This window comes from Mobula hypostoma, chromosome 5, assembly GCF_963921235.1.
Source record: "Mobula hypostoma chromosome 5, sMobHyp1.1, whole genome shotgun sequence".
NCBI classification, from domain to species: Eukaryota; Metazoa; Chordata; class Chondrichthyes; order Myliobatiformes; family Myliobatidae; genus Mobula; species Mobula hypostoma.
The window spans coordinates 104397116-104519700 of NC_086101.1; the positions used below are offsets into that span (position 1 = coordinate 104397116).

General features: G+C 44.7%; 2 protein-coding genes and 1 non-coding gene across 4 annotated transcripts; all 3 read right to left on the reverse strand.

The window, feature by feature from the left end:
* Positions 1 to 10544: 10544 nt before the first annotated feature.
* On the reverse strand, positions 10545 to 23483 carry LOC134346876 (eukaryotic initiation factor 4A-I-like). The gene is made up of 11 exons (XM_063048684.1): positions 23379 to 23483; positions 22447 to 22498; positions 21373 to 21505; positions 20666 to 20805; positions 20200 to 20368; positions 19684 to 19793; positions 17189 to 17332; positions 13289 to 13426; positions 11949 to 12038; positions 11643 to 11722; positions 10545 to 11550 (listed from the first exon to the last, which is right to left on the reverse strand). The coding sequence occupies exons 1-11, from the start codon at positions 23417 to 23419 to the stop codon at positions 11406 to 11408; spliced, it is 1242 nt and encodes a 413-aa protein (XP_062904754.1). The 5' UTR covers positions 23420 to 23483; the 3' UTR covers positions 10545 to 11405.
* On the reverse strand, positions 17404 to 17577 carry LOC134347412 (small nucleolar RNA SNORA81). The gene has a single exon (XR_010018153.1). It is a non-coding gene; the product is annotated as a small nucleolar RNA SNORA81 (small nucleolar RNA).
* A 9944-nt stretch (positions 23484 to 33427) lies between the features above and the next one.
* LOC134346877 (uncharacterized) lies at positions 33428 to 100347 on the reverse strand. 2 transcript variants are annotated; one of them, XM_063048686.1, is made up of 12 exons: positions 100281 to 100347; positions 88196 to 89581; positions 76772 to 77119; positions 74562 to 74673; positions 73073 to 73220; positions 67240 to 67287; positions 63230 to 63307; positions 61252 to 61389; positions 60050 to 60133; positions 50212 to 50262; positions 38758 to 38883; positions 33436 to 35188 (listed from the first exon to the last, which is right to left on the reverse strand). In XM_063048686.1, the coding sequence occupies exons 2-11, from the start codon at positions 89457 to 89459 to the stop codon at positions 38773 to 38775; spliced, it is 2382 nt and encodes a 793-aa protein (XP_062904756.1). In that variant the 5' UTR covers positions 89460 to 89581; positions 100281 to 100347; the 3' UTR covers positions 33436 to 35188; positions 38758 to 38772. The 2 variants fall into 2 exon arrangements, with proteins under 2 accessions (XP_062904755.1, XP_062904756.1); XM_063048685.1 differs by having other exon boundaries at positions 33428 to 38883.
* Positions 100348 to 122585: the final 22238 nt, after the last annotated feature.

Consider the following 122585-nt stretch of genomic DNA (forward strand, 5'->3'; position numbering starts at 1 on the left):
ATGCCTTGTACCATTTCAACATTACATCCCAACTCCTATACTCAATGCTCTAATTTATAAAGGCCAGCATACCAAAAGCTTTCTTCATCACCCTATCCACATGAGATTCCACCTTTAGGGAACTATGCATCATTATTCCTAGATCCCTCTGTTCTACTGCATTCTTCAGTGCCCTACCATTTACCATGTATGTCCTATTTTGATTAGTCCTACCAAAATGTAGCATCTCACATTTTTCAGCATTAAACTCTATCTGCCATCTTTCAGCCAACTCTTCTAACTGGCCTAAATCTCTCTGCAAGTTTTGAAAACCTACTTCATTATCCACAACTCCACCTATCTTAGTATCATCTGCATACTTACTAATCCAGTTTATCCTGGAGGTACTTCCTCGAAGGGCACTAACAGATTTGTCAAGCATGATTTCCCTTCACAGAAATCATGCTAACTTTGACTTATTTTATCATTAGTCTCCAAGTACCTTGAAACCTCATCCTTAATAATAGACTGCAACACTTTCCCAACCATTGAGGTTAGGCAAACTGGCCTATAATTTCCTTTCTTTTGTCTTCCTTCCTTCTTAAAGAGCGGAGTGACACTTGCAATTTTCCAGTCATTGGGGCCATGCCAGAATCAAGTGATTCTTGAAAGATCATGACCAATGCATCTGTTATCTCTTCAGAAGCCTCTCTCGGTATTCTGGGACTACCGGCAGATCAGCTATTCTGATTGGGTGTTGTGCAACGAACTGGAATTGATCAGAGAGGTTGAGGTGAAAGAATCCTTATATGATCATAGTATGATCAGATAAGTGGGTAACAGTCAGGAGAAGGGCAGGAGTCAGATACTAGAGAGTACCCCAGTTGCTGTCCCCCTTAACAATAAGTACTCCTGTTTGAGTACTGTTGGGGGAGACAACCTACCTGGGGGAAGCAACAGTGGTCACGCCAGTGGCACAGAGTCTGACCCTGTGGCTCAGAAGGGTAGGGAAGGGAAAAGGATGGCAGAAGTGATAGGGGACTCTATAGTTAGGTGGTCTGACAGGCGATTCTGTGGACGCAGGAAAGAAACGCGGATGGTGGAGGGGGATTGATAGAGTTGATGATAGGCTTTTTCAATTGAGAGTGGGGGAGATTCAAACAAGAGGACATGAGTTGAGAGTTAAAGAGAAAAAGTTTAGAGGGAACTTAAGGGGGAACTTCTTTACTCAGAGAGTGGTAGCTGTGTGGAACGAGCTTCCAGCAGAAGTGGTTGAGGCAGGTTCGATGTTGTCGTTTAAAGTTAAATTGGATAGATATATGGACAGGAAAGGAATGGAGGGTTATGGGCTGAGTGCAGGTCAGTGGGACTAGGTGAGAGTAAGAGTTCGGCACGGACTAGAAGGGCCGAGATGGCCTGTTTCCATGCTGTAATTGTTATATGGTTATATGGTAGTTTGCCTCCCAGGTGCCAGGGTCCAGGATGTTTCTGATCGCATCTACGATATCTTGAAGTGGGAAGGAGAACAGCCAGAGATCGTGGACATATTGGTACCAACGACATAGGCAGGAAAAGGGAGGAGGTCCTGAAAGCAGACTACAGGGAGTTAGGAAGGAAGTTGAGAAGCAGGACCACAAAGGTAGTAATCTCGGAATTACTGCCTGTGCCACGTGACAGTGAGTGTAGGAATGGAGTGAGGTGGAGGATAAATGCGTGGCTGAGGGTTTGGAGCAGGAGGCAGGGATTCAGATTTCTGGATCATTGGGACCTCTTCTGGGGCAGGAGTGACCTGTACAAAAAGGATGGGTTGCACTTGAATCCCAGGGGGACCAATATCCTGGCGGGGAGGTTTGCTAAGGCTATTGGGGAGAGCTTCAACTATAATTGCTGGCGGGGTGGGAGCCGAACTGAAGTGACAGAGGAAAGGGAGGTTGGTTCACAAATAGAGAAAGCTTGGAGACAGTGCAAAAGGGAGAATAAGCAGGTGATAGAGAAGGGACGCACTCACACCGATGGCTTGAGATGTGTCTATTTTAATGCGAGGAGTATTACGAATAAAGCGGATGAGCATAGAGCGTGGATCAGCACTTGGAGCTATGATTTTGCGGCCATTACAGAGACCTGGATGGTGCAGAGGTAGGAATGGCTATTTCAAGTGCCAGGCTTTAGCTGTTTCAGAAAGGACAGGGAGGGAGGCAAAAGAGGTGGGGGTGTGGCACTGTTGAACTAGAGTGAGGGGTCTAGATGGGGTAGAGTTTGTTAGGTGTGTTCAGGAAGGTTTCTTGACACAATATGTAGATAAGCCTACAAGGGGAGAGGCTGTACTTGATCTGGTATTGGGAAATGAACCTGGTCAGGTGTCAGGTCTCTCAGTGGGAGAGCATTTTGGTGATAGTGATCACAATTCTATCTCCTTTACCATAGCATTGGAGAGGGATAGGAACTGACAATTTAGGAAAACGTTTAATTGGAGTAAGGGGAAATATGAGGCTATCAGCCAGGAACTTGGAAGCATAAGCTGGAAACAGGGAAAAGTACGGAAGAAATATGGCAAATGTTCAGGGGATATTTGCGTGGGGTTCTGTGTAGATATGTTCCAATAAGACAGGGAAAGGATGGTAGGTTACAGAAACCATGGTGTACAAAGGCTGTTGTAAATCTAGTCAAGAAGAAAAGAAGACCTTATGAAAGGTTCAAAAAACTAGTTAATGATAGAGATCTAGAAGATTATAAGGCTAGCAGGAAGGAGTTTAAGAACGAAATTGGGAGAGCCAGAAGGGGCCATGAGAAGGCCTTGGCAGACAGGATTAAGGAAAACCCCAAGTATGAGAAGAGCAAGAGGATAAGACGTGAGAGAATAGGACCAATCAAGTGTGACAGTGGAAAAGTGTGTATGGAACCTGAGGAGATGACAGAGGTACTTAATGAATACTTTGCTTCAGTATTCACTACGGAAAAGGATCTTGGTGATTGTAGGGATGACCATCACCACCAAAATACCGCCAACGTACTCAGTCAAGCATCCCCATCTCCTCTTCGACCCCAAACTGAGAGAGATGACCGATTCATTCCTTTGGTATTGTGGTAAATAATGACCGCAAATTTAAAGATAGTGACAAAGAAAATTAAATGTCACTTACATAGTAGATAGTAGGATTATTTAATATAGAGTCATATCGAAACAACAGCCAGGAAAACTGTACCAACTGGGGCTCTTGCTCCACAGTTGGAGTACTGTGCTCAATTCTGGTCGCCTCACTACAGGAAGGACATGGAAACCATAGAAAGGGTGCAGAGGAGATTTACAAGGATGTTGCCTGGATTGGGGAGCATGCCTTATGAGAATAGGTTGAGTGAACTTGGGGTTTTCTTCTTGGAGTGATGGAGGATGAAAAGTGACCTGATAGAGGTGTACAAGATAACGAGAGGCATTGATCGTGTGGATAGTCAGAGGCTTTTCCCCTGGACTGAAATGGCTAACACGAGAGGGTATAGTTTTAAGGTGCTTGGAAGTAGGTGCAGAAGAGATATCAGGGGTAAGTTTTTTACACAGAGAGTGGTGAGTGCATGGAATGGGCTGCCGGTGGCGGTGGTGGAAGCCGAAACGATCGGGTCTTTTAAGAGATTTCTAGATGGCTACATGGAGCTTAGAAAAATAGAGGGCTATGGATAAAGCCTGGGTAGTTCTAAGGTAAGTACATGTTCTGCACAGCTTTGTGGGCTGACAGGCCTGTATTGTGCTGTAGGTTTTATATGTTTCTATGAGCAAACTCACCCTGCAATTTGCGTAGGAGAACATAAAGTCAGATGTATCAGGTTTAATATGATGGGCATATATCATGACATCGTTGTCTTTGTGTTAGCAGTACAATGCAATAAATAATAATAGAAAAAATGTGAATTACAATAAGTGTACAGTGCCTATAAAAGTATTCACCCCCCCCGGAAGATTTCATGTTTTATTGTTTTACAACATTGAATCACAGTGGATTTATTTTGGCTTTTTTGACACAAATCAACAGAAAACATACTCTTCCATGTCAAAGTGAAAACAGATCTCTACAAAGTGATCTAAATTAATTACAAATATAAATAATTGATTGCATAAGCATTCATCCCTTTTAATATGACACATTAAATCATCCCTGGTGCAGCCACTGGTTTTAGAAGTCACATAATTAGTTAAATGGAGATCTGTTTTTGGAGACCCGTGTGCAGTCAAAGTGTTTCAATTGATTGTAGTAAAATTACACCTGTATCTGGAAGGTTCAACTACTGGTGAGTCAGTATCCTGGCAAAAACTGCACCATGAAGACAAAAGAACACTCCAAGCAGCTCCACAAAAAGGTTATTGAAAAGCACAAGTCAGGAGATGGATGCAAGAAAATTTCCAAGTCACTGAATGTCCCTTGGAGTACAGTTAAGTCAATCAAGAAATGGAAAGAATATGACACAGCTGTAAATCTGCCTAGAGCAGGCCGTCCTCAAAAACTGTGCAAGAAGGGGATTAGTGAGGTAGAAAGACAAAGACAACTCTGGATGAGTTAAAAGCTTCAGTAGCTGAGTTGGGCGAGACTGTGCATACAACAACTGTTGCCCGGGTGCTTTACCACTGAGTGCCACTGCTGAAAAAAAACTCACATGAACTCAGCTGGAAGAAAGTTCTATGGTCTGATAAAACCAAAATTGAGCTTTTTGGCCATCATACTAAACGCTATGTTTGCAAGCCCTGGAATACTTGTGAAGCTAGAGGATAAAACGAATGCAGCAAAATACAGGGAAATCCTGGAGAAAACCCTGAAGCAATCTGCAATACAACTGCAACTTGGAAGATTTGTTTTCCTGGAAGACAAGGAAGACAATGACCCCAAGCATAAAGACAAAGCTACACAGTTAATGTCCTGGAGAGGCCTCAATCTAACTGAATTTGTGGCTGGATTTGAAAAGGTCTGTTCACTCACGATCCCTGAGCAATCTGATAGAGCTTGAACAGTTTTGTAAAGAAGAATGGGGAAAAATTGCAGTGTCCAGATGTGCAAAACTGATAGAGAGCTACCCACACAGACTCCAGGCTGCAATTGCTGCCAAAGGTGCATCTACTAAATACTGACTTGAAGGGGGTGAATACTTATGCAATCAATTGTTTGGTGTTTTATACTTGAAATTAATTTAGATCACTTTATAGAGATCTGTCTTCACTTTGACATGAAAGAGTCTTTTTCTGTTGATCAGTGTCAAAAAAGCCAAATTAAATCCACTGTGATTCAATTTTGTAAAACAATAAAATACAAAAACTTCCAAGGGGGTGGGAGTGAATACTTTTTAAGTATATATTAAATAAGAGGCGGGAGGAGAAGATGGCAGGGTGCGCAGCTCTCTGGTGAAATATCGTATCTGTTAAATAGGGGCCGTGGGCAATTCTGATTTGATGGAGACAGACGTGAAAGCACAGAGGAACATCTGGAGAAATTTCTGAAATACCGGTTCGCTGCCGTTGTTACTGTGCGATCGAGAATCTTCTGGACGGAAGGCCCCAAAATCCCCGGCTTTGCCTGCTGCTGGCGACCGAGGCTGAGGTCGAAGCATTCGGATAGAGATGGTGCTCGGTACTCGGTGTCAGAGGGCTGATCGGAGGCTCAAAGTTTTCGGACAACTCAGAGTCAGACTGTGGTCGGGCATGGCAAGGAGAGTTTTCTTTCTTCTCCCGTCTGTGTGAGATGTGGGACATTCGAGAGACTTTGAACTTTTTTACTGTGCCATGGCCTGTTCTTCATCAAGTTATGGTATTGTTGCACTGTTGTAACTATATGTTATAATTATGTGTTTTTTGTTAGTTTTTCAGTCTTGGTCTGTCCTGTGTTTCTGTGATATCACACAGAAGGAATACTGTATCATTTCTTAATGCATGCATTACTAAATGACAATAAAAGAGGACTGCGTGTCCTCATAATCTAATCTAATAGTTAAAATAGTGCAAAAATAGAAATAACAAAGTAGTGAGGTACTATTCATGGGTTCAATGTCCATTCAGAAATTGGATGGCAGAGGGGAAGATGCTGTTCCTGATTTGGTGAATCTGTGCCATCAGGCTCCTGTACCTCTTTTCCAATGGTAGTAATGAAAACAAGGCATGATCTGAGTGATGAGGATCCTTTATGATGGATGTCACCTGTTTGAGTGATAGCACCTTGAAGATGCCCCGGATACTGCGGAGGCTAGAGCCAATGATGGAGCTGAGTTTAGCCCATCTCACCACTCCCCTTACCAGACAGTAATATAGCCAGTTAGAATGTTCTCCACAGTACAGCTGTAGAAATTAGTATTACAGTGGAGTAAAGGGAATTACAGAGGCATGAGAGAGGAGCTGGATGGCCACAATTGATTTGAAGGGAACATTAGCAGGGATGATGGCAAGCAGCAATGGCTGGAATTTCTGAGAGCAATTCAGAAGGTGCAGGATAGATACATCCCAAAGAAGAAGCATTCTAAAGGCAGGATGATGCAGGCACAGCTGACGAGACGTCAAAGCCAGCATAAAAGCCAAAGAGAGGACATATAATACAGCAAAAATTAGTGGGAAGTTAGATGATTGGGAAGCTTTTAAAAACCAACAGAAGGCAACTAAAAAGTCATAAAGAAGCAAAATATGGAATACAAAGGTAATCTAGTCAGTAATGATTAAAGATGAAGCAAAAAGCTTCTTCAGAAACATAAACTGTAAAAGAGAAGCGAGAGTAGATATCAGGCTGCTGGAAAATGATACTGGAGAGTTAGTAATGGGGGAAAAGGAAATGATGAACAAGTATTTTGCATCAGTCTTTACTGTGGAAGACACTAGCAGTAGTTTGAGAGTGTCAGTGTGTTAAGTTGTCATTACAAGGAAATGCTTGGGAAACTGAAAGATCTGAAGGTAGATAAGTCACCTGGACCAGATGATCTGCACCCCAGGGTTCTGAAAGAGGTGGCAAGAGATTGTGGGGGAATTAGTAATGATCTTTCAAGAATAACTAGATTCTGGCATGGTTCCAGAGGACTGGAAAATTGCAAATGTCACACCACTCTTCAAGAAACTGTTCTGGGGATATTTGCGTGGTGTTCTGCATAGGTATGTTCCAATGAGACAGGGAAAGGATAGTAGGGTACAGGAATTCTGGTGTACAAAATCTAATCAAGAAAAAAAGAAAAGCTTATGAAAGGTTCAAAAAACTATGTAATGATAAAGATCTGGAAGATTATAAGGCTAGCAGGAATAACTTTAAGAATGAAATTAGGAGAGCCAGAAGGGGCCATGAGAAGGCCTTGGTGGACAGGATTAAGGAAAACCCCAAGGCATTCTACAGGTATGTGAAGAGCAAGAGGATAAGAGGTGAGCGAATAGGACCAATCAAGTGTGACAGTGGAGAAGTATGTATGGAACCAGAAAAAATAGCTGAGGTACTCAATGAATACTTTGCTTTGGTATTCACAACGGAAAAGGATCTTGGCGATTGTAGGGATGACTTGCAATGGACTGAAAAGCTTGAGTATGTAGATATTAAGGAAAAGGACGTGCTGGAGCTTTTGGAAAGCATCAAGTTGGCTAAGTCTCCCAGACCAGATGAGATATACCACAAGCTACTGTGGGAGGCGAGGGAGGAGACTGGGGATGGGGGAGGTTCCGGAGGATTGGAGGGTTGTAGATATTTTTCCCTTATTCAAGAAAGAGAATAGAGATAGCCCAGAAAATTATAGACTAGTGATTCTTACTTCAGTGGTTGGTAAGTTGATGGAAAAGATCCTGAGAGGCAGGATTTATGAACATTTGGAGAGGCATAATATGATTAGGAATAGTCAACACGGCTTTGTGAAAGGCAGTTCGTGCCTTACGAGCCTGATTGAATTTTTTGAGGATGTGACCAAACACGTTGATGAAGATAGAGCAGTAGATGTAGTGTATATGGATTTCAGCAAAGCATTTGATAAGGTTTGCAAGGCTTATTGAGAACATAAGGAGGCATGGGATCCGAGGGGACATTGCTCTGTGGATGCAGAACCGGCTTGCCCTCAGAAGGCAAAGAGTGGTTGTAGACAGGACATATTCAGCATGGAGGTCGGTGACCAGTGTTGTGCCTCAGGGGTCTGTTCTGGGACCCCTACTCTTTGTGATTTTTATAAATGACCTGGATGAGGAAGTGGAGGGATGGGTTAGTAAATTTGCTGATGACACAAAGGTCGGGGTGTCGTGGATGGTGTGGAGGGTTGTCAGAGGTTACAGCAGGACATTGATAGGATGCAAAACTGGGCTGAGAAGTGGTAGATGAAGTTCAACCCAGATAAGTGTGAGGTGGTTCATTTTGGTAGGTCAAATATGATGGCAAAATATAATATTAATGGTAAGACTCTTGGCAGCGTAGAGGATCAGAGGGATCTCGGGGTATAAGGCCACAGGACACTCAAAGCCGCTGCGCAGGTTGACTCTGTGGTTAAGAAGGCCTACGGTGTATCGGCCTTCATCATTTGTGGGACTGAGTTCAAGAGCAGAGGTATTGTTGCAGCTATACAATCCTGGTCAGACTCCACTTGGAGTACTGTGCTCAGTTCTGGTCACCTCACTACAGAAAGGTTGTGGAAACTATAGAAAGGGTGCAGAGATTTACAGGGATGTTAACAACAGGAATTCTGCAGATGCTGGAAATTCAAGCAACACACATCAAAGTTGCTGGTGAACACAGCAGGCCAGGCAGCATCTATAGGAAGAGGCGCAGTCAACGTTTCAGGCCGAGACCCTTCCTGCTGCGTTCACCAGCAACTTTGATGTGTGTTACAGGGATGTTGCCTGGATTGGGGAGCATGCCTTACGAGAATAGGTTGAGTGAACTTGGGGTTTTCTCCTTGGAGTAACGGAGGATGAGAGGTGATTTGATAGAGGTGTACAAGATAATGAGAGGCATTGATCGTGTGGATAGTCAGAGGCTTTTTCCCAGGGCTGAAATGGCTAACACGAGAGGGCAGAGTTTTAAGGTGCTTTGAAGTAGGTGTGGAGGAGATGTCAGGGGTAAGTTTTTAACACAGAGAATGGTGAGTGCGTGGAATGGGCTGCCAGTGATGGTGGTGGAGGTGGATACAATAGGGCTTTAAAAACTACAAGGAGCTTAGAAAAGTAGAGGGCTATGGGTAACCCTAGGTAATTTCTACAGTAAGTACATGTTCAGCACAGCTTTGTGGGCTGAAGGGCCTGTAGGTTTCCTGTTTCTAAAATCAACTGTGGAGTAGACTTGATTGAAATGGCCAAATTCTGTTCCTATATCCAATGGTCGTATTTTCAGGAGCTCACACACCACCATCTAAGTGTGCTCTTCCTCTGTATACTCCCCACACCCGTCTAGTGCTGCATATCTACAACTGCTAGAGAACTACAGCATAGAACAGGTGCTTCAGCTCGGTCCACTTGGTATTTCTCTCCATAAATACTGCTTGACCTACTGAATTTGCGTGTGAAGATTTGCAGCACTGCAGAATTTCCTGTTTGATAGAGTAGCCTGCCTGCCGAAGGGTTAGTATCAGCATGCTCGCAGCACCATCTACTGACAGTGGAAGAAACCCAGACTGGGCTGCAAGAACTGTCTTAGTATGCAGTTGAGAATAAAGAGGGGGCTCAACTTTCCACCCTATTGTACTTTGTGCTGGCATTAGAGTCCAGGAAGTTCATGAGAATGAATGGTGAACCTACAGGCAGCTTGGCTCAGCATGCAGTAAATTTGTAGAGATGGCAGACTGTTGCAATAAACATCAGGTTGTTATTTTAACTTTCTACATATTGACTGGGAGTCCAATACTGTAAAGGAGATAGATGGAACTATTTGTCCAGTGAGTTGAGTAAAGTTTCTATCATAAGTACAAAGAAATCCCAATTAGTGCACAATACTAGATCTATTAGGTTTGTGTAGGGGAACATTTTGCTTATAGTGATTATACCATCAGCTTTGAGACAATTATGCATAATTAGATGACTAGAATCAAAATCAGAATGTTATCAGAAAAGACCTGGCAAGTGTGGCTTGGGACAAGTTCAAAGGTGAGAATTTCAGAGTTGCGTGTTCCTGTCAGAATAGACAAGTTTTGGGAACCTTGGTCTTTTGAGAAATATTGACAGAAACCTGAGCATGTTTGGCTCAGGACCACTATGCTCTTTAGCAGCTGTGTGGCAACCAACACCAAATTGCTACACAACTTTCCTGTCATTCAAGGACCGCCCCCCCCCCCCCAAAGGAACCATGGCAACCTTATTCATTCTTGCCAGTTCCCCAAAATTCAAAAGTTTACCATAAATCCCATGATTGGGCCTCCACCACCCTGAGAATTCATGACCATAGAAAATTTCTACAATTTAGCCTAAACAACCAGCCCTCATTTCATAGGTTTTGTTTGACAACACTGTTAAGTCTCATTAGGATCTCGTATGTTTGTATGCAGCTCAGTTTGAACTATTAAGGAAGAGACCCAGAATGTGATATAGATCAAAGATAGGCATCATCGTAATGAGTGGAATCACCTTGTCAAATAATTTAACCAAACAAGCATTGGTGGGTGTTTACCAGATTTAATGTTCAATAATACATGGATTTATAAAGTGCAACATCCAAAGCACGAGACACAGGACACCACTCTAGCAACAAAGTTGAGCTCAGCAATTTGCCATAGCTCAGGCAAGTGAAATTGTTCTTTTTAAAATTAAGTTGGTGGTGAAATGGCCTCAAACTGATAGCCTAGCATCGATGGCTACAGATGTGCAGCCATGCCCAGCATCAGAGATGGAGAATGCTCTGTGCACAAGTGTTGCAAGCTATAGTAACTCCAGCCACTCCACATTCCAATACCACGGACTCTAATCCCTACTCTGTTCCACACAGGTGCTCATTGACGATTCCCAGAACACTGCACATAAACAAATACAAATTTATTGAACGGCATTTAATAAATACTATACAGAATGCAAGATTTGTACACTTTCCATCCATGATTAGTGCACACTCTCATAATGCTAACCCACACTGCATAATCTAATAACATTATCCTGAAGTAAGCTGGCTTCACGTAGTTGGCAGACTTCAGACATCGGAGGTACTTCCGGGTCCGCAAGTAAATGGTTATATGATGGAGGATATCTAATGCTACTAAATCTAAGAGACAACTGGGTCCAAAATGGTACTTACCCAGAAATTTTAATGGCCCCATAAGTATTTTCTTTACCCACCCCATACCAGTCTGAACCTTTCAAGGAGGAAGGACGAGGATTGCCTCCAAATTCAAGCTGACCACCAACAGTGTTGTACACAATGATCAGTTCTGAGCATCCAGGAGACACTCAACAGTTTAAAAGAGAGAATCTGGGATTTCAGGTAAACAGTCACCATTCACAGCCTCTATCACAGCTTCTCAAAACCAACTCAGATCAGGTCAGCCACATTCATCGGCATTTCATCCACAGTAGTGTTGTAGAACGACTCAATGTCACGAAGGGTCCGCCTGTCTTCCTCAGTGATTAGATTAATGGCCACACCTTTGCGCCCAAAACGGCCTCCACGGCCAATTCTGCAGGAAGAAAGGTAGGTCATCAGTTGGTTGGGGCAAGGACATACTTGATCAAAGTAGTCAAAAACACAAGGATAAAGCCGATTACTCACCTGTGAATATAGTTCTCACGGTTTGAAGGTAGATCATAGTTGATGACCAGGGACACTTGCTGCACATCAATCCCACGGGCCTAAAACAAACAGCACCATCAGATACCTGCAACAACTGTACATACAGTGCAATGAAGCAAGGCATTGAACTTCCCAGTGAAACTTTCATAATGAAAAATGCACAGTACTTTGCAGAGCAGTGCATGTAGTGAGAGTATGAAATCCAAGTGTGTAAATGATTGCAGACAGAATTCAGTGTATTATGTCTGCACAGCACTCAGATATAAATCATTGTGTAAAACTCACCAGCAAGTCAGTAGTAATGAGAACACGGCTGGATCCTGAGCGGAACTCTCGCATAATAAGGTCTCTCTCCTTTTGGTCCATGTCACCGTGCTGCAGGGAAACACCATCAGCCGTCTGTCAGAGCACTACTGCACAGAAACAGGCCCACCTAGTCCATGCCAAACAGCTCAGCTCCGCACACTCACCACTGGAGTGGTTCCTCATGTCCCTCAAGCAAGACACTTTACATGTATCCTATCCATTGACCTTTATCAAATCACCCGTCGTTCTACTACACTCCAGGAAATAAAAGTTGAACCTCCGTAAGTCGAGGTGTTTTCAACTGCAGCAGGGTCAACCAAAGGCACTTTGTAAATATACATTTTATATCACAAGACCCTGCTGATCATTAAGTTAAAAGGTCTACCCCATCAGCAAATTGCTCCTTGGTGGAAACACTAGTGCTGCCTGCAAAAGTTGGTGTGCAAAGGCCAATGACAGTCTAACAAGTGATCATCTTACTTGCTTTCTTGTGATCAAGACCCTCTTGGACATTGTTAATGTGGATTGCTGCAAACCCAGTGAACTGATTAACTGACAGTAGGCAGGGACCAACGCACCTTTTGTTACAGCAGGGACTAAATTACAGTGCTGCCTGTTTACAGCCACCCAGCAGAGGCAGAGTCAGCGCGCTCCACCAGTGATGGTGAGTGTGACATCCAAACCAGAGTCAGTGCCCCCCCCCCCCCCGCCACCACACCAGCATTTGCTAGGCAGTATTGTTTGACAACAGAACGCTGCAACATTCACAAAGGTCTGGATGTTTTTTTAAATGTGTAATAGTACTTCACTGATATCTTATACGTGCTTACTATCTTGTGCGCCTTTTACTGTATGGCGGCTGGCACCTTTGACCCGGAGCAGTATTCCGTGTATTAAATGACAATTAAACTTGAACCCATTCAGCTCTTTCCTACAACTCAGATCAAGTTCTGCAACATCCTCGTAAATCTTCTCTATACCCTTTTGATTATATTGCTTTTTTCCCTCTGTAGGTAGGTGACCAAAACTGAACACAATACTCCAAAATTGGCCTCAGTGACATTCAAAAATAACATCCCAGCTCCTGTACTAAATACTGACCAATGAAGGCTAATGTTTGGAAGTCTCTTTATGACCCTGTCTGTGACTTGGGTGAATGCTAACTGCTATTCAGCACTGTAACTGATCGGTCACAGGAAAGTAATAGGACTACCACACTTAACAGGTCCTCAGCCAAGATTAATTGATACAAGGACCTTTCATTCAGGGTGAAGGAAATATTTGATAAAGCAGAAATGAAAGTGCAATGCAATCTTTACCAATGCAGAAACAGTGAAATCTCTGGCAAGCATTTTTTCGGTGAGCCAATCCACTTTCCTCCTGGTGTTGATGAATATCACAGCTTGAGTGATAGTGAGAGTTTCATACAGATCACACAGCGTGTCCAGCTTCCATTCCTAGGAGGAAACCAATGTAAAAGAATAAGGTGGACAAACTCGTGACACAATTAAGATTCAACTTTATTGTCATTGTGCAGATACAAAGCCAATGAATTGCAGTTAGCATCTGACCAGAAATGCAAAGAATAGTCAGTATTAAGAGATTGTCGTGGCTGAAAGGAAGGCATAGTTGCAAACTTTTATCAAGAATATACTGTGTGTTGAAAAGACAGGCATATATATGGTGTAACTCTGTTGGTAAGAGATGGAGTTACCTCTTTAGAAAGAGGTGACAGGGTCAGAGAATGTTGAAACTTCATGGGGACTTTAGCAACTGCAATTGTAAAACACACAATACGGGAATCATATCGGCCTCTAAATAGTAGCCAGGATTGCAAAGAGAACTGGAAAAGCCTTGTAATACGGGTAATGTCGTAAATGTAATGGGGGACTTCAATAAGCAAGAATAGGAAAATCAGGTGGATGCCGATTACAAGAGTGGGAATTTGTTGAATGCCTATGAGATGGCTTTTATTTAATATTTTATTTTTATTTGGACAAGGTATTCGCAAGTATTACACAAACTTTTTTACGTGTAAAACCTTTTCCATTTTTAAAATATATGTATAAATCTATATATATTTATATATTCACAATTACACATTCATGTTTGCTCCTACCCACAGACATACTTACCCAATCCCTATGTACTTATTTACTTCATTTTATCATTTTTCCCCAAATATTTTTCTTTACTTGTATTAATTCCACGTTTTCCAGAAAAAAAAGTGAACATTCGAACCAAGGGAGCTTACGTTAACACTATTACTATGTTGATAAGGAAAGCAGTATGAACATTTAGGAGAGTCAACTAAAGTCTGTTTGCATTGGGGTTATAAATTCAATCCATTTATCTCAAATTTGATAGTTTTCTTTTTGAATCCTCAGAGTAAGTTATCTTTTCCATTTTAAATATTTCCAAAATCATTTCATGCCAATCTTCTAATACAGGTGATGTTAGATTTAGCCACTTTCTGGTGATTGATTTCTTACTTGCCGCTAACTAGCAGCTTTATATCTTCTGTTCCAAAAAACAATACATGCCCCAAATAGAATCTCCAAATTCAGAGGTATCTGAGTCTTAAATACCTTAACTAATGTTCTGAAAATACCTTTCTTATAATAAATTAATAAACTTAATTTAGGGCAATCCCAAAAAATATGGAAATGATTTGCCTCCTTGGAGCCACACCTTCTCCTTCTCCAACACACCACGTTTGTGTCTTCATATTTTTCGTGGTATGGGATCTTGAAGTACCTTATAATATTTTGCCAGCAATGTTCTCTCCTAACCAAAGAGTTAGTTGAAGGAGATGGCTTTTTAAAGCAGTTTGTGCTTGAGCGTACGAGGGGAATGGCAATCTTGGATTGGGTGTTTTGTAATAAGATTAGGTTTATCAAGGAGCTTAACATAAAGTAACCCTCAGGACACAGTGATCACAATATGATTGAACTTTACAATACTACAATTTGAGAGGGAGAAACACAAGTCAGTATCGCAATGGAATAGAGAATTACAGGGACATGAAAGGAGCTTACCCAGGTGGATTGGAGGAGGATACTGGCAAGAATGATGGACAAGCAGAGATGGGTGAAGTGTCTGGGAATAGCTCACCCAGCACAGGACAGGTATGTCCCACAGAGGTAGTTCTCAAATGGCAGGGGGTAGGCAACCATATCTGGGGAAGGGATGTTGAGGACTGCACAAAAGCCAAGGAAAGGGCATATAAAGTAGCAAAGGATAGTGGGAAATTGGATTGGAAAGCTTTTACAATCCAATGAAAGGCAACTGAAAAAGCTTTAAGAAGGGAAAAGATGAAATATGATGGCGAACTAGCTGATATAAAGCAGGATACAAGTTTTCTTTCAGTTATATAAAAGGAAGGCGAGAGGTGGAGCACTGACTAATGATGTTGGTGAGGCAGTAATGGGGAACAATGAAAGGTCACATGAACTTTATGCAAACCTTATATCTGTCTTCATTGTGGAAGACACGAGCTGTGTGCTAGAGGTCTGCAAGTGTTGGAGCAAGAGTGGGTGCCATTACTACTATGAAGCAAAAAGTGCTAGGCAAACTCAAAAGGTCTTAAGGTGGATAACGTCACCTGGACCAGAAGATGTCACTCCACTCTTTAAGAAGGGAGCAGGGCAAAAGAAAGGAAATTATATATCGCTTAATCTAACCACAGTGGTTGGGAAAATCTATTAGTAAGGATGAGGGTCTGTGGTACTTGGAGACTAATGATAAAATAAATCAAAGTCAGCATGGCTTCCATAAAGGAAAATCTTGCCCGACAAATCTTCCAGTTCAAGAACAAGCAGGGTGGACAAAAGTGGAAGCAAATGTCCTGACGAAGGGTCTCTGCCCGAAACGTTGACTGTACCTCTTCCTATAGATGCTGCCTGGCCTGCTGTGTTCACCAGCAACTTTTACTTGGATTTTTAGAAGGTATCTGACAAGGTGCCACACATGAGGCTGCTTTACAAGATAAATTCTATGGCAGTATAGGAAGGACAGAGGAATGGCTGACAGCAGGAGTGGGAATAAATGGGTCCTTTTCTGATTGGTTGCCAGTGGCTAGTGTTGTTCCTCAGGGGTCAGTATTGGGACCACGCTTTTCACATTATTTGAGAATGACTTGGATTATGGCAAAGTTTGCAGATGATATGACAGAGGTAGGTAGGACTGAGGAAGTAATGTGATTGCAGCAGGACTTAAATAAATTGAAATAATGGGCAAAAAAGTGGCAGATGGAATACAGTATTGGGATGTAATGATGCATTTTGATAAAAGGAACATTAGTGTGAAGAATTACCTAAAAGGGAAGGTTCAAATATCAGGTTTGGGAGTCCTCATGCAAACTCCCAACGTAAATTACAGGTTGAGTCTGTAGTAAAGGCAGCAAATACAATGTTGGCATTTACTTCAAGGGGAATAAAATATAAGAGCAGAGATAATGCCTAGTCAGGCCATACTGTCAACAGTTTTGGGCTCTATATGTCAGAAAAGATGTGTTGTCTTTGGTGAGAATGAAGAGGAAGTTCACGAGGATGATTCCAGGAATGAAAGGGTTGGAAGCCCTGGGCCTATACTCACTAGAATTTAGAACAATGTAGGGGTGGGGGGTTGGGGAAGAATCTCAATGGAACTCACTGGTTGTGGAAGGACTAGATAGGGTGGATGGGGAGAGGATGTTTCCAATGGTGGGAGCATCCAGAACTAGAGGGCACCACCTCAAAAATGAGGGGTGACCTTTTAGAACAGGAGTGCTTTTTTAAGCAAGAATAATGAATCTGTGGAATGCTCTGCTGGACTGCGGTGGCATTCAAGTCCATGTGTATACTTAAGCTGGAAATTAAGTTTCCTGATCAGTCAGGGCATCTAAGGATATGGCAAGAATGGGATCCAGGATCAGCCACAATGGAATGGTGGAGCAGACTCAATGGGCTGAATGGCCTAATTCTGTTCCTGTGTCTTAGGGTCTCCATGGATCAAATCAACAAAACATTAACATCCCCAACCCAAGCATTCTATAATTAAAGCATTTTCTGAAAATGTCACCTGCAATATAGTTATGCAAAATTACTGAAGCAGTTATGCACAGTGGAATACAGGCAGTCACTCTACCAGGGAGCTGAGACGAGAACAGCACAGAGCTGCCACAGAAGTAAAAAGCTCCCTGGACAGCAGTAATTTGCTCAAGTCCCTCATAACCTCACCTCGCGCTCCACGTTGATGTAGAACTGCCTGATACCCTCCAGTGTGAGCTCCTCCTTCTTCACAAGGATACGAATCGGATCACGCATGAACTTCTTGGTCACCTCCAGGACATCGGAAGGCATTGTAGCAGATAGCAATACAACCTAATTTATAAGAGCACTTCAGAATTACTATTTCCACCTTGGTGCCACAAATGCAATGTTGTTTTTGCTGAGAATGTGCCACCGTATGTACAGGTCAAAGCACCGGACATTAAGAAAGAGGTCCACTTCTCCCATGTCCATGGGTGGGCTTTCATATATGTCCCAACAAATCCTGCTGTCACTGATGAGAACCTCAGGTTTCCTCCAATGCTCTCAACTTCAGCAAGATGCTTGCAAAGGACAATATGATTAGAAATAACTACATCAACTTACAGGCTTCCAATTCTAACTGTAATACAACACAAGTTTGACAAGTCAGAAAAGCAGCGTGGAAAGGCGGTTAGTAAAAAATCTCTAGCTAAGACTTTATTGCTCTGCCAAGATCTATGCTCAATGGAAAGCCAAGATGGGTGCAAGTAGTGAAACTGACAAACTGCATAGCAGCAAGGCAAGATCGACCTACCAAATCCATTAGAGAAAAAGCAGCTCAGATCGTACTTCCAACTTGAGGCCTTTCATTTGGTATTGTATTCAAATTACATAAAATGCTTTTGTCAAACTTTCAAATTAATTCAACCAAGAAAACACTAACTGGCATAACAAACAGACCATAGCTGTCTTTTTTTTAAGAATATTACAATACTTCATACCTTTTGTAGTAATTTCTACTTTGGAAAAGGGACCACTCGAAAACTTCATGTCCAAAGGAACAACTTTATCTGGGACGGCAAAACCAATGCGGCAGAGAGGCTTATACACACATGCGCAGAAAAGACCGGTAGTAAAACCCCACAACCCCAGAAACAACCTCTTGTTTACAAAGTTTTCCATAGCTGGAGTATTGCTATATTATCATAATCCTAATTGGTATTAATTTATGCTCACATTACAACACTTCTCTCCCTTTAAATTCCACCATTCCCCAAATGTTAAAGAACTGGGAAACAAAAAACAGTGGTGTCATTAGCTTGCATACCTCCAAAACTTATACTAGTGTCTCAGTAAGTTTACCAATACAAAACACCTGAAAAACGTGGCAGATTCAACATTCAGCCTGGCAAAGGAAACTGCCCATTCAAATATTCAGTCTGTCAGGTGGTTTGCGAGGGCACTGTGCTGCAACGGTTTGTTGACTTGCTGCCTGAGATAAAGAAACGAGGAGCACAAGGAACTGTCAGATGATGTGTGGCTACTGGATTTAGGGTTTCTGACAGACCCAACGGCTAAATTAAACGCACTTAACAGCGAGCACATGGGAAAAGACCGACACCTACCCCAAATGATAAGCACAGTAAATGTGATTGAGGCCAACCTTTGGATTTCAAATTTAAAGAACGGAATACTGACACACTTTCCCAACTTGGAGAAATTGTTATTGGCCATCAAGGGGAAAAAAAATGCTTTTCGCCCTGAGCAGTACTGTGCTTACCTAGACAAACTGGCAAAAGAGTTTGATCGGCGTTTTGGGGGGTTAAACGTCATGAAAAATACTGCATTTATTTCAAACCCATTTCTGCCGATCGATATAGAACAGATAGCAGCCAAATTCCAGCATGTAATTTGGAAGTGATATTGAAATGGAAATAATTGTTTGCAAAATGACATCAAGCTTAAAGCAAGATCAAGGGACGGTGACTTTTGGGAGCTTGTCAGCAGGGAGAAGTTTCCTCATCTCACCACATGTGCACTACAGTGCCTACTTCAGGTCAACGTAGCTGTGTGAAATCGCATTTTCACAGATGAAAATGATTAAATCTAAGTACAGGAGCTGTCTTACTGAGACACCTCACAGACTGGCTGTAGCTATGAGCCAAATTTTAATGAACTAGCAGAAAGTATTCAGCCCCAATCATCACACTGAGCACAAGTCAATTTTTATTCATTTATTTTTCGTGTTGAAATAATGAAACTTAGGTGTTGTAATGTGAGCATTATGGAAATAAATTAATACCAACTAGGATAATGGTAATATAGCAATACTCCCACTGCAGAAAGCTGTTTGTAAACAGAGGTTGTTTTCAGGGTCACAGGGTTTTACTTCCAGTATTTTCTGCGCATGTGCGTATAAGCCCCTCTGCCGCATTGGTTTTGCCATCCCAGATAAAGTTGTTTCTTTGGACATGAAGTTGTTGAGTGGTCCTTTTTCAAAGTAGAAGTTACTACATATGACTCACATATGCACTCTAGGGGTAAAATTTGCTTTTGCATCAGGTTTATCAGGCATAATGTATTTGTGTATTTTTTTCCCCTTTTTTTCAGGATCTACTGGGAAAGTCTCAAAGATTGACCAGTTGATTGTGATCGACTGGTTGGCAACCACTAGCCTAAACAAACACTACCTGTGACAATACCTGAATGGAGGTGTTGAGTTTTTGAAAGATTTCATAGATTTGGTCCTTAAACCCTCTGCTCAGCATCTCATCAGCTTCATCCAAAACGAACATCTTGATGTATCTTGTAGCTAAAACAGAAAGAAATTCATCTACCTAAACTGGTTTGCAATAGCAAGCAAGACCAACAAAACAAAAAACATACATTTTCTTGCATCAGTACTCATCTGGTCAAACAAGACCAGGCAACATTTCAGGTCAACCAAGCCTCTACCCAGAACATTGACTACCTCTTTGCCTCCACAGATACTTCCTGACCTTTAACAATTTCTCCTTTGAAGGAATTTAATCACCAAGCCCACCAATATTCTACATTAACACGGAAGCTGCACTCACCACCCAGTTACCATTGTTAAGGTGGAAGGTCTGACCACGTTCCTTCAACCAGGAGCATCAGCTGCTCGAGTGATATAGCCTTCACTACCAGACTGACAGCAACATTTAATCATTTTATCAGGTTAGCAACTATATACTCACAAAGGTGCTGGCGGTTCATCATGTCGAACACACGGCCTGGGGTTCCCACAACAATGTGGGGTGCTTCCAACTGAAACTTCTGCATGTCAGACCTGATGCTGGTACCACCAATACAGGAGAAGCAAGTGCCTCCCATGTAGTCCCCCAGGGCCACTATGACCTTCTGAATCTGAAACACACACACGCGAGCATTTGTGGATTGTGGACCTGGGATGGATGTACAAACAGATTCTACAGATGAGAGAGTAAACCACAAATATTCTGGAGGAACTCAGCAGGTCAGGAAGTATCTACGGAGAGGAACTAATCAGGACTGGAAAGGGGGCAGAAGCCAGAATAAGCTGAGCATGTTACAAAATTACTTTCCATAGGACTAACAACTCATCACAAAGATTGGAAATATTTGCACAAAAGATGATGCACAAAACATCTGACCAAAGCAAGGAAAAGGGAAAGGAAACACTACCTGCAGAGCCAACTCCCTGGTCGGGGCCAGGACCAGGGCCTGTGTCTCCTTCAGTTCCACATCGAGCTGCTGCAAGATAGAAATGGCAAATGTGGCTGTCTTGCCTGTCCCGGATTGTGCCTGGGCAATAACATCATACTCTGGAGAGGGAGAAGGTCAGAATTAGAGTTGTACTCTGTGGTGAAATAGCTCACACCAGTCAATGAAACCCAACTTTCATCAAATCATGTGCCCACAGCATGAATCAGCAAGCATTCACTTACAGAATATGCTGAGATGAATGAGGACTGATTACTATACCCCTAGTCAGATTTAAGAAATGTTACCATGTGTGAGGTAATTCCTTGCCCAGTGACAGGGGATAGGAGCCAGACTCAGAACCAAGGAGCATCTACACTGAAACTGTGAAATGCATCCTTTGTGTCAGCAACCAACACAGACCAAGGGTGTGGTGGGGCAGCTCGCAAATGTCACCACAATTCCGAAAACATTGCATGACTTTGGAATGTGGAAGGAAATCCACAGTCACGGAGAGGACGTATAAACTCCTTAAAGGCAGTGGTGCACCTAACTCCAAAGGCCACTTGGATAACTGTAAGTACATTATCCAAAGCCCATTTCCCATCTGCTGGTATCTAGCCCACCCCTATGATCAGCCAGAAAGTTGGCAAGTTGTCTACTACCTTAATACCGAGTGCAATCCCTACCCCTGATGCAGGGAAGAATGGCTCGCTGCTGGATAGCAGATGGCTTTTCAAACCCATAGGCATAGATTCCACGAAGGAGGTTTTCACGTAGGTTCATGTCGTCAAAGTTATCAACAATCTCAGTCCAGTTACTCTGCAAACAAAATAATCCATTATTAAGTCAGGCAGTTAAATTTTCCGTTTACAAAACATAAACAGTAAGGCAGTACAACACAAGAGGTGACTCAGCCAGGTCTGGCAGCATACATGGAGGGAAATGGTTAGGGTCAATTCCATTTAGCTGGTTTGGACACGTTGCTGTGGGAACAAGGGGAAACTGAAATGTTGGTCATGGGAGGATGCCATGAATAGACTTTGGAAATCTGCTTGGGCCCTGAGTGGTGGTGAGGCAGTTAGTGTTGGAGAGCAAGTACTCCAGCACTGCCTCTACCCCAGATTGCACAATCTATAGCTGCAGTCTCAGTAAAACATCACCCCTCCAAACTAGTGCGGCGCACAATAATCCTGGGTTTGATACTAACAAGAAATGCAAGTGAAATTTGCACAAATGACTGGACAATGGAACATTCTAGCCTGCACTCCAGAAGCAAAATTTCAAAGCGTCGATTTGAAGTTGCACCATAAAGGTGGCACCACCCTCCTGCCTTCTAAGCCAAAGCACTTGCTCATTATACAACCAGAGCTATGCTACCAAACACTCAAATGGGACAAGCCTGGGTTCTAACACCTTACTCGGTATTGTTATTGTTTGACCATACTCTAGATCAAGGCAGCATGTCATAAACTGATCTGTATGACACTTTACATTGTAGCCAGCAGATGTGACCACAATAAACCAATACATATCCATTTCATCCAAAGTTCAGGATATAGGGAAGGACAGAAGACTTAGTGCACTAAGTCTGCACCAATCATCCACCACCTGTTTTCGCTTTCCTTACATTAACACCAGATTCTGGTTGACCCACCACTCGCCCACTTGGGACCAATTAATGGACAATTAACCTATGTGGTAGAAAGCTGGAATACCTACAAGCAATCTGCAGTCATACAAATCAAACCTGTCTTGCTCACCTCAATGACTCCTTCTGGTTCCATTCTGTCAGGGGAGCCATGATCGTTAGATCTAAAAGTAAGGATGAACGGTTAGAAATATGGTGATGAACAATTGCAACTGCAGAAAAAGCATTTCACAACACCCATCTATCGGGTTTCTGAGATGATTCGGAAACCGGGACTAGCCCTAGCAGAGGTATAGCGGAATTGGATGCATTGACGCCCGAAGCCAGTCAACCACGTGCCAAGGCTGAACCTATAGGCAGCCGCATTACAATAATTACAGGAAGCTGATGAAAAAATGGATGATAACATACAGGGCTCTCCTCTCCTCCGTCCACATACTCAGTTACACATGCCAATCCCTCCGTTAGGCCACCCGGGAAACAGGCCGGCAGGTAGCCCGGGAGTTCCAACGGCGCATGCGCAGCCGCAGACCCATGCAGCTCCCGGTTGCGCAGAGTCCGTGGCGCAATGGGGCGGTGCCCGTGCGCGCGCATGTGTAGCACCGACCCCCAACACCACCCCCCCACACTACCGGCGCCACCCCAACGCAGATTCTGCCTCCAATCCCGCTCCCTTCGCCGCATTAACGAACCAGCCAGGCCGCCATAGACACAATGGGCAGCCGCCATGCATCTCCTCGCACTCGTCGACAGCGCCATCGGGTTCGGCATGCAGGACATCCGGTCGGAGTCGATCTACCCGCCCGCAGCCTCCCGACCACACCACACGTCTCTGAAACACAGATTCAACGAGGACGCCGCCCTTGCCGCTAAATGAATGGGCTCCACTCATCCTCCCCGCCGGCCATTTTGTAGAAAATTTCCACCCGCCCTTCCCTCACTAACTGATCCGAATTAGAGCATGAAGAGAACCTTTAGGATTTTTTTGGCGGTTAGTCCTTTTTATGTAAACATTCTATCCCACTGCTTTTATCCGAGAGGTACCTGTAGTCAGCACCGTCTTCTGACATAACCGTTCTTGACATTCCGTAGTCGAGAGAGAACTGCAGCGCTCCAAGCAGCGCCTTTTATACCATCCCCGCTTCGGCGCGGGCTCAACCCAACCTGCTGTCCTGGCGTCCGCCACTCTCTAATTGGCCGGCCGTCGCGTCACTGCACACCACGCCGCTCCTGGTTGGTCGGCGTCCCGCCCACAATCTCTTTGCTCCCGCCCTCCCAGTGACGTCAACGCATCCGCCTGGCTTCAAGCTAGTGTGAGCGGTCGCCGATGCGCCCGATTTCCGGTCGGGGCTGCTGGCCGTTTGCCGCTGGCTTGGGAGTTTTGGTTTCATTCCGTGCCCGTGTTGTGGGTAAAATGTGCCGGTATCGGGTGGGTGAAAGGCTTGCACTCCCTTCGCTTGTTTCCCCCTCCCCCCGTTATGGGCATGTGATGGTGATGGACCGGCGGAGGAATCAATGGGAATTCCCTCTTGTAGCGACCACGTGCCCGGGACCCCTCTCCATTCATTCCTAGACAAAGGATGCCAGGCCCCGCTGGAGCTAATCCTGAAAACCCCAGCACCAGCAGTGCAACACAGCCCGCAGCCTGGCATACAGAGAGAGGGGTTCAACTTCCAGCCGCAAGGTACGGCGGAGACACCAGGCTGTTCTTGCCGTAAAGATGGTCTCTAGAGGACATTTGCTTAAAGATTTACAAGATCGTGATCTGTCAGAGGAGATAAGTAATGACTTGGGGTATGGGGGTTAATAATCAGGCAAATAAAGTAAAATAAAGAATTTTACAGAGCAGAGATGATGTCTGAAACCGACTGCCGATGGTGGAAGCTGGAGTAGCTCCGGGAGTCGAGCAGCATCTATGGAATCAGGGCTCCACCGTTTCCCTCCACAGGTACTGCCTGACCCATTGAATTCCCCTTCTTTTTGAATGTGTGGCTCCAGGACTTCCAAAAATTAACCAGATTATTTAAATCTAGAAGGGGTCCCATCAGTTCCATTCACCCACGTTTCCCTATGTCCTTTCTCTCGAGCTGCCCGCCATCCACACAGACACTAGGTGTGATTTACCGTGGCCCATTTTGAATGTGGGAAGAGATGAAAGCAGGGAATCTGCCAGGCAAACACTCGCAAAATGATCTGTGGTGAATATGTGAGCGCCCGGCTCCATACTGACTTAAGCACAAGCTATTTTGATGAATGGTTTCGCCCTGAAACCTCGACTGTTTATTGCCTCACATAGATGCTGCCTGGCCTTCATTTTGTGTGTGTTGATCAACATTAACTTAACCAGTTATGCGGACAACACAACCATAGGTGGAAGAATGTTTTGATGAACACACAAAATGCTTGTAAAAGGATAAGTAGGCAGCAAGATGGCTGAGTCAAATACGAGGCTGGTAAGGCAACCGAAAACCAATGTTATATTGAAGTTGTATGAAGTGCTGGTGAGGGCAAATTTGGAGTATTGTGTGCAGTTCTGGTCACCTACCTACAGGAAAGATACTGAAAGCGCTTACAGAAAATTTACAAGGATGTTGCAAGGACAGAAAAAGTACGATTTGCAAACTCGAGAAGAATTTGATAGCTTCTAGTGTGTTACCGATTTCCTTTAAAACACTGATCTGGGTTGGGGGGGGTCGTTGTTGGCAGGAAAACTGTTGAAGCAGATCAGCTACGATCAAATTGAACAGCAGTGCAAGCTCAAATGGCCAGCTTCAGCTCCTACTACCTACGTTGTGACTTATGAATGATGATCTGATACTCCGGAGGGGACCCAGAGTTGAGTGAGCTAGGCATGGTGAAGGATGAGAAGTGCTGTACTGCCCTGTGGCTCATCCGTCTAATATTCTTCAGGGTCTGAATTCTCTAGTCTTGGTAGCTGAGTTTCAATAAGTATGGGGTACACAACTTCCCTCTGTGGGATTTGTGCAAGTAAATACTTGGACTGAGCACGTGCCAAAACTCCGTTGTGAAGCTGATTTTAATGTACTAACCAGTCTGAGTTTGTACCATGAGATATCAGAAACAGCCACACTGTGGTGGTTGGCAAGGTTAACCTAGAAGCAGGATATAGGTAGAGACAAGCTGCTGTAGCTCATGAAAGCATTGTTTTGTGAGTACAATACATCTCATTAGGATAGATGGTAGTGTAGCGGTTAGCATAACGATTTACAGTGCCTACCACTATCTGTAAGAAGTTTGTATGTTCGCTGTGACTGCACGGGGTTCATCTGAGTGCTCTGGTTTCCTCCCAGACACACGAGTTAAGGTTAAGGTAGTTGTGGGCATGCACTGTTGGTGCCAGAAGCATGGTGACACTTGCTGGCTGCCCCCAGCACATCCTCAGACTGTTCTGGTTATTGATGCAAACACCACATCTCACTGTATCTTTCGGTGTACGTGTGACAAATAAAGATCTCTTGAATCTTTAACATTGAAGGTTTTCATATCTCTTACACTACCATGGTCTGGGGACCAGCTGCCTGTGCAATCTATCTAAGGTGATAGCCATCATTGATTCTGGCATATTCTGTGCAGTGTCTGTTTGATGCATAGAAACATAGAAACATAGAAAATAGGTGCAGGAGTAGGCCATTTGGCCCTTCGAGCCTGCACCGCCATTTATTATGATCATGGCTGATCATCCAACTCAGAACCCGGCCCCAGCCTTCCCTCCATACCCCCTGACCCCCGTAGCCACAAGGGCAATATCTAACTCCCTCTTAAATATAGCCAATGAACTGGCCTCAACTGTTTCCTGTGGCAGAGAATTCCACAGATTCACCACTCTCTGTGTGAAGATGTTTTTCCTAATCTCAGTCCTAAAAGGCTTCCCCTTTATCCTCAAACTGTGGCCCCTCGTTCTGGACTTCCCCAACATCGGGAACAATCTTCCTGCATCTAGCCTGTCCAATCCCTTTAGGATTTTATACATTTCAATCAGATCCCCCCTCAATCTTCTAAATTCCAACGAGTACAAGCCCAGTTCATCCAGTCTTTCTTCATATGAAAGTCCTGCCATCCCAGGAATCAATCTGGTGAACCTTCTTTGTACTCCCTCTATGGCAAGGATGTCTTTCCTCAGATTAGGGGACCAAAACTGCACACAATACTCCAGGTGTGGTCTCACCAAGGCCTTGTACAACTGCAGTAGTACCTCCCTGCTCCTGTACTCGAATCCTCTCGCTATAAATGCCGGCATACCACTCGCCTTTTTCACCGCCTGCTGTACCTGCATGCCCACTTTCAATGACTGGTGTATAATGACACCCAGGTCTCGTTGCACCTCCCCTTTTCCTAATCAGCCACCATTCAGATAATAATCTGTTTTCCTATTTTTGCCACCAAAGTGGATAACTTCACATTTATCCACATTAAATTGCATCTGCCATGAATTTGCCCACTCACCCAACCTATCCAAGTCACCCTACATCCTCTTAGCATCCTCCTCACAGCTAACACTGCCACCCAGCTTCGTGTCATCCGCAAACTTGGAGATGCTGCATTTAATTCCCTCATCCAAGTCATTAATATATATTGTAAACAACTGGGGTCCCAGCACTGAGCCTTGCGGTACCCCACTAGTCACTGCCTGCCATTCTGAAAAGGTCCCGTTTATTTCCACTCTTTGCTTCCTGTCTGCTAACCAATTCTCCATCCACATCAATACCTTACCCCCAATACCGTGTGCTTTAAGTTTGCACACTAATCTCCTGTGTGGGACCTTGTCAAAAGCCTTTTGAAAATCCAAATATACCACATCCACTGGTTCTCCCCTATCCACTCTACTAGTTACATCCTCAAAAAATTCTATGAGATTCGTCAGACATGATTTTCCTTTCACAAATCCATGCTGACTTTGTCCGATGATTTCACCGCTTTCCAAATGTGTTGTTATCACATCCTTCATAACTGACTCCAGCAGTTTCCCCACCACCGACGTTAGGCTAACCGGTCTATAATTCCCCAGTTTCTCTCTCCCTCCTTTTTTAAAAAGTGGGGTTACATTAGCCACCCTCCAATCCTCAGGAACCAGTCCAGAATCTAACGAGTTTTGAAAAATTATCACTAATGCATCCACTATTTCTTGGGCTACTTCCTTAAGCACTCTAGGATGCAGACCATCTGGCCCTGGGGATTATCTGCCTTCAATCCCTTCAATTTACCTAACACCACTTCCCTACTAACATGTATTTCGCTCAGTTCCTCCATCTCACTGGACCCTCTGTCCCCTACTATTTCTGGAAGATTATTTATGTCCTCCTTAGTGAAGACAGAACCAAAGTAATTATTCAATTGGTCTGCCATGTCCTTGCTCCCCATAATCAATTCACCTGTTTCTGTCTGTAGGGGACCTACATTTGTCTTTACCAGTCTTTTCCTTTTTACATATCTATAAAAGCTTTTAGTCTGTTTTTATGTTCCCTGCCAGTTTTCTCTCATAATCTTTTTTCCCCTTCCTAATTAAGCCCTTTGTCCTCCTCTGCTGAACTCTGAATTTCTCCCAGTCCTCAGGTGAGCCACTTTCTCTGGCTAATTTGTATGCTTCTTCTTTGGAATTGATACTATCCCTAATTTCTCTTGTCAGCCACGGTTGCACTACCTTCCTTGATTTATTCTTTTGCCAAACTGGGATGAACAATTGGTGTAGTTCATCCATGCAACCTTTAAATGCTTGCCATTGCATATCTACCGTCAATCCTTTAAGTGTCATTTGCCAGTCTATCTTAGCTAATTCACGTCTCATACCTTCAAAGTTACCCCTCTTTAAGTTCAGAACCTTTGTTTCTGAATTAACTATGTCACTCTCCATCTTAATGAAGAATTCCACCATATTATGGTCACTCTTACCCAAGGGGCCTCTCATGACAAGATTGCTAATTAACCCTTCCTCATTGCTCAAAACCCAGTCCAGAATAGCCTGCTCTCTAGTTGGTTCCTCGACATGTTGGTTCAAAAAACCATCCCGCATACATTCCAAGAAATCCTCTTCCTCAGCACCTTTACCAATTTGGTTCACCCAATCTACATGTAGATTGAAGTCACCCATTATAACTGCTGTTCCTTTATTGCACACATTTCTAATTTCCTGTTTAATACCATCTCCGGCCTCACTACTACTGTTAGGTGGCCTGTACACAACTCCCACCAGCGTCTTCTGCCCCTTAGTGTTACGCAGCTCTGCCCATATCGATTCCACATCTTCCCGGTTTATGTCCTTCCTTTCTATTGCGTTAATCTCTTCTTTAACCAGCAACGCCACCCCACCTCCCCTTCCTTCATGTCTATCCCTCCTGAATATTGAATATCCCTGAACGTTGAGCTCCCATCCCTGGTCACCCTGGAGCCATGTCTCTGTGATCCCAACTATATCATAATCATTAATAACAATCTGCACTTTCAATTCAATTTCATGCCTGGCAATTTGGCCTCTCAGAGCACTATTCTGGAAGATTTTTCCCTTCAACAAGTTGCCAAGAATATGCCACAGATATTAAACATAGAAACTGTTGAGCCTCTGTTCTTGGCAGCTGTGTGTACTCTGTGCCACAATGGAGGCCCCACATAGACACTTCTGTCCCAGGTTGTTTGTCCTCCCAAGTGGATCTTGTTAGTACGTAGCTAATTCCCTGTACAGTTTTTGTATTTTCCATCAAAAAGACCAGCTAAATAAATAAATAAAGTTTTTATCAACTCTGAGGAATCCCATTCCCCATTTAATTTTGTGTATTTTCTTACACACCCAACATCTCCACTTCGAACGTAAACAACAGGAATTCTGCAGATGCTGGAAATTCAAGCAACATACATCAAAGTTGCTGGTGAACGCAGCAGGCCAAGCAGCATCTATAGGAAGAGGTGCAGTCGACGTTTCAGGCCGAGACCCTTCGTCAGGACGGGTCCTGACGAAGGGTCTCGGCCTGAAACGTCGACTGCGCCTCTTCCTATAGATGCTGCTTGGCCTGCTGCGTTCACCAGCAACTTTGATGTATGTTGATCTCCACTTCGAATCGCTTATCTCCCATCTGCACGAGGGATAGATTAGATTAGCTTCATTTGAAACACTATTTGTGTTAGTGACCAACACAACCCAAGGATGTGTGGCCACGCTTCTAGAACTAACACAGCATGCCCACTAACCCTACCTGTGTGCTTTTGGAATGTGGGAGGAAACCAGAGCACCCAAAGGAAACTCGTGCAGTCACAGGGAGAGCGTACAAACTTCCTTACAGAGATTGGTGGGAACTGAACCCTCATCAGTGGCACTAACCACTCCGCTACTGTGCTCTTTACAGTGACCAATCAACAAATTACCCTTGGGATGTGCAAAGTACTATTAGGCAAGTTGACTTGCAATTTCTCCCTTGAGAAACTTACAACAGATGCTGATCAGAGACGGTGCAAAATACAGCAATACATGTCACTGTCCTTGAAGCAATCTTCTGTATAATCTCACACGGGTGCAGACAATTTCGGACCTCAAAACTACATGCAACACAAGGAAAAAAGGTATCTTGACATATAATAATCATGCTGTATAAAAAGAACTTGCATTTAAGTAGTGCTTTTCATGTCCACGCTGACCGTGAGGCAAACATAGTTCCCTAGGGGCAGGCAAAAATGGTGCACAGCAAGATCCCAAAACAGCAACATGATTAATGGTGTTAGTGGTGTTAAATGATTAGTGGTGTTAAACAAGGTATGAACATTAGCAGTTAGGGAAAACAAACCTTATATTCTGTCCAGGTAGCCTCCAACCTAATGGCATGAATATTGATTTCTCCTTCGCTTTTCTATTCTGGCCTCTTCCCTCTTATCGCCTGCCTATCACTTCCCCCTGGGTCTCCTCCTCCTTCTCTTTCTCCTATGGTCCACTCACCTCTCCTATCAGATTTCTTTCTCGCCATCCCTTTACCCTTTCCACCCGCCTGGCTTCACCTTCTAACTATCCTCCTTCCCCTCCCCCCAGCTCTTCTTCCCCTGCCTTCTCAGTCCCAATGAAGGGTCTCAGCCCGAAACGATGATTGTTTATTTATTTCCATAGATGCCTCCTGACCTGTGGAGTTACTCCAGCAATTTGTGTGTGTTGCTAGGGAGAAGACTGGCTTTATTTGTGATAAAATTGAAACATACAATGAAATCTGTCAGCTTTATGTCAACATCCAAAACAGTCCGAGGAAATTGCCAAGCATTGCCACTTCTGGCACCAACATTACATGACCACAATTGACTAATCCTAACCTGTATGCTTTCTGAATCTCATGCCCTGAATCTCCTGCCCTGAAACTCTTACTCTGAAACTTCTGCCCTGAATCTCCTGTGCAGAAACTCCTGCACTGAAACTCCTGCCATGAAACACCTGCCCTGAATCTCTTGCCCTGAATGTCATGCCCTGAATCTCCTGCCCTAAAACTCCTACCCTGAAACTACTGCCCTGAAACTCCTGCCCTGAATCTCATGCACTGAAACTCAGAAACGTCGACTGTACCTCTTCCTAGAGATGCTGCCTGGCCTGCTGCGTTCACCAGCAACTTTGATGTGTGTTACCTCCCGTATCTACTGTGTTTGCACCTTGGCCCAGAGGAACAATGTTGCGTTTAGCTGTGCATACATGTGTATGGTTGAATGATAGTAAACCTGAACTTGCTAATAAAAATATATTTCAGTAACACAAGAAAATCTGCAGATGCTGGAAATCCAAAGCAACACACACAAAATGCTGGAGGAACTCAGCAGGTCAGGCAGCAGCTATGAAATGAAGAAATAGTAGATGTTTGGGGTTAATGTTTGACCTGAAGGGTCTCAGCCTGAAATGTCGACTGTTTATTAAATTTCCATAGATGTTGCCTGACCTAAGTTCCTTTAGCATTTTAATACATACAAATTGCTGGAGGAACTCAGCAGGTCAGGCAGCATCTACAGAAAATAGTAAACAGTCAACATTTCAGGCCAAAACCCTTCACGGGTCTGTCTGGCTGAGTTCCTCCAGCATTTTGTGTGTATTGCTTTGATCTCCAGCATCTGCAGATTTTCTCTTGTTTGTGATTCCTCTTAGATTTTGTGTGTATTGTATCAGTCATCTGTCTGTTCTATCGGCTCAACCTGCAACTCGTTCTTTTTACCTTATTACTCTTTTTCACCGGGAGTGGAGGACATGACCTGCCAGACACTTCTTAAGAACAAGAGATTCTGGAAATCCTGAGCAACTTTTAGAAAATGCTGGAGGAATTCAGCAAATCAGACAGCACCTATGGTTAGGAATGAACAGTTGATGTTTCAGACTGGGTATTGGCCTGAAACTTCAACTGCTTGGTCCCCAGATTCAGAGTAATATATTTATTACAATGCAAAATGCTGGACAATCTCAGCAGGTCGGGCAGCATCTGTGAAAAAGACTATATCCAATGCCCAATGACTTGGCCTCCACAGCCATCTGTGGCAATGAATTCCAGACTCACCATCATTTGGGCTAAAGAAATTCCTCTTCCTCTCTGTTCTAAAGGGACATCCTTATATTCTGAGCCTGTGCCCGCTGGTCTAGGCTCTCTCACCATGGAAAATATCCTCTCCACATCCACACTATCTAAGCCTTTCAGTATTCAATTGGTTTTAATGAGATCGCCCCTCATTCTTCTGAACTCCAGTGAGTAAAGGCCCAGAGTCACCAAACAGTCATACATTAACCCTTTCATTCCCAGAATCATTCTCATAAACCTCCTCTGGACCCTCTCTATGCCACCACATCCTTTCTTAGATATGGGGCCCAAAACTGCTCATAATACTCCAAAGTTGGTCTGACTTATAAAGCCTCAAAATTTGATATACCAGTGATCTGGAAATGAATGCTAACGTTACCTTTGCCTTCCTTACTACCAACTCAACCTGCAAGTTCACCTTCAGGGAATGCGATCATTGACCAGATAACCCTTTTATTCTCTTGGTCACCCTGGTGTTACTCTATCACGAGCACCTCCCCCCCACCACCACTTTGCCCACACTCCCTGTAGTTTAACAAATCCCGCAGTCTGGTACATCACCTGGATTTTTATGTGCTGCATTTGATCCATAAGCTTTTGCTTCACTGGTCATGGACTGGACTGCAGCTGAGCCATAGAAGCACGTGACCTGAAGAACTGCAATTAAATTAAGTACCCATGGGTCTTGAATTGAAATTTCCAGTACGTGCAGAACCTAGAGAGCACAGGGTGGCACGGTTAATATAATGCTTTACAGTGCCAGTGATTTAGAAGAAGAGGTCAATTCCAACTGCTGTCTGTAAGGAACTTGTACACTCTCCCCTTGACCACGAGTTTCCTCTGAGTGTTTTGATTCCTCCCACATTCCAAAGACTTACAGGTTAGGGTTAGTAAGTTGTGGGCATGCTATGTTACCTGCAGAAAAATGGTGATATTCATGGGCTGCCCTCAGATTGTGCTGGTTTCATTTCACCATATGTTTTGATGAAAATGTGACAAATAAAGCTATTCACTCGTTAATGTTTATGAGAATAGTAGTTCTGCGTGGACTAGATGGGCTGAAGGGCCTGTTTGTGTGCTGTAGTACTCTATGACTCTAATATCAGCTGGACCTTAAGCACTGCTCAGGGCAATTTCTTCACAAACTGAGATGGCATGGGGAGAGTGGCTGTTTGGCTGTGACATCCAGGTGGACACACAAAGGATACACAGCCAGGTTGGCAAGGTGCTCACAACCTGCCAACACTGTGTACCAACAGTCCCATCAGAGCTAGCATTTAATGCCTTTTGGATTGGGGAAAGGAAAATTTAGGCAAAAGACATCTTGGGAACATGTACAGTGGATTCCGGTTAACTGGGATACATCAAGACTAGTATATCTTGGGCCAATGAGATGGCTGCCCAATTAGTTGAAGTTTCATGAAAATAGTTAAAAAAGATATAAAAAAGACAAATTGAGTAACAGATTATGTATTCAAATGAAATACAGAACAAATTAGAACACTACGAATATTACTAGAGTATTATAAAAACTGTTATTGACAGAAGGGTTCATTGGAGATGAACAAACTCAGCGCAGACACCTAGTGTAGGTAATGAACTGGATTCACACAAACTGTCGACGAGTCCTCATTTTCATTGAAAAATTCATGATGATTGTCAATAGCTTCAAAATGTTTGTAGTAACTTGTTGAAGTAGTTTCTGGCGTTTCCGAGCTTGAATGCTTGAAACCACAGTGAGCAAAACAGTTCTGAATTCTTTTACCGCTTATTTCTCACCAACTATCAGTGATAAAAGTCACTGCGTTTTGAAAACAAACACACGCAACTCTTGCTATTTCGCTCGTAGCACGGTGTACTGTCTAATGGCCACAGGTGACTGACATTAGTTAGAAACTGTTCAGCAACAGTTGCCTATCCCAATTAAGCAGCATTGTGTTGCAAATAAGCAAAGGGAATCCCAGCTATTTTCCCCATTAGTTTTTCTTCTTTGAGATTTGTCACAAATAAGCAGCTATCCTGATTAACCAATGGCCTAGTTAACCAGAATCCACAGTATACCTTTGGAATGGAAGGAGAAAGGGTTGTTCCCTTTACCAGAATTTCAAGCCCTCTATGACTGAGGTACTCAGTTAATAGACCTTACATGAGAAACACCATTCATGTTTCCTTTTATATGCTCAAGACTCAGATCTTTATTGTGTCAATATAAGGTATAGGAAATTGGATTCGGTACAACAGTGATATTCATACACGTTGAATATGGGCACACAAGTATAAAACACAAATAACCTTCATGTCTGCATTATATCATATGGACTCAAGTGTAACACACTACCCATACCCCCTCCCGACCACCCAGCCAAATATCCTGAAAAAAATCCACACTGCATACAACCCATCAGTGGCCAAAGAGCATGAAATGGAACTGATATTCACATGTGCACAGATGTGGGAGAGGCTAGGGGAAGTTGCTATCAGTGTGGGGTTCAGAATGGAGGAAATAGCTAGGTTCTGTTACTCACCACGTACAGTTGACCCAGAAAGTTCAACACACAGCGACCTACCATCAGGGGCTAGTCAGGGTACAGCTTACATGCTAACTGCACATATGCTAGGCTGCTGCTCCTATCTGCATATCATTTTCTCTTGGTAAAGTTGCCATGTTCTCATTTCACAACTTCCCACCTGCATGGATAATGGTGGAGTCAACTCAGCAAGGCTGGCTATAAGGAACAGAGACAGCACACAGACTTGTGGTTGCAATGTGGGACTGCTGGGCTGATGGAAGAAGAGGTGACCAAAATCTAAACATCTTCCCTCTTCTCTCCACCATTTCGGCTCTTCAGTTCTTTAGCTCAACAGCTCGGCAACATGCAAAGAATAATTGCTGTGCCTACACCATCAATCCTCCACTGATTTTGGCCACAACCATTTCCCTGTACTTCACAAGCCCCTTCTCCCTACCTTTCTAAAGGAAGAGTATTGGCATGGCCACTGGATAGTACTTGAGAGGGGGATGCTTGAATCTTGAGAAAAGAGGATGGACTCACGGAATGACTTGGCCCATAGCTTATAAAATCCAATATAATACAAATGGAGGTTTGATATTTTAGTTATCAGCTGAGTGCCTTTTGCAAACAAGATCTAAATCCTTCAATAAACGGTTATTTTCAATGAAGGGAATTTCTAATCAAAAACAGTTCTTCCACATCAGAAATGAAAGATGGGTCTTCCTGGGTTGCAATTTCTCTTGAAGCCAATCTTCCACCTTCCACTCTCACCATATTAGGAGGACGTAGTATCTCCAAAAGTCGACCACTGAAAGAAAAGTAGAATGATGGAGTGTCAGATTGAGAAGCTGGGGTTGCTCCAAAGGTTAAGAGGAGACTTACTAAAGAAATTGAAAATGACACAGGCTTTCATGAAGAGAAGGAATTGTTTCCAGTGGCAGATGAATCATTTATCAATGCATAAGGACAGAATACATAAAATGAAAAAAGACTTTTCTATTGACACAGTGGTTTCCAATCAGGAAAATGCTACCAGGAAGTGCAGAAGAAGCAGGTTTCAAAAGCGTCTTTGAGAACTATTGGAAGAGACCGCACTGACTGCTGTTAATTGGTCCCAATCATAAAAAAGGCACAATAATCCAGAATACATCTGCAGCCTCGGAGCAAAGCCACAAGTCAGAACCTCTCAGGCAACTTAGTGTAGAAGGAAAATGTAATCCCAGCTTTGGGCGATGAGCCGAGTTTCAAACATTTGGTGAACTTCTGGGCACTTCAGAACAAAGTTTTCGCAAGGAAACACACTGTCAAAGATCGTACATTCAGTGTCTGGGGGCAGCATGTGATCACTGGAGTGCTCCGACCTCAGAGAGTACACAGACTGACCCCTGGTAAGCACCACAGTGCCAACATATGGTAGGCAGGTGACTGGCCACTCCTTAATGAATGGCAGCTCACCCCCAACGGACAGAAATGAGAGGAGACCAGATTAGCTGCAGAATCTTGTTCAAACATTTCTTGCAGATCTTGAGAGGCCAAGCCGCTTTCACAGACACATAGAGATAGTAGGCTCCCCAAGAAAACTGCAACATTTCCGGACTTTTTTCAGACTGAGAACTGGGGAATGAGACAATGCAAGTTATAGGACTTGTACCAACACAACTCTCTTTGTCCATTTCTACCAACATTTCTATCAATCTTAGCTGCACACACCCTACAGACCTGGTCTCAATTCATTTGAACTTCAATGCTTGTGGGCTACAGATACAAGTCATGAACAAATGGCTTTAACTTAGTCAAAACACAGCTGGAGGAGTCACACAAATGGACTGCATGAGCAAATTTATCACAGTTTAGTTTACGAATTTGAATTTAACGTTTTGGAACCAGTTTGTTCCCTTACAAGTATCTGCTGCTCTGACTGAATATACAAGTTCAAAAGTAGCTCACTGGTGCGCAGTGGCTCAACATGAAGCGTCATTGTGAAGGTCACCAACAATACGGTCCATGGTATCACCTCACAGCTCTGGGTCTCAGTTAAGAGGTTGGAGGGAAAGTCGTAAAAAATGCCAGGAGGGAGCATGTAAACTAGCAAAAGGACTGAGCACAAACTGCACCATTTCATGTCATGGATTCTGCTTTGCCCACATAAACCTGTTTTTCCAAAATACAACAATCAGCAAACTTGGTAAGAATTCTGAGACACTGCACACATTCCATCTGTCCCCAAGGCATAGGACAGGGAGGAGAGTGATAAAGGCAGCTTTAGGTCAAATTCCCTGCTCTGCTTTGCCACTGATTTGCTTGTTCTGGGATGATAAGAGCTAAACAGCTCAATCATAGTGGTTTCAGCCCTAAAGTTACACACATCTGAGGAGGCAGAACTCCCGCCCCTTCCATAGATGCCCAAGTTTACACCAATCTCCCTGTGCCCCCTTGCCTCAGCTGACAGTATGACCATTCCTCGGCTGGAACTGTGGAGCTGTTCCAGAAAGACTCAAGCTTCTCAGGAGGTCAGGTTGCCGACTATTTGAGTTTCAAAACTGAGCAGAATTACATCTCGCTCAGAGTGATTACCAGTGGATTCTTCCTGTATCAGGTCAGGAACTGTTTTATTAACAGGTCACTGCAGAAAATTTATTGAATGGTATGCGTCTCAGTATGTCTTGGCACAAATAGGATACAATATATCCCTCTCCACCATGGGGCAACTTAAGCAATAGAAACTTTTCAGTTCAGAATTCTACTGCTATCAACTCTTTTCCACAAGAAAAGGAACCAGAGAGTACAAGTACAGAACTTAAGCTGGATAGTAAATATCCTTCAAAAGAAACTGACACCGCTTCTGTAACTGATAAAGGAACACACCGGTACAGGGGAGTAAGGGTCTCCGATGCCAATATCAGGCACTCAGCTCAAGTACACCATGAACTGACATCAACTCTGCCCCAGCTTGCACTGTCCCTCGTCCTAATAGAAAGTTATGGTACAAAGCCAGGCTTATCGTTCTCAGCCTTGCTCAACTTTAACCAACGGGCAGATGAAAGAAGGGTCCACATGGTCTCAGACAGCTGCATTTGAATCAGAGGGGTCAAAAGGATAGGCAAAGCAGCCTGTGTGCAGTACCATCTTTGTAAGTTCTCAGATGAACGGCACAAGTGAACTCAAGTCTACCTTGCAAGGCAGCTGCTTAGGTTAACAAGGGATGGCACCAGTCAAATACGTTTCATACCACAGCTTAAAGAAGTTATCTCAAAAAAAGTTTCCAGCTACCTGTATTCGTACACAAAAACATCAATTAGTGTAACAGGGACTACTCAAAACGCAGCCCAAATGCCATGGATCAATCTTGAATTCCCAATAGGAACTTAAAATAAAAGAGAGAAATAAAATCCTTAAACCCATATACTGATGAGTATAAAATAAGAAAACAGTCAGAAGGTAATCCAGTTCATACCATTTATATGAAAGTTCTTGAGGAAAAGTACTTCACTGAAACCAGAACCAGTTACCCATCACCCCCTCCCTCCTTTCCTGACACAGTTCTGCGAGAAATGCTCACTTACATGCTACCAGTGAACAGCAGGACCTCCAACAAAGAGAGGAGGGTCACAAATGAACTGATTGGGTTTTCACACCAGCGCTGGGACAATGCTATGAGGTACTCAAAGAGTTGTGGCAACACACTTCCTTTTCTCCCCTCAAAACATTTTGGTCACATATCAAGTCCGAGCTTGTAAAAAAATATACATAAACAGAAAACAGAATACCAAACAATGCCTTCAGTGAATCTGGTGGACTTAGAAAGTGAGTAACCACCATAATCACATTAACCCAGAGGTCAATGAATGTAATTTTCTTCGTGTAAACCTGATGTAACCAAGTGAACTTCTTCGCCCCTCCCTCCACTTCCCCAAGCCCATTGCAGGTAAGCAGCATATTAATCAGTGGCAGGATAAAGTTACAGGGTGGCCAGCATCACGTCCACTCCAGGCCAATGCAGCTGCATGCCAAAGGAAACAGGCCTCTGGGCCAGATCACTTCCTCCCTGCTCAAGAAGGCAGCTTTAACAATGCTGACCAGCCAAACACGTTCACGTCTAGCCACTGCTGCTTTGATTTTGTCCCGTAATCCTGATGTGGTAATACAACACAACAAACCAGAATCTCAAAAATTGAATAACACTTAAATAACTGAAAAAATATGGCATAGAAAAAAAGTTTTCTTTTTAAAAAAGGAGAAGAACAGATTCATGTTTCGATACATTTGAAGACCAGGATTATTTAATCAAGCCTCTTATCTCGCATTATCTGTGTAATGTCCACTACAGGATGCATCTGGTTGGTTGATGGCCCAGCACTAGGCTTGCCTTGGCCATACCCGGGTGTGGGCTCTTCACATGGCCAGCTTGCAGTTGCACAGTTCCTTGTAGATCTGTCGTCGTAGCTTGGGCATATCCTGCTGGGTGAAGCTGAATGGTTGTCCCAGAGCCAGGCATTTACAGAACTGAAACAGCACAAAACACTCATATTAGCCCTTGCTTAACCCGTGTGTTTGAAATCTCTTCACTCTCACGCACTCCAACTTCTGGTGACCTGCTCCCCCTCTGTTCCAATTCTCTATCCTACTGATTCACCCATTTCACCACCCTGCCCAGCTCTTGTCATCTGGTTCCTTTCCCCTACTCCACCCTTCCCATCTGCCCATCACCCACATTTTCCCCTCTCTCCCCCCTCTGCCCTCCGTACCTTGAATCCACACTCCACCTTCCTCTCCTATCTTTCCCCTCAGCCCTCCCTACCTTGATTCCACACTCCACTCCTGCCATTGCCCTCTGCCCTCCCTACCTTAATTTGACGCTCTACATTCCTCCATCTGCCTATCACCCCTCCTCACCTGGGAGCATAATTTTAAGGTGATTGAGGAGGGATATCAGAGAGCAGTGGGTGTCCGGGTGGGGCAAAGATTTCACCATCAAAGTCATGGTTCAGACTAGGTTGTATTTTAGGTTCACAGGGATGGTTTTGGGGACAGAGGGCGGAGATTCATTTCACTGTGTTTTGATGTTCATGTCATAAATAAATGAATCTGAGGTGATTACATTAGGGACATTTCAAAGACTCTCAGGCACATGGATGACAAGAAAATTGAGAGCTATGTGGGAGGGAAGAGTTAGATTGATCATGGAGTAGGTCATAAGGTCATAACACCATAAGACACAGAAGAAAATTTGGGCCATTCGGCCCATCGAGTCTGCTCTGCCATTTCATCATGACTGATCCATTTCCCTCTCAACTCCATTCCCCTGCCTTCTCCCTGCAATTTTTCACACCCTGATGAATCAAAAATCTATCAGCCTCTGTCTTAAATAACAAATCTCTTATTAACTCGGACTTTTGAGTTTTCTCTCCATTCAGAAAAAAGTATACACCTTTATTCCTTCTACCAAAGTACATGATCATACATTACCACCTCTGTATTCCATCTGTCACTTCTTTGCCCATTCTCCTAATTTGTATATCTCCTTCTGCAGCTCACTGCTTCCTCAACACTACCTGCCTTCGTATCGTTTGCAAACCGGGACCACTTTTTCTTCACAACATAAAAAGAAGCTGCCCCAATACCGCGCCCCCCCCCCACCCCCGGTGGAACACCACTAGTCACCAGCAGTCAATCAGAAAAGGCTCCCTTTATTCCCAATCTTTGCTTCCTGCCAATCAGCCAATGCATGGCCTGGACAGAGTAGATGTGGAAAGGATGTTTCCCATAGTGGGTAAGTCTAGAACAAGAGAGCACAGCCTCAGGATAGAGAGGCATCCATTCAAAACGGAGATGCAGAGAAATTTCTTTAGCCAGAGGGTGGTGAATTTGTGGAATTTGTTGCCATGTACAGCTGTGGACGCCAGGTTGTTGGGTGTATTTAAGGCAGAGATTGATAGGTTAATGATTGGACATGGCATCTTGTCAAAGGCCTTCTGAAAATCAAAGTAAATACCATCCACTGATTTTCCTTTGTCAATCCAACCTGTTATTTCCTCAAAGAATTCAAACAGATTTTCAGGCAAGATTTTCCCTTAAGGAAACCGTGCTGACTTTGGCCTATTTTATCATATGTCTCCAAGTGCCCGAAACCTTGTTGTTAACAATGGACTCAAACCATATTCCCAACAACTGAAGTCAGGCTAACAGGTCTATAATTTACTTTTTTTTTGCCTCCCTCCCTTCTTGGAAGTGTGGAGTCACATTTGCAATTTTCCAGTTCTCCGGAACCCTTCCAGAATCTTGTGATTCTTGAAGGATCATTACTAATGCCTTCACAATCTCTTCAGCTACGTCTTTCACAACTCTGGGGTGTAGTCCACCAGGTCCAGGTTCAGACCTTCAGACCTTTCAGTTTCCCAAGCACCTTCTCCCTAGTAATTGTGTAGGGTAATGTAATTGGTGGAAATGTACATAATTCACAACTACCAACACTGAGTTGGGGTTCATTTTAAGCAGCTGGTCTGATGTGATGAGGAAATTACTTACATAAAGGGTTTTACCATGCTTTGTATTCAGTATTGGTGTTCAATAAATAAGTTGCCATGGTTTTTTCTAAACATAAATGCCTCCACCATCTTATTTGTGAAAACCTATATTGGTGACTCTAATGCTCTAGGAAGATTCCAGAGTTATTGAACATGTCAGTCGTTTTGAAACAGCCAGAGATTTGGGAGCAAAATGCTGTTGCTTGGTTTGTACAACCTGGGGCCCAACTTGCACTGCGAGAAATCGCTGGCAACACCACCACGTGGTAGCGTTGTTGAGCAACTCTACAGCTACAAAGGTGGTGAGTCTACGATAACACCCGCCTGAACATGATAAATACCAATGGCTGAAAGCTCGCCTTTGACAGACTTCTGGACTACTGGAGCCCCAGTGCACCAAACAGTTGCTCTTCAGTGATCAACAACTTTGATGTATGTTGCTTGAATTTCCAGCATCTGCAGAATTCCTGTTGTTTGCTCTTCAGTGATGTCAGGTCATCGGAGCTAATGGACCACAAGCTGTCTGCCCTGGGAAATCACCATCCTTGTTTTACTTTTAAAGAACTTTTGTGTAGCAAATGCCTGATCAGGTTCACATGGCCCTCGCTATTGTACCTGTGAAGGACTATTAGGACTTTGCTAAAATGGCTGATAGTCTACACTCAACCAGGCAGCAGTGAATCATTCGTCCTCCTTTCTCTACCTCAATAAGTCTGGTCAGCAAGGCCTCCCAACATAAGGATGCCTGTGGCTGCGAAACGGACAACGCCAGGTCTGTGCTTTTACCATGCTTGCTTTGGTATGAACGTGAGGAAATGCCGACCGCCTTGCAGCTTCGACAGTGCCAGTGCATCGGGACATCACAGGTCTGTGAACACCGTGGGTTCCAGCTGCCAGTATCGCCTACTGTTCATCACAGACACCCTGTCAGGGTGACGCTTCCTGTGTGACACAGGTGCTCCAGTGAGTGTGTTGCCAGCATCACCTATTGGTCAGAAGGCAAAGAATGACGAAACCTTGCTGGAGGCTGCCAATGGCAGCAGGATCCAAACTTACGGGATATGATTGGTGACGCTCTAGTTCTGTGGGTGATGTTACACATGGACTTTGTCCTGGCTGAAGTGACTAGACCTCTACTCGGTGCAGATTTCCTGTGTGTCCAAAGACTATTAGTTGATCTTAAGAATTATCTTGCGGATGTCAAGGACTTTGGGCCGTTACCCTGCTCCCCCAGTAGGTTCCCCACAATGGATCAGTCAAGCGAATGTACCACATGCGAGTTTACTTGACTGATGGGCGAATTCTCAAACCTCACCAAGCCCACATTTTCCACGACAGTCACAAAACGTAGGCTCAAGCACTAGATTTAGGGTAGTAATCTTAGGATTGCTGCCTGTGCCATGTGCTAGCGAGTGAAAGAATAGCATGATCAGGCGTATTAATGCGTGGCTAAGAAACTGGTGTAGGGGGCAGGGATTCAGATTCCTGAATCACTGGGGCCTCTTCTGGGGGAGATACGACCTGTACAAAAAGGACGGGTTACACCTGAACCCAAAGGGGTCCAATATCCTAGCAGGCACATTTAATAGAGCTGTTAGGGAGGGTTTAAACTAATCTGGCAGGGGATGGGAACCGGAGTGATAGGGCTGAGGAAGAGGAAAACAGAAATAAATCAAAGATAGCATGCAACAGAGATTATAGAAAGAACAGGCAGGAGATTAGGCTTAATCAAAGCCAGTGACATGAGTTACAGGGCAATAGAAGCGTGGTGAAGTTAAAACAGAAAGTAACAAATACTGGACTGAGAGTGTTGAATGCATGCAGCATAAGGAATAAAATGGACGATCTTGAAATTCATCTACAGATTGGCAAATATGAAGTTGTAGCCATCTCTAAAACTTGGCTAAAGGATGGCTGCCATTGGGAGCTGAATGTCTAAGGATATACGGTATATCGGAAAGATAGGTTAGTAGGCAGAGGGGGTGGTGTGGCTCTGTATATAAGAAATAATATTAAGTCATTGGAAAGAGATGCCATAGGATTGGAAGGGGTAGAGTCTATACAGGTTGAGTTAAGAAATGGCAAGGGTAAAAGGACCCTACTGGCAGTTGTATACAGGCCTCTGAACAGTAGGCGGGATGTGGATTACAAATTAGAGCAGGAGATAGAAAAGGCATGTCAGAAAATGTCAGATAATTGATGGGGATTTTAACATGAAAGTGGATTGGGAAAACCAGGTCAGTACTGGACCTCAGGAGAGAGAATTTGTAGAATGTCCAAGGGATGCCTTTTTAGAACAGCTTGTTGTTGAGCGCACTAGGGGACCAGCTGTGCTGGATTGGGTATTGTGCAATGATCCAGAGGTGATAAGAGAGTTTAAGGTTAAGGAACAGTGATCACAATATGATCGAGTTCACATTGAAATTTGAGAGGGAAAGAATAAAATCCAATGTGTCAGTATTTCAGTGGAATAAAGGAAACTACAGACTTTGTACAATGGCATGAGAGAGGAACTGGCCGAAGTTGGTTGGAAAGGGACACTTGCAGGAAAGACAACAGAGCAGCAACGACTGAATTTTCTGCGAAAAATGAGGGAAGTGCAAGCCAGATATATTCCAAATAAGAAGAAATTTTCGAATGGGAGAAGGACACTACTGTGGCTGACAAGTGAAGTCAGAGCCAAAGTAAAAGCAAAAGAAAGGGCATACAAGGAAGCAAGAGCTAGTGGGAAGATAGAGGATTGGGGAGCTTTTAAAAATTTGCAGAAGGAAACTAAGAAAGTCATTCCGAAGGAAAAGATGAATTATGAGAGGAAGCTGGCCACTAATATCAAAGAACATACCAAAAGCTTTTTTAAGTATATAAAGGGTAAAAGAGAGTCGAGGGTAGATATAGGACCAAATCAAAATGACGGTGGAGATATTGTAATGAGAGATGCAAAGATGGCAGAGGAACTGAATGCGTATTTTGCGTCAGTCTTCACAGTGGAAGGCGTCTGCAGTACACCGGATATTCAAGAGTGTCAGGAAAGTGAAGTCTGTGCAGTGAAAATTACGACTGAGAAGATGGTCTGAGGGTGGATTAATCTCCTGGAACTGATGGAATGCATCCTCGGGTTCTGAAGGAAGTAGCTGGAGAGATTTCGGAGGCATTAACGATGATCTTTCAAGAATCGATAGATTCTGACATTGCACCGGATGAGTGGAAAATTGCAAATGTTACTCCGCTATTTAAGAAGGGTGGGAGGCAGCAGAAAGGAAACTATAGACCTGTTAGCCTGACATTAGCGGTTGGAAAGTTGTTGGAATTGATTGTTAAGGCTGAGATTACAGAGTACCTAGAGGCACATGACAAGATAGGCCAAAACCTGCATAGTTTCCTGAAAGGAAAATCCTGCCTGACAAACCTACCGCAATTTTTTGAGGAAATTACGAGCAGAATAGACAAAGGAGATGCTGCAGATGTGCTGTACTTGGGTTTTCAGAAGGCCTTTAACAAGGTGCCACGCATGAGGCTGCTTAGCAAAATAAGAGCCCATGAAACTACAGGGAAGTTTCAGAGATGGCCACAACTTCATATTTGCCAATCTGTAGCTGAATTTCAAGATCATCCATTTTATTCCTTATGCTGCGTGCATTCAAATATAACACTTTCAGTCCAGTATTTGTTACTTTCTGTTTTAACTTCACCACGCCTCTATTGCCCTGTAACTCATGTCACTGGCTTTGATTAAGCCTAATCTCCTGCCTGTTCCTTCTATCATCTCTGTTGCGTGCTATCTTTGATTTATTTATGTTTTCCCCTACAGACCTTCCGTGGGTGGAGCACTGGCTGATCAGCAGAAAACAGAGAGTAGGAATAAAGGGATCCTATTCTGGCTGGCTGCCGGTTACCAGTGTAGTTCCACAGGGGTCGGTGTTGGGAATGATGCTTCTTATGATGTATGTCAATGATTTGGACTATGGTATTAATGGGTTAAATTTGCCCATAATACAAAGATAGGTGGAGGAGCGGGTAGTGTTGAGGAAACAGAGAGCCTGCAGAGAGACTTAGATAGTTTAGGGGAATGGGCAAAGAAGTGGCAAACAAAATACAATGTTGGAAAGTGTATGATCATGTACTTTGGTGGAAGAAATAAATGGGCAGACTATTGTTTAGATGGGGAAAGAGTTCAAAATGCAGAGATGCAAAGGGACTTGGGAGTCCTTGTGCAGGATACCCTCCAGGTTGAGTCGGTTGTGAAGAAGGCGAATGCAATGTTGACATTCATTTCTAGAGGTATAGAATATAAGAGCGGGGATGTGATATTGAGGCTCTACAAAGCACTCATGAGGTCACATTTGGAGTATTGTGTGCAGTTTTGGGCTCCTTATTTTAGAAAGAATATACTGACATTGGAAAGGGTTCAGAGAAGATTCACAAGAATGATAGGATTACCGTATAAGGAACGTGTGGCAGCTCTTGGGCTGTATTTCCTGGAGTTCAGGAGAATGAGGGGGGAATCTCATAGAAACATTCCGAATGTTAAAAGGCCTGAACAGATTAGATATGGCACAGTTATTTCCCACGGTAGGGGATTCTAGGACAAGAGGGCACGACTTCAGGATTGAAGGACATCCTTTTAGAACTGAGATGGGGAGAAATTACTTTAGTCAGAGAGTGGTAAATCTGTGAAATTTGTTGCCACGAGTGGCTGTGGAGGCCAAGTGATTGGGTGTATTTAAGGCAGAGATAGATAGGTTCTTGATTAGCCAGGGCACCGAAGGGAATGGGGTGAGAGCAGGGGAGTGGGAATGACTGGAAGAATTCGATCAGCCCATGATCGAATGGCGGAGCAGACTCGATGGGCTGTATGGCCTACTTCTACTCCTATATCTTATGGTTTTATTTCTACAACTAGCCTGACTGTCCATGCCCACACACAACCGGACCCAGCAAAGCTGGAACCATGAAGGCTGAGTTTGCTAACATAGATAGGCCTGGCACTATACGCCAGTCAAACAGCTTCTGGGCTTCACCCCTACGTATGGTCGCTAAGTTCAATGATGGTTGCCACCCTTGTGGCGATTACCAATGCCTTAATGAGACCACAACCCCTGATTGTTACTCGGTCCCACACATTCAGGACTTTTCGGCATGTTAATGCAAATTAATTTTTTCCAAAGTCGATCCAGTTAGGGGCTACCATCTGTGTACTCAGAGGACATTCCCAAAATGGTTGTGATAACCCCATTTGGCCTCTTTCAGTTTCTGTGCTGAAAAATGCAGCACAGACTTTCCAATGGCTGATGGACACTGTATTAAAAGACTTGGATTTTCTTTTCGTTTACTTGGATGACATTCTTGTCGCCAGTGCATCCAAATCCAAACACATTTCAAGTACTTATGCCAACATGGGTGAATTTCTGATTCAGTGCATGAGCTACTGAACTTCTGCTTGCCCTGTATAGTGTGCTTAAAGACAATATCCCTCATCACATTTGTCTGGTCAGTGGACATGACCAGAGCAGTTAATGAAACTAAACAAGCTCCTTCCAACATGACCCCACTGGCACACCCGCTCTCCAACGCACTTATAGCAATTACTACTGACGGCTCAGACTACACTGTGGGTGCTGTGCATGAACTTGGTCAGAGGCATGTGGCAGCCACCAGACTTCTTCAGCCAGCAGCTCCGTCCCCTCCGCACCCCCCGCCCCCCACCCCCCGGCAAGGAAGTACAGCATGTTTGACTGTGAGCTTCTTGGTATCCGTCTGGCTGTCCTCCATTTTCGTTTTCTTCTAAAGGGTCGGCATTTCATAGTGTTCATTGACCACAATCCCCTCGTGCACACAATGGTCAAAATATCAGACTCTTGGTCTGCACAGCAGCAACCCCAACTGACCTACACATCAGAGTTCACAACTGATGTACAACATAACAACAGAAAAATAATGCTGTGGCTGATTGCCTCTCGTGGCCAGTCCTTGAGGCCATACGTACAGGGGTTGACTATGCTGGCATTATAGCTGACCAAGCTACTGGCCAAGAGGTCCAGGTTTACCGAACAGCAATCACGGGCTTGCATTTGGCTGACATTAAGTTTGGGGAAGCTGGGACTTCTCTTCTGTGCAATGTTTCAGCCGGTCGTCCTCACCCCATAGTGCCCACAATCTAGAAGCAGACTGCTTTTGACTCCATACGTTGCCTCTCGCATCTGGGCCAGAAGGCCTTTCAGAAACTGGTTGCATTAAAGTTTGTGTGGTACGGCCTCAGAAAGGACGTGCGTGATTGGACTGCAGCCAGAGGGAAAAAAATTAACCGTCATGTCAAAGCGCCATTGGCATCTTTTGAGGTTCCTGAGCATCAGTTTGACCACATCAATGTGGACCTGGTTGGTCCTCTTCCCCCTCCCGTGGTTTCAGGCACCTCGTTACCATGGTGGACAGTACCACCAGGTGGCCAGAGGCTGACCCTCTAGCATCAATGATGGCCGCAGATGTGGCTTGGGCGTTCATCAGCAGCTGGTTTGCTCAGTTTGGTGCCCCATCTGATATTTCCTCTGAATGCGGTCCTCAATTCATATCAGACCTGAGTTAGGCTACGATACACCATGGCCTCTGAGAGCGGTTTCACTGCTCCTTAAAGACTGCTCTAAGGGCTTCCCTGACAGATGGGTTTTGGCATGATCGCCTCCATGGGCCCTGCTGGGGTTCAGAACAGCTCCAAAAGAGGACCTGCAGTCGTCCATAGCTGAATAAGTATACAAACAGCCGTTATGAGTGCCATATGATTTTAACCCTGACACCACAGACACTTGGTCGTCCTCTCAACAGTGTTCCACCCTCTTCAGTAAATTCAATTCCTCTGAACCTATTCCTACCTCCCATGATGTTGTACAGCATCTTGGGTTACTGTTGATCTATATCCCGCCTCATTTGTTTTTGTCTGCCAAGATGCACACCAAAATCTCATTAGGCCCCCCTACGAGGGCCTGTTCCACATTTTGAAACGGAGAGAAAAGACTTTTATCTGTGAGACAGTCCTGACGAAGGGTTCCGGCCCGAAACGTTGACTGATTGTTTCCATGGATGCTGCCCGACCTGCTGAGTTCCTCCAGTGTGTTGTGAGTGTTGCTTCGACCCCAGCATCTGCAGATTATTTTGTGTTTACATAATACACAACCACCAACATCGAGTTGGGGTTCACTTTGAAAGGCTGGTCTGATGTGATGAGTTAATTACACAAAGGGATTTACTGCACTTTGTAATCAATATCGTGGTGTTCAATAAATGAGTTGCTACAGTTTTTTTCTAAACATAAATGCCTCCACCGTTTTATTTGTGAAAACTTACAATAGCAATTGCACTCACTTCTGCCCTGACACTCTCGAACTTCCAGAAGACTGCTAGTGTGTTCCATAGTGAAGCCTGATGCAAAATACTCATTCAGTTCGTCCACCATTTCTTTGTTCCCCATTACTACCCCTCCAGTGTCATTTTCCAGCAGTTTACTCTCACCTCTCTTTTCCTCCTTATATGTCTGAAAAAACATTTGGTATCCTCTGATACTATTGGCTAGCTAATCTTCATATTTCATCTTATTCTTCCTTATGGTTTTCTTAGTTGCCTTCTGTTGGTTTTTAAAAGCTTCCCAATCCCTAACTTTCCACTAATTTTTGATTTATCATCTGCCCTCTCTTCTGCTTTTTATGTTGGCTTTCACTTCCCTTGTCAGCCATGGTTGTGTCATACTCCCTTTAGAATACTACTTCTTCTTTGGGTTGTATCTATCCTGCATCTTCTGAATTGCTTCCAGAAACTCCAGCCGTTGCTGCTCTGCCATCACCTCTGGTGGTGTCCCCTTCCAATCAACCAGTTCCTCTCTCGTGCTGCTGTAATTCCCTTTACTCCACTGTAACACTGATACATCCAAATATAGCTCCTCCCTCTCAAACCGGAGAGTGAATCTATCACATTATGATCACAGCCTTCTAAGAGTTCCTTTACCTCTGTAATTGAATACAGTTCATTACACAATACCCAATCCAGAACAGCTAATCCTCCAGTGGGTCAAACCACAAGCTGCTCTACAAATTCTTTCTCTTGGGATCCAAAATCAGCACCAACCTCATTTTCCCAATCTACTTGCATATTGAAATCCCCCATGACTATTGTAACATCGTCCTTTTGACCTGCATTTTCTATCTCCCTTTGTATTTTGTAACCCACAGCCTGGCTACTGTTCAGAGGCTTGCATATAATTCCCATTACAGTCTTTTTACCCTTGCAGTTTCTTAACTCTACCCACAAGGATTCTACGTCCTCCAATCCTATGTCAGCTCATTCTGAGGATTTGATTTCATTTTTTACCTACACAGCCATGCCACCTCCTTTGTCTATCTGCATGTGCTTTTGACACAATATGTATCAATGAATGTTAAGCTCTCATCTATAATCTTCTTTCAGACATGATTCAGTGGTGCCCACAGTTATAGCTGTTAATCTCTAACTGCACTACAGATCCTCCACCTTATTCCATATACTGCGTACATTCAAATATAACACCTTCAGTCCTGTATTGGTTACCTTTATCGATTTTGTCCTCCTGTTATACTTGAACTCATCCCACTGACTACAATTTGGCCCTATCATCTGCTTGTCCTTCCTGACATTCTCACCACAACTGCCTTTGCTTGCTTACCAACTGCTCCATCCTCAGCCATATTACTCTGGTTCCCATCCCCCTGCCAAATTACTTTAAATCCTCCCCAACAGTTCTGGCAAACCTGCCTGCAAGGATATTCAGGTGTAACCTGTGCCTTTTCTGCAGGTCATACCTTCTGCAGAAATCTGAAGCCCTGCGCCCAGTTCCAATTCCTCGGGCATGCATTCATTGGCCAAATCATCTTATTCTTACCCCCGCTGGGGTGTGGCACTGGCAACAATCCAGAGATTACTAAACCAGGAGGTCCTGCTTTACAGCTTTCCGCCTAGCTCTCTAAATTCTCGTTTCAGGACCTCCTCCCCTTTCCTACCTACTTCATTGGTGCCAATGTGCAGCAAGACTTCTGGCTGCAGAAGTTTGATCAAGGTATCGGAAATGACATAAAAGTTTCAATGAGGTAGAGTAATGATGGAGAACAGAGAAGGCGGTGATAGAAATATAAAGTTCAGAACAAAGGGATCATAACAAAATTCAAGCTGGGCCATTGGGGAGTGTATTGAGGAGGGAATTCTCCACACTGAGTAGGAATGAGGAACACTTTCCCCACACTGTCACCTGAAAGGAGCAACTGACAGTTCAATACCCAAGTCTGACAGGTACCTGTAGCACAAAGGCCCCACAATCACTGTCGTTGTTTTGCCTCGCGACATTCTGCAAACACAAAAGGCTAATGTTAGTTCTATAGCTGTTGTGTCAAATCGGAAGATAACCCTGGGGTGCACCAGGGATATTTCACTCTTAAATAGGATAAAATTGCTTTCTCTTTCAATATTTATTAATTACTTATTAATATTCCAACTGCTTACGTATGGAAACATAATGGATTAATAAAATTAATTCACAATCAAAATGGCATCATTTTAGTCTAGATTACGATGCTCCAGATTATGGAGCACAGATCAGCAGCTCTGTTTCTCATCTTATAGAACAGAGTCCGCTCCAGTCTTCAGACGCTTAGTGTATTTGGAGTTAAACAGTCTGATCTCACTCACTTCATTCAGTGACACTGGCAACAAATCAGGTTGTCCATAGGGCCGCACCCGAAGACGTACATCTTCCAGGCTGCTCATGCCTTTGGGGGTGCTGCCCATGAATGACCCGATCCTTGCCAGTGTCGCCAACTGAAGTTTCGCGGGACATTAGAACATCGGAACAGCAAGTATGGCTGTCGGAGGCTTCTGCACTTGAGTGACCCCCATGGTAGCACAGAGTTTGATGCTGATTCTCGAGTTGGAGGAACTCAAAACAAAGTGATGCTGCAGACTGTCACGTCAAAAACAGACCTTCCAGGTTGGAGGAGGCGCGGCAGGTGAAGGAGTAAGTGCGGAGATTGGCTGAGGAGGAGCGGCTGATTTAAAAAACCGGTCGTGAGCAGCGAGGAAAACAGACCTTCCAGGTTGGAGGAGGCGCGGCAGGTGAAGTTAATTACTCAAATTATCAGCTAATGTAAGCAAGGTTTGCTGTAAGGGAGCGGCCTAGTCGAGGGAAGTGCCTTGTGAGAAAAGTGCAAGTCTCTGGCTCGAGAGTCTTCCGCCAGGATCTGAGAAAGGAGACTACACCGCAGTTGGAGAGGGTGAGAAATGGTGAAGAGATGACCGCTAGGTTGATTCAGTGTGCTGCGTGCATGATGTGGGAGGTCAGGGACACTGGTGCCTCTGGCTCCTACACCTGTGGAAAATGTGTCCAGATTCAGCTTCTGAAGGACCGTGTTGCAGCACTGGAGAGGCAACTGGATGACCTTAGGTTCATCCGGGAAAACAAGAGTTTTCTGGACAGGATCTACAGTGAGGTTGTTACACCGAGGATACTGGAAGAGAGAAAGGGGGTGACGATGAGCAAGGAAAGGATGCTTGAAGTACAGAAGACCCCGGGGGATGTGCCTCTCATAAACAGGTTCACCCTCTTGGAAGCTGTCGGGACAGAAGATGATGCCAGCCTGAGAGGCGGTCAGGTCTGTGAGTCAACAATTGACGCTGAAGCAAAGCCAAGGAGACAGACGTCAGGCAGAGCCGTGGTAGTAGGGGACTCCGTAGTGAGAGGTACAGAAAGGGGTTTCTGCAGCAACAGGCAAGATTTAAGGATGGTATGTTCCCTGGTGCCGGGATCCAGGATGTCACGGACCCACTGCAGGGAATCCTCAAGAGTGAAGGTGAACATCCGGAAATGGTGGTGCATGTCGCCACAAATGACATGGGGAAGAAGAGGAAAGACATTCTACAGCGTGACTTCAGTGAACTCGGAAGAAGGCTGAAAAGCCGGACTTCCAGGGTGGTTATCTCCGGTTTGCTTCCAGTTCCTCGTGGTGGAGTGGGCAAGATCAGGGAGATAATGGATCTGAATGTGTGGCTGAGGAACTGGTGCAGGAAGCAAGGATTTACATTCTTGGACCATTGGGGTATGTTTCGGGGTAAGGATGAATTGTACTAAAGGGATGGGTTGCACCTTAATAAGTGGGGCACCAGCATTCTGGCAGGCAGGTTTGCCTCTGCAACGCGGGTGTGTTTAAACTAGGTAGTGGGGGGGAGGGGATGAACTGGAAATATAAGGATGGAGATAAAGGGAAAGTGAGAATAAGAAAAGTTAAGAAAGATAGCAGAATCAACAGAGCAGAAAGCTCAAGAAGGGATTGTACAGTAAGGCCAAGTGAAATAGGAATTGATATGGGAGGTGAGGGGAGTAATGAATTAAAAGTATTGTATATGAAAGCACGGAATATAAGAAATAAAGTGAATGAGCTTGAGGCACAGTTGGAAATTGGTAAGTATGATGTTGTGGGAATAACAGAGACATGGTTTCAAGGGTACGTCCACACTACGCCGGATAATTTTGAAAACGAAGCTTTTTCTCTTCATTTTGCCCTCCCGTCCACACTGAGCTGGCGTTTTCAGCCCCCGAAAACAGAGATTTTCGAAAACACTCTCCAGAGTGAATAAATCTGAAAATGCTTAATATTCGGCGTAGTGTGTACAGGATAACCGGAGAGATTTAAAAACGTTGTCATGACAACACAATAACAATGCTTTTTTCTGCTTCTGCTTGGTACTGCGCAAGCACTGCCGTACTGCTGTTATAACGCGCAGTCGGTGTGGACGGCGTGAGAGTTAAATTGTAAAGTGAGCTTTTTTGACTATTTAAAAACGCTGTCATGACGTGCCGGAACAGATGTTCGTTGTTTTAACAACTAAGTGAAGAAGTGAATAAGTATACTCACTTCGCCCTGTTTTCTGTCCTTGCTCTTATGAAGGTGGTTTACCTATTTATGCAAGTACTTCAATGACAATAGATGTGTAACAGCCTAATGTAACTTTGTATGGAAATACAAGATAACGCTGATGCAGACATTTTATACATTTAACAAGGTGGTTTATTAATGCAACAGAGTTAGTCAGATTTTCAATGTTCGTTGTCAGCCCGGTCATACTGTCCGTGAACTCCCTGTCGGTTGCCTCCATACGCTCCAGTATTTGTTTTTTTTTTAAGTTTTAAGTCCTCCTGCGCGACAGCCAAGAGCAATTCCTTTAAAGTTTTTCTACTCTGTAACTGGACAAACATGCACCAAGTATATCGTTTCCTCTTTGCTTGTTTTCTGTCTGTCCTGCGCATGCCCAGTAGGAGGAGATTCGCCCAAATATCCACCTAATGTGGACGGAGATATTTTGAAAAACGCTTAGTGTGGACGTAGCCCAAGTGGACAGGGCCTGGGAAATGAATATTCAAGAATATACGTCCTATCGAAAGGGCAGACTGATGGGCAGAGGGGGTGGGGTGGCTCTGTAGGTGAGGAATGATATTCAGTCCCTTGCGAGAGGGGACACAGAATCAGGAGAGGTAGAGCCAGTATGGATGGAACTGAGAAATTCTAAGGATAGAAAGATCCTAATGGGAGTTATCTACAGGCCCCCAAACAGTAGTCTGGATGTAGGGTGTAAGTTGAACCAAGAGTTAAAATTGGCATGTCGCAAAGGTAATGCTACAGCTGTTATGGGGGACTTCAACATGCAGGTAGACTGGAGGAATCAGGTTGGTACTGGACCCCAAGAAAGGGAGTTTGTGGAGTCCCTCCGAGATGGATTCTTAGAACAGCTTGTACTGGAGCCTACCAGAGAGAACGCAATTCTAGATTCAGTGTTGTGCAATGAACCCGATTCGATCAGGGACCTCGAGGTAAAGGAGCCATTAGGAGGTAGTGACCATAATATTATAAGTTTTAATCTACAATTTGAGAGGGAGAAGGGAAACTCGGAAGTGTCAGTATTACAGTTGAACAAAGGGAACTATGGTGTTATAAGGGAGGAACTGGCCAAAGTTCAATGGAACAATACCCTAGCAGGGATGACAGTGGAACAGCAATGGCAAGTGTTTCTGGGAATAATGTGGAAGGTGCAGGATCAGTTCGTTCCAAAGAGGAAGAAAGATCCTAAGGGGAGTAAGGGGAGGCCATGGCTGACAAGGGAAGTAATGGACAGTATAAAAATAAAAGAGAAGAAGTATAACATAGCAAAGATGAGTGGGAAGCCGGAGGATTGGGAAACTTTTAAAGAGCAACAGAAGGTAACTAAAAAGGCAATACGCGGAGAAAAAATGAGGTACGAAGGTAAACTAGCCAAGAATATAAAGGAGGATAGTAAAAGCTTCTTTAGGTATGTGAAAAGGAAAAAAATAGTTAAGATCAAAATTGGGCCCTTGAAGACAGAAACGGGTGAACTTATTATGGGGAACACGGAAACAATCTCCCAGATATAATAGTGGCCAAAGGACCGAGGGTAATGGATGAACTGAAGGGAATTTATATTAGGCAGGAAATGGTGTTGGATAGACTGTTGGGTCTAAAGGCTGATAAGTCCCCGGGACTGATGGTCTGCATCCAAGGGTACTTAAGGAGGTGGCCTTAGAAATCGTGGACGCATTGGTAATCAATTTCCAATGTTCTATAGATTCAGGATCAGTTCCTGTGGATTGAAAAGTGGCTAATGTTGTCCCTCTCTTCAAGGAGGGAGGAAGAGAGAAAACAGGGAATTATAGACTGGTTAGCCTGACATCGGTGGTGGGAAAGATGCTGGAGTCAATTATAAAAGATGAAATTACGACACATCTGGATAGCAGTAACAGGATCGGTCCGAGTCAGCATTGATTTACGAAGGGGAAATCGTGCTTGACTAATCTTCTGGAATTTTTTGAGGATGTAACTCTGAAAATGGACAAGGGAGAGCCAGTGGATGTAGTGTACCTGGACTTTCAGAGAGCCTTTGATAAAGTCCCACATAGGAGATTAGTGGGCAAAATTAAGGCACATGGTATTGGGGGCAGAGTACTGACATGGATTGAAAATTGGCTGGCTGACAGAAAACAAAGAGTAGCGATTAATGGGTCCCTTTCGGAATGGCAGCCGGTGACCAGTGGGGTACTGCAGGGTTCAGTGCTGGGACCGCAGCTGTTTACAATATATATCAATGATTTAGATGAGGGAATTAAAAGTAACATTAGCAAATTTGCCGAGAACACAAAGCTGGGTGGCAGTGTGAAATGTGAGGAGGATGTTATGAGAATGCAGGGTGACTTGGACAGGCTGGGTGAGTGGGCAGATACACTTTAATGTGGATAAATGTGAGGTTATCCACTTTGGTGGTAAGAACAGGAAGGCAGATTATTATCTAAATGGAGTCAAGTTAGGAAAAGGGGAAGTACAATGAGATCGAGGTGTTCTTGTACATCAGTCACTGAAAGCAAGCATGCAAGTACAGCAGGCTGTGAAGAAAGCTAATGGCATGCTGGCCTTCATAACAAGGGGAATTGAGTATAAGAGCAAGGAGATCCTTCTGCAGCTGTACAGGACCCTGGTGAGACCACACCTGGAGTACTGTGTGCGGTTTTGGTCTCCAAATTTGAGGAAAGACATCCTTGCTATTGAGGGAGTGCAGCGTAGGTTCACAAGGTTAATTTCCAGGATGGCGGGACTGTCATATGTCGAAAGATTGGAGCGACTGGGCTTGTATACTCTGGAATTTAGAAGGCTGAGAGGGGATCTTATTGAAATATATAAGATTCTTAAGGGATTGGACATGCTGGAGGCAGGAATCATGTTCCCGCTGATGGGTGAGTCCAGAACCAGAGGCCACAGTTTAAGAATAAGGGGTAGGCCATTTAGAATAGAGTTGAGGAAAAACTTTTTCACCCAGAGAGTGGTGGATATATGGAATGCTCTGCCCCAGAAGGCTGTGGAGGCCAAGTCACTGGATGCTTTCAAGAAAGAGATGGATAGAGCTCTTAAAGATAGCAGAATCAAAGGTAATGGGGATAAGGCAGGAACTGGATACTGATTGTGGATGATCAGCCATGATCACAGTGAATGGCGGTGCTGGCTCGAAGGGCCGAATGGCCTACTCCTGCACCTATTGTCTATTGTCTAAAACAGCGAGCTGTCTGTCTCCCCTCTAGCTGTGGCACAAGTTCTTAGTGAGAAAGAGAGAGGGCCTGTGGCATGTCCAACTGTTGGGATGAACAAACAAGAGGAAATCTGCAGATGCTGGAAATCCAAGCAACACACATAAAATGCTGGAGGAACTCAGCAGGCCAGGCAGCATCTATGGAAAAGAGTACAGTCAACGTTTCCAGCCGAGACCCTTCATCAGGACAGGAGAAAAAAAGATGAGGAATCAGAATTAAGAGGTGGGGGGAATGGGAGGAAGAAACACAAGGTAAAAGTGAAACCGGGAGGGGGGAAGGTGAAGGAAAGAGCTGGGAAGTTGATTGGTGAAAGAGATACAGGGTTGGGGAAGAGGGAATCTGACAGGAGAGGGCAGAAGGCCATGGTGAAAAAAATGCCATCAGGCTTGAGGCCATCCAGACTGAATATAAGGTGTTGCTCCTCCAACCTGAGTGTGGCCTCATCGTGCCAGTAGAGGAGGCCATGGAATGGCATGTCAGATTGGGAAGAGGAAGTGGAATTAAAATGAGTGGCCACCGGGAGATCACAATTTTTCTGGCGGGTGGAGCGTAGGTGGTCAGTGAAGCAGTCTCCCAATCTATGTAGGGTCTCATCGATATACAGGAGGCCACACCGGGAGCACTGGACTCAGTACATGACCCCAAAAGTCTCACAGGTGAAGAGTCACCTCACCTGGAAGGACTATTTGGGACCCTGAATGGTAGCGAGGGAGGAGGTGTAGGGGCAGGTGGGGCACTTGCAATGATAAGTTCCAATTAAGGATCAGTGGGGGGGGTGGGGAAATGAATGGACAAGGGAGTCATGTAGGGAGCAATCCCTGCGGAAATTAGAAAGTGCAGGGGAGGGTGAACAATATGCTTGGTGGTGGGAACCCGTTGGAAATGGCTGAAATTATGGAAAATTATGTGTTGGACGCAGAGGCTGGTGGGGTGGTAGGTGAGGACAAGAGGAACAGGTAGTTGTGAGAGTCAGTGGGTTTATAATAAACATCTCCAGAGATAGATGCAGAGAGATCGAGAACAGGAATTGAAGTTTCAGAAATGGACCAAGTGAATTTGGGTGGAAGTTGGAGGCAAAGTTGATGAAATCGATGAGCTCTGCATGCATGCAAGAAGCAGCACCAATGCAGTCGTCAATGTAGCGTAGGAAAAGTGGGGGACGGTCACCAGTGTAGGCTTGGAACATGGACTGTCCCACGTAGCTGACAAACAGGCAGGCATAGCTGGGACTCATGCGAGTGCTCATGATTACACCTTTTGTTTGAAGTAAGTACGAGGAGCCAAAGGAGAAATTATTTAGAGTGAGGATAAGTTTCGCTAGACGGAGGAGAGTGGTGGTGTAAGGGAACTGGTTAGTTCTGGTATCCTGAGAGAAACGGAGAGCTTTGAAGCCTTCCTGGTGGGGGATGGAGGTGTATAGGCAACAGACATCTATAGTAAAAATGAGATAATGAGGGTCAGGGAAGTTGAAATCCTTGAAAAGATCAAGAGTGTGGGAGGTACATGGACGTAGGTAGGAAGGGACTGATCTAGGGGGATAAAACTGAGTCGAGGTATACGAATTCATATATTCATATATTCATTCAGTGGGGCTGTGACAAGCAACAAAAATGGATCTATTTGGACAAGCAGGATCGTGGATCTTAGGTTGGAGGTAGAAATGAGAGATGTGAGGTGAGGGAACTCTGAGGTTGGTGGCAGTGGATGGGAGATCTCCAGAGCTAATAAGGTCTGTGATGGTGTGGGAGACAATGGCCTGGTGCTCCTTAGTGGGATCCTGGTTGAGGTGTCTGAGAGTTGTCAGTGGGCCTCGGCAAGGAAGAGGTCAGTACACCAGACAGCACACCCCTTATCTACGGGTTTGATGCTGAGGTGAGGAGAGGGTGGAGAGCAGTGCATTTGGAAGGAGTGAAGTTGGAATTAGAGAGAGGAGTAATGAAGTGGAGGTGGTTGATGTCCTGGTGGCAATTGGCAATGAAAAGGTCCAGAACAGGCTGAAGAGCAGAGCGGGTTGTCCAAGAAAAGGAGGAGGGTTGAAGACGGGAGAAAGTGTCATTGGTGCGGGATGGAGAATCCTTGCCAAAGAAATGGGCTCAGAATCAGAGGTGGCGGAAGAAGAGCTCAGCTTCATGGTAGGCGCAGAACTCACTGAGGTGTGTGTGCGCGGGGGTTCAAAGGTGAGTTTGATATGTCTGTAGAGAGTAAGCATTTAAGGTTATGTATTGAATATATTCCCTGCTATTAAATGGAAGCATTGAACTTCACACAGGACAGGGTGGTGATGCTGAGCAGCTGGATTATCAACCTTCCCTTTCTGTCAATGAAAGGGTGGAGCAGCCTCAAGGATAGACAGAAGAGGTGTGTGGACCAACAAGCCCACTGGTAACTCAGAAATCCCACTTTGACAGTCATACAGAGGCTGGTAAATAACAAAGGAAGCCAATAGGGCAAATACGAGCAGAACCAGGTTTAATATCACTGATGTGTCATGAAATTTGTTGTTCTGCAATACACAAAAATTATAATAATAATAATATATAATAAATAAATAAATAATGCAAAGTGAGAGAAAAACAGTGAGATAGTGTTCATGGACCTTTGAGAAATCTGATGATAGAGAGGAAGAAGTTGTTCCTAAAATATTGAGTGTGTGTCTTCAAGCACTCCCTCCTGGTTGGTAGTAATGAGAGGAGGACATGTCCTGGGTGGTGGGAAGTCCTTCATGATGGATGCTGCCTTCTTGAGGCATCACCTTTTGAAGATGTCCTGGATGGTGGGGAGACTCGTGCCTATGATGGATCTGGCTGAGTTTACAACCCTCTGCAGCTTTTTCTGATCCTGTACAGATGGTAATGCTCTTCATGTTACACCCCCATAGACTGTCAGTCATCGATGCTACACTCCTTTCACTGAATGAATGCAATCTAGCAGGAATCCCCACCCACCAAAGAGAAAAACATTTTTAGCAATTGGCACATTATTAGGGTCTTTAGCTTGGGGCTGCTTTACTCAGGCCTCTAACATCCCCAGCGGACTCACAGTTATCAGGGCTCCAACTTCCCCCATGGTCTTACAGGCTCGCAGATCCACAGCTTCTCCATTGGGCCTCGATTTCCAACTTTGGTATCAACCTAACGATGGGAACTCTAGACTTTAAAGGTCCTTAAAGGTCACTGGGCCTTGGACCTCTGATACCAGGACCCACCAACATGGGGGGTACTCACTGAACTGGGGGGGTCACTAGCCATCATCCTAGCTGGTCTTTGTCCACAGGGATCATTGGCCTTTGACCCAAAGTGTACTCCTACTTTGTTTCTGACCTGACCTCTAAATCCTCCATGTCTGTGTCCCTAAACCCTAACCTGACCCCTAGCACGCCAATCTGTCCCACACCAGGTCTGTGTAATGGGCAGGGGAAGAGGCTGCAAAGGGTTGTAGACTCAGCCAGCTCCAACGTGGACACTAGCCATCATCGACGACATCTTGAAAAGGTGGTGCCTCACCCATCATCAAGGACATCTTTAGAAGGCGGTGTCTCAAGAAGGCAGCATCCAATACTAAGGACCCTCACCATCCCAGACACTCCCCCTCTCACTACCACCATCATCAAGCAGGAAGTACAGGAATCTGAAGACCCACACTCATCAGAACAACTTCTTCCCCTCCACCTTCAGATTTCTGCACAGTCCATGAATACTACCTTGTTATTCATCTTTTGCAATATTTATTTGTGGATTTATTGCAACTTACAGTAATTTTTATGCATTGGTCTGTTCTACTGCCACAAAATAACACATTTCACAATATACTGTATGTCAGCGATAATAAACCTGATCCTAGTTTTGAACCTAAGCTTGATACAATACCATGGTTAAAAAATGGGATGCACTCAATTTATAAATAATCAGAAGCTTTTACAGTCAAATAACATGCTTAACTTTTCCAACAGGTTAGCTATTTTCGAACTACATGACCGATTTTGCAGGCTACCCACCATTTTGAAATATCCTTTCCAGTCATCGTAGAAGTCACGTCTGTTCTTCTTGGCAGCTTCTGCCTGAAGGTACTTTCCGATATGCTGGAAGGGAGATGAGATTTCAGGCTACAGGGTTCAGTTAATACATCTTTGAACACCACCCAGCCCATGGACAGAAGCCCACTCTGTACATAGGCAGCCTGGCTACTTCCACAGTCCTTCCAACCTGAGTTGTTTCATAGTATGCCCACAACTCACTAACCCAAACGCATATGCCTTTGGAACGTGGGCGGTAAATGGAGCACCACGTGGTCACAGGGAGAACGTAAAAACTCCTTACAGACAGGGGTGGGTCACTGGTGCTGCAAAATGTTATGCTAATTGCTACTGTACTATAAGTGAATAAAGGTGATCACAACTTTACAGTACAGAGATGAGGAAGAATTTCTTTAGCCAGAGGGTGGTGGATCTGTGGAATCCATTGCTGCAGACAGCTGTGGAGGTTGATGGGTTCTTGATTAGTTAAGGCATTAAGGTTACGGGGAGAAGAGGTTGAGAGGGATAATAAATCAGTCATGATAGAATGGTGGAGCAGAGTCAATGGGCTGAATAGCCTAATTCTGCTCCTATGTTTTATTATCTACTGTGATAAATGCACCTCAACTATTAGATAAGGTGTACAATACTACGGTTGGTTGGTGTATGACACTTGGAAACAGTTCCTTCTGCATGAGTCTGTCACAGAGCACTAAGGCACAGAAAAAGGCTGTACCAAATTGTTATTCTGTCTAACGTCATCGACCTACAACTGAACCATAACCATCCATACCCCTCCCAACCATGTACTTATCCAAGCTTCTCTTAAATGTTGCATTTGAACCCATATCCACCACTTCCTCTAGCAACTCATTCCACACTAGCATCACCCTCTGAGTGAAGAAGATCCCCCTCAGGTTCCCCTTAAATATTTCACCTTTCACCCTGACCACAAGCTCTAGTGTCACCCAACCTCAGTGGATAAAGCCTGCTTACATTTGTCATGCTATAATACCAGAATACAACACTGCTGGATATGGATCTGTTGTGGTGTAAGATCACATGGCTTCTGTTTTTGCCATGTAGAAAGTGTGAAATAACAGATCTTTTTTATCTCACACAGTCTGGGTTCCACTACCATAATCCTCAAAATCAATGCTGGAAACCAACTCCCTCCGCTGTACCTTGGGGCACCTCCTGTTCAGGGTGCGCTGGGAGTCGAAGTACGTTATTGTCTTTTGCCGCACATCAACAGAGACCAGGGACCAGTGAACCTCCAGGTGAATAGGGATCAAGAGCAGATCCTTGTTAAATATGTCAACCTGTGGGATGAAAGTGGAAAGCAAAACATAACTTTATGGTTCATGACTGGGTCTGTCAGTGTGGGTGGATGTGGCATTAGTCAAAGTCCATGAAACTCCCCCTTTCAAGTCAAGAGCTGCACACTGTCTCATTTGGTGCAGCATCCTCTCAGTATATGTCAACTGTAGTGAACTGTCGGTTCAGCAGAAAAGGCTTGAGTCCACCATCATTGCAGGACTTGTCTGTGTACGCATCAAAGAAGCAGAAGGAGAAACCTTTACAACAGGAATTCTGCAGATGCTGGAAATTCAAGCAACACACATCAAAGTTGCTGGTGAACGCAGCAGGCCATCTCTAGGAAGAGGTGCAGTCGACGTTTCAGGCCGAGATCCTTCGTCAGGACTAACTGAAGGAAGAGTGAGTAAGAGATTTGAAAGTTGGAGGGGGAGGAGGAGATACAAAATGATAGGAGAAGACAGGAGGGGGAGGGATGGAGCCAAGAGCTGGACAGGTGATAGGCAAAAGGGATACGAGAGGATCATGGGACAGGAGGTCCAGGAAGAAAGACAAGGGGGCAGGGGGGAACCAGAGGATGGGCAAGGGGTATATTCAGAGGGACAGAGGGAGAAAAAGGAGAGTGAGAGAAAGAATGTGTGTATAAAAATAAGTAACAGATGGGGTACGAGGGGGAGGTGGGGCATTAGCAGAAGTTAGAGAAGTCGATGTTCATGCCATCAGGTTGGAGGCTACCCAGACGGAATATAAGGTGTTGTTCCTCCAACCTGAGTGTGGCTTCATCGTTACAGTAGAGGAGGCCGTGGATAGACATGTAAGAATGGGAATGGGATGTGGAATTAAAATGTGTGGCCACTGGGAGATCCTGCTTTCTCTGGCGGACAGAGCGTAGGTGTTCGGTGAAACGGTCTCCCAGTCTGCGTCGGGTCTCGCCAATATATAAAAGGCCACATCGGGAGCACCGGATGCAGTATATCACCCCAGCCGACTCACAGGTGAAGTGTCGCCTCACCTGGAAGGACTGTTTGGGGCCCTGAATGGTGGTAAGGGAGGAAGTGTAAGGGCATGTGTAGTACTTGTCCATGTAAGCGGAACCTTTGCAGACATTACCCACCCTGCAAAATGCCTTTTCCAAAAGCTCCCTTCTGGAAAGTAGTCCAAGGCTAATGAAAGAAAAACATCACACCATCTTAAAAGTTTCTTTTCCCAGGCAGTTCAATCGGATCAATCATTCTAGTTAGCCCCGCCCCCCCACCACCACCTCTGCTAACTATTACTGCAGTACGAACACTTTAAACCACTGTTTATAATGCTACTTACATTGTAAATACAGGCTGGTATTCATACACATCACATTTTATTCCACTCAAACTTTATATTTTATATAATTCTTTATTCTTTACAACTGATGAATGTTGATGCTTTTTGCTGTATGTAGTGCCAATACACCACAGCAAATTCCTAATAGATGTAAATGTACACAATGAATAAAGTTGATCCTTGATTAGTTAAGGCATCAAACATTACGGGGTTAAGTCAGAAGAATGTTGAGAGGGAAAATAAAAAACAGCCCAATGAAACATGAAGGTGGCTTCACACAGGTGAAATGGGAGCATCTTTAGAATTTAGAGTAGTTTCAATAGACTCTACCCAGCTTCTGCAGGAATTTTGGCCACAAGTGTTCAGATCATGGAAATTATGGGTAAAGTTCACTCTACCCGAGATAGACCTGGCCTGGAAGAAAGGGCTGGGGCAAGAACTATTTTGGGAGTAGCTTGTGCTGTACGTGGCGCAACTCTCAGGGGAGAATAGGGCTTTGGGGGGAGGGGTGCAATGAAATCTTACATTTTTGGTCCATCTTTTCACGCCATCATATCCCTTTGTTCTCAGCTTGTCATAAAAAAAGCTGTTGAAGAAATGTACCTGTGTGAAGGAAACAAATTGTTAGACATCTGTAACCATCATCTGCATATCCAACTAGTCCCATTGACACCACAAGAATCTTTCCTCTCACCCACAGCATTCCGTAACCTGTAGGTTAAATGGATGGAGTGGAGGAGATCTCGCTGCTTAGTGCAGGGTCAAGGGAATTCAGATACAGGGAGACAGACTGGAGAAACTGGAGAAGTTAAGTGGACACGACAAGGGCTTTGCGTTAGTTAGAGAGACATGTCCAACTGGTAAGATGTTGTTGGATCCTAATGCTATCGTGATCCAAAGGTCCTTTGGAGGTTAAGAATGAGGCAAAAAACTTGTTGCTTACAATTGGTTTACAAGGGTGGAAAAATGTAAAAAGAAAAACAAAGGGAGAAGGTAGTCGTGGTTGTCTCATACTCAGATGACAGATAACAATTGAACTATAAAGTAGCCAGATTCAACGGCGTGACATCTGCTACTGAAAACTAAGAAGCTTCCAGAATAATACAGAAGCAACAGTACCATAATTGCTTCACTGTTACATGTACATAGGTGATTATATTAAAATGCAAGCAAACAAGGAAAGTTAAACTACAAGAAAAATAACAGGTCTACACACTAATCCAACAGAGGGTTAGGAAGTAAAGGGAACAGGATGGTGATACCAACAAGAGGCCACAGAAGAAATGACTATGGTGTTACAATGTAGCAACATGGCGTGAGTCTGAGACAGGCAAACATAGGCATCTGAATTGAGGAACAAATACAAAGATATATTTCACAAACACAAGAAAGCAAAAAGCAGTCAGCATTTCAGGCCAGGACTCTTCATCAGGCAGGGGGCAGGAGCCAAAATAAAAAGGTGGGGTGATGAGGCGTACAAATTGACAGATGATAGGTGAGGGAAGGGGAAAGAAGTGATGACGAGAGAAGCTAAGTGGGATTAGGTGGAAGAGGTAAAGGTCTGAAGAACGAACTTGATAAGAAAAGACAACGGACATGGGAGAAAGGGAAGGAGGAGGAAATCCAAAGCGAGATGATGGGCAGGTGCGGAGAAGGGGTGAGAGGGAACTAGAATGGGGAATGGAAAAGGAGTGAAGGGGGAGCAAGGTGAAATTACAGAAGCTAAAGAAATTGACATCCATGCTGTCAAGTTGGAGGCTACCCAGATGGAATATGAGTTTCTGCACCTCCAGCTTGAGTGTGGCCTCATCATGGCAGTAGAGGACTCCATGGACCAACATGTTGGGAAGAAGAATTGAAATGGGTGGCTAGCCAGATATCCTGCCTGTTGTGATACTGGCAGTTATCCGATTACAAACTCCTGAAAGAGGAGGATCTTTCTCTGTTGCATCTAATTCCCCAAGTAAACCTCAATGTTAATCCTGCCCTCTGCCAGCGTGACCCCACCTTTCTGTCAAAGTTAATCCTGCCCTCGTCGGCATTACTCCACCCTCCGTCAGCGTCAATCCCACCCTCATCGGCATCAGTCACACCCTTGTTGGCATCAATCGCACCCTCATTGGCGTAACTCCACCCCTCCGTCGACATCAATCCCACCCTCGTTGGCGTAACTCCACCCCTCCATCGACATCAATCGCACCCTTGTCGGCGTAATCCCACCCTCGTCGGCATCAATCCCACCCTCATCGGCACCAATAGCACCCTCGTCGGCGTAATTCCACCCTTCTGTCGGCATCAATCGCACCCTCGTCGGCGTAACTCCACCCCTCCATCGGCATCAATCCCACCCTCGTCGGCACCAATCCCACCCTCGTCGGCATCAATCGCACCCTCATTGGCGTAACTCCACCCCTCCGTCGACATCAATCCCACCCTCGTCGGCATCAATCGCACCCTCATTGGCGTAACTCCACCCCTCCGTCGACATCAATCGCACCCTCATTGGCGTAACTCCACCCCTCTGTTGGCATCAATCGCACCCTCATTGGCATAACTCCACCCCTCCGTCGGCATCAATCGCACCCTCGTTGGCGTAACTCCACCCCTCCGTCGACATCAATCCCACCCTCGTTGGCGTAACTCCACCCCTCCGTCGACATCAATCCCACCCTCGTCGGCATCAATCGCACCCTCGTCGGTATCAATCCCACCCTCGTTGGCACCAATCGCACCCTCGTTGGCATAATTCCACCCCTCCGTCGGCATCAATCCCACCCTCGTCGGCACCAATCACACCCTCGTTGGCATAATTCCACCCCTCCGTCGGCATCAATCCCACCCTCGTCGGCATCAATCGCACCCTCGTCGGCACCAATCGCACCCTCGTCGGCGTAATTCTACCCCTCCGTCGGCATCAATCCTACCCTCGTCGGCACCAATCGCACCCTCGTCGGTATCAATCCCACCCTCGTTGGCACCAATCGCACCCTCGTTGGCATAATTCCACCCCTCCGTCGGCATCAATCCCACCCTCGTCGGCACCAATCGCACCCTCGTTGGCATAATTCCACCCCTCCGTCGGCATCAATCCCACCCTCGTCGGCACCAATCGCACCCTCGTTGGCATAATTCCACCCCTCCGTCGGCATCAATCCCACCCTCGTCGGCACCAATCGCACCCTCGTCGGCGTAACTCCACCCCTCCGTCGGCATCAATCCCACCCTCGTCGGCATCAATCGCACCCTCGTCGGCACCAATCGCACCCTCGTCGGCGTAATTCTACCCCTCCGTCGGCATCAATCCTACCCTCGTCGGCACCAATCGCACCCTCGTCGGCACCAATCGCACCCTCGTTGGCATAATTCCACCCCTCCGTCGGCATCAATCCCACCCTCGTCGGCACCAATCGCACCCTCGTCGGCGTAACTCCACCCCTCCATCGGCATCAATCCCACCCTCGTCAGCACCAATCGCACCCTCATTGGCATCAATCCCACCCTCGTCGGCATCAATCGCACCCTCGTCGGCGTAACTCCACCCCTCCGTCGCATCAATCGCACCCTCGTCGGTGTAACTCCACCCCTCCGTCGACATCAATCCCACCCTTCTTGGCGTAACTCCACCCCTCCGTCGACATCAATCCCACCCTCGTTGGCGTAACTCCACCCCTCCATCGCATCAATCGTACCCTCGTCGGTGTAACTTCACCCCTCCGTCGGCATCAATCCCACCCTCGTCAGCATCAATCCCACCCTCGTTGGCATCAATCGCACCCTCATCAGCGTTAATCCTGCACCGTCAGCATTAATCCCACACCATCAGTGTTAATCCTGCCCTCAATCAGCGTTAATCCCACACAGTCAGCGTTAATCCCGCACCATCAGCGTTAATCCTGCACCGTCAGCATTAATCCTGCCCTCCGTCAGCATTAATCTTGTCCTCAGTCAGCGTTACTCCTGCCCTCAATCAACTTTAATCCCACACCATCAGCATTAATCCCACACCGTCAGCGTATCCTGCCCTCAACCAGTGTTAATCCCGCACCATCAACATTAATGCTGCCCTTCATCAATGTTAATTCTTCCCTCCATCAAAGTTAACCCTGTTCCCTGTCAACATTAATCCTTCCCTCTGTCAACGTTAATCCTGCCCTTCATCAACTGGTGTGAGTTGCTGCATTTAAAGAAGTTACTAGAGATGAGGTGGAGGAACTTCAAAGTTTCAGCATTTTGTTTCTGTATTGCAAGTACTTTGGTAAGGATTTACACAGTCAGACACACACATGGACAGATCATTATAGGCTGAAGACACGAACTCAACATTTTAGGGACAGACAGCTTCTTCCCCTCCACCAGCACATTTCTGAATAGTCTATGAACACTACCTCAGTATTTTGCTCTCTTTTTCTCTCATACATATTTCTTATGGTAACTTACAGTAATTTTTAATGTATTGCACTGTACTGCAGCCACATTTCATGACACATTAGTAATAAACCTGATTCTGAGCAGTGATTCTAAGCAAGTGGACTTACTTTGTCAGGGACACTGTCCATAACGAGGTCTCCATACATGTTCATGACCTGTAGTAAAATACAAGAAAAAGTACTTCATCTCCTACCACTGTACCACAAGAAAGCACAAGAAGACAACAGGTCCAAATATTTTGAACAGAAATCATGCTCCAAGCCTCTCGAAAGTCAGCCACAGAAATGAGAAACAAATGGAAATGTTTTTTCCTTTACGTTTATGATTGCTCCAGGACAGATACAGAATGCGCACTATCTGGAATCACTGGAATCTCCCCTGAATACACCTCAAGTAAAAAAGTCACCCAAAGCCTCTTTAACAATCTCCAGCAGGGCAGAGAGCTGAATAAATGCAATATAGAATTTATTCTGGAGAAATGTGAGGTGATGCACTCCGAGAGGGCAACAGGCATCAACTTTATTCGCCATATACATTTACATGTATTAGGAATTTGCTGTGGTGTGTTGGTCAGAGTGTGACATGCAACAAATAACAATTAGTAATAAAACACAGATATGCAGCCTGTATTTACAACATAAACAGCATTATAAAAATGGTTAAGGTGTTTACACTGCAGTGCAAGTGAATGAAAAATAAACGATAGGACAAGGCCATTACAGTGTACATCCATGGATCCCAGAACATACCAAGGTAAAACCACCAACAGTTCAGAGGACACAACAAGGGCTTCGCATTAGGTAGGGAGGGGGAGATATTTCTGACCAGTAAGAGGGTCACAATCAATTAATAATGTATCCATTTTGGTTAGAAAGCTAATGGGAGACAAAGGAACACACACTAAATTCTGGAGGAACTCAGTCGGTCAGGCAGCACCTATGGAAATAAGTCAACAGTCAATGATTCAGGTGAGACCCTTCATCAGGACTAGAAAGAAAGGGGGAAGACGCCAGGATAAAAAGGTGGGGGGAGAGGAAGGAGGCAAGCCAGAAAGTGATAGGTGGCCAGGTGGGTAGGAAACGTAAATGGCTGTAGAGGAAGGAATCTGATAGGAAAGGAGAATCGACCATTGGAGAAAGGGAAGGAGGAGGGGCACCAGGGTGAGGTGATAGGCAGGGAAGAAGTGGTAAGAGGTCAGAATGGGGAATGGGAGTAGGGGGTATATCATTCATTGAGTCAATTCAAGAGGACAGTTAAAATATTCACTATGATGCTGACGGAGTGCTGTAAATCTATGAATTCACCTCAGAACGGCACAAGCAATGGCCTTCTCTTGGTCCTCTGTTCTGCCAAGCATGGCAATCTTGGATGCTGTCCAAGTTGCATGCCATCTTGGACAATGTCTCCCATCCACCACATAATGTACTGGTTGGACACAGGAGTACATTCAGCCAGAGACTCATTCCACCAAGATGCAATACAGAGCGTCATAGGAAGTCATTCCTGCCTGTGGCCATCAAACTTTACAACTCCTCCCTTGGAGGGTCAGACACCCTGAGCCAATAGGCTGGTCCTGGACTTATTTCCTACCATAATTTACATATTACTATTTAACTATTTAATTATTTATGGTGCAACTGTAACGAAAACCAATTTCCCCCGGGATCAATAAAGTATGACTATGACTATCTCCCCCCATTCTCTCATGGAGTGGTCCACAGGAAAAAGGACGGAGGAGGGGACCCAGGGGGAAATGATAGGCAGGTGGGAAGAGGCGAAAGGCTCTTTAAGTAGGGAATAGAAGAAGAGAGAAGGAACACTTGATATCAAGATGAGGACACCCTCAGGGTGGAAGAGCAACATCTTATATTCTGTTTGGGTAGTTTCCAACCTGATGGCATGAATATCAATTTCTCCTTCTTCTAAAAAAAAATTCCTTCCCCCTCGCCTCTTCTATTCCCCACTCTGGCCTTTTACCTCTTCTTTCCTCCTTCTTCCTATGGTCCACTCTCCTCTCCTATCAGATTCTTTCTTCTCTAGCCTTTTGCCTTTCTTTCCCACCTGGATTCACCTATCACCTTCTAGCCAGCTTCCTTCCTCACCACTTCCCCCACCTTTTTACTCTGGCATCTTCCCTCCTTCCTTTTCAGCCCTGTAGTAGGGTCTCAGCCCAAAACTTTCTCTATTTATTCATTTCCATAGATGCTGCCTGACCTGCTGAGCTCCTCCAGCATTTTGTGTGTTTTGCTTTAAACCAGTACTGATACTGGTTCTGACAGGAAACTTGCTTCAAAAGTTAATTTTTTCTCTCCACACAGCAAACCCACTGAATATTTTATGTATTTTACAACAGTTCAATACAAATATTTTGGTGGAATTTTATTTCACTTAGTTCTCCACAAAGACATCCAATTGTACACATTTTTCATCTATCATCTGCCTGCTTGTACCCTCTCCCCACCTTGTTATTCTGGCCTCTGTCCCCTCCCTTTCTAGTCCCAATGAAGGGTCTCAGCCCAAAATATTGACTGTCGATTCCCCTCCATAGATGCTGCCTGACCTGTTGAGTTTCTCCCACACTTTGTGTCTGTTGCTATGGAAACCAGCCTACTAAATCCAGCCCTATCATCAAGCACCCATTGATTTATTTTTTCATTACTTTTACTTTGAGATACGGCATGGCAACAGGCCTTTCAGGCCCAGTGAGTCAGCACTGCCCAATTACGCTCATGTGATTGGGCAATTACCTAACTAATGTGGGATGTGGGAAGAGACCCACATGATCAGAGGCAGAACATACAAACACCTTACAGATAGCGGTGGGAATTGAACTTGGATTGCTGGCTCTGTAATAGTGTTACACTAACCACTACACTACTGCGCCACATCTTTAATAGGGACGTCGGTAAAATCAAACGGGGTTAATCGTTTACCTTATTCCCAACTTATTCTTACATCACCCTCAACGCTCCTCAGATTCTACCACTTTCCTACACATTATTGTCAATTCACAGCAGCCAATTACCTTGCCAGCCTATCTTTGGGATGTGAGAGGAGAACAGAACACAAAGATACAAGGAGAACCACCACACCCAGGTCACCGCTGCTGTGAGACAGCTGCACTACCAGATGCACCACTGTGTCAATCTGATGTGACTTGTGGGAGGTTGATGTGCACATAATGGCTACCATCTCTCCCAAGTCACAGCAGCTTAGGGTCAAGCCAAGGTTACAGTGGCCACAGTAATGGAAATCTTGCCTTGGGCTTTGGCTGGCTGCATAGTGGTGGATGGCAACAGAGCAGACGTTACAGGGAGCAATCCACTTAAAATCTAAAGTAAATTTAGTATCAAAGTATGCATATGTTACCATATACTACCTTGAAAGTGGCAGGGTAGAAGGTAGAGATATGTCTCTACCAAAGGAGGTGTAAGGTGCTCCTTCCCTCCACTACCCTGCAGGTCACCCTTGGGCAAGGTGTGGCACCTGCTTAGCCCCCCCCACCCCCAATCAGGGTCACCTGAAGCCATGGGAGCAGGTGGTGAATGGCTGTAGGAGCAGCTGATGCACATCACCAGTCTGCTCAGAAGGGAATGACAAATCATTTCTGTAGAAAAATTTACCAAGAATAATCAAAGACTATGATCGCCTACATCACCTGACACAGCACAAAATGATGATGATAATGATACTACCTTGGCATTCATTTTCTTGCAGGTATTCACAGGGGAAAAAAAGGAATAGAATAGAATTTACAAAAACCTATACATAAGCAGACAACTAATGTGCAAAAGAAGACAACTGTGCAAACGAAAATTAAGACTGAGAACATGAGAGTGTTTGAAAGTGAGTCTGATCAGTTCAGAATTGAGAAGAGTGAATTGAAGGGTAATACAGTGCCTATAAAAAGTATTAACCGACCCCCCCCCCCCACCCCCGGAAGATTTCATGCTTTACAACAATGAATCACAGTGAATTTAGTTTAGCTTTTTTTGGACACTGATAAATAGAAAAACTCTTCCACGTCAAAGTGAAAACGGATCTCTACAAAATGATCTAAATTAATTACAAATATGACATCAAATCATCACTGGTGCAGCCAATTGGTTTCGGAAGTCAAAAGGCCAGAATTAGTTAAATGGAAATCACAGTGTGCAGTCAAGGTGCTTCAACTGATTGCAGTAAAATTACACCTGTATCTGGAAGGCCCAACCGCTGGTGAGTCAGTATCCTGGCAAAAACTACACCATGATGACAAACAAACACTCCAAGCAACTCCGTGAAGAGGTTATTGAAAAGAACAACTCAGGAGATGGATACAAAAAAAATTCTAACTCAATGAATATACTTTGGAGTACAATTAAGTCAATCATAAAGAAATGGAAAGAATATGACACAGCTGTAAATCCGCCCTCAAAAACTGAGTGACCATGCAAGAAGGGGAGACCTATGACAAGTCTGGAGGAGTCACAAGCTTCAGTGGCTGAGATGGGAGAGACTGTACATACAACAACTGTTGACCAGGTGCTTTATGAGAGAGTGGCTAAGAGAAAGCCATAATGAAAGAAACTCACATGAAATCTCTGCTAGAGTTTGCTAGAAGCCATGTGAGAGACTCTGAAGTCAGCTGGAAGAAGGTTCTATGGTCTGATTAAACCAACATTGAGCTTTTTGGCCATCAGACTAAGTGCTATGTTTGGCGTAAGCCAAACACCACACATCATCAAAAACACACCATCCCTACCGTGAAACATGGTGGTGGCTGCATCGTGCTGTGGGGATGCTTCCCTGCAGCAGGCTCTGGAAGGTTTGTGAAGGTAGATGGTAAAATGAATGCAGCAGGATACAAGGAAATCCTGAAGCAAAATCTGATGCAGTCTGCAAGAGAACTGTGACTTGGGCGAAGATTTGTTTTCCAGCAAGACAATGACCCCAAGCATAAAGCCAAAGCTACACAGGAATGGCTGAAAAACAACAATGTTAATGTCCTGGAGTGGCCAAGTCAGAGCCCAAACCTCAATCCAGTTAAGAACTTGTGGCTGAACTTGAAAAGGGCTGTTCACTCACGATCCCCATGCAATCTGACAGAGCTTGAGCAGTTTTGTAAAGGGTGGGGAAAAATTGCAGGTCCAGATGTGCGAAGCTGATACGAGACCTATCCACACAGACTCAAGGTTGTAATAGCTGCCAAACGTGTTGTAATTGCTACTAATTATTGACTTGAAGTGCTTATACTTGAATACTTATGCAATCAATTATTTTGTGTTTTATATCTGTAATTAATTTACATCACTTTGTAGAGATGTTTTCACTGACATAAAAAAGTCTTTTTCTGTTGATCAGTGTCAAAAAACCCAAATTAAATCCACTGTGATTCAATGTTGTAAAACAAAAAACATGAAAATGTCTAAGGGGTGGGGGGGGGGTGAATACTTTTTATAGGCACTGTAACTGTTCCTGAACATGGTGGTTGTGGGATCCTCAGGTACCTCCTGTCTGATGGTACAGTGAGAAGAGAGCACGGTCTGCATGGTGGGAGTTCTTGATGACTTCCGTATGGCAGTACTCCATGCAATTGTGCTCAGTAGTGGGGAGGACTCTGCCTGTGTTGGACTGTGCTGTGTCCACCACTTTCTGTAGGCTTTTCTGTCCCTGGCCATTGGTGTTCCCATACCAGGCCATGATTCAACTGTGCATCTCTTGTTCCTGATTTGCCACACAGGAATCCCAGTGGTGAAAGCTGAGAATGACTTGAGTGTGGGTGGAGCAAGTGAGGATCTTTAGGTTGTGGGGTCTCTGGGAAGACCAAGGAGCCATAGTTCAGAATTTTGGGGAATTTAGGTTGGTGGGCACGAGACAAGAGGAAGGAAACTATCAAATTAGAGAGTGAGGAATAATAACCCTCCCATCCGAGATGCTCAACAACAAGAGAAACATAACCTGGTCATTAAGCCAGTTTTGCCCATATAACGTAGAGAGATCATCCATTGTCAGCACATGCCTCTTGTAGGTTACACGGAAGTTGCGGACAGCGTTATTCCCGACCATCCGATGGTAAGACTGCATCACGTGGTGAATCATACTCTTTCTGCGCACAAACAGAAGCCACAGTGAAAGAAAAGATTAGCTTTACTTATCATGTGTACATCAAACAAACTGCAAAACATGCCACTTCCAAAAACAACCACCACAGTTGGAGCATTTGCTGGGGGCAGCCTGTAAGTGTTGCCATGCTTCCAGTGTCAACATAGCACGCCCATAACTCACCAACCCTAACCCATATGTCTTTGCAATGTGGGAGGAAAGCAGAGCACCCAGAGGAAATCAACATGGTCATAAGGAAAATGTACAAACTCCTTAAAGACAGCAGCAGCAACTGAACCTGGGTGACTCATACTGTATTAGTGTTATACTACGCTGCCCTATGAAGATGTGGTCCTAACAACTCTACAATTCCTGCTCCAGATTAGGGAAGGGTTGTCATTCATCAGTGGCCCGTTCCACACTTAGGCCCACTTGATCAGCTCACCAATAATCGCACCCCATCCTACCCATTCAAGAGAGTCACAGGAACGCTGTAGGCAGTTGGGGGGGTGGCAGTGTCGCTCTACACTCAGGCCCACTGTACACCAACAATCCCACCCAGTCCTGTCCATCCAGGAACACTGCGGGTAACTGTACTGACTGGATCAGCAGTGAGGAGGGTGGCTCCACAATCAGGCCCAATTGACCAGCTCACCAACAATCCTTCCAAACCCAGTCCAACCAAGAGTCACAGGAACACCCGCCTGCCAAGATCATCACTGTCAACAGCGAGGAGAACCGACCCCATAACGGTTGGCTGATGTGTCCATCCTGTACTCTTGGGCCTTTAAGGATGTCAGCAATTCTTTTTGTCCACTCTTTGTCCCCAGTGGCTCTGCCCTTGAACTAGGACATTGGGTAAAGGGGGCAAGGAAACACTGTGGCAATAACAAAAGAAAAAGTAAAAAGTCATAATCACACCTTCCACTTTGCTTTGAATGGTAAGTCTAGCATTTCCACACCACCACCCCCAACAGCCTTATGTTTTTTTTATTTAGAGATGCAGCACAGTAACAGGCTTTCTGGCCCAACCACACCCCCGTGACCAACCACACCCCCGTGACCAACTACGCCCCTGTAACCAACCACACCCTCGTGACCAACTACACTCCTGTGACCAATTAATCTACTTATCTGTACATCTTTGCACAGTGGGAGGAAACTGGAGCACTGGGAGGAAACTGGAGCACCCGGAGGAAACCCACGTGGTTCACATGGAAAATGAACAAACTCCTTACAGACAGCAGCGGGCATTGAACCTGGGTCGGGGTATTGTAATAGTATTACAGTGACTGCTACGATACTGTGCCACTATCGAGCCTACCATCAGCAACGGATCACACACCTGTGAAGGGTTGAGAAGTCTTCTTCAAAAACATCCTGGAGTTTCTCAATCACCTCATCCGTGTTCAGGGGGATCAAGCTGCCGTACGCTTGGATATACTCATCCAGGAGCCCTGCAAAGGAAAGATCACTGTGAGAGAAATCAGCCTCGTCGAAAGGGATTTTCCAAGCTCCAACACACTGCTGTTAGGTCTACCCCTGAGGCAAGTAGGCAGGGAGGTTGTACAAGAGTGAGGTGAGGGGAGGGACCAGAGGGAAGGAGCTTTCTTACTGACTTTCTTCCTATCAGTTGGTCTGCTCTTCCTAAGAGTTAGATACTACAATGGTGTTTGTCCCAACCTCAGCACGGTTAAGGAAAATTCATCAGGGAGAAAGGAGTAAAAGGTCATCATCTGGGGTTAAAATATGGTTTGCAGGAAGCTATGTGGGCCCATTTCTCAGGTGTAAAAGATGATGGACACGATGATAAGAGGCAGAGATCCAGTGAACAGCCAGAAACTTTTCCCTAGGACAAAAATAGCTAATATAAGGTGGCACAATTTTAAGGTATTTGATGGAAAGTATAGGACAGTAATGTCAGCAGTAGCTTTTTGCACAGAGAGTGCCGTGTGCATGGAACGCACTGTCAGGCAAATACATTAAGTACATTTAAAAGCCTCTTAGAAACATGTATGTGTCCTGCCAAAGGGTTTCTGTCCAAGATATTGACTGCTTTTTTCCATATATGCTGCCTGTCCTGCTGAGTTCCTCCAGAATTTTGTGTGTGTTGTGTGGGAGGGAGGGTTAGATTGATCCTAGAGTCGGTCAAAAGGCCAGCACATCGTGGGCTGTAGGGCCTGTACTGTGCTGTACTGTTCTCTGTTCTATCATACCACAGTAAAGCATTCTCATTACTACCATCAGGGAGGGGGTACAGGAACCTAGAGACGCACACTATTTCAGGAACAGCTCCTTCCCCTCCACCATCAGATTTCTGAATGGTTCATGAACCCATGAACACTATCTCATTATTTTGTACTACTTATTTTTTATATTTCTTATTGTATTCTCCCTCAGTACCATCCCTCCCAGTGTGACCCTCCCTCAGTATCACCCCTCCCAGTGTGACCCTCCCTCAGTTTCAACACTCCCAATGTGACCCTCCCTCAGTATCACCCCCCACAGTGTGACTATCCATCAGTATTGCCCCAGTGTGACCCTCCCTCAGTATCACCCCTCCCAGTGTGACTCTCCCTCAGTATCGCCCCTCCCACAGTGTGACTATCCCTCAGTATCACCCATCCCAGAGTGTGACCCTTCCTCAGTATCACCCCTCCCACAGTGTGATTATTCCTCAGTACCACCCATCGCAGAATGTGATTATCCCTCAGTACCACCCATCCCAGAGTGTGACTATCCCTCAGTACCACCCATCCCAGAGTGTGATTATCCCTCAGTACCACCCATCGCAGAATGTGATTATCCCTCAGTACCACCCCCCCCACAGTGTGATTATCCCTCAGTACCACCCATCCCAGAATGTGATTATCCCTCAGTACCACCCATCCCAGAGTGTGATTATCTCTCAGTACCACCCATCCCAGAGTGTGATTATCCCTCAGTACCACCCATCCTAGAATGTGATTATCCTTCAGTACCACCCATCCCAGAGTGTGATTAACCCTCAGTATCACCCCTCCCACAGTGTGACTATCCCTCAGTACCACCCATCCCAGAGTGTGATTATCCCTCAGTATCACCCCTCCCACAGTGTGACTATCCCTCAGTACCACCCATCCCAGAATGTGATTATCCCTCAGTACCACCCATCCCAGAATGTGATTATCCTTCAGTACCACCCATCCCAGAGTGTGATTATCCCTCAGTACCACCCATCCCAGAGTGGGATTATCCCTCAGTACCACCCATCCCAGAGTGGGATTATCCCTCAGTACCAACCCCCCCACAGTGTGATTATCCCTCAGTATCACCCATCCCAGAGTGTGATTATCCCTCAGTACCACCACCCCCCCACAGTGTGATTATCCCTCAGTATCACCCATCCCAGAGTGTGACCCTCCCTCAGCACCACCACTTCTTTGGTGCTTTCCCTCACACAGTAAGACCCTCCCTTATTACAAGCCTCCATTGTACAAAAGCCCCAATACCAGGTGTCGGCCTAGTTCCAACAGTTTCAGGGTTGCAGTCTCCGTTTCACCACGGTGACCTTACCATGGATACAGGCGATGTGTTCATCACTCATTGCCGCCACGTGGTTTGTGCCTGTCCTGTCCCCAGCCTTCAGCTGCTCCGCGGCACCTGCCTCGGCCTCCAAATCGCCAGCACCACTGCCTTGGCCCTCCAGTACTCGCCTGTGCTTGGACACACTGGCTGTGCTGCCCTCCCCGCCGTCCTCCTCACCACCAAACAGCTGCTCGGCCATCTGTGAACCGATGCTGCAGACATGGCTGATGACAATTGCGTTGTCCACCCCAGCCATGTACTGCCGTGGATCGCTGCTCTCTAGCTGGGGAACTTCGTCCGGGTCACTCAGCGGGTGCCCATTCATCTCAAGGGCATCTGCAAAACCATTGCAGGCAGTAAGACAAGCACATTCATTGTACACCACTGAGGTTAAACAAGTCTTCTTGCTTATCTCTGGAGTACGAGCTCAACACGGCCAGATTAACTCAAAGCAAACCTACACCATCCATAAGGACCCTCACTCAGGTGTACAGATCCCCTCGCCAAAACCACTGCCTAACGTGGCATGCCAAGCGAACTTAAGGTGGATAAGTCACCTGGACCAGATGGACTACATCCCAGAGTCCTCAGAGAGATTGTTAAAGAGATAACGGATGCATTGGTCATGATCTTTCAAGAATCACTTGATTCTGGCATGGTCCCAGAGGACTGGAAGATTGCAAATGTCACTCCACTCTTTAGGAAGGGAGGAAAGCAAAAGAAAGGAAATTGTAGGCCAGTTAGCCTAATCTCAGTGGTTGGGAAAGTATTGGAGTCTATTATTAAGGATGAGGTTTCAGGGTAATTGGAGGCTGAAGACAAAATAAGTCAAACTCAACATGGTTTCTGTAAAGGGAAATCTTGCCTGACAAATCTGTTAGAGTTCTTCAAGGAAGTAACAAGCAGGGTGGACAAAGAAGAGGCAGTGGATGTCATTTACAGTACTTGGATTTTCAAAAGGTATTTGATAAGGTGCCACACATGAGGTTGCTTAACAAGAAAACATCCTATGGTGTTACAGGAGAGATACTGGCATGGATAGAGGAATGGCTGACAGGCAGGAGGCATTGAGTGGGAATAAAAGGGGCCTTTTCTGGTTGGCTGCCGGTGACTAGTGGTGTTACTTAGGGGTCAGTATCAGGATCACTATTTTTCACTTTGCAATGATTTAGATACTGGAATTGATGGCTTTTTGGCCAAGTTTGCAAATGATAGGTGGAGGGGTAGATAGTGCTGAGGCAAAAGGAATTAGACAAATTGGAAGAACGGGCAAAAAAGTGGCAGATGGAATACAGTGTTGGGAAATACATGATAATACATTTTGGTAAACAACAGTACAGACTACTATCTAAATAGGAAAAAGGTTCAAACATCAGAGTTGCAAAGGACCTTAGGAGTCCTCATGCAAGGCTCCTAGAAGGTTAATTTACAGATTGAGTCTGTTGTAAAGGAGGCAAATGCAAGGTTGGCATTTATTTCAAGGAATAGAATATAAAAGCAAGGAGGTATTGCTGAGCCTTTATAAGACACTAGTCAGGCTGCACTTGGAGTACTATCAACAGTTTTGGGCTCCATATCTCAGAAAGAATGTGTTGTCGTTGAAGAGAGTCCAGAGGAGGTACATAAGGATGATTCCGAGAATGAAGGGGTTAACATATCAGCAGCCTTTGGCAGCTTTGGGCCTGAACTTATTGGAATTTAGAAGAACTTGGGGGGAACTCATTGAAACATACCGAATATTGAAAGGACTGGATAAGGTGGATGTGGAGAGGATGTTTCCTATGGTAGGGGTATCCAGAACTAGAAGACCTTTCAGAACAGAGGTAAGGAGGGATTGTCTATTGTCTACATGGACTTCAGTAAGGCCTTTGACAAGGTCCCGCATGGGAGGTTAGTTAGGAAAATTCAGTCGCTAGGTATACATGGAGAGGTGGTAAATTGGATTAGACATTGGCTTGATGGAAGAAGCCAGAGAGTGGTGATAGAGAATTGCTTCTCTGAGTGGAGGCCTGTGACTAGTGGTGTGCCACAGGGATCAGTGCTGGGTCCATTGTTATTTGTCATCTATATCAATGATCTGGATGATAATGTGGTAAATTGGATCAGCAAGTTTGCTGATGATACAAAGATTGGACGTGTAGTAGACAATGAGGAAGGTTTTCAGAGCCTGCAAAGGGACTTGGACCAGCTGGAAAAATGGGCTGAAAAATGGCAGATGGAGTTTAATGCTGACAAGTGTGAGGTATTGCACGTTGGAAGGACAAACCAAGGTAGAACATACAGGGTTAATGGTAAGGTACTGAGGAGAGCAGTGGAACAGAGGGATCTGGGAATACAGATACAAAATTCCTTAAAAGTGTCGTCACAGGTAGATAGGGTCGTAAAGAGAGCTTTTGGTACATTGGCCTTTATTAATTGAAGTATTGAGTATAAGAGCTGGAATGTTATGATGAGGTTGTATAAGGCATTGGTGAGGCCGAATCTGGAGTATTGTGTTCAGTTTTGGTCACCAAATTACAGGAAGGATATAAATAAGGTTGAAAGAGTGCAGAGAAGGTTTACAAGTGTGTTGCCGGGACTTGAGAAACTCAGTTACAGAGAAAGGTTGAATAGGTTAGGACTTTATTCCCTGGAGCGTAGAAGAATGAGGGGAGATTTGATAGAGGTATATAAAATTATGATGGGTATAGATAGAGTGAATGCAAGCAGGCTTTTTCCACTGAGGCAAGGGGAGAAAAAAACCAGAGGACATGGGTTAAGGGTGAGGGGGGAAAAGTTTAAAGGGAACATTAGGGGGGGCTTCTTTACACAGAGAGTGGTGGGAGTATGGAATGAACTGCCAGACGAGGTGGTAAATGCAGGTTCTTTTTTAACATTTAAGAATAAATTGGACAGATACATGGATGGGAGGTGTATGGAGGGATATGGTCCGTGTGCAGGTCAGTGGGACTAGGCAGAAAAAGGTTCGGCACAGCCAAGAAGGGCCAAGGGGCCTGTTTCTGTGCTGTAGTTTCTATGGTTCTATGGTTTCTATGGATATTTTTAGCCAGAGAATAGTGAATCCTAGGAAAGCTCTGTAGTGGAGCCAAGTCCATGGGTATTTTTAAAACAGAAGTTAATGTTTCCTGATTATCAAAGGATATGGTGAGAAACCAGGTGTATGGGTTTGAGTGGGATCCGCGATCAGCCGTGATGGAATGGTGTTGCAGCCTAATGGGCTGAATGGCCTATGTCTTATGGACTTAACAGTCTATGACAAACAGTTGATTTCACTGATATCTATACTCTGTGTATAGAGGTCTATGACAATCAGTTAATTTCTATGGTACTTACACTCTCTGTATGGATGCTATAACAAACAGTTACGTTGGTGGTAGAAAGTTTGTGAACCCTGTAGAATTTTCTCTATTTCTGCATAAACATGATCAGTGTTGGGAAATACATGATAATGCATTTTGGTAAAAGGAACAACAGTGCGCAGCTCTCCAGTGAAAAATGATCTTGTATCTGTTAAATAGGGGCCGTGGACAATTTCTGATTTGATGGAGATAGACGTGAAACACAGAGGAACATCTGGAGAAATTTCTGAAACGCCCATCTGCTGCTGTTGTTACTGTGTGGTCGGGAATCTTTCAGAGGGTAGGCCTCAAAATCCCCGGCCTTGCCTGCTTTTGGCCACTGAGAAAGAGGTTGAATTGCTCGGACAGAGTACTCAGTACTCAGTGTCGGAGAGCTGATCAGAGCTCGAAGTTTTCGGATGATTCAGAGTCGGACCGTGGTCGGGCATGGCAGGGAGAGTTTTTCTTCCTTCTCTCCGTCTGCGTGAGATGTGGGACATTTGAGAAACTTTGAACTTTACTGTGCTCACGGACTTCTTCATTAAGTTATGGTATTGTGCACTGTTGTAACTATATGTATAATTATGTGGTTTTGTCAGTTTTTTCAGTCTTGGTTTGTCCTGTGTTTTTGTGATATCACACTGGAGGAAATAATGTATCATTTCTTAACGCATGCATTACTAAATGACAATAAAAGGGGACTACGTGTCTTCATAATCTAAAACTGTGATCAGATCTTCACCTAAGTCCTAAAACTAGAAAAAGAGAACCCAATTAAATAAATAACACAAAAAACATTCTACTTATTCATTTACTTATTGAGAAAAATGATCCAATATTACATGTAATTGTTGGAAAAAGTATGTGAATCTCTGGGGTAATGGCTTCTACAAAAGCTATTTGGAGTCAGGTGATGTAATCAATGAGATGGGAGGTGTGGGTTGTAGAGATGCCCTGCCCTATAAAAAAAGACACACAAAGTCAGGTTACTGACAGAGCCTGCTCTTCTCAAGAAAGATCTATTTATGTGCACCATGCCTCAAACAAAGCTTTCAGAGAACCTTAAAAGAAGAATTGTAGAGATGCATGGAGCTGGAAAGATGACAAAAGCACTTCTAAAGACCTGAGTGTTCTTCAGTTCACAGTGAGAGAAATTGTCTACAAGGAAACTCAGTACTGTTGCTACTCTCCCCTAGGAGTGGGCATCCTGCAAAGATCACACCAAGAACACAACTTGCAATGCTGGAGGAGGTGAAAAAGAACCCAAGGGTAACAGCAAAAGAACTGCAGAACTCTCTAGAACTTGCCAAAGTCTCTGTTCATGTGTCCACTATAAGAAAAACACTGAATAAAAATGGTGTTCACGGAAGGGCACCACTGCTCTCAAAATTAAAAAAAAGTGCTGTCCATCTGAAGTTTGCAAAAGACCACTTGGATTTTCTACAACACTTCTGGGGACTATGTTCTGTGGACAGATGAGACAAAGGTTGAACGTTTTGGCAGAAATGCTCACCGCTATGTTTGGAGGAAAAAGGGCACTGCACACCAACACCAAAACCTCATCCCAACTGTGAAGCATGGTGGAAGGAGCATCATGGTTTGGGGCTGCTTTGCTACCTCAGGGCCTGAATAGTTTGCAATTGTGAAGGCAATAATGAATTCAAAATTGTATCGAGACATTTTACAGGAGAATGTCAGGGTAGCAGTCCATCACCTTAAGCTAAATAGAAGTTGGATAATGCAACAAGACAATGATCCGAAAGACAAGAGAAAACCAACAACCTCCATACACTGGGTTTAAAAAGAAGAAAACTCTGTTTTGCAATAGCTGAGTCAAAGACCTGACCTTAATCCTATAGAAATGTTGTGGAAGGACCCAAAGCAAGCAGTTCATGCAAGGCAACTCACCAACAACCCAGCAGTTTTGCAAGGAGGAATAGCCGACGTGCAGGATTGATCAACAATTCCCAGAAATGTTTGGTTGAAGTTATTGCTGTACAAGTGGGTCACACCAGTTACAGAAAACAAAGGCTCATATACTTTTCCCAAAAAATACATGTAATATTGGACAATTTTCCAAATATAAAAATGAACAAGTATAATATTTTCTGTGCTATTAAATTATCTAGTTTTAGAAATGAGGTGAAGATCTGATCACATTTTAAGTCATATTCATGCAGAGAGAAAATTCTACAGGATTCACAAACTTTCCAGCACCACTGTAACTACTATGGTGTTTACATCCTGTGTATGGATGTCAAGAACACAGTTAATTTCTATGATATTCGTACCCTTGTGTATGAATGTCCACGACAAAGGGTTATTTTCTGTGGTATTTATACCCTGTGTATGAATGTCTATGACAAATGGTCAATTTCTGTGGTATTTATACCCTGTGTATGAATGTGTATGACAAATGGTCAATTTCTATGGTATTTCTACCCTATGTATGAATATCTATTACAAATGGTTAATGTCTCTGGTATTTATACCCTGTGTATGAATGTCCATGACAAACAGTTAGTTTCTATGGTATTTACACTCTGTGTACGGATGTCCATGACAGTTAATTTCTGTGGTATTTATACCCTGTGTATGGATAACTATAACAAATGGTTCATTTTTATAGTCTTCATACCTGTGTGTGAATATCTATGACAAACAGTTAATTTCTATGGTATTTATACCCTGTGTATGAATGTCTATGACAAACGGTTAGTTTCTATGGTATTTATAACCTGTGCATGGATGTCTATGACAAATGGTTCATTTCTATGTTATTTATACCCTGTGTATGGATAACTATAACAAATGGTTAATTTCTATGGTGATTATACCCTGCGTATGAATGTCTATGACAAATGGTTAATATCAATGATATTTATACCCTATGTATGGATGTCTATGACAAGTGCTTAATTTCTATGGTATTTATACCCTGCCGATGAATGTCTCTAACGAACGGTTAATTTCTATATTACTTATACCCTGTTTATAACAAATGGTTAATTTCCATGATATTTATACCCTGTGTATGGATACCATGACAATTAATTTCTGAAGTATTTATACCCTGTGTATATATTTCTCTAACAAATGATTAATTTCTATGGTATTTATAAACTGTGTATGGATGTCTCTAACAAATGGTTAATTTCTGTGGTATTTATACCCAGGTGTATAGATGACTATGGCACAAAATACTCCGCAGATGCTGGGGTCAAAGCAACACTCACAGCATGCTGGAGGAACTCAAGCCGGTCAGATTGGGGGACCACTTCGTTGAGCACCTCCGCTCCGTCTGCCACAACAGACAGGATCTCCCGGTAGCCACCCACTTCAACTCTGCTTCCTATTCCCATTCGGATATGTCCCTATATGGCCTCCTCCACTGCCATGATGAGGCTAAACTCAGGTTGGAGGAGCAACACCTCATATACCGTCTAGGTAGTCTCCAGCCCCATGGTATGAACATAGAATTCTCCAACTTCCGGTAATTCCCTCCCCCATCCCTTTTTCACTCTGCCCCCTCCCCCAGCTGCCTACCACCTCCCTCATGGTTCTCCTCCCATTGTGTTTTCCTGTATTCTTTCTTCACCTTTCCTGCCTATCACCTCCCTGCTTCCCCTCCCCCACCCCTTTATCTTCATCCAAAAGTCTCTTAAAAGACCCTATCGTATCCACCTCCACCACCGTTGCCAGCAGCCCATTCCACGCACTCACCACTCTCTGAGTAAAAAACTTACCCCTGACATCTCCTCTATACCTACTCCCCAGCACCTTAAACCTGTGTCCTCTTGTGGCAACCATTTCAGCCCTGGGAAGAAGCCTCTGACTATCTACACGATCAATACCTCTCACCATCTTATACACCTCTATCAGGTCACCTCTCATCCTTCGTCGCCCCAAGGAGAAAAGGCCAAGTTCACTCAACCTATTCTCCTAAGGCATGCTCCAGGCAACATCCTTTTAAATCTCCTCTGCACCCTTTCTATCATTTCTACATCCTTCCTGCAGTGAGGCAACCAGAACTGAGCACAGTACTCCAACTGGGGTCTGACCAGGGTCCTATGTAGCTGTAACATTACCTCTCAGCTCCTAAATTCAATTCCATGATTGATGAAGGCCAATACACCGTACGCCTTCTTAACCACAGAGTCAACCTGTGCAGCTGCTTTGAGCGTCCTATGGACTCAGACTCCAAGTTCCTTCTGATCCTCCACACTGCTAAAAGTCTTACCATTAATAATATACTCTGCCATCATATTTGACCTACCAAAATGAACCACTTCACACTTATCTAGGTTGAACTCAATCTGCCACTTCTCAGCCCAGTTTTGCATCCTATCAATGTCCCGCTGTAACCTCTGACAGCCCTCCACACTATCCACAACACCTCCAATCTTCGTGTCATCAGCAAACTTACTAACCCATCCCTCCACTTCCTCATCCAGGTCATTTATAAAAATCACAAAGAGTAAGGGTCCCAGAACAGATCCTTGAGGTACACCACTGGTCACCCACCTCCATGCAGAATATGACACGGCTACAGCCACTCTTTGCCTTCTGTGGACAAGCCAGTTCTAGATCCACAAAGCAATGTCCCCTTGGATCCCACGCCTCCTTACTTTCTCAATAAGCCTTGCATGGGGTGCCTTATCAAATGCCTTGCTGAAATCCATATACAGTACATCTACTGCTCTTCCTTCATCAATATGTTTAGTCACATCCTCAAAACATTCAATCAGGCTCGTAAGGCACGACCTGCCTTTGACAAAGCCATGCTAACCATATTTTTCCTCTCCAAATGTTCATAAATCCTGCCTCTCAGGATCTTCTCCATCAATTTACCAACCACTGACTTAAGACTAAGCACAAAATAATCTGCAGATGCTGGGGTAAAAGCAACACTCACAACATGCTGGAGGAATTCAGCAGGTCGGGCAGCATCCGTGGAAAAGATCAGTCGACGTTTCGGGCCGGAACCCTTCATCAGGACTGTAGAGGGAAGGGGCAGAAGCCCTATAAAAAAAGTGGGGGGAGGGTGGGAAGGAGAAGGCTGGTAGGTTCCAGGTGAGAAACCAATAAGGGGAAAGATAAAGGGGTGGGGGAGGGGAAGCAGGGAGGTGATAGGCAGGAAAGGTGAAGAAGGAATAGGGCAAAACACAATGGGTAGTAGAAGGAGGCGGAACCAAGAGGGAGGTGGTAGACAGCTGGGGGAGGGGCAGAGTGACATAGGGATAGGGGAAGGGAGGGAATTACTAGAAGTTGGAGAATTCTATGTTCATACCAAGGGGCTGAAGACAGTATATGGGGTGTTGCTCCTCCAACCTGAGTTTAGCCTCATCATGGCAGTAGAGGAGGCCATGTATGGACATGGGAGTGGGAAGCAGAATTGGGAGATCCTGTCTGTTTTGGCGGACGGAGTGGAGGTGCTCGACGAAGCGGTCCCCCAATCTGCCTCGGGTTTCACCGATGTCGAGGAGGCCGCACCGGAAGCACCGGATGGATGTAGAGGAGGCCACTTGTGAGTCTGTTGGGCCCCAAACAGTACTTCCAAGTTAGGCAACACTTCACTTGTGAGTCTGTTGGGGTCATCTATTGCATCCGGTGCTCCTGGTGCGGCCTCCTCTACATCGGTGAAACCCGACGCAGATTGGGGGACCGCTTCGTCGAGCACCTCCGCTCGGTCCGCCAAAACAGACAGGATCTCCCAGTAGCCACCCACTTCAAATCTGCTTCCCACTCCCATTCAGATATGTCCATACATAGCCTCCTCTACTGCCATGATGAGGCTAAACTCAGGTTGGAGGAGCAACACCTCATATACCATCTGGGTAGTCTCCAGCCCCTTGGTATGAACATAGAATTCTCCAACTTCTGGTAATTCCCTCCCCCTCCCTTCCCCTATCCCTATGTCACTCTGCCCCTTCCCCAGCTGCCTACCACCTCCCTCTTGGTTCTGCCTCCTTCTACTACCCATTGTGTTTTCCCATATTCTTTCTTCACCTTTCCTGCCTGTCCCCTCCCTGCTTCCCCTCCCCCACCCCTTTATCTTTCCCCTTACTGGTTTCTCACCTGGAACTGACCAGCCTCCTCCTTCCCACCCTCCCCCCACTTTCTTTATAGGGCCTCTGCCCCTTCCCTCTACAGTCCTGACGAAGGGTTCCGGCCTGAAACGTCAACCGATCTTTTCCATGGATGCTGCCCGACCTGCTGAGTTCCTCCAGTGTGTTGTGACTGACTTAAGACTCACTGGTCTATAATTTCCTGGGCTATCTCTACTCCCTTTCTTAAATAAAGGAACAACATCCGCAACCCTCCAATCCTCCGGAACCTCTCCCGTCCCCATTGATGATGCAAAGATCATCGCCAGAGGCTCAGCAATCTCCTCCCTCACCTCCCACAGTAGTCTGGGTTACATCTCATCCGGTCCCAGCGACTTATCCAACATCCTCTTTTTTAATATCTACATGCTCAAGCTTTTCAGTCTGCTGCAAGTCATCACTACAATCACGAAGATCCTCTTCCATAGTGAATATTGAAGAAAGGTGTTCATTAAGTACCTCTGCTATTTCCTCCGGTTCCATACACACTTTCCCACTGTCACACTTGATAGGTCCTATTCTTTCACGCTCTATCCTTTTGCTCTTCACATACTTGTAGAATGCCTTGGGGTTTTCCTTCATCCTGCCCGCCAAGGCCTTCTCATGGCCCCTTCTGGCTCTCCTAATTTCCTTCTTAAGCTCCTTCCTGTTAGCCTTATAATCTTCTAGATCGCTAACATTACCTAGCTCTCTGAACCTTCCGTAAGCTTGTCTTTTCTTTGGTATTTATACCCTGTATATGAATGTCTTTGACAAAAGATTAATTTCTGTGGTATTTACCGACTGTGTATGGATGTCCATGACAAATGGTTAATTTCTATGGCATTTATACCCTGTGTACGAAAATCTATGACAAACGGTTAATTTCTATGGTATTTATACTCTAGAATGTGTATGAATGTCTATGACAAATGGTTAATTTCTATACGCAAACCCCAGGAAATTTAATTTCTATAGTATTTATACCCCCTGTATAGTTGTCTCTTACAAATGGTTAATTTCTATGGTTTCATACCGTGTATGGTTGTCTGTAACCAATGGTTAATTTCTATGGTATTTATGCCCTGTGTATGAACCTCTATGACAAACATTGATTTCTATGGTATTTTTACCCTGTGTATGGATGTCTATGAGAAGAAAAAACTGATACCACTTTGAATTATAACTGGAGATGCTCAAATTGACTCCAACATGAAACGTTAAATCTGTTTCTCCCTCCACAGAAGCTGCCTGACCTGCTGAGAATTTATATTATTTTCAGTTTTCATTTCTGATTTCCAGCATCTGCCATTTTTTGCCTTTTAAATTAGACCAGTCGGAGTTGGAGTTTATCTGCTGTACAACCCTGCACCATCCTTTCCTACCTCTGACCAATAGGGAATACAGAAACATCTGGGATCCTCTTCAATGACGAACACTGAAACATCTGGGAGTCTCTGACCAATGAGGAACACTGAAACATCTGGGAACCTCTGACCCATGGGGAGCACTGAAATGTCTGGAAGCCTCTGACCAATTTGGGACCAGAACATCTGGGAAACTGACCAACAGGGAAAACAGAAACATCTGGAAGCCACTGACCAATAGGGAATACTGGAACATCGGTGATCCTCTGAACATGGGGAACATGGAAACATTTGGGAGCCTCTGACCAAAAGTTAACACAGAAACATCTGGGTTTCCTCCAAACATTGACCAATAGGGAACACTGAACCTTTGACCAATAGGGAACACTGAAACATCTGCGATCCTCTAACCAATAGGCCACACCAAAATATAGTTGTCCTCTAACCAATAGGGAACACAAATATCTGGGAGTCTTTGACCATTGGGGAACACAAGCATCTGGAAGTCTCTGACAACAGGAACACAGAAACATCTGGGATCCTCTGACCAATAGGGAACACCAAAACACTGTGCACTCAGCCAATTGAATGCTTCCTTAAACCTCCTCCTGTGACAGCTACCTGCAATGCCAGAGACCGGTGGCCGGGTGGAATTCCCCACTTCGGCTGCCTTTGTGTGGTTGAGCGTGATCCCACTCTCCTGCTCCTGAACGCCCATGCTAATGGAGTTGAGGGTTGAAGTGTCACCACTGCCTTCCGCCTGGCAGAGCTGGGGAATGCCCTTCTGCCGAGCCATGAGGCGGGAGTACAGGTGGCGATCTCCATCCACACTTGGGTTGTTCAGTAGCCTTGCGCTCTCCCCGTGGTCCACGACTCCGGGTGCTCGGCCAGCTCCTGAGAGTCCACGGTGACCCAACTGGGGAAAGGTGCTCGGCCCTTCCTTTGGCATCTCTGGGAAGCTATCTGCAACAGTCCCCCGGAGCAGGGCCGAAGGACTACTGACCTTTTCAAAAGGTCCCGCTGGAGTCAAAAGCTTGTAGTCCACGGGCAAAACTTGGCAATTGGCCATAGGTGGGCCCTGTAGACCCCTGCCCACTAATTTTGGCCAAAACTCATTGCTTCCCTCTAGTGAGTCCCTGTGGCCTTCTGCAAACGAGCCACAAGCACCGGGGTCCAGGCCAGGGACGTCAGTCGGGGGCAGCTCGCTGACTTCGGGGAAATTTGGATGGCATTCCCGTGGCAGGTCAATCGCTCCGCTTTCCATCACCTCACCTACTTGCCCCTGTAGACGGGGCAGGCCTCGCCGGGCACCTCGAGGCCGGGTATTTTGCCTCCTGCCGGAGAACAAGCCCCATATTCTCCAATGGAAAGTCAGAGGGGATATGCGGTGATTTAACAGCAAGTGCAGGGCCCGCATCAGTCTGCGCCTCTTCCGGAACCTTCTGCGCTCCTGCCTCCTGCGAGGGTTGATGCCGAGCTCACTTCCCCTCCTGTGCTGGGTCTCACTCTGATCGGCAGCCCAGGTTGGAATGTAGCGGCTGCAGCCGGCTGGGTGGGCAGCAGAGCTGTTGCCTTCCAGCTGCCTGGAACTGGCCCAGGTGCCAGTGACCCCATCATGTGGTACGCTGCATCCTGGCACCTCCCAGCCAGGCACTGTCCCCCAGTCACTGGCAGAGCTGTCAGCCACCCCTTCAAAGGCTGCTTTTCTCTTCCTAGACAGGTTGTTCCAGGTGGCGTGGTTGGCTGAGGAGTAGCTTCCACCCTTCAGCAGCTTCCCCCTGGTCAGATCTGAACCACCAGTAATGGTTAGTGAGCCACACCCCTTTGGTTCGTGGAACCAAGCCTCAGCCAACAATGGCTTCACTCTCCTCCCTCTGAAGTCCATCTTCAGTCTGAATTGCAGCTGCTCTTGGTTTGAGGAGTGGGGGAACGATTCCTCACATCCGAGATGAGCCTTTCCTGCAGCACTTCCTTACTTGGGTGTTATCTTGCATAGTTTCTAGATACCTGCAGGTTTAGAAAAGAGAGGTTTTTAACAGATCTGTTCTCACACTTCTCTCCCCTCGTGCCACACACACAAACACTCACATACATACAGGCACACACAAACAGAAATGCACACACACACACACACACGTGGGGAGCTGTCATTTCTGTGTCATTTTACGCACAGAATGAAAATCACTCACTGAACAGAGGGTGACCACAGACTCAAAACTTCCCACCAATGTCCCTTCAAATAATTTAGAGTAAAAGCAGTGGAACTTTTTAAGACCTCCAAACTAACTAAACCAAACAACAAACCAGGGATGTTGGTGATCCCTGGTGCTGTAAATCGTTGTGCTAACTACTGAGCCTCCTTAAGATCTCAAGACTTATTAGATTAAATCAGCTTTATTTGTACATTGAAATATCAAGACATTCGGTGAAGCACTTCTTTGGGCTCAAATTAAAATCAGTGAGGATTGTGCTGGGGGAAGCACACAAGTGTCTTGGTTCGACCATACTTGCGAGTATCATGTTAAGTTCTAGTCACCTCATTATAGGAAGGGTGCAAAAGCTTAAGACCATAAGAGCAGAATTATGCCATCAGCCCATCGAGTCTGCTCCGCTATTCCCAAGTTCAACTCAACCCCATACACCTGTCTTCTCGCCATTTCCTTTGATGTCCTGACCAATCAAGAAACAATCAACTTCTGCCTTAAATATACCCATGGACTTGGCCTCCACCGCAGTCTGTGGCAGAGCGTTCCACAGATTCACTATTCTCTGGCTAAAGAAATTCCTCCTTACCTCTGTTCTAAAGGGTAGCCCCTCAATTTTGAGGCTGTGCTCTCTAGATCTGGATAACCCCACCATAGGAAACACCCTCTCCACATCCACCCCATCAAGTCCGTTCAACATTCGGCAGGTTTCAATGAGATCCCCTGTATTCTTCTAAATTCCAGTGAGTACAGTCCCAAAGCTGCCACTCCTCATATGTTAATCCCTTCATTCCTAGAATCATCCTCATGAACCTCTTCTGGATTCTCTCTAATGACAAAACATCCTTTCTGAGATATGGGGCGCAAAATTGTTGACAATACTCCAAGTGTGGCCTGACCAGTGTCTTATAAAGCCTCAGTATTATTTCCTTACTTTTATATTCTATTCCCCTTGAAATAAATGCCAACTTTGCATTTGCCACAGACACGGGCTAGAAATTAGCCTTCTGGGAGTCTTGCATGAAGACTCCTAAGTCCCTTTGCACCTCTGATGCTTGAACCTTCTCCCCATTTAGATAATAGTTCGCACTATTGTTCCTTTTACCAAATTGCATTATCATACATTTCCCAACACTGTTCCATCTGCTACTTTTTTGCCCATTCTTCCAATTTGTCTAAGTCCTGCTGCAATCACATTGCTTCCTCAGCACTACCTACCCCTCCACCTACCTTCACCTCATCTGCAAACTTTGCCACAAAACCACCAATTCCATTATCTAAATCATTGACAATGTGAAAAATAGTGATCCCAATACTGACCCCTGAGTAATACTAGCCACTGGCAGCCAACCAGAAAAGGCTCCCTTTTATTCCCGTTCACTGCCTCCTGCCTACCAGCCATTCTTCTATCCATGCCATATCTTTCCAGTAACACCACAGGATTTTATTTTGTTAAGCAGCTTCATGTGTGGCACCCTATCAAATGTCTTCTGAAAATCCAAGTAAATGACATCCACTGCCTCTCCTTTGTCCACCCTGCTTGTTACTTCCTCAAAGAACAGATTTGCCAGGCAAGATTTCCCTTTCCAGAAACCATGCTGACTTTGATTTATTTCATCATTAGTCACCAAATACTCTGTAACCTCATCTTTAATAATAGACTCCAACACTTTCCCAACCAGTGAGATTAGGCTAACTGGCCTATAATTTCCTTTCTTTTGCCTTCCTCCCGTCCTAAAGAGTAGAGTGACATTTGCAATCTCCATCCACCAGGACCATGCCAGAATCAAGTGATTCTTGAAAGATCGTGACCAATGCATCTGTTACCTCTCCAGCAATCTCTTAGGACTCTGGAATGTAGTCCATCTGGTCCAGGTGTCTTATGACCTTTGAGCTTGTCTAGCACATTATCCTTTGCAATAGCAGTGGCACTCACTCCTGCTCCCTGACACTCACAGACCTCTGGCACACTGCTAGTGTCTTCCACGTTGAAGACAGATGCAAAGTACCCATTAAGTTCGTCTGCCATATCTTTGTCCCCCTTTACTACCTCACCAGCATCATTTTCCAGTGGTCCAATATCAACTCTCAGCTCCCTTTTACTCTTTTTATAACTGAAAAAAACTTTTAGTATCTTGCTATATATTATTGGTTAGCTTGCCCTCATATTTCATCTTTTCCCTTCCTATAACTTTTTAGTTGCCTTTTGTTGGATTTTAAAAACTTCCCAATCATCAAACATCCCACTCACTTTTGCTACCTCATATGCCTTTTCCTTGGCTTTTATGTAGTTCTTAACTTCTCTTGTTTGTCTCGGTTGCCTACCCCTAGCATTTGAGAACTTCTTCTATGGGACATATCTATTCTGCACCTTGTGAACTATTCCCAGAAATTTCAGCCACCTCTGCTTTGCCATTATGCCCACCAGGATTCCCCTCCAATCCACCTGGGCAAACTCCTCTCTCATGTCTCTGTACTTCCCTCTATTCCAATGCGATACGGATGCATGTGACTTCTGCTTCTCCATCTCAAATTGCAGTATCAATTCAATCAATTTATGCACACTGCCTCCTACGGGTTCCTTTACATTAAATTCACTGATAAGATCTGGGTTATTACACAACACCCAATCTAAGCCTTTCCCCAAGTAGGCTTAAGTACAAGCTGCTCTAAAAAGCCATCTCATAGGCATTCAACTAATTCCTTTTCTTGCCATCCAATACCAACCTGATTTTCCCAATCCCCTTGCATATTGAAGTCCCCATTACAATTGTGTCATTACCTTTATTACCTTTATGCCTTTTCCAGCTCCCTGTGCAATCTGAAGGCTGCAGAGGAGATTTAGCAGCATTGTGTTCAAGTTGAAGTAAAATTGTCATTCAAGCACACACATGATACAGTCAAATGAAACAGTGCTCTTCTGGGGCCAAGGCACAAAAGTCAGAAGCAACAGCCGACACAGCACACATAGCACATATCATTATGATAACAAACAAACATAGTTACAAAAAATATTTAAAAAGCAATATATAGGCCAAGTCCCTAAGTGCCATGGCCTGTAGATGGACGGTACATGGACACTGCCCTGGAGCCACATTGCTGTCCACAATTCCTCATCTCTCACAGTGCAGCCGCAGATGAAGGCAATCCGACTTGTCTCCCACTGAGGCAACACTGGAGTGCAGCACTGATGGTCTGGGCCAGCATCAAACCCAATGGCCCCCAAATGGTGACCCCAACGGCATGAACCAAGGGCCTGGTCAATGCCATGCAGTTCCCCGCTGTTATTCTCACCAGTGAAACAGTATTCCACATTACCAATATCCAAAGGGATTTTGCGATCTCAACAAAAATATCCACACTGTCCATTCGATCACACACCACCACTGACACCTACTTCCTGGGTGGCTGAAGCAGACTGAACACAATGCACAGCAAGTCCAGCTCCACCACCATCGAGCAACTAGATCTACAGCATTGGTGGTATTAATATCCAGCGGTGTCCTGCGATTATTAAACAGACGAAGGATGAACAACCACGCCATTGGCTGGACCAAGAGCGGCTGATGCATTGAGTGTGCCATCATCTTACCGGAAGTATGTCTGGTTTAGAGAGCATATCTTATGAGGAAAGGTTGAACAAGCTGGAGTTTTCCTCTCTGGAGCAAAGGAAGATGAGCTGTGACTTGATAGAGGTGTACAAGATGATAAGAGGCACAACAGCCAGAGATTCTTTTTCCCCAGCATGGAAATGGGTAAAACAAGCGGGCATAATTTTAAGGTGATTAGAGGAAAATATACAGTAGGGGGAATGAGATATAGGTTCATTTGCACGGAGATTATTGGATGCTTGGAACATGCTACCAGGGGTGGTGATAGAAGCTGATATATTAGAGAAGGATAAACTTTATTTGTCCCATGTACATTGAAACATACAATGAAATGTGTTGTTGGTGTCAGCGTCCAACCACAGTCTGAGGTTGTGCTGCGGGCTGACTACAAGTGTCACCATGCTTCCAGTGCCAAGATATCATGCCCACAACTTACTAAACCTAACTTGTATGTCTTTAGAATGTGGGAGGAAACCAGAGCACCTGGAAAAAACTCATGTGGTCACCAGGAGATTTAAGAGATTCTTAGAATGACTTATCTCTCTACTGACCGTAATGCCACTGGCATTTAGGGCAGCAATGAAGATCCTGTATCTCTGGCGGCATTCAAGGCTTCCTTCATCATGCCAGTAACTCAGTTTTCACTACTGCCAGTCATGCAAGTCCCGGGTGGAGACTAAGGAATACTGCCACACTTAAATGAAGAAGGATTCTTCATTTCCATAACAGTTTTGTTAACCCCGAGCTGAACCCCCGAATCTGGAAGACGGGTGGACCACTCTTTGTTTGGCTTCTACCTTTGGCCTCTTTTGCATGGTGACCCTTAGACCTCTTTGTCAAAAAGTCAACATAGCTCTCCGGGAGATAGATATGTGGACAAAAGTTAAATGGAGGGCTCTGAGGAAGGGAAGTTATTTTGACTTTGGAGTAGGTTAAAGCGCCTGCAATAACATCGTAGGTCACCTTTTAACCCAACTCAAGATCAATCTACTGTGCTGTTCTAAGTTCATGGATGCTTTAGCTGGGATCGGCTGCAGTGATGCCTGGCATCATGAACTTTAGTTCTGAATGCTGTTTGCTTGCTTGCTTTTATTGTTTGCACAATTTGTTTTTTCTCTTCCTCCACACTGAGTGTTTGGATGGTCTTCTTTTGTCTTTAATGTGTTCTATTAGGGTTCTTTGTTTCATGACTGCCAGTAAGGAAACAAATCCTAAAGTTGTATGAAGTGTACATACTTTGATAATAAAATGTATTTTGAACTTTGAAATAAGCATTGAACCTGAACAATAGTGCAAAAGCATATTTTAGCTCCATTCAGAATTTCACTCAACCTCCAAAATGGACACTGAAACACTGAAAGAACAGTGGATATTTTTCCCTTGCTCATTACTGAACTGCTCCCACAACCTATGGATTCACTTTCAAGAATTCTTCATCTCATGTTCTCAATACCTATTGTTTATTTTATTTAGTAATATTACTTTTTTTTCTTTTATATTTGCACTGATTGTCCATCCTATTGTTGCGGTCTTTGATTCTTTTATAGTTAATGGATTTATGACTGCATATGGTGACATATATAGACTTCGATAATCAGTTTACTTTGAACTTTTGAGCTTTGAAGTCAGGATGCTTTGTGCCCTGGAGAGAACCCGACAAGTTGGTGTCCTTGCGTCCTTGCTGCCCTTCTCCTTATTGCTGAATGTCTGGGAGTTGCTGTTGGGCCAACTATGACAAGAGACAGTGGTGCATTCTGCAGATGGTATAAACCACAGCCACAGTGTGAAGGTGATTGAGAGAGGGCTTGTAGAATTGGTGGAGAATGTGGCATCAACCAGGCTGAATTGTCCCAGAGCAGGGGCTCCCAACCTTTTTTATGCCATGGACTCCTAATATAAACTGAGGGGTCCGTGGACCTCAGGTGGGGAACCCTTACCCTAGGTTACAGCTGCACTCACCCAGGCCAGTGGAGTGTATTCTCAGCTCATTGCATTTAGATCTACAAGTAGCAGGCATCCTGAGTTCCACTGTTCTTTAAACTGGACTGAATAGTACCCACAGAGACTGTTAAATGTAAGAAAAGTCTTGGAACATTTATCATGGGGGCCTGAAGGCTACTACTGATGATAACCCACATCACCAAGAGCATCTTCAAAGGCAATGCCTCGGGAAAGTCACATCCGTCACTAAGGACCGTCACAACCTTTCTCATTACTACCATCAAGGAGGAGGTAGAGGAGCTGCTTCAGGAATAGCTTTTTCCTCTATATATTCTTATTCTAATTTACTGCTGCCGCAAAACAACAAATTTTATGACATATGTTGATGATGATAAACTTGACTCTAAGGAAAAGTTACCAGGCTACTCAGTCACAAAGAAAAATTGGAATTCAGAATTTACCCTCATGTCATTGTTGATCTCCCACAGAATCTAGCTTAGAGTGTTTGGGTTCAGTGGGGGAGGGGGGGCGGAAGAGATGGGGAGGGAATCAGCTAAGAATGGGAACAGACACAAAGTGTATTTTGAAACTGAGAATGTAACCTCAGCAAAGACTTCTGGTTAAGGTGACGCGATGTCTGGTGCAGTAATGGCTCACACTTTACTGTCTGTAAGGATAGCTTTTTCTGTCCTTAGAGATAGCTTTGGGGACAACATGGGGAGTTAGGGGTAAGGTCAGGGTTTAGGGAGCAGTTAGATATCAGGCTGGAATGCTCCACGGTCGAAAGCCAAAAATTCTTATAGACAGATGTTGAATCTGGAGGCACTGAGGACAAAGACCAACAATGTCAATATCAAAGGTCAGTGAGCCCCAGGGATGAGGGCTGGTATCTCCCTCCCCACCCACTTCGATGATCTCTGGGAGTCCAGAGTTAGAAATCTAGAGTTTGAGATTCTGCCACTGGTGAGCCCTAAGGTGAATACTGAAGATCGAAGCCCGAACGTTAAAAACGAAAGTCAGCAAATCCGAGTCAAGGCCCGATGGGTGCGCCTGGACATTGCAGCCCCGATATCTGAGAGTCCAGTACAAGGAATAGAGGCTGGAGGCCCAGAAGCAGCCTGTCATGGAGTTGGATACCTGCATAAACAGTGCGCATAAAAAGTATTTACCCCACCTTGGAAGTTTTCGTCTTTTATTGTTTTACAACATTGAATCACAGTGGATTTAATTTGGCTTTTTTGACCCTGATCAATAGAAAAAGGCTAATTCATGTGAGAGTGAAAATACATCTCTACCAAGTGATCTAAATTAATTACAAATAAAAAACACAAAATAATTGATTGTGTAAGTATTCACCACCCCGCCCTTAATATGACACACCAAATCATCAATGGTGCAGCCAATTGGTTTTAGAAGTCACATAATTAGTTAAATGGAGATCACCGTGTGCAGTCAAGGTGTTTCAATTGATTGCAGTAAAAATACACCTGTATCTGGAAGGTCCAACTGTTGCTGAGTCAGTATCCTGGCAAAAACTACACCATACAGGCAAAACAACACTCCAAGCAACTCTGTGAAAAGCTTTTGAAAAGCACAAGTCAAGAGATACATACAAGAAGATTTCTGAGTCACTGACTACCCCTTGGAGTACAGTTAAGTCAAAGTTAATGTCCTGGAGTGGCCAAGTCAGAGTTCAGACTTCAATCCAATTGAGAATTTGTGACTGGACTTCAAAAGGGCTGTTCACTCATGATCTCCATGTAATCTGACAGAGCCTGAGCAGTTTTGCAAAGAATGGGGACAATTGCAGTGTCCAGATGTGCAAAGCTTCAAGTCTGTAATTGCTGCCAAAGGTGCATCTACTAAATACTAACCTGAAGGGGGTGAATAATTATGCAATCATTTTTGTGTTTAATAATTGTAATAAATTTAGACCAATCTGTAGAAATTTGTTTTAACTTTGACAAAAAACTCTTTCTATTGATCAGTGTAAAAAAAAACAAATTAAATCCACTGTGATTCAATGTTGTAAAAAAATAAAACATTAAAACTTCTGGGAAGGGGGTGAGTACTTTTTACAGGCACTGTATGTGTGAGTGGGTGGGAGGGAGGAAAGAGGTTTGTTTTGCTGTTGTTTTGTTTTCTTGTTCTGAATCTGAACTATTTCATGAAGTTTCAGCTCCAGCTTCCAGGCCAGAATCAAACGCTCTCGGGAACTTCAGTTTTTCTTTATTGGGGGTGGGACTCCTTAAGATATAAGGGCAGAATTGGGCCATTCGGCCCATCAAGTGTGTTTGGCTGATTTATTATCGTTCTCCTGCCTTCTCCCAGTAACCTTTGACCACCTTACTAATCAAGAACCCATCAACCTCTGCCCATCCACCCAATGACGGCCTCCACAGCCATCTGTGGCAATGAATTCCACAGATTCACCACCCTCTGGCTAAAGCAATTCCCCCTCCTCTCTGTTGTGGTCAGTCAAATAGACTCTACCATCCAGCCCACGATACCCACATTGTCCAATTCCACTTGTTACAGCACAGGACTGATGTGTTACAGGGCAACAAGTCTAGAATGCGTGGCAACACTTGCAGGCTGCCCCCAGAACCCCTGAGCTTGTGTTGGTTGATGCAAACAGCCCATTTCAAAGTATGTTTCAATGTAAATGTGGTAAATAAATCAATCTGAAGACATTTAAATTTGCAGCTTCAAGTGTATTTAATAACCCTATTGTTTTAGTTACTGTAGATTTAAATAAGTAGTGTCCAATTGAACTCTGGGCCTTTATTTTAAAAAGTAACACAAGTGATCAATCTCCCATCAGTATTGGCAACTGCCTTTGTGCTCAGATATCCATGTGGAGATACAGAAATTCAGCTCTCCTCAGTGCAAACAGCAGAGCCTGACCCATGTGATGAATGAAAAATTGAGCAGTTTTAGACAGAGCAAGGAAGAGTCAGGCAGTGAACACCCTCACTGGTGGGGTGAAAGGGAGGGGCCGCACTGGGCTTAGAGTACACAGAGGTGAACAAGCAAGATCGGAGAGGAGGGATTCTTTGCATCCTACCATTTATCTCAAGAGTTTAAATGTGCACCTTGGTAGGGCAAATGCAAGGAGATAGTACACTGTTAGGGCAAGATCTATAAGTGTTGGTGAGCCGAGAGATCTTGGGATCCAAGTTCATAGCTCACTAAAGTGGCTACACAGATTGATAAAGTGGTTAAGAAGGTTTATGGAATGCTTGCTTTTATTTGCTGAGGCACTGAGTTCAAAAATCAGGAAGTTATGTTGTAACTTTATAAAACTCTGGTTAGGCCACATCTAGAATATTGTGTACAGTCTGCTTGTTCCACTATAGCAAGGATGTTGAGGCTTTGGAGAGGATGCAGAAGAGCTTTATCAGGATGTTGTCTGGTTCAGAGGGCAGCTCCTGCCATGAGAGTCTGGATAAACCAGTTGTTTCTCCGGAGCGCCAGAGGCTGAGGGGAGATCCGATAGAGGTTTACAGGATTATGAGAGGCACAGATTGAGTGGACGGGCAATATGTTTCCCAGGGTTGAAATGTCTACTACCAGAGGGCATGCATTGAAGGTTGAGAGGGAGTAGGTTCAAGGGGGATGTGAGGGGCAAGTTTTTTTAAAATTCGGGGTGGATGCCTGGAATGTGCTGCTTGGTGTGATGGTAGAGGCAAACACATTACAGGCTACTAAGAGGCACATGGAAGATGGAGGGATTAGTGTTTGGGTTTTTCTGGTTTGCTTTTCAGTTGGTTTGGCACAACAGTGTGGGCTGAATGGCCTGTTGCTGTACTGTACTGTACTGTACTGTGCTGTCTTTTACCAGCATTGGCACTCTGGTGATGGAAAAAACACAATCACTGCAAACTCATCGACAAGACGCCAAACTGAGGCTTCTATCCTCTCCAGGTGGGCATAAAGATCTTCAGAGAAGACCAAGGGTCATCGTTATCCCCCCAATTCCCCATTCCCTGAAGTACCGCAATTAGAGCATCACTTTTGCTGATGATCACTGACCAAGGCTCAATTGCCACTGCTGTCTGTATGTTTGTACATTCTCCTCCTGACTGCTTGGTTTTCTCTCACATCTCGAAGACATACGGGTTCGGGTTAGTGAGATGTGGCTGTGCCACACTGGTGACAGAAGTGTGGGACTATTCTTATAGATGCAAAAGGCACAATTCACTATACTTTGATGTTCTATGTATATGGGGCAAATAATCTTTCATCTTTAACCCCTCCCCAAGTCTCTCACCAAACTGCACCAAGTTCAACCTTCGGTCATTATCTTGGGGGGGGGGTGGTCGGGGAGAACCAGAATCAAGAATCACTTTCTACCCTACTCTGTGATGAAGCCCTGACCCCACCTCTCACTGCATTTAAAACATATGAACTCAAAAATGAAGAGTTTGATTGTCACCTTATCAGAACCACCGAAGAACATTTTAAATTAATAGTACACATTCCAGTCAATGAAAATACATGCGTAAATAATTTTAACCAATTAAATCAAAATTCCTCCTGGATCTGGTGTCTCAGCCGACAAATCCCAACACAAACTAGAAAATACAGCCCACTTACTGAAAATCAACTTTCCCACAAAAAGGAACATCCATAAAATATCTAAAATATATCCAAGGTAGGGGAGGGAGGGGCTGGTGGAAGGGAGAGAAGCCGAGTGGGTGAGGTGAAGTATGGGTGTGAAGAGGAGGGCGTACGGGAGGAGGGGGAAAGATGAAAGGGAGGAGGAGGAGGGTGAGGGGTCGCTCTGTCCCTCTCCCCATATGTGTGACCTGCCCTCATCCCTACCCTCCTGAAGCAGCCGAGCCCGCCCGCCCGCCGCCGCCGCCGCCGCCTCCCTCCCTTCCCCTCCCCACATCATCCCCCAGGCCGCTCGGCTGGCGGCCCCCAGCCGTTATTTAACCCCCTCACCATCATGGCTCCGCTCTCCCTCTGCAGCTCCCCTCGCCCCGTCGCGCTCTTCGTCGCGTCAGTAGCGCAGCTGGACGCCGTCTCAATGACGTCAGGACGCTGCTCACACCGCGAGCGAGCGCGCCGCCGACGCCGGCCCCGCGCCCAGCGCCCAGAGGCAGAGGTGGAGCGCGTGACCATCCACAGGGGTTGGGCGCGCTGCTCCTGCTCGCACGCGGTCTGCCTGGGGTGCGCGCCCCAGCTGCTCTCATCATGACGGGCCAAGAAAGCTCACACTTAATACGTTCAGCTCACGGTAATTGTACACTCTTCATTATTCACACTCACTGGACACACACCGTTACTCACACTCACTATGTGCAGCTCACAGTAACTGCACACACTTCATTATTCACACTCACTGTACACACACTGTTACTCACACTCACTGTACATGTACCGTTACACACACTCACTGTACACACACCATTACTTACACTAACTGTACACACAGTTACATACACTATTACGCTCACTGTACACCCACCGTTACTCACAGTCACTGTACACACACTGTTACTCACACTCTGTACACACACTGCTACTTACACTCACTGTACACACAGTTACTCACACACTGTTACTCACACTGTGCATACAGTTAGACTCGTTGCACACACTTACTCACACTCACTGTATGCACACAGTTACTCACACTATACACACACAGTTACTCACACTCACTGTACACATATGGTTACTTACACTCACTGTACACACAGTTACTCACACACACCGTTACTCACATTCACTGTACACACCATTACACGCACTGTACACACACCACTACTTACACTCACTGTACACATATGGTTACTTACACTCACTGTACACACACTGTTACTTACACTCACTGTACACACAGTTACCCACACACACTGTTGCTCACACTCACTGTTACTCACACTATGTGCAGCTCACACTCACTGTGCACTCTCTGTTATTCACACTTACTGTATACACACTGTTTCTCACACTCACTGTACGCACACCATTACACTCACTGTACACACACCGTTACTCACACTCACTACGTGCAGCTCACAGTAACTGTATGCTCTCCATTATTCACACTCACTGAACACACAGTTTCTCACACTCACTGTACACACACCATCACTCTCACTGTACACACACCGTTACACTCGCTACGTGCAGCTCACAGTAACTGTACACACTTCATTATTCACACTTACTGTACACACACTTACATTCACTGTACGGACACTGTTACGCTCGCTGTACCCACAGTTACTCACACTCACACTCACTGTACACACACCGTTACTTACACTCACTGTACACACCCACTGCTACTTATACTCACTGTGCACACAGTTACTCACACTCACTGTGCATACAGCTACTCACACTAATTGTATGCACACAGTTACTCACACTCACTGTATGCACACAGTTACTCACATTCTGTACACAGACAGTTACTCACACTGACTGCACACACACTGTTACTCAAACTCACTGTACACACACAGTTACTCACACGCACTGTACACACACAGTTACATGCACTGTACACACATGATTACTTACACTCACTGTAAACACACTGTTACTTACACTCATTGTACACACACACCGTTACTCACACTCACCGTACACACACCATTACTCACATGCTGTACATTCCCCATTACTTGCACTCACTGTATACTATCCATAATTCACACTCATCATACATACACGGTTACTCACACTCACTACACACACACTGTTATTCACACTCACTGTACACACACCGTTACTCACACTCACTGTACACACACTGTTACTCACACTCACTGGACACACACCGTTACTCACACTCACTATGTACAGCTCACAGTAACTGTACACACTGCATTATTCACACTCACTGTACACACTGTTACTCACACTCACTGTACATGTACCGTTACACACACTCACTGTACACACACCATTACTTACACTAACTGTACACACAGTTACATACACTATTACACTCACTGTACACCTACCGTTACTCACAGTCACTGTACACACACTATTACTCACACTCGCTGTACACACACTGTTACTCACACTCTGTACACACACTGCTACTTACACTCACTGTACACACAGTTACTCACACACACTGTTACTCACACTGTGCATACAGTTAGACTCGTTGCACACACTTACTCACACTCACTGTATGCACACAGTTACTCACACTATACACACGCAGTTACTTACACTCACTGTACACATATGGTTACTTACACTCACTGTACACACACTGTTACTTACACTCACTGTACACACAGTTACTCACACACACCGTTACTCACATTCACTGTACACACCATTACATGCACTGTACACACACCACTACTTACACTCACTGTACACATATGGTTACTTACACTCACTGTACACACACTGTTACTTACACTCACTGTACACACAGTTACCCACACACACTGTTGCTCACACTCACTGTTACTCACACTCACTATGTGCAGCTCACACTCACTGTGCACTCTCTGTTATTCACACTTACTGTATACACACTGTTTCTCACACTCACTGTACACACACCGTTACTCACACTCACTACGTGCGGCTCACGGTAACTGTATGCTCTCCATTATTCACACTCACTGAACACACAGTTTCTCACACTCACTGTACACACACCGTCACTCACTCTCACTGTACACACACCGTTACACTCACTACGTGCAGCTCACAATAACTGTACACACTTCATTATTCACACTTACTGTACACACACTTACTCTCATTCACTGTACAGACACTGTTATGCTCGCTGTACCCACAGTTACTCCCACTCACACCCACTGTACACACACCGTTACTTACACTCACTGTACACACCCACTGCTACTTATACTCACTGTGCACACAGTTACTCACACTCACTGTGCATGCAGATACTCACACTAATTGTACGCACACAGTTACTCACACTCACTGTATGCACACAGTTACTCACATTCTGTACACAGACAGTTACTCACACTGACTGCACACACACTGTTACTCAAACTCACTGTACACACACAGTTACTCACACGCACTGTACACACACAGTTACACGCACTGTACACACATGGTTACTTACACTCACTGTAAACACACTGTTACTTACACTCATTGTACACACACACACACACCGTTATTCACACTCACTACGTGCGGCTCATGGTAACTGTATGCTCTCCATTATTCACACTCACTGAACACACAGTTTCTCACACTCACTGTACACACACCGTCACTCACTCTCACTGTACACACACCGTTACACTCACTACGTGCAGCTCACAGTAACTGTACACACTTCATTATTCACACTTACTGTACACACACTTACTCACATTCACTGTACAGACACTGTTACGCTCGCTGTACCCACAGTTACTCACACTCACACTCACTGTACGCACACCGTTACTTACACTCACTGTACACACCCACTGCTACTTATCCTCACTGTGCACACAGTTACTCACACTCACTGTGCATACAGATACTCACACTAATTGTACGTACACAGTTACTCACACTCACTGTATGCACACGGTTACTGACATTCTGTACACAGACTGTTACTCACACTGACTGCACACACACTGTTACTCAAACTCACTGTACACACACAGTTACTCACACGCACTGTACACACACAGTTACACGCACTGTACACACATGGTTACTTACACTCACTGTAAACACACTGTTACTTACACTCATTGTACACACACACCATTACTCACACTCACTGTACACACACACCGTTACTCACACTCGTTGTACACACACCGTTACACTCCTGTACACACACAGTTATTCATACTCACTATACACACACCATTACTCACACTCACTGTACACACACCATTACTCACATGCTGTACATTCTCCGTTACTTGCACTCACTGTATACTATCCATAATTCACACTCATCATACATACACGGTTACTCACACTCTCTGTAAACCCTCTGGTATTCACACTCACTGTACACAATCCATTACTCACACTCATTGCACACGCTCTGTTGCATACACTCACTATACACACACCATTACACATTCTGTTACTCATAATCACTGTACACACTCACTCTACACACTCTGTTATACACACTCCCTGTTATTCGCACCCAATGTACATTCTCCCTGTTATTCACACTCAATGTACACACTCTGTTGCTCACACTCATTGTACAGTCACACTGTTACTCACACTTACTGTACACTCTGCACTATTCATGCTCACTGTACACTCTCCACTCACACTCACTGTCCTTTCTGTTATTCACACTCACTGAAAACACTTCTATAAAACATGCTTTCTCTAAATTCACCAGTATTCACACTCACTGCACACTCCCTTTACTCACAGACACACTGCACCCTCTCACTGTTACTCACAATCACTGTACTTCTCCTTTACTCACACACACTGTACACTCTCTATTGCTCACACTCACTATACACTCTGTTATTCACACTCACTGTACACCCTCCAGTACTCACACTCACTGTACACTCTCCATTACTCGCACTCACTGTATTCTCTCTGTTACTCACACTTACCATACACACTCTGTTACTCACAATCTCTGTACATTGTTATTCACACTTACTATCTCCAATGCACACACTCACTGTACACTATCTGTTACTGACAATCACTGTACACACTCACTCTACACACTCCCTGTTATTCACATTCACTGTACACTCTCAGTTATGCACTATGTAAACTTACCATTACTCACACATACTGTACACAATCTCTCTTACTCACAAGCACTTCACATTCTCCATTCTTCATATTCACTGTTAAGTTTACACTATTCATGCTCACTGTACACTATCTGTTACTCATACTCACTGTACACTCTCCGTTACTCACACTCAATGTACATTCTCCCTGTTATTCACACTCAATGTACACACTCTGTTGCTCACACTCATTGTACACTCTCACTGTTACTCACACACTATCTGTTACTCACACTCACTGTCCGTTCTCCATTATTCACACTCACTGAACACTTCCCGTTAGTCACACGTGCTCCACACTCTCACTGTTACTCACACTCACTGTACACTCTCCCTGCTACATACCCTCACAGTACACTGTCTGATACTCACAATCACTGTTCTCACTCACTGTACTCTATCCATTACTCACACTCACTGTACACTCTCCCTGTTTTTCACATAAGGAAGGACAAGCCAATGATTGGGTTCAACTGCAGACAGAGCAAAGAGTTAAATTGTATCACAGAGGCAAAATTAAAAAGGGTGAAGAATGCAGGACTGTAGGTGCTGTATTTAAACGTGTGTAGCATTTGGAATAAGATGAACGAACTTGTGGTGCAATTAGATTGGTCAGTGTAAATTTGTAGGCATCACTGAGTCATGGCTGAAAGAAGACCATAGTTGGGAGCTTACCATCAAATGATATACTTTATATCAAAAGGACAGGCAGGAAGACATAGGCGGTGGTGTGGTTCTGTTGGTGAGAGATGGAATTACATCTTCACAAAGAGTTGACAGGGTCAGAGAATGTTAAATCTTTGTAGGTGCAGTTAAGAAACTGCAAGGGTGAAAAAGCCATTTTGGAATCATATATAGGCCTCCAAATAGCCAAAATGTGGGGTTGAGATTGTAAAGGGAGCTGGAAAAGGCATGTAATGAGGATAATGACACAATTGTAATGGGGGACTTCAATATGCAAGGAGATTGGGAAAATAAGTGTGAGGGGGTTTCGACTTTTATGTTATTGCGGAGGCTAATTAAAATGGCGTCTTTGTTATATTAATCTGGGGAATGGGACTTTGTTGTGTTAAACGCTGAGAAAGCTTGCGCTAGCAGCTTGTTTTTTCTTTAGAGTGTGATAAGTAAGTACTATTAACCAATTGGGATATTTGTTATGGTTTTGGTGTATTTGAAGATACTGTATGCGCGGGGTTTTGGGGGACAAGGCGGGAGAGCGAGACAGAGGATGGACCAGGTGCTGTGAGTCCGCTAACGGGGTCGGACCCCGAGCGGGACGTTCGGCGAGGAGACGGAGACGGACTCATGTGGAGCGTCTGGTCGACCACCGTTGTTGGTCCCAGGCGGCCGGTTGAGGTGGTCCGAGGGGGTCGCAGGGTGAAGAAGAAGGTCCTTGAGCTCCAACGGTTTTTGTGCACGAACAGATTGAACTTTGATAAGTATGGCGCCTTTTATTTTCCTTTTATATTTTATTCTCTTTTAATTATATAGTTCCAGTAATATCTATAAACTGTAAATCATTTAATTGCATCTGGTGTATTGTCTGTTATTTGGGCGGGGTGGGGTACATCACACAGCATTCACACAAACTAATTACCCAGTTTGCCGGGGCTGAGGCTGTTTCCCTAGACGACAGCAAGCCGAGCGACCCTGAGGGTGGCCAGGGGGGGCTACATAAGGTTGGTGCTGGATCGCAAGAGAGGGAATTTGTTGAATCCCTACGAAATGAATCTCTAGAGCGGCTTGTGCTTGAGCCTACTCAGGGAAAGGCTATCTTAGATTGGGTGTTGTGTAATAAACCAGATCTTATTAGGGAACTCAACATAGATATGTTCTTGATTAGCCAGGGCTTCAAAGGGTATGGGGTGAAAGCAGGGGAGTGGGGATGACCATAAGAATTGGATCAGCCCATGATTGAATGGCAGAGCAGACTCAATAGGCCGAATAGCTTACTTCTGCTTCTATATCTTGTGGTCTTATAAAGGAACTCCTAGGAGGCAGTGATCATAATATGATTGAATTCACACTGCAGTTTGAGAGGGAGAAGCATAAGTCACATGTATCAGTATCACAATGGAATAAAGGGAATTGCAGAGGCATGAGAGAGGAGCTTGCCCAGGTGGATTGGAGGAGGATACTGGTGGGGATGACGGCAGAGCAGAGATGGCTGAAGTTTCTGGGAGTAGTTCACAAGGTGCAGGATAGATATGTCCCATAGAGGAAGTAGTTCTCAAATGGCAGGGGTCAGCAACCATGGCTGACAAGGGAAGTTAAGGAACACACATCAAAGTTGCAGGCAGCATCTCTAGGAAGAGGTACAGTCAACGTTTCAGGCTGAGACCCTTCATCAGGACCGAGTAAAGGACTGTTAAGGGAAGTTAAGGACTGAGTAAAAGCCAAGGAAAAGGCATATAAGGTAGCAAAAGTGAGTGGGATGTTGGATGATTGGGAAGTTTTTAAAATCCAACAAAGGGCAACTAAAAAGGCTATATGAAGGGAAAAGATGAAATATGAGGGCAAATTAGTCAATAATATCAAGCAGGATACCAAAAGTCTTTTCAGTTATATAAAGAGTAAAAGGGAGCTGAGAGTTGATATTGGACCACTGGAAAATGCTGCTGGTGAGGTAGTAATGGAGAACAAAGAAAAGGCAGATGAACTTTATGGGTATTTTGCATCTGTCTTCACCAGCAGTGTGCCAGAGGTCCATGAGTGTCAGGAAGCAGGAGAGGATGCCACTGCTGTATAAAAAATACTGAAAAAATACTAATGATGTTAACCGTGGGGCATATGAAAATATGAGAGCTATAGTCAAGAGGGAAATTCGGATTGCCAAAAGGCAGGTTGAGAAGGATATTGCAGATAATGCAAGATTGACACCAAGAGATTTTTTTCTATATTTCAGTAATAAAAGAACAGTCAAGGAGGAAGGTATGTATATCAGGAATAGCAGTGGGTTGTTAAATTATGCTGAGAAAGAGTCAGCAGATACTCTTAACTTATATTCTCCTGCGAAGATGTTAGCAATATGCCAGCAAGTGTAAAGCAAAATGCGGTTGTTTTAAATGACTGAGAGATCTTAGAAAGTGAGATTCTGCTTCAGCTGAAAAGGCTGAAAGTTAATAAATCTCCAGGGCCAGACAACATATGTCCAAGGGTATGTGATTCTATATTCAAACCCCTAACATGTATTTTTCAAAAGTCATTGGAGACTGGTGAAATCCCCAGGGTCTAGAAATGGGCTAACCTTATCCCAGTATATAAGAAGGGTGACCGCACTGACTCTGGTAAGCATAGACCAGTAAGCTTAACATGTATCGCAGGCAAGATAATGGAAACATTACTAAAGAATGAGATGGAAAAGCAGCTGATAAGAACAGGCATGTTAGCAGAAAGCCTGCATGGGTTCAGAAAGTGGAAACCATATTTTACTAATATGCTGGAGTTCTACGAAGAGACAACTCAAATTTATGATCACAATGGAACAATTGATATAAAGAAGGCTTTTGACAAGATACTCTGAAAGAGGTTAATAATCAAATTACAGGAGTTAGAGATTCAGGGTAAGGTGTGCGAATGGTGCAGAATTTGCTCAAAAACAGAAAACAATGAATTATGGTGAGAGGGTCATTTTCACACCTAGAAGATGTTAGAAGTGGGGTTCAGCAGGGATCAGTTTTGGGGCTGCTGTTTCTAATTTACATTAATGATTTGGATAAGCACATAACAAATAAACTAGTAAAGTTTGCTGATGACACAAAATTAGGGGAATGCAGCCTTTTCAATTTGATGACTGTTAATTCCAGGATGATGAGCTGGTTAATGGGCGAAGTGAGTACCTGGTAAGTTTCTTCATTCTTCCTCTGCTTGTACATAATTAGAGCCAAGAGGATGGCTTTAGGGGCCGTCTTGTCTTCTTTGTGTGAAATGTGGGACTGCCTGACTCCCAGATAACCGCAGCTATACCAGGAACTCCAAGCTGCAGCTCCTCACAGAACTTGTTAGGGAGCTGGAGCTGCAGTTCGATGACCTTCGGCTCATTCTGGAGACTGAGGAGGTGATAGATAGGAGCTAGAGGGAGGGAGCCACCTCTAAGTTACAGAAGGCAGATTCCTGTGTGACTGTCGGGAGAGGGAAAAGAAATGGGCAGCCAGGGCAGAGTTCTCCTGTGGTCATTCCCCTCAAGAATAAGTAACCATTTTGGGTGCTGTTGGCGGGAAGGGCGTGCTACTGGGGAAGCTGCAGCAATCGGGTCACTGGCACTGTGGCTCCGAAGGGAGTGGGGAATGTGACGAAAGTACACATAGACTAAGATGTTAACTGTCCTGTGCTGGCACCAGTGGGATCAGCGGTTGGTCTGCCACCTGTCTTCAGGAGAAAGAGAGATAAGGAAAACAATGGAGCAGCATTTGGAGATGTTAATGAAGAGACGGGAGAGCTGTCAAGACCGGCTCCTCTTTGAACCCTGAACTGTTTGAAGTGACGGGCAGGCGATACCCCAGCAGGGGGATAAAAAGGGACAGGTTCGCTAAGGCAAGACACACACGACACCACGAGATAACGAGACCCTGGAAGCGGTGCGCCTCCCACAAGTCGGTGGGAGTCTTTGGAGGGCTGGTCGTGGGACCAAGCCAGAGAAGCACAGGGTGGAAAGATACGATCGGCGGGAACCTGGTGTGTGTCTGCCCTTGCCTGGGTGCCGGGTTCACCACTGAGGAAAGATCGTATCTGGAAACAGAGGGGTCAAAGTCGGTGACCTCAGAAGACATCACAAAGGGCTCGCCTGAAAGCTGACTGCGAAGGTCTGTGTGGAAGCCGTTTGAATATTCATTCGTTTTTGCTCTCTCTCTCCTTCCCCCCACTGTCCATCGCCACGGCAGTGATTACTGCGAACTGAACTGAACTAAATTGAACTGAACTTTGCGTCACTTTGAAATTGGTCATTTACCCCTAGACAACGATAGAGCTTGATTGATCCTGTTATCCTAATTCTGTGTACATGTGTGTTTATCATTGCTGAACTGTTGCATTTATTATCCTTTTGATTAGAGTACTGTGTTGCTTGTTTCTTTAATAAAACTTTCTTAGTTCCAGTAATCCAGACTCCAACTGAGTGATCCATTTCTGCTGGTTTGGCAACCCAGTTACGGGGTACGTAACATAAGTGGGGGCTGGTCCGCGATTTTGAACGCTAAATTTGGGACGGAGTAAATTGATTGGGTTAAAATTCCCGAAAGAAAGAAAAGACAAACAGCAGAAATGAAGATTGAGGAATTTCTAAAGGCGCCGACCTTGGAGGCATTAGAGGATGCCAGGAAAGCGGAATTGGCAGCTGTGGCCAAACGGTTGAATCTTGTTAAGGGGAAGTCGACAATGAGGAGAGAGGAGATACACAGAGCTATTGTAGAGCACTATGTATCTAAAGATGTGTTTCCCCAAGGGGAGCTGGGGGAGGTGTCTATTGAAAAACCTGCTGGAGACGCGGTACAGGTACAGCTTGAAAAACTGAGACTCGAGCATGAGTTCCGGGTAAGACAGTTGGAACACGAAGAGAAGCAGTTAGAAAGGCAGGAGAGAGAGAGACAGTTACAACGGCAAGAAAGAGAGAGAGAGAGAGAAGCAGTTAGAACGGCAGGAGAAAGACAAAGAGAGGCAGTTGGAGCGAGAGGAGAAACAGAGGGAAAGGGAATTCGAGCTGGAAAGGTTAAAGATAAGGGCAGAGCAGGGACCCATGCCAGACCAAGGTGGAGGGTTCCGGGCGACCCAGGAGGTTAGGCTGGTTCCCCCATTTGACGATACCGATGTGGATCGGTACTTTCTCCATTTCGAAAAAGTTGCTGCAAGTCAGGACTGGCCGAGGGATAGGTGGGCTGTTTTGCTTCAGGGCGTACTTAAAGGAAAAGCCCAGCAAGCTTACTCCGCTTTGTCTGCGGAAGATGCCCAGAGGTATGAGGTGGTGAAAGAGGCCATCCTCAGGGTTTATGAGTTGGTCCCGGAGGCATACCGGCAGAGGTTCCGGAATGCGAGGAAGCAGTGGGACCGCACGTATTTAGAGTTTGCCCGTGAGATGCAGACATATTGTGAGTGTTGGTGCACCTCAAAGGGGGTAGGGGGGATTATGACAGACTGCTACAGCTGATCCTGATTGAGCAGTTTAAAGGTTGTGTCTCTGAGGGTATGAGACCCTATCTAGATGAGAAAGAGGCAGCCATGTTAGCCGCAACTGCTAAGTTAGCGGATGAGTACGCGTTGACGCATAAAATGAAGTTTGCCCCGAGTAAAGGCTACCAGAAGGGTAGTCACGACAGTGGGGAGAGTCCGCCGGAAAAGTCAGAAAGTAAGCCGGGGACTAGTGAGAAGGATAAGGTAGACCAGGAGCAGTCTGGTAGGAAGTCTCCTGGGATCTTCTGTTATAATTGTGGAAAAGTCGGACACTTTGCGTCCAGGTGCTTTGCCCCAAAGAAGGAGACGGGGAAAGGAAAAACGGTGATTTTGACTGGCTGTATCGAGCTGGTAAACGAACCGCTAGGAGAGGAAAGGTCTGCCAAAGTTCAGGAAGGGCGCGAGAAGTTTATCTCGGCCGGAGTGATGTCGGTGAAGGAGGGGTTAAACCCAGTTCCAGTACGGATCTGGAGAGACACGGGAGCGTGTCAGTCATTGATATTGAAGAGTGTGTTAGAGTTTAGTTCAGAGACCCAGACTGGGGAGGTCAGGGTCAAAGGTATTGGGGAAGGGACAGAAGCAGTCCCTTTGCACCAGATACACCTACAAAGCAACTTGGTCTCTGGACTAGTCACGATTGGGGTGAGGCCCGAATTACCAATGAAAGGCGTGGAAGTCTTGCTCGGTAATGACCTCGCCGGGGGAATTGTGTTCTCGGCAGTGAGATTGACAGGTCAGCCTGCCAGCATTGAGGCCCCACCCATGGACTCACAGGTTCATCCCGTTTACGCAGTGACTCGGTGTGTGTCCAGAAAGACCGCCGAAGTAAATTTAGCTGAGACGTTTCTACCAGCCTTGTACCAGGAGGAGGTAGAAAGTGAAAAGAAGGAGTGTAGTGAAACAGGAGGAAGTGAGGGAGCTCAGGCAGACTTAGCCAGGAAGGAATTTGTACAGGCGCAGGAGTTGATGGTTTTGGCGGAGACAGCTCTCTCTGAAGCAGAATTAAAAAGGGAGCCAGTAGGCTATTGTGTGGAGGAGGAAGTGCTACGGACGAAAGGGAGACCAAGTACTGTACCCGCAGATGAGGAATGGGGGGTGGTGCCAAAAATTTATGGGGATGAGATTCTTAACCTGGTCCACAAGATACCCCTCGGTGGACATTTTGGAGGGAGGGAAACAGTTGGCGGAATCATGAAAGAGGTTTACTGGCTGCACAGGAGGAAGGATGTTATTGACTATTGCAGACGTGAGTTAACACAGTTAGAGGCTATTAGCATGTTAAAAGCCCACCGCGATCAGAGAACAGATCTAGCTGGTGATATCATGAAAATTAATGAGGTTAAGGTGCCACCTGACAAGGGGAGGACCCATCTTGAAAAGATGAATGTGGTGCCGACCAGATGGGAGATGTCTATCGTTCTGACCCGTTTTGCTGATAAGGTCTCTCACCTAACCCCCGAACAAAGCGGGCCATTGATAAAGCTAATTAACCGGCACGCGCACGTAGGTCTGGATGTCCCAAGGCGATGCAAAGCGCTGGAACATGGGGCTGTCGTCACATCAGGTCAGCCTAGTGAGCAACACCCCTATAGAATGATTAATTCAGAGACAAACGGGCTAAAGAACACAGAAGTGTATATTGGCGATGTAGCAGTCTGGAGTGACACGTGGGAAAAGCACATTGTGGCACTGTTTAAACGGCTGTCTGAAGCCAGCCTGACAGTGGACCTCGCAAAAAGTGAATTCGGCCATGAAAAAGTCACTTATCTGGGATTTGTGGTAGGACAGGGGCAGCTGGCTCCGATGAAAGCTAAGGTGCGGGCTATCGCTGAAGCCCCCACCCCGACAGACAAGAGAGCCCTGAGAAGGTTCTTGGAGATGGTGGGGTACTATCGGAAGTTTTGCAAAAAAAAAAACAACTTTGCGGATAGCACCCACCCTCTTACTAAGCCCTTGCCAAAGAATGCTAAATTGGTATGGGACGACCCTTGTGATCTGTGTCTGGGGCGAAAACCACTGAGAGGTGACACTGATCACAATTCATTAGTATTTTCTATGAAGTCTGCTAAATTGGAGCCTGGTTTGAGAGGATTATTAAAATTACACATATTAAAGGAACGGAAAATGTGATTGCTGACTGTCTGTCAAGGTGTTGACAACTTAAAATCCTCTGTATTAGCCAAATAGCTGATGAAGATGTATATTTGTGTGTATCTAATAATGTATTAATGCTTGTAATTTTTACCCTGGTAAAAATCCTTAAAGGGGAGGGGTGTGACGAAAGTACACATAGACTAAGATGTTGTCTGTCATGTGCTATCACCAGTGGGATCAACAGTTGATCTGCCACCTGTCTTCAGGAGAGAGATAAGTAAGACAATGGAGCAGCATTTGGAAATGTTAATGAAGAGACGAGAGAGATTAACGGAAGGAGACACCAGTCTGAGATTGTCAAGACCGGCTCCTTTTTGAACCCTGAACTGTTTGAAGTGATGGACAGGTGATACCCCAACAGGGGGGATAAAAAGGGACAGGTTCGCTAAGGCAACAGACACCACACAAGATACCACTCACGACACCACGAGGTATCGAGACCCTGGAAGCGGTGCGCCCCCACAAGTTGGTGGGAGTTTTGGAGGGCTGGTCATGGGACCAGCCTTAGATGCACAGGATGAAAAGATTCGGTCGGCGGGAACCTGGTGTGTGTGTCCACCCTTGCCTGGGTGCCGGGTTCACCGCAGAGGAACGATCGTATCTGAAAACGGAGGGGTCACAGTCGGTGACCTCAGAAGACATTACAAAGGGCTCGCCCGAAAGCTAACTGCGAGAAATATCAAAGGTCTGTTGAATCCGATTTGAATATCAGCATTCGCTCTCTCTCTCTCTTCAACGGCACAACAACGATTGCTGCAAACTGAACTAAACTGAACTCTGTCACTTGTGATTGAACATTTTACCCCTAGACTGCGGTAGAGCTTGATTGATCCTATTATCCTAGTTCTGTGTACATGTGTGTTTATTCAGTGCTAACCTGTTGCATTTATATCCTTACTATTAGAGTACTGTGCTGCTTATTTCTTTAATAAAACTTTCTTAGTTCCAGTAATCCAGTCTCCAACTGAGTGATCCATTTCTGCTGGTTTGGCAACCCAGTTACAGGGTATGTAACACAATGTATTCTAGCATGATTTCAGAGGATTGGAAATTTGTAAATGTCACTCCACTCTTCAAGAAGGGAGGAAATTGTAGGCCAGTTAGTCTGACCTCAGTGGTTGGGGAAGATGCTGGAGTGATTATTAAGGATGATATTTTGGGATAAATGGAGGCAAATGATAAAATGGATCAAAGTCAACATGGTTTCCTTAAGGGAAATTTTTGCTCAACAAATCTGTTGGAATTCTTTGAAGAAACAACAAGCGGAATAGACAAAGGTGAATCAGTGGGTGTTGTGTACTTGGATTTTCAGAAGGCCAGCAAGACGCTGTGCCTGAGGCTGCTTAACAAGATCAGAGCCCACAGTATAACAGGATAGATACTAGCTTGGATAGAGCAGTGGCAGATTGGCAGGAGGCAAAGACTGGGAATAAAGGGAGCCTTTTCTGATTGGCTGCTGGTGACTAATGCTGTTCCACGGGAGTCAGTGATCGGACCTCTTTTTATGCTTTATGTCAATGATGGTGTTAAACACTAAGTTATAATCAACGAACAGCATCCTGACAGTCTGACCTCAGTGGTAGGGAAGATGCTGGAGTCGATTGTTAAGGATATGGTTTTGGGGTACTTGGAGACACATGATAAAATAGGCCTTAGTCAGCATAGTGACCCCAAGGGAAAATCTGGCCTGACAAATCTGTTGGAATTCTTTGAACAAATAACATGCTGCATAGGCAAATGAGAATCAGTGGATGTTGTTAAGAGCCTATGATGTTACTGGAAAGACACTATCACAGGTAGAGCGTTGGCTGATGGGCAGAAATAAAGGGGGCCTTTTCTGATTGGCTGCCAGTGACTAGTGGTGTTCCACAGGGGTCTGTGTTGGAACTGATTTTTTCTACATTATGTGTCAATGATTTGGATGATAAAATTGATGGCTTTGGGACCAAGTTTATGGACGATACAAAGACAGGTGGAGGGGTTGGTAGTGTTGAGGAGGCAGAGAGGCTACAGAAGTACTTAGATTAGTAGAATGGACAAAGAAATGGCAAATGGAATACAGTGTCAGGAAGTGTATGACCATGCTCTTTGGTGGAAGGAATAAAAGCATTGACTATTTTCTAAATGGGAAGAAAGTTCAAAAATCCCTAAAGGTTAAGTTGAAGGTTGAGTCATTGGTAAGGAAGGCAAATGCAATGCCAAGTTAGCATTCATTGATAGAAACAACAAGGATGTAATGTTGACACTTTATAAAGGTACTGGTGAGGCTAAGGCCTCATTTGAAGAATTGTGAGCAGTTATAAAAGTGGATAAGTCTCTGGGTCCTGACAGGATATTCCCTAGGGCCTTGAGGAAAATTAGTGTAGAAATAGCAGGGGCTCTGACAGAATACTTCAAATGTCATTAGAAATGGGGATGGTGCCGGAGGATTGGTGTATAGCTCATGTTGTTCCATTGTTTAAAAAGGGTTCTAAGAGCAAACCTAGCAATTATCGGCCTGTGAGTTTGACATCAGTGGTGGGTAAATTGATGGAAAGTATTCTTAGAGATGGTATATATAATCATCTGGATAGACAGAGTCTGATTAGGAACAGTCAACATGGATTTGTGCGTGGAAGGTCATGTTTGACAAATCTTATTGAATTTTTGAAGAGGTTACTAGGAAAGTTGACGAAGGTAAAGCGGTGGATGTTGTCTATATGGACTTCAGTAAGGCCTTTGACAAGGTTCCACATGAAAGGTTAGTTAGGAAGATTCAATGTTAGGTATTAATACTGAAGTAGTAAAATGGATTCAGCAGTGGCTGGATGGGAGACGCCAGAGAGTAGTGGTGGATAACTGCCAGATTGGAGGCCGGTGACTAGTGGTGTGCCTCAGGGATCTGTACTGGGTCCAATGTTGTTTGTCATATACATTAATGATCTGGATGATGGGGTGGTAAATTGGACTAGTAAATATGCAGATGATACGAAGATAGGTGGCGTTGTGGATAATGAAGTAGGTTTTCAAAGCTTGCAGCGAGATTTATGCCAGTTAGAAGAGTGGGCTGAAAGATGGCAGATGGAGTTTAATGCTGATAAATGTGAGGTGCTACATTTTGGTAGGACTAATCAAAATAGGACATACATGGTAAATGGTAGGGCATTGAAGAATGCAGTAGAACAGAGGGATCTAGAAATAATGGTGCATAGTTCCCTGAAGGTGGAATCTCATGTGGAAAGGGTGGTGAAGAAAGCTTTTCGTATGCTGGCCTTTATAAATCAGAGCATTGAGTATAGGAGTTGGGATGTAATGTTAAAATTGTACAAGGCATTGGTAAGACCAAATTTGGAGTATTGTGTACAGTTCTGGTCACTGAATTATAGTAAGGATGTCAACAAAATGGAGAGAGTACAGAGAAGATTTACTAGAATGTTACCTGGATTTCAGCACCTAAGTTACAGAGAAAGGTTGAACAAGTTGGGTCTTTATTCTTTGGAGCGTAGAAGGTTGGGGGGGGACTTAATAGAGGTATTTAAAATTATTAGGGGGTTAGATAGAGTTGATGTGGATGGGCTTTTTCCATTGAGAGTAGGGGAGATTCAAACAAGAGGACATGAGTTGAGAGTTAGGAGGCAAAAGTTTAGGGGTAACATGAGGGGGAACTTCTTTACTCAGAGAGTGGTAGCTGTGTGGAACGAGCTTCCAGCAGAAGTGGTGGAGGCAGGTTCGATATTGTCATTTAAAGTAAAATCGGATAGCTATATGGACAGGAAAGGAATGGAGGGTTATGGGCTGAGTGCAGGTCGGTGGGACTAGGTGAGAGTAAGCGTTCAACATGGACTAGAAGGGCTGAGATGGCCTGTTTCCCTGCTGTAATTGTTATATGATTATGGGCCCCTTATCTAAGAAAGGATGTCCTGACAGTGGACAGGGTTGAAAGGAGGTTCATGAAAATGATTCTGGGATTGAAAGGAATTTCATATGATGTGTGTTTAATGGCTCTGGGCCTGGATTCCTGGAATTTACAAGAACGTTTGGGGGGTGGGGTGGGAGACAATCTCATCAACACCTATCAAAGTTTGAACTATCGAAGAGTGGAGGTGGAAAGGATACTTCCTATAGTGTGGGAGACTAGAACCTGAGGGCACAGCCTTAGAGGAATATTCATTTAGAACAGATGAGAAGGAGCATCTTTAGCCAGAGGGTGGTGAATCTGTGGAATTCGTTGCCATAAGTGGGGTTGAGAGGGAAATGAATCAGCCAAGATCAAATGGCAGAACAGACACTAAGGACCAAATGGGCTGAGTCTGCTTCAATATCTTATGGTCTTTGTCTTGGGGTACATTGGGGGGTTCAGTCCATAGGAACAGGTCTAGAATTAGACTCCTTACCCTTTGTCTCTCCCCAGCAGGGTGACACAAACCCTGCTAGCGGTTAGCACATTGTTCAGGTGTGGGCTTGCTATGTCAGCACCAGAAGCACGATCCTCACTGATTTGTTACAGAAAACACAATTCACTGTATGCTTCAATGTACAGTACTTATAAAAAGAATCCACCTCCCCCACCCCCAGGGTTTTATTGTTTTGCATTAAATCCACTGCTGAAAAAAAACTCACATGAAATCTCGGCTAGTTTGCCAGAAGGCACGAGGGAGACTGAAGTCAGTTGAAAGGTTCTATGGTCTGATGAAACCAAAATTGGGCTTTTTGGCCATCAGACTAAATGCTATGTTTGGTGCAAGCCAAACACCACACATCATCAAAAACACACCGTCCCTACCGTGAAGCATGGTGGTGGCTGCATCATGCCGTGGGGATGCTTCCCTGCAGCAGGCCCTGGAAGGGTTGTGAATATAAACCTGTGTGCAGTCAAGGTGTTCACAACTCTGTCTCCTTTACCACAGCGCTGGAGAGGGATAGGAGCAGACAATTTGGGAAAACATTTCATTGGGGTAGGGGGAAATATCTATTAGGCAGGAACTTGGGAACATAAATTGGGAACAGAGCTTCTCAGAGGAATGCACGGCTGAAATGTGGCAACTGTTCAGGGAACATTTGCATGGCTTTCTGCATAGCTATGTTCCATTGAGGCATGGAAAGGATGGTAGGGTAAAAGAACCATGGTGTAGAAAATCTAGTTAAGAAGAAAGGAAAGTCTTATGAAAGGTTCAAGAAACCAGGTATTGTTAGAGCTCTAGAAAGTTACAAGGGTGCCAGGAAGGAGCTCAAGAACAAAATTAGGAAAGCTAGAAGGGGCCATGAGAAGGCCTTGGCGAGCAGGATAAAGGAAAACCCCAAGGCGTTCTACAAGTATGTGAAGAGAAAGAGGATGAGCTGTGTGAGAATAAGACCAATCAGGTGCGATAGTGGAAACGTGCATGGAGTCAGAGGAAGTAGCGGAGGTACTTAAATGAATACTTTGCTTCAGTGAAAAGGACTTTTGTAATTGTGAGGATGACTTACAGTGGACTGAAATGCTTGAGTGTAAAAGACGTTAAGAAAGAGGATGTGCTGGAGCTGTCGAAAGGTATTAAGTTAGACAAGTCACCAGGACCAGACAAGATACTCCAGCTACTCCGAAAAGTGAGGGAGGAGATTGCTGAGACTCTGGCAATGATCTTTGCATCATCAATAGGGACGGGAGAAATACCAGAGGATTGGAGGGTTGCAGATGTTGTTCCCTTGTTTGAGAAAGGGAGTAGAGATAACCCAGGAAATTATAGACTAGTGAGTCTGACTTCAGTGGTGGGCAAGTTGTTGGAAGATCCTGAGAGGCAGGATTTATGAGTATTTGGAGAGACAATCTGATTAGGAATAGTCAACCTGGTTTTGTCAAGGGCAGGTTGTGCCTTACGAGCCTAACTGAATTCTTAGAAGATGCAACAAAACACATTGATGAAGGTAGAGCAGTGGATATTGTGTATATGGATTTCAGTAAGGCATTTGATAAGGTCTCCCATGCAAGGCTCCTTCAGAAAATAAGGGAGCATAGGATCCAAGGTGACCGTACTTTGTAGATCCAGAACTGGCTTGCCCACGGAAGGCAAAGGGTGGTTGTAGATGGTTTGTATTCTGCATACACGTCAGTGACCTGTGGTGCTCCGCAGAGATCTGTTCTGGAACTCCTCCTCTTTGTGATTTTTACAAATGACCTGGTTGAAGAAGTAGAATGATGGGTTAGTAAATATGCTGATGGCACAAAAGTTGGGGCTGTTGTGGTTAGTCTGGAGGGTTGTCAGATGTTACAGTAAGATATCAATAGGATGCAAAACTGGACTGAGAAGTGGCAGATGGAATTCAACCCAGATAAGTGTGAAGTGGTTAATTTCCATAGGTCAAATTTGAAAATAGAATATAATAATAATGGTAAGACTCTTGGCAGTGTGGAGGATCAGTGAGATCTTGGGGTCCATGACCATAGGACACCCAAAGCTGCTGCGCAGGTTGACAGTGTTAAGAAGGTGCATGGTGTGATGGCCTTCATTAACCGTAGGATTGAGTTCAAGAGCCGTGAGGTAATGTTAAAGCTATACAAGACATTAGTCAGACCCTATGCCTATGAGAATAGGTTGAGTGAACTTGGAGCTCCCTGGAGTGATGGAAGATGAGAGGTAACCTGATAGAGGTATACAAGATGAGAGGCATTGATCATGTGGATAGCCAGAGGCTTTTCCCCAGGGCTGAAATGGCTAACATGAGGAGACATAGTTCTAAGGTGCTTGGAAGAAGGTATGGTGGGGGTGGGTGGGGACTGTCAGAGTTAAGTCCACCCCCTCCCACACACACACAGACAGAATGGTGGGTGTGTGGAATGCACTGCCAGTGACAATGGTAGAGGTGGATACTATAGGATCTTTTAAGAGACTTAGCTGGGTACATGGAAAATAGGGGGCTATGCTGTAGGTAATTCTAGGTAGTTTCTAGAGTAGGTTACATGGTCGACACAACATTGTGGGCTGAAGTTTCTGTAATGTGTTGTAGATTTCTATGATTCTATGAAGGTAGAGAAATGAATGCAGCAAAATTCATGGAAATCCTGGAGGAAAACCTGATGCAGTCTTCAAGAGAACTGCAACTTGGGAGAAGGTTTGTTTTCCGGCAAGACAATGACCCCAAGCATAAAGCCAAAGCTACACAGGAATGGCTTAAAACAACAGTGTTAATGTCTTGGAGGCACCAGGTCAGAACCCAGTCCTCAGTCCCATTGAGAATTTGTGGCTGGACTTGAAAAGGCTATTCACTCATGATCTCCATGCAATTTGACAGAGCTTGAGCAGTTTTGTAAAGAAAGGGGAAAGGATATGTGTAAAGCTGATAGAGACCTATCCAGAGACTCAAGACTGTAAATGCTGCCAAAGTGCATCTACTAAATACTGACTTGAGGATGGTATTTATGCAATCAATTATTTTGTTTAGTAATTGTAATACATTTAGATAAGTTTGTAGAAAATTGCTTGACATGAGACTTTTCTGTTGATTTGTATCAAAAAAGCCAAATTACATTCTGATTCATTGTTGTAAAACAATAAAACATGAAAACTTCCAAGAGGGCAAATACTTTTTAAAAAAAAATAGGCACTGTACATGTGACAGATAAGATTATCTCATCAATCTTAGAGGCTGCCCTAGCTTTTCCACTCTATGTCCATGTATCATTTACTTTGTGTGATTTCTAAATAACTTAATACAAAATAGAATTTATTGCCATATACATGTATGCACAAGGGCAATGAGAACTGCATCTACAGTAGCACAGGTAGATAATATCGAAAGGCGCACTGACAAGAACAACAAATTATACACTTTGTGTACAAGAAAAAAAAAGTCTGTTTTAGTGCCTAGTGTAGTGGTTCAAGAATAAATAGTTGGATAAGTTGCTGTACTTGAACCTGGTGGTGCGGACTCCAGATTCAAAGTACATTATAAAAGTACTATACTTTATATAACTTTGATATTCATCTCTTTGCAGCCACAAAACAAAGGAATCCAATAGGACCCATTAAAAATAAAGACCAAACACCCAATGTGCAAGGAAAAAAAACACAAATCGTGCAAACATTAAAAGGGCATTCAGAACTGAAGTTCACGTGTACATGGACACAGTGGAATGTGTCATTTACTTGGAAGTAGGTACAGAGGAGATGTCAGGGGTAAGTGTGTTTTTTTTAAAAATGCAGAGAGTGGAGTGTGTGGAATGGGCTGCCAGCAGCAGTGAAGGCAGAAACGATAGGGTCTTTTAAGAGACTCTTGGATGGCTACATGGAGCTTTGAAAAAGAGGGCTATGGGTAAAGTCTAGGTAGTTCTAAGGTTCAGACATGTTCGGCACAGCTTTGTGGGCCGAAGGGCCTGTATTGTGCTGTGTGTTTTCTATGTTTTTCTACATTCAGAACCAACACACTCAATGAAGCGGTGGGGAGCCTGCAAGTGTTCCCACACATTCTGGCACTTAACACAGCATGTTCACATGTTTGGTAGAATGATACAATGTACAAAATAATAACACACACACACTTTCACCACAGGGTAAGCAGCCTTCTTCAGCCTCAAGTGGATAATGGACATCTGTACCTCCTGCTGCATTGCAATTGAGAGGTTTAACTGCTGTTTGTCATATATTGCCCTGCTGCTGCTGAAAGCTCATTTTTGTGGTATGGGTTGAATACGGATGTCCCCATCACTTCATGTTTTGAACATTAATGACACTATAAACCACAGAATGACAAATTATATTTCAGAAAGAACATTTTGTAGAAAATAGGAACAGCAGTCCAGAACTCCACAAAAATTAGTAAAACTTTTATTGTTAAGCACTTTTTCAACATTTCCAAAGAGAAAACCAGAAAAAGACTAGTAAATGATCTGTACACAAACTGGCAGCTGATTGGTGCTGCTTATTAAATCACTTTCTTAGCCCCCAGCCACCCCCCCCCCCCAATTTTGTACAGCTGAAGTCACGGGATTTACAGTTTGATGGTTAAGAAAAACCAACTCACCCCTCCCTCACATTATCCTAAAAAAACACAAAAGGACCCACCTCCAGCTACACTGCAGAGATGTGGAAGGGAGGGGCTTCTTCCAGCCATCATCTGAGCTACTGCACCCACCATCCCCCACGAGCAGCTTCTTTCCAGATGGAATGAAGTCTCTCATAGCTGATGTCCTTAGAGCTCAAATCACATTGTA

Coding starts and splice junctions, on each gene's coding strand:
- LOC134346876 (XM_063048684.1), bottom strand. CDS start 23,419: ATGTCAAGAACGGTTATGTCAGAAGACGGTGCTGACTACAG. Junction 17,333..19,683: donor AACTCAACACCTCCATTCAG/GTATTGTCACAG, acceptor CTTATAAATTAG/GTTGTATTGCTATCTGCTAC. Junction 11,551..11,642: donor CGTGAGAACTATATTCACAG/GTGAGTAATCGG, acceptor TTCTTCCTGCAG/AATTGGCCGTGGAGGCCGTT.
- LOC134346877 (XM_063048685.1), bottom strand. CDS start 89,459: ATGGACTTCAGAGGGAGGAGAGTGAAGCCATTGTTGGCTGAGGCTTGG. Junction 74,674..76,771: donor ACACATCGCCTGTATCCATG/GTAAGGTCACCG, acceptor TTTCCTTTGCAG/GGCTCCTGGATGAGTATATC. Junction 73,221..74,561: donor GACTTCTCAACCCTTCACAG/GTGTGTGATCCG, acceptor GTTTGTGCGCAG/AAAGAGTATGATTCACCACG.